This window comes from Coturnix japonica, chromosome 30 (genome assembly GCF_054131305.1).
Source record: "Coturnix japonica strain WE chromosome 30, WE-NBRP24, whole genome shotgun sequence".
NCBI lineage: Eukaryota > Metazoa > Chordata > Aves > Galliformes > Phasianidae > Coturnix > Coturnix japonica.
In genome coordinates, this window is record NC_140692.1 from 1,368,323 (window position 1) to 1,512,501 (window position 144,179).

Here is a 144,179-nt window from a genome sequence, read left to right on the forward strand (position 1 = left end):
ATGTAAAGGTGATGGCTGTAGGATGAGATCCCTCGTTCCTGATGAAAAATTTATTGACTGGGCTCTCAAAATCATCTTCATAGATTGCCTCTTTCATGCCTAATTCTCTAATATAATTTTGTTAGTCCTCCATAGAGGACCACAGGCTGATATTTAATGGTATGTCATTCTTATTTGGCCATGTTATATGACACACAGCCAAAAATCATTCACTGATCAAATGGCTATCCTCATAATGTTGGACAGAGCATACAGTCTTTGCCTGAGGGCAGGGTGAGTAGTAATGGATGTCAGTTTTGAAATTTCCAGTCCGTTCACCACAGCGCTTTTTGCCTTCATGTCCCATAACCAGAGCAGCTATGCTGGCATGCTCTCTTGGTTTCTGTCTAAACCACTGTACTATATCCATCAGTTCAGCTGCTGTATTATGGGCAGCAGGGTTTGGGGGGTTGGACACTGGTCAGGGCACTCCCACCAGCCTATCCTGCATTTTTTTTTCATTTTTGGGTTACAATCAGTCAGATCTCTAATAGATCTACCTCAAAATCTGACCTTTTAGTGCCTTCATTTACAGAGTCCATTTTATACAGATTCCCTTGTACAGGTTCCCCATGGTCTTCCAGAGAGATGTTTCTGATCTTCCATAGGAGAATGATTGAATTAGGTTTTTTCCCCATCAAAACTGCCACCTGTCTTTCCAATTTTTCAACACTGTCATTCAATAGCTGATTTGCATCAGCCTGAGCCTCTTCAGTTATGTTCAGACAGTTCAAGGCCATAAGCAGTGGCCATGCCACCATGAACACAGCTAATTGTCATTCTCAAGTTGTAACTATGTCTTTTCTAAGACCATGGAAATACTCAGTCAGGTGGGCCAGGGACTCATGGACCCTCCCTCCGTCCCACACAGGGCCCCATTTTTCAGTGACAGAAGCAATGCTACATTTTGAGGATCCTAGGAATCCCAGGACATGCCCTGACAAAAGGTCATTCAAAGGGGTAGTCTTTCCCCATCCAAACCACCCCATGATATTCACAGAATCACAGAATTGTAGGGGTTGGAAGGGACCTCCAGAGACCATTGAGTCCAGTCCCCCTGCCAAAGCAGGTTCCCTACACCACGTTGCACAGCTCGGCATCCAGAGAAGGAGATTCCACAACCACCCTGGGCAGCCTGTTCCAGTGCTCTGTCACCCTCACCATAAAGAAGTTATTGCACACATTAGTGCAGAACTTCCTATGGTCCAGTTTCTGTCTGTTTCCTCTTGTCCCTCCTCCACACAATGCTGAAAAGAGTCTGGCCTCACCACTATGGCCCCCACACCTCAAATATTTATAGACCTGGATCAGGTCTTCTCTCAGCCTACTTTTCTCAAGGCTAAACAGACCCAGTTCCCTAAGTCTCTCCTCACAGGGGAGATGCTCCAGGCCCTTCACCATCTTAGTGGCCCTCTGCTGGACTCTTTCCAAGAGATCCCTGTCTTTTTTGTACTGGGGAGCCCAGAACTGGAAACAATATTCCAGATGAGGCCTCACCAGGGCAGAGTAGAGGGGGAGGATCACCTCCTTCGACCTGCTGGACACACTCTTTTTAATGCACCCCAGTATGCCATTGGCTTTTTTGGCTACAAGGGCACACTGCTGGCTCATGGTCAATCTGTCGTCCACCAGGATGCCCAGGTCCCTCTCAGCAGAGCTCCTCTCCAGCAGCTCTTCCCCCAGCCTGTACGGGTGCATGCAATTATTTCTACCCAGGTGCAAGACTCTACACTTGCTTTTGTTAAACCTCATCCAGTTTCTTACTGCCCAGCTCTCCAGCCTGTCCAGGTCTCGCTGAATGGCAGCACAGCCTTCAGGTGTGTCAGCCAATCCTCCCAACTTCGTGTCATCAGCAAACTTGCTGAGGGTGGTCATTGATGAAGATGTTGAACAAGACTGGACCCAGCACAGACCCCTTGGGGACGCCGCTAGTTACAGCCCTGCAGCCAGACACTGCACCGCCAACGACAACCCTCTGCACTCTGCCAGTCAGCCCATTCTCGACCCACTTCACTGTCCGCTCATCTATCCCATACTTCCTCAGCTTTGTTATAAGGATGTCATGGGGGACAGTATCCAAAGCCTTACTGAAATCAAGGTAGACTACATCTACCGCCCTCCCCCTGTCCACCCAGCTAGTGACATCTTCATAAAAGGCCACCAGGTTGGTCGAGCACGACCTCCCCTTGGTGAACCCATGCTGGGTACTCCTGATAACCTCCTTATCACCCAGTATTAAACCCAATACTACCCAATAGTAAAGTCTTACAGGAAAGCGAGACCTGCATCATCAAGAGAACCCAAAGTACTCACAGCCTAATCATAAAGAACGTCACTAAGAACGATGATGGAGCAGAAGTGAAATTTGCAGCCATCCCCTGCCATCATGGCAGTGAATCTCAGTTTGGCCCCAGTGCACACCTGTCACTCACAACAACCAAAAATGGCTTTACTGAGAATGGCAACCACTGTCACCAAACCAGACAGATGCATTTGTTTCAGAAATACAAGGTCTGGTATCCCAACAGTTTTATGATCTTATATCTTTCCCAGTTTTTATTTAAAAAAACAACTAAATAAATTGTATTACTCATATAAACCATATATAATGTTGTATATGATGATTTGTTCCCCCTCTGCCCCCTCAACATAAACTACCTGTAACTACCCTTTGCTTTGGTTTCTATGAGGCTCCCTTTCCCTTTCAGTAGCAAAGTGCTCCCTTTACATTTATTATGGGGTCCTTTCAGCTCTTCATTGTGGCCCATGACAATTCATCTTCACACAGTGCAAACCAGATATGCCATAAGGTTGAACAGCTCTGTTGCACTAGAAAGCAAAGCACTGGCTTGCAACCACCATGTTCACCCATCTGCAGGGCTCACACCAAGACACCCATCATCTCTCCTCCCTACTTTGACGACTTGCCACTGCTGTGAGGTACAAAGACATTTCATTGCAAATGATAAACGAACATATTGAACAGGTCTCTAATGCTGCTTAGGCTGACGCCTGCTTTGTGATGCAACTCCATCCAGTCAGATCCACCACCGTGACTTTGACGGCTAGGAACAGAACAGCCTAAGACTGTCAAAAAGAAAATGATTCAGACACCCAGGTGCCACAGCTTTTCAGCACTTTACTCCCAGAACACTGAGACTCCAAACCCTCAGATGGATAACACCGAACTGGGTGCCAGCACTCTATGTAAAATGGCCTGCTTAGAGTTGGTTAATCTCAACACCATCAGACCATCAGACTCAACTCCTCCAGTAGGAACCCTTCCCTGGTGCCCATCTCTCCCCTATGCCCAGAGCCCCCATGTTGGGTGCCAGCTCTCCGCCTGCTGTTGCCCTGTCGGGGCTGCTGCTGCAAGCAGGGCAGTGTGGGGCTGCCAGGGAGGTGGACTTGGCACGGCCATAGCAGAGGCTGCCACAGGTACCTGATAAGACTGAACGTGCACGAGTCTACGGGGCACCACAGACAACAGGCATCCCAGGGTCCCTTCCAACCCAAGTCAGTCGGCAGCTCCCAGCAATTCCAGTGTTTTGTTCAATGCCACATCTCATAAGCCAAAGTGTCAGCGAGGCTGGAAGCAGCACGTTTGGTAACGGACATTAAGCTGGATGACAACATGTGACCCCCAGCTACAACACAAATGATCAGATTCAACTTCAAGCACACTTTTTGGTTTCTACAACACTTCCCCTGTGCAAACAAACGAGGCCGGGTGGCTGGAGCTCCCACCACTGCAGGCTGCAGTGGGATTGGTTTGCCAGGCCTCAACTTTTCTAATCTGCTGCAGACAGGAAGTAAATACAGCTGCTCTTGAATTAAATACGCACACTGAAATGGCACAGTGTAGCACCATGCTGAAGACAGAGCGGGTTTGGTGTGCACATGGCTTTGTGCAGCAGCACACAGACAATTAAGTGACAGTAATTCGCACCATTGCTGTAAACAGCTTCCCTTTTGCATTGCAACCCACAGCCACACAGCCCAGCCCATCCTGCAGCCATCCCCTGCCATCATGGCAGTGACTCTGCCCCAACAAGCGGCTCATTACTGCCTGTAAGGCTCACCTGCCCATGCAGGCAGTCAGCCTGCACACAGATATGCTTACAAGCAAATGTCACACCTCTTGGTTCTGGATTCTAAGTCTACCAGTATTTAAAGGGAGCTTAACAGGATGGAGAGCAACATTTACCACTGTCAGACAGAGACAGGACAAGTGGAAAGGTTTTTAAGCAAAACAAGGGACAATCAGGTTTCACACAAAGGGAAATTTCTTTACTCAGAGGGCGGTGAGGCCCTGGCACTGCTGCCCAGAGAAGTGTGGGTGCCCCAACCCCAAAGGCTTCCAAGGCCAAGTTGGATGGAGCCCGTGATGCCTGAGCAGCTGCACGGAAACCCTGGCCATGGCAAAGGGCTGGAAGTGAGTGGGCTTTAAGGTCCTTTCCAACCTAAGCCATGACATGAGCCCAAGAATACAGAGAGAAGCAGTTCTGCTTAGAATTGTTACCAGGGAAGTCTGTTGGGATTGGAATATTGAAGCCTCAGGCTGTTAATACGTAGCAATTCACATGTACAAGATAGAGGAGTGAAACACGAGTTCCTGACATGAGGCCAGATCCTGAGGAAGGGAAACGAAGTTCAGAGACAGGGCTGCAAGCTGAGTGACCACACTCAGACGGCAGCATGAGATGTTTACATGCTAGCAGGGCCATCAGCAACTGTAGGTGTTTGGGGGACAGTAGTACCTGTGCCATGAAGCAACTTCACCTGCACCTGGAAAATGACTCAAGGCAACATGCAGCCAATGCAAAGCAGATTCATCTGTTCCTCCTAACATCTCTATACCTCTGCTGCTCTGCCTGAATGTGGGAGAACTGCAGCCACCCTGTTGGCATCTTCACAGGGGACAAAAGTGGGTCCAGTCCCATAGAAGAGCCCCAAGGATGCTCTGGGTGACGGAACACAGCGTACCCTCACAGGGCAACGCAGGATCCCAAACTGGGAGGAGCAGCTGATGCAGCAGAAGGCCATGCAGCCATCCGGAGGGAGCCGGACGGGCTGCAGAAATGGCTTGAGGGGAATCTCAAGATTGTACCAAGGGGAAGGGCAAAGTCCTGCCCTTGGAGAGGAACAACCTGAGGCACCAGGGCACGTGAAGAATGACCAGCAGGAAAGCAGCCCTGCAGAAAAGCCCCATGGAAGCAACGTTGGCAAGGGCCTTGCAGACTAAGAGATGCTTCCAAAGTACACTGGACAGAAAAGGGAGAGGAAAGAAAATATTCCCCCCACAACCCACCAACAAACAAGACAGGAGAACTGATGGCTAACAACTGATATGCAGGAGGCAGAAGTTTAATATCAAAGTTCATATTCCCAAGTAGTACGACACACTCCAATAAGAACAAGCTATAAACATGAGTCTGATGTTCATAACCCTCCACCCAAGTCATGTTAAAAGCCATCCAAAAAGGGAAGAGAGAAGGTTGGGATGTGAGTGAAAGTCCTGGAAGGTGCAGAGGAGAGGCGGGATGAGAGATTAAGGAGACAAGAGAAACAGAGAAGCTGGACTGCTCTTTCCCCACCAAGACAGGGATCCCTTCTTGGTAAGCACTGCCCCTTCACTTCCTGCTGAAAAACACCCATGATAGCATTTGCTTTGCTAGCACTGCTACCAAATACCAGCACGATCACAGCTACAGCACTGAGCAACAACATCCACAAATCTGTTACATTTCTAGCTTCAATAGATGATTTATTCCCACTGTTAGTGAAAATGTCCCAGTGAAAGCCCTTGGGTGGACTCTGGCTGGAAAACGCCACAAATATCAACACCACAACCACCGGACAGCAAACCTCCACCTATCTGTGCAGTCTGTGATGGCAGCGCAGGGTCACAGTGGCCCCGTGACCTCACAGTGGGCCGGGTGCCTACCCATAGCCAGCGGGCCCAGCCCGCATTGAGTCTTGCTGGCGACTCTCGAGGTGTGAACGTCTCCTGTGGGAGCACGAGACACTGAGACCTTGCCAGTGCGAGAGACATCAGAGTCCTGCGAGAGGACTGCGAGTCACTGAGGATCCCATTGGAGGATCCCCAGAGCTCAGAGCTCCTGCCGGTGGCACACGAGCTGTCTGCCACAGGTAGGACGCCTGACAGGCGCTGAGGCCCGGAGGCTGCTGACTGCTCTACAAGAGGCAGCTTCACCCAAATCCATCCTTGGAGCCACACAGCGCCAGGGCAGCCGCAGCCATGAGCCGGGAGGCGGCTTCCAACCGGAGGAGGAGGGAGACATGGACGTGGCCGGCGGAGGCCCATGAGGAGCCGTGCCCCATCTGCCTGGGCCCCATGGAGGATGCCGTCCGCGCTCTGCCCTGCAGGCACATCTTCTGCAGGGAGTGCATCCAGCACTGGACGGCCAACACGCCCAACTGCCCCCTGTGCCAGGGGTTAATCACCGGCATGCTGCGCCTCAGCTGGCGCCCCTCGGGTCGCCCCCCGACCCGCCGGCCCCGGGGAAGGCTGCAGCGCACCAGGGAGCGGCGGCAGATGAGATCAAGATCTGCCCATCGCTCCCGCAGCGTCCCAGCACGGCGCACGCAGCGCAGCCCCTCCAGGCCCCCCCGCCCGCTGGTGCGCAGCAACTCCTGGCACGGGGACCCCAACCAGCGCAGCCGCTTCGAGGAGCCACCCCGCGAAGAAGAGGACGGGGAATGGCTGAGGCGGGTGGCCCAGGAGCGGCGGATGGCCGCCAGAGACCACGCGCGGCGCCACAACGGGCCCCAGGTGTGAGCGGGCGGCCCAACCTCAGCCAGGAACGGCAACGGGGACGGAAAGCGCGGCCGGGAGAGAGGCTGAGGAGCTGCACAGCTCTTGGCCTCAGCTCTCGCTCAGCATCACTGCCCTGCACCGCGCTGGACAACATACCGGCAGCTCCAGCTCATCCTTCCGCTCCCCGCTCATCAGCCTTGCTCAGCACACAGTGCCCAGGACAGGGCTGCCGGTACCACAGAGCCACACACTGCACAGAGCACAGCCAACAGCGGCTGAGAGATCGAAGAGCTGAACATCACCACCACGAGCACAGGGCTGGGATCGCCCTCCTGCCACACACAGGGTGCACAGGGTGCTGGGCACTGTCAAGAAATTAGAGTGCACCTGAAATGGGACATACAGCTCCCCTCGATTTTTGCCACCAGAATGGAAGAAAAATCACCCTCTCTTGCACTAATCCATCCCTGCTGTTGCTGCAACACCTAGAAGATGTATACAGCGAAAGCCACCACACACATGCTTTGGACTAAGCAAACCTACCTGGATTTTATTGGCAGAAGAAATCCTACAGCTCTGCCAACTTCTCATGCTGCATTCAGTGACGGAAATTCCCACCGTCACTGTAAGCAGCTTCCCTTTCCTATCCCAACCTGCAAACAACCCACCCCATCCTGCAGCCATCCCCTGCCATCATGGCAGTGAATCTCAGTTTGGCCCCAGTGCACACCCGTCACTCACAACAACCAAAAATGGCTTTACTGAGAATGGCAACCACTGTCACCAAACCAGACAGATGCATTTGTTTCAGAAATACAAGGTCTGGTATCCCAACAGTTTTATGATCTTGTATCTTTTCCAGTTTTTATTTAAAACAATACACTAAATAAATTGTATTACTTATATAAACCATATATAATGTTGTATATGATGATTTGTTCCCCCTCTGCCCCCTCAAAATAATCTATCTGTAAGTACACTTTGCTTTGGTTTCTATGAGGCCCCCTTTCCCTTTCAGTAGCAAAGTGTTCCCTTTTCATTTATTATGGGGTCCTTTCGGCTCTTCATTGTGGCCCATGACAATTCATCTTCACACAGTGCAGACCAGATAAGCCACAAGGTTGAACAGCTCGGCTGCATTAGAAAGCAAAGCACTGGCTTGCAACCACCATGTTCACCCATCTGCAGGGCTCACACCAAGACACCCATCATCTCTCCTTCCTACTTTGTTCCACTGGGCACAGACTGTTGGCTGCCCATCCTTCTGCTTTTCGCTCCAAGTCCTTACAGTGTAAGCTTCAACTTTAATTGCAACCAGTCAAAAGTAGCCACGAGTGGTACAAGAAGGAACCACAGGAAGTCCTACGGCTGGGACGAGCACATCTGCAGCTCAGGGCCTGTGTGAGCCCTGAATGCAGAGCCCTACATCTTTGCAAAGCCTCTGCCAGGAGCTGAGGGCAACAGCAGTGACTTGCAGATACAGGTGTGAGGGTGATCTTACCTGTCAGTAACAGCTTAGGTTAAGACTCTCTCATGCTGATTTATGTTTGACAGAGTAGTGATAAATAAGAAGCATGTAAATTTATCTGTTTGCTGCAAGTAGAAGGCATTTACACTTTTACTGATTATTAGAAATAGATAAGATGTGCTGAGGAGGGCATTGCTCCCTACCCTGTGAACGTACCGCCTTGCCTCCAAATACCTGTGCTGACAGCATGTATAGCTTATCCTGCAGTCCATGGAGATAAAGGTAGCATCTGCTGTAACACAACACCTGACCCTTTTAGGAGGCCGGTTTGCTTTCTAACACGCTGCAAGGAGTTCCACCAGCAATTGTGCTACACAACTCCTTACATTATGGAGCCACTGATGTTTTTAAAGAAGTCAGGTTGCAGTTTCACAGCTCCTCTTGCAGACCTTTCCATGGCACCATCGCAGCCACACACAGACCATTTTCCACCGCCCGGCTGACGCGGTGTTGGATTCCCTTCTGCCTACAGCCTCATAACAGAGAGGGCAGGTAGGGAAGATTACTTCAAGGAGAAGGAACTGCTGAAACTGTCACGGAGGTCCCCATAAATATTCCCCATGGACCTCATTACACATTTGAGCAAACATTACCTTCACTCACACAGCTACATTTCCTGTTTGCTTGGCTGATCAATTCCTCATCAAATTTTAATGCAGGGTTCAGGCCGTCTGCGGCATTTTAATTAGGCCTAAGATTGCACAGCGTTGGAGGCAAGCTCAGAGCCACCCAAACCCCCTCTGCCTGTGTATTCAGGGGGAGGGGAAAGGGGACAGGAGGAAATGAAGAGGCCAAGAACTAATTAACTCCTGTTACTAGGCTAAGTCTGCTCTCTAGTGGTCACATCACTCAAAACACAGCGCATGAAAAGCTTATGCAAAAGAAAATGTATCCAAAAGTAATCGAACTCCTCTCCATCGAATAGAGGGAAAAGGAAATAAGCAAAATCTATCGTGCTTATTGCAAATGGGAACATTTACTTCCCTTGCAAAGTCTTATCTTTCCCCCCACTCCAGAATTCATACTCCTATAGGCACAAGAGCAACATGAGATTGTGACCATGTTCAAGGAAACTCTTCTTTCTACATGATTGGAAACTGTTCCTGATGCTCAGAGCACTCTATACGTCCAGCTATCCATAACCATGAGCAGCTGCCTTCTGTCCCTTCGATCCAGAACACACGGACTGTGGTACCTCCAGCCTCAGGTTTGAGGAGTTTGCCAGTAGCATCCAGCCAAATTCCTTCCAAGTCCACCAGAATGATTAAGTTGTTAAAATCTCTATCTATTCATTGAAAGAAAATGGGCTGGAAAGAAGCGAAAACAAATCAAACACCTTATTTTCCTTTGCAGTTTGGAAGTGGTTGTTTAAAGCATTACTCCGCAGGGTGCAAAAGCATCATATGTATTTAAAACAGCTGTTTATTTCATAGAGACTCTACTCAACTTGGATTTTCTTAAAATCACAGTTTCTTTGAGAAGACATTAATAATATCAGCATCTGCAAGAGCACCAATTCACTGCTGAGTGGCATTGCAGCACGTATAGCAGTTGGTGCCTTAAGGAATGCAGTACTGTGTGCAGAACAGATCCCAAAAGTCACCAGGCAAGCATATTTTCAGGCACAAAATCTGATTCTTAACTGTATCTCTCTCTTAATAGATGTCAAGATGGCTGTCTTAAATCTGACAGACACGAGATCTAAATTTCTTCACAGCAAAGACCAAAATCAATAGTTAACCTGAGTGTAACCTCTCTGCTTGAAACCCATGTGCACTTAATTTAGGAATTACAAATTAATTAGTATGAATTATTATAATACAAATGATCAAAACACCATTTAGCATGAAGAACAAGCATAGCACAGGGCTTAAAAAAACAGCACAGCTTGTCAGTGAAGTATCACAAGGCTTGAACCATCCAATGCTTTTTTCCTGCACCAGGAGCTACGTCATATTGTAGGTCTGCAAAAACCAACAGTGCAGGATCTTACTCCAGAATGCTGAGGGGTCTGAGCAAGGACAGACTTGCATCCTACATTTAGCATGAAATCACATCAGTTTAGAAGAATACTAACCGTGATCCGAAATTGTAGTAATTAAAGGAATAATGTCCAAATTTAATTATTGGGCCCCTCACACAAGTAAATGGAATTATCTTCAATGGTGTTCCAGTTACACTGCATAGCTGCAGCATTCATTGACTGGCACTGAGAGCAAATATCTGTGTACTTGTAAACGTGGCAGCATCTACTGCAGCTTTTTGGGGAATAAATTAGTGGGAGGAAGAAGTAACTTCCTTGGCTGTGCAGAATAGTATTGCCTTGGTGCAGAGCTTGTACCCCTTGAGCATCTTGGACAGGATCCCTGTGCTGCAGAAGGGCAATATTAGCTGCCCAAAGAGTCAGAATGATAGAGAAATCAGCAGCTCTTCTCAGCTCATAGGCTGGGCAATGGGGAAGAGGTTTGGTCTCACACACAAGGTCTTCAGGAGGGCTGTGGCAAAGCTGGGAGTGGGCTTCCTGTTGGCAAATCACAGTGCAAGCGTTAATTGCAAAACTGTCTATTTTAGGATTGTACACAGATTTTATTTGACAAGCCAAATTCTGACAGTTCACTCTTCATCAGCAGATTTCCTGCTCTAAATTACCAAGTGCCAATGGCACTCAAGGTAAAGCAGTGCGATAGTAACCACGGATTGTTTGAAGGTCCTGCCTCACAACGTCTATTGAAAATTGAGCATATAGGGCAAGGAGAAAAGAAAAAGCTGCATCCGTAGGAATCATTTTGAGCTGACACAATGCACTGTTGTGGCTTTTTCCCTTCACAGCTTGCGTGCAGCAGTTCAGCTCGTTCTGTTTTCCCTACCAGCTGCTGTATGAACAGTGTCCCTGTCAGCAGGAAGTTACAAAGAAATGAATGAAGACTGATGATTAATGAAGAAAGAGGGTGAATATTGATCATGGAGTCAACATTTGATGGGAGCACTGATGGAATAGTGGTCCCACTGGAAGTTGTTAGGAGTTGATTTTTATGCCCCTGGGCAGTAGCTTTAAACCACGACTCATGATGGAAGAGAGGTAGCTCATAATGTTTTAAACAGGCCATGGTGGAAAACATACCTTCTCCCTCCCCTCCCCAGCTCGTCTCTTTTGTTGTGCTACAATGAGAACAGAGTTCCACCATGCATCCTACATTTGCCCAGAGCACCGAAACTGTACAGATCAAACCCTTAAGCAGGCTCAAACAGGGACAGGACATTTCCATTTTTCCTTGCTGTTCTACCAGAAGTCTACAAAGTCGTCTGTGACAACACACTTCTATAGCGAAATAACTGAAGTATGAATTTTGGTTGTTTGCAACCTGATTCAAATCTCTTTGAAGGCAATAGGAGTCACAGCTCCACTACAGAGCAAAGCTCTCCTAACCTTGGCTGGAATTTCCTGTACCACACAAATTAATGAGCGTACTTGCAATCAATACTGCGTATGAAGTGCACAGCTGATACTCTCTTTCTTTGATATTATACAAAATCATTCATTATACCAGACCATTCATTTTTATGATGAAAAAAAACAACTTGCAGATGCTGCCTTCAGGCAAGCTTCATCCACTTCCCAGACCCAACCACTGATCCAAAATGGAGATATCAAATACTGTTTGGATACTGCAGATTTACTGCACGCATCAACTTTAATTGGACAGTCAGAAAAGACTTGCAAAGTCACTCGAGTATGGCTGCAGCCCAAAACTGAAGTTAATGTGAGTTGGACGCACACCAACATGCAGCTCTTCTAACAGTCCCATCTTACAAAATAAGAAATTTACAATTTCTCCTGCAAGTGTTTCAGGGGGTGTTTTGGAGGGGTGGAGAAACAGCAAGGAAGGAAGAGCTGATATCAAATGCTGTAATTCTGTTGAAGCTAACAGGATACTGATGTGTCACTACGACAGTTTTCCAATGTTTCTGTGGTCCTCATTAATCTGATCAGCACTCAGAAGGATGCAGAAATCACTGCACATGGGCTCTTCCATGAACCCTGCTCTACAACTTAATCTGTGCCATAGGATGTTGTGTCCTCATTTGGCCATGCAACAGCAAGTGTGTTATTTGTCCAGAGAAAGCTCTGGATTTCAAAACACAGGCAGCTTTCCTATTGCCTTTCCTATTTCCTACTTGGAGCACAATGTCAGGCAGATGACAATAGAAACCTGATAGGGTTTGCATGCATTTTTCTGGAGATTTAGGCTGCGATCTCTTGCCATTCAGCAACTATTCATCTCCCAGAATGAAGTGACTGTTCACAGGATGGTTACAGTTCCACTTATGTGTCCTACAGGAAGAAGGACAAAGCCAGAAGTGTCCCTTTAATTTCAGCAACAGTAAAGACAGAAGGGAGCCACAGCACAACTACTCACAAAGAGTCTGAGATTCAACAGAGAAAGTCTTACAAGTGCACTGAGGCCATAAAGAGCTGAACAATAGAAATCATTTAATCCTCAGTGCTGCATTTTATCCACAACATTGGCCCTTCAACAGCCCAGAACCCTTCAGGTGCATTTCCAGAGCTGATTACTGCTGTTCCAGGCAAGTAATCTGCAGACACGCAGGTGATTTGCTGGGAAGCTGTCTGCTGCTGCTGCTCTCAGACCCTGCTCCCTTTTTTGCCTTTCAGTTTCCAGAGCATCCTCTGTGCACTAAAAAACGCTCCGTGCTTCTCCTCTTGCTTTCACAGCAGCTGCTTACAGAAAGCCAGCAGTACAAGAGGCAGCAGACACAGAGGCAGCCTTTATTCTAATACTCTTGCAAAACTGGGTGCTACCTTGCAAAGGGTACAATGCATCGCAGCTCCCCTACATAAATAACTTTTTAATGCACCTGTCATTTCAGATGTCACACCAGAGACAAGGTCAGGCTCGGAGAGAAATCAGCCTGCTCCATCCTTGACCCGTCATTCATCATGGCATTTGTCCACAGCCAAGCAGCCCAGCTGGTTAACAGGGAAAAAAACCTTATCTGAGCTCTAAAAGGGTCCCATTTCTGATAGGAAGAACTTATTAATAATACTCTCTGGAAAGCAGCGGGAGTTCTGATGGACAGCTTTGCAGGGACATTTTTCAATAGAGAAGCTTAAAATCCTATATCTGTGCACCAGATCAGCAGGCTGGAGGAGATGAGAGGTTAATTTTGCAGACAGCAAATGGTGACTGTTTGTAAGTTATTAGAGAGGGAAATATGCCTTCAGTGTTATGGGGATATACGAGCCTTGCCTTCACCTTTCCCCATGTATCATGCTGCGTGTCATCATAGGCACGTTAGCACGTTGTGCAGGTCCCCTCAAATCACCGGGCAATAATTAGCATTGCCAACTGCTGGTTCTTACCTCTTTTACAGGACCCAGCTCAGTTCTTAAAACACGCACCCCCTGAATTCACATTAACTTCAGGAAAAGATTCCTGGGTTCTGTGGAGTTAAGAATAAAAAGTATAAAAGCTTTAAAAATGGCAGCTTTGTTCCTAATGCAGATAACTGCAGGCTTACGACAGCCTCAGAGGCTTCTGGCATTGGTGTCAGGGTTTGTGATTTGGGGGTGTGTGAGAGCAAGAAGAGAATGAGAAAAGGGAAAAGAGAAAGCAGGGGTAGATTCACAGTAGCTTAAAGAGCACTGACTGTGTGCTTGACAGCTCACTGACCTCGTTGGAGAGCCGAATGCAGGGCACAGGAGCCACATGGATTGGGTACGGACTCAGGCTGACCTCTGAAATCTGCACTCACAGCATTTTATGAGCTGATTGTTGTTAGACCCACAGACTAAGGCAGTTCATGGGCTCAAGAACACAGAAGCAAGTTCCCACGGCCTAAAGTTTCCAAATTGCATAGTAAAGACTCATGTATGAGCAATTAAGCCATCGCAGCTCTAGAGTTTTCCACTTAGTTCAGCTTTATTTTGTTGCAAGCTGAATTAAACTGCTATATTACATTAGCAGATATATCCCTAAGGAGCACTGCAGACCCTACCTACGGCTCAAAGAACAACACTGGGCTGGTTGGTGTCTGCTCTATCTGCCTTCTATCAGCTCTAGCATGGATTCTGATATGGATATAGAAACTGTATTTTGAGATACAGCACGACCATCTTTACTTAATGTCTACTTAATCTCTACCATGTCTACTTAAGACACTTGGTATGGGGATGTCACCTGAATTGGTGTTGCTCATATGCCTTCTGTTCTCCTTACTTAAACAAATTCTCACCTTGCCAATGCAGTGCAGTTATTCAGACTACGGCTGGGATTTTCAGATCCCAAACTCCTCATGGATGGCGCTGGCTGTACATACAGTCTCCTTTGAAACCCAGGGCCATGCACAAAGCCCTGCCTCACTTTCAGCAGAGCCACCCTCGCCCTCCAGCTCTTGCTATCCCCCATCTTTCCCCATTCCTCAGCTCAGCTCCCATCATCGCTCTCCCTGTGCCGACTCAGCGTCTCCCTTAGAACTCATTTGTTTGCTCCGAAATGCTTTGCTTCCTCTGCTTTGTTTCCCTGGACCTAACATTTTTATTTGATTTTATTTTATTTGCCTCCTTTCTCCCTCCACAGGGTGACAGCTATTTTATCACCTACAACAAGAAATGCTGAGCCTGTCGTGCAGGCAAAACATTTGCAAAGGGGCAGGGGGTACACAGAAAGCAGTAGGAAATTGATAAGGGTTGTAAAGTAGCTTTATAAAAATGCCGACAAGCCTGCTCAGGGCACAGAGCACCTGCACCTCTGCCCCCGGCAGCGCTTCCTTCAGATGCTCCTATTGTTTTCATTACTATTTGTGACTTGATCATTAATAAAATACTATTACTTTTTTTTTTTTTTTTTTTTTTTTTTTTTTTCCTGTTGGCTCCAAGCACCAAGGGAGCCAGCAGGTGCACCACTTTTACAATTAGCCCTCTGTAATGTATGGTTGGCAAGAAAAGTTGTCCGCAAGCTGCAGACTTTACCAACTGCTCGATGGCAGCATCTAGAGGACAGTGTGCAGGAAAGCACCTTCATGTGGCAGCTCACACAGCCAGAGGGGTTCAGTCTCAAACTTGGGGTCCTGCTTGTGAAGGTGAGTGGTAGAGGCAGGGGAAGAACGTACACAGGCCATCTATGGGGTAATGAGATCACAGTAAGTCTTACTGAAACCATTATTTCCATCATCTAAGATACTGTCCTGGTTAGAGGCAGCAGTGCAACTCATTAAACAGGAATCTGACTGATTAAACTGTTTTGGTTTGAGGAGGGGAAGTTTAGCAGTGAAATCAGAAAGTTGCTTCTCTCCATCTGCAGATTGTGCTCACTCACAGGCAGGGCTCTGGCTTTTCAGATCAGTGCTGTTCTCTGCGTTTGTGTTGGTAAAATTATGGTTGTAACAAATTCCCTTTGTGATAGAATATCATTCCCTCAAATACCACCATCACTGCATTGTCCTGTCCAGCAGCAGCTAAGTGGCACAGGCTGGGTGTTGTTTCAGTTCAGCCACATCAGGGATTATCAGCACAAGGAGCGTGCAGAGCTGTTGTGTAGTTTTTCCCCCCAAAAAAGACAGTGCAAAGCAGAAAGCATAAACCATTTGGTGATACCTATACAAGGCAAATGAAAAGTGAAAAATCCATTGCAAAGTAAATGACCACAGACCTCAGATCAGGCATGTAGCCAGCAATCCAGGGAAGCTGTGTATCTTTGTCTCTGAGACAGTTTTCTTCCAGTCCCAATGAACTCAGGTGTTTCACGTAGTTCTGATGGGAAAGCATGTTCCTCTCTTGGAGGAAGTCAGCTGGAACATGAAACTAATAAAGAAAGAGAAAAGAAAAAACATATATATTTAAGATGACATGCTGCTGAAAATCACCAGACTCAGAGCTTGCATTGAGCAGAGCAGGTTCCACTGATGCTGCTCTTCTGCCTTTGATAGCAGCTGTACAGGGTGCTCCAGAGAAGAACAAAGCAGCAACCCTGTGACAATCTGCCCCTTTTACTGCTGCAGGCACAGATCCAATCTGGGGACTGATTCATGCTTTGAATCATAAGATTAGAAGTCTTCTCCAGTATTTCCTTCCATAGAAGGAAATCGAACATCTCATAAGTGGCTTCCAAACAAGCATCCAGATTCCTTGCATCCTGCTAATGTGAACTGGACGTTAAACCAGCAGCCAAACAAAAAGACTGATTTGCTTTTCTCACACTACTTAATACCAGAATCAAAATGCATAAAATCAAAAACATTTCATAAGAACGTCTTCATTTGCAGACTCAAGTCACTATGAATTGATCATAACAAATACAGAAGACACTGAAAGCTCCTCTCCTGTGGCTCTCAAGGTCCAAACCTCTAATCTTGGTCACTGCATTTTCAGGCCACTGCAACCCAACAGGCACTTCTAAAAGAGCAGGAAAAAACCTAACAGGAGAATGCTGTCATGTCAATAGCTTTTCTAGTGAGTGTAATGAATGCAGACAACACAAGAGTACTTTGATAGAGGAATCCCATCTGTGTCTAACGAGTAAATCCATGCCGCGCAGTTTGCGTTCAGTGCAACCTGTTTCCTTCCTGAGAAAACAGAACACCAGGAGACTTTGAGGTAGAGAATTTAAGGCAGAACCAGTTGGTACAGCCTTATTCAGGATAAATATGAAAGCTCAAGGCAGATTCTCTTGCCCCTACTGTAATATATGCTATAAGTTAAGATCTACATGTATATCCAATCACATTTGTGAAGGTAGGGAGGGGAAAAAAATCACCGTGTAGTTAGACACAATTAAATGAGTTACATAAAGGGCACATCTTTAAAAAAAAAAAAGTCTGAAAACTTTGAAACTGAAGTGGAATGGAATAGCAGCATGAAATGTCAGAGCTGAGTTAAATCCCAGCTTCAGAATCAGTCCTCGATCCAGCCAGAATAGGTCACCCAGCCTTCATCCTGCCAAATTTACACTGTTTGTTGAAGTATGCAACTCAAAAAGTTAGAACCAAAAGCTGTCCCTCTCCACTGCAGCTCAAACACACCATTCTCCCTACTGAAAAACTGCCAGTGTTTTCTGTTTTCTCTTGTTCCCTTCCAGATTTATTCTTGCCATGCCCAGCTGTGAGCAGGGCAGTGAGCAGGGGGTCGGGGCTGTGCAGGCTTCATGGGGCAGCCCAGGCACTAGCTCCTGTATGCCTTGTGCAGACTCCATACCATGAAGCCATTAGAATTCCTCCTGCAAGCAGCATGATGAGTCCCTTAGCTCCTTCCTTTCACTTGACCTGAACTATAGGTTCTGTTGGTTGTGAGCTCAATCACTGTCCTCCCCAGGTCTGCTATTAAACCTTGGCTCTAAGAAACCAAGAAATTAATCTCTGGTGCCCGACTTTTCGCAGCCCAGCGTGCTCTACAGCAGCTATGCACAACCTCTGATCCCCAACTGCACGGCCTCATCCATAAACAAAGGTACCTTGTGGAGTCTGGTGAACCCAGCTGATCCCTCACTAATATCTCCTGGAGCAAGCAGAGTACAAAGCCTTTCAGCTTGGAAGTTTTGCATTCTCTTACTCTTGGATTAAGAAATAAAACAAATTAAACGAGACCCTCACAACCCTACGGTCTTCATTTTCTACAGCACACCCATTGCAACAGGTGAAAAGCATTGCTTTTGCCAGTTACCAGACAGAGTGTTAGTGGGTGAGACAATGCCATGCATCCCTCTGCACTGCAGACCCAGCGTGGCACTGGGGCAGCACAGTGAGGAACAAAGCCACTGTGCATTTGTTAATCTGTCATTCACACTGACAGCTGTGGGTACACGCTGAGAGCCACGGGCAGGGGACAGCCACCAAACCACAGCCAGCAGCACTATCAGAGCAGAGCTGAAGCACCGGGACCTCAGGCCTGTCTGCAGTAATTTTCTTTTGCTGATAGTTACAAGGATCGCTGCAATATAAATTCCGCATGGAGTGCTGAGAAAGGAACGAGGCCCCGCTGCACCAAGCGCGGTGTTAGATAGGGAGAGATGACCATGTAAATAAATGGGGCACAAAGGAAGTATTTTTCCCAATTTTACAGGTGAGGAACCATGGCTAAAAGCCATAAATCAGTTTTATTGAGGGGATACAGGGTATTTACAGGAGAAATAAGAACTGAGCCTCAAATCCTTATCCACTGCTCAGTCCCATTTTGTTCCTTTTCTGCTTTGAGGGCCAACAAAGCCCACCAGAACCAACCTTCGTGTCTGCCCATACAGGATGAAAACTACCTGTGCTCCTCCAAACTACCCACCATTTGCATGGGCAGTTCACCTGCAATAAGCACTAACCCTGAGCACTGATGCAGGCTGCTTTGGCACAGCAAACTACTCACTGTGTGATCAATGCAGGCGAATATTTACTATCCCTTTATTTTTTTTTCCTAAGTGCAAACAATAGAAGAGCTCCCTCCATTCTGCAACGCTCTCTTCTCCATATAAGCCATTCAGCATTCACCAATGCAATATTTTGTCATTTCAATAATCACCAGTTTATCTTTCCCCATTTTCATGGTTTCTCTGGAGACCTCTCCCCTCTCACCAGGCATTAAAGCACAAGCGGTAGATTTGGCATTTGCCACAAGTAAGGAAACAAAAGCCTTCACGATGGGAGAGAAAGAAAGCATTGGGAACCCTGCTGGGACAGCTCCACTCCCATGTGCTTCTTTCCCCTCCAAGTTTCTGCCTCCCCTCTTGCTCTGAACCAACTGCTTATATGGCAGTGCTCTGACCCGAGGGTGCAGCGGCAGAAACAATAACCCAAGTTATACTTTTTTTCAAGTCAAACATCAATTGTGCTTACAAGGCAAAAATCAGCAGTCCCTTTTCCTTCTGCCTTTATACTCAGAAATTCCAGACAGAGAACTCACTGCCTTCCCTTGTCACCCCTGTACTGCACAGCGGTGCTTCTCGCAGTGGGGCTGCAGGTCTCCAGCAAAGACTGAATTCCAGCAATGAGATGCCAGCCTCAAAGGGCAGTTGCAAACCCAGAAGGGAAAAGAGACATGAGATCACCAGCAGAACTACTTGTGCAGTGCTGCGGTTTCACCATCTAAAGAGCAGCCCCTCAGTAAACTCATTCCTTTTGAGGTCTTTGTCCTACGAGTCTCCCTCCTTGTAGCTCCCAGCCAAAAGCGCATGGAGCCATGACTGTCTCCATTGCAGAACCACTGTCCGCAATATTCCCACTCAATAATCTTTGTCGCAGACTTGAGACTATTTTTGGAAGCTTTAAAAATATCTAAGGGGCACCTTTTCTTTTTATTCAGACACAGCATCTTTTTATGTTTAATAGGGATTTGAAGAAGAAGAAAAAAAAAATCTGCTTAGCATCAACATGCCTTTCTATTAAAAATAAAACAGCTGAGTAAGCAAGATGACTTGGACAGGAGAAAATTCTATTTATAGAAATGTTTACTATGGTTATCACAGGGCGATAGGGATGACTGTGAACCACAGGCTCTGCTGACAAGTGGTGATGAACCAGTCACAGGAGGAGGCCACACAACAGAGAAGGACTCAACAGCTTCCTAGGTCACACATAGATAGGGACATTGGTGTGTGTCCTGGAGCACGATAAGGATGAGCCCTGAAGGAACCCAAGGAGGTTGTGGCAATCAAGGCCAGGCTGGATGTGGCTCTGGGCAGCCTGGTCTGGTGCTTGGCGACCCTGCACATAGCAGGGGGGTTAAAACTAGATGAGCATTTTGGGCCTTTTCAACCCCAGCCCATTCTGTGATTCTGTGAACACACTCAGAATCACCACATGCTCTTCTCCAAATTCAGAAAGCTCAGGAGCTGCAAGAAGGAGTATGAATTCCTGAATAATACTGGCTCTCTCTTGTATTTTAAGCAGCCAACTAACAGAAAACTATTTGTGCTGCTTTACCTGCAGGTATGGCTATGGCAGGGAAGGACAACTGAGGAGCTCTGCAAGGAACTCACTTTTTTGGGAGCATCCACTGTTCCTGTGCGGCAGACTAAGCCTTCTCCATTCTGCATCCAAAATTAGGGATGTCAGAGGAGAACTGAGTCAGATCAGTTGGATTCTCTTCCAGGCCCTGCCACCAGCTCACTATGTGACCTTGCACAAGTCACTTCATCTGTTTGTGCTGAAAGCGTCTCATCTGCAAAACTATATTTACCTTTGTTAGAAAATGCACTCATTTATAGATATAGAACGATGAACATGAGCCAAATACTGCTGCCATCTTGCTCCTCCTGGCTCTCCATCTTTTTTTGACTGCATCATTAGGTGGTTTTCCCACCCTTAATAATCAGGGCTGCTTTTAATGGCCTGAGTGTTTTTTCTCCAGGTGTTTTTTTTTATGGCATTTATATAAGACAATCCAAGGAAACTACAGAATCATCTCTCCAAATTTCTCATCATGTCATTCTGCCAAAAACAACAGAAATATTTGCAAGCAGGTTGGATTCAGAGCCTTCCAGAAAGGTCCCCGTGTCTCACCTGCACCACCACGTCCCTCCTCTGCTGCTCAGGAGTTCTTACACGCAGCCACATTGCTCTCCATGGAGTTCTTGAAATGGTCCACCTATATTTCTCTGAAAAATGACCATTCCCTTAAAATACGGCACCTCCTCTCATGGCACACTGCGATGTGACTCAACAGCACCAGAGTCGCAACTCATATTTCCACAGGGTGCCAGCATCTCAGCATCAAAGTGCTGCTGGCTCTGGACTATCATCTGCGCCGTAATTAAATTGAATCCACTCCTTGGCTTGGCTTTATCCCTGAACAATACCAGCATTTGAGTAATACATTCTCAGGGCACTAATACATCACCTGGGCGATCCCTGTCCATGATGTATTGGCGCAATACATCAGAGTGCACTCCCGCTATAAGGATCTATGGGCATCATACATCAAGGTGAGGCTGAGTAGTGATGTATGGCTCAGAAGATGGTACCGTGCAGCAGTGGACCAGGCCAGGACCAAGAGGATAAAGGTTGACATGGCCGTTAGCCGATTTCCCTGTGTTATAATGCTGGCACTGACCCAGCGTCTAACTTTAGCCCCTTATTTATTTATCCCAAAGCAACCTACCATTGGAAGCGCCTATCCTCGGATGCATCATTCTCACAGAGGTCTCAGGGGACTGCTGGTACACAATTAGCAGGAGTGTATTCTCAGCTTGATGTGGGGGGTTTTTAGCCCATTAACACTAATGGCAGCTGCAGCACCAGAGCTCCGTATATCACAGAAAACACGGACACATGCACACGCTTAGCTCTGTGCAAATCTCACCCATTCAAGAGGCATCTGAAGATTATTGGGAATAAAATAACCACAGAAAATTGATGGAAGCAACCACTTCATTGTTTTCCAATAATTACTTTCAAATATATAAAAATTAAACATATAAAACGTAGAAACACAAACCCACCCCAGCACACGGAGGCAAAGCCTTGGCCAGCCTGTAGGACATGAGGGGCATTGCAGAGCTCATAGCAAAGCATTGCTGGAATGCCTGAAGGCATTATCAGCTGGGGGAATGCTGCTTTAACCCACTGAGGCAGGAAGGAGGCAAAGAAGCATTTGCTGACAAAGTCCTTCCCTTCACCCCTCATTTTACAAACAGCAAAATAAAATTAAAGTATAGAGCAATATAAGCCTCAGTGGAGACAGTTGGAGATGTTTGCTCAGGAGAAAAATGGCAGAGAATAACCCTAAATGAGCCCCAAACACAGCTTTTAGTAAGAACCCAAGGGAGATGCCCTTGCCATGGCTATATGCCATGCATCACTGGAGCCTGCACCTGGGCACAGTCTTCCAGTGCTTTGGACAGCAATGTCCTGGGGAGCAAAGGTGGCTAAAACCAATCTCTGTGCTCCATACAGAGTCACTCGAGGTCTCACATAAAGCAGACTTATTGCCCCCATGAAAGAAATAATAGATCTAATAAAATACTTATATCCCGGCCAACATCTCTGCCCAGCCTGGTGAGCCCCCAGGGGCAGCGAGTGGACAAAGCCAACTTACAATGTGTCCTCCTATCCCTCCAGCCCTGCAGCATGCAACTGCTGCCCCCAGAGACCACCACAAGGAGACCATCCTCACAACACACAGACGTGAGGCTGTCATGGCCAGGGCTGATGCAATTTGGGCACATCCCTCCCCTGCCCTGTCACCCAGCTGCCTGGTTGGCAGCACATGAACCCATGCTTTGCATCTGCACAAAGAGTTCAAGGCTGGCAGTCCTTAATAATATAAGCACAGCTGCTTCCCTCCACAACTCCCCTCAAATCAAGCAGCCAAGATAGCTTTCTGAATGAACGAGCTATCTTAAGGCACTGAGTGAAATAATTTCTCAGATGCTCAATCTAGTTTTTGAAACAATCTGGAAATTACATTCTCATTAATTACACACCACGTATCTGGAAAATGACAGCGCTACTGAGCTGACAGTGACAAGGAATCAGAAAATAGCTTGTGCAGGTGGAACAAGTCATGGACAAACCTTCGTGTCTATATGGAGGGGATGGACAGAGCTGTGAGGGGCAGCACTGCAGGTGCCCAGAGACCATTTTTGCAGCAGAGCCACAGTGAGCAGTGGGTGATTTCACCCTCCTGGCACTCACAGAGGGAACTTCAAGCAGTGTTTCCCCTTTAAAAACCAAGACAAGCTCAGCCTGGACAATCATTTATATTTGCTTACTCCCTGAGCTTTGGTGCAGTGATTGCTTGCTGGGCTGGGAGCCTCCCAGCCATGTCATAGACCAAGAGGAAAGTCAGAGGTCTTCCCTGGGCTGAGTCCTGAGCAAGTCAATGGGAAGTAAATATAAACCATAAGCACTGAAGTAAGTGAAAATAAACTGTTTGGTGCATGCTTATACAATGACAGAAGTCTTTGTAAATTCATAAAATGGAGAACATGAAAAGCAGCAAATCCTTTTCAAAACAGGAAGGAAGTCAGGTAGGTGAGCAGGAAAAACAGCCCAGTAGTTAATGTGCTAATGTAGGACCTGGAAAACCTGAGTTTACAGGCCTGCAGTGGGCCCATAAACTTCTACATGCTATCACTGAAACTGGAGAACCACACTCCATTACCCCCAAAACTCAGGAACTGCTTATAAGAACTTCAGGAATTGGGTTAAGTCTCACCAAAAAGGGAAAACATGCCTGTTCGACAGAAGCCAACAGCAGAAGGCAGGAAAGCTCACATCACTTGAAACCACAGCTCGCAAGGAACCCAAACTGCCCAGGAGAACTGAGCCCACAGCTCCATGCAAGGCAACTGATCCCCTTCTCAGTGCACAAGAAAACAATACTCTGACCTTTAAGTAACAATTTTAGTTGTATCAAAAAACTGAAGTGACTTGAGAGCCATTTCTCTTGCTCCCTGGAATCATTTATAAGGGGATTTTTGCACCCAGGCAGAGCATGCAGGCAGGTGGCTGCACCCAGGAGCAGTCCATGCAGCCAGAGTTTGTCTTGGCAGGGAGCTGATGGCTTCCTTTGCATACAGGGAGCAACCCGGTTCTGCTCAAGAACTGCCTGGTTTAGGAACACGCACCTCAGCAGGTTGGAGCCCTGCAGACAGGCTGCTTTCGTGAGAGAGGGCGTGAAAACAGATCAAAGTCTCAGAAGAAGTTTATTTTAAAGTATTTCCTACAGCCCGATCAGATTATGTTTTTAAAAGTTCAATTATCTTCTGATAAACTCAGCGGCCAAATTAGGAAACTAAATACAATTATTAAAGCATAAGAGAATAATTTCAGATCTGCTACAAGTGCCAATTCAAACTTAACAAGCCCACAGATCCTGGCAAGTAACTCCACACAGATCACTCAGCTTCATTTCAAACTAGAAGACCAGATGAATGCCTGGGATATGACTTACATTGATTCTCATGTTTTTAATCAAAACTTACACAGTCCTTTTAGCTGGCCAAACCCAGAACCAAGATTTTGTAGAAAGGTATTCAATTTCTCTATGGAATTGGGGGATTTGAGCAACCCTGTGCTGAGCTATCAAAGCAGTGCACAGAACTTACCTCCGGCGTGCAATGCAAAGCCTGAAAACTTGGAAGAAATATTTCACATAGTGCAGCATTTTGCAGAGCAATCTTTAATCCAGACGCTATCCCAGCAGCTGGGCTGATCTCCTCAACAACTTCAGTACAGTTCTGTTGTGGTCTTTTTTTCCTGAAGAGAACTTCTAAACTCACATCTCGTTGGCCAGTAATTCTGAATTCCCATTCACCAAGTGACCAGCAATGCACCCTGCCATTATACCATATAGCCATGCTCACTTGGGAGCATGGCAGCTGATGTCCCACAGCACACACACATTCATCAGAAGGGAGATGCCCACAGCTGAGGTTATCAAGAGTGGAAACTTCAGTACAGCTGAGGTTATCAAGAGTGGAAACTTCAGTATGCAACAGTGCTGCAGGTGAAGTTTCATCTGACACATTTAACCTTACATATTGTTGCATTTTCTCTCTTCCTGTAGGCAGCGTGGGCTCCTGGACATCACACATCAGTGGCACTAATGAGGAGAAGTGCTGACCACCAGTCAAGAGAAAACGATACCTAACACACCATCTCAGTCTGTAGATTACTGATACCATCATGTTTAAAGGGCAAAGGCCAAAAAGCACGAGCACAGGACCCTTGCCTTTAATAGGGTTGCCATATATACCCAAAACAAAACATACTTTTAAGCTGCCTGCATTTATAAACTCTTGAGGCCCATATTTGAAGGAAAGGGAAAACCTTCCATGCTGACAACTCCTCCCATCAAGTTACAGAAAGGAGGTATTTAGGGGAGAACATGAATTCCAGCCCCTGATGGAAAAACACACTCCTCTTGCAGCAATTTCTGTTGTTGTATTTTTGTATGGGGGTTAAAAAAGGTTTGATTTTGCAGTTTAGCATGTTGAGGCCTCTCAGTGCTCGCTGTTGGAGGGTGCCGATTACCCAGCTTCATTCATCAAAGTGTCACTTTTCTGACAGCCATTAATAAATATACTGCCAGAGCCCCTCACACCTGGCAGCCATGGCACACTGCAACACACCGCTAACCTAATTTGCTAATTGCTGCTTTCCCCATTAATTTTAGTCCTGTCTTGTTTGGTGTTGACATGGAGGGAAAAAGAAAGAAGAGTGGGGAAAAAGAAGCAGGCAAGAAAGTAAGCTTTGGGAGTTTTCTGATTATTTCTTCACTTGTTCTTCCCCCTCCATCACCATTTACTTGGGGGTATCAGCTTCCTTTTTATCCTTGCCCTTTCTGAGAGGGCTGGCAGCAATGGCAATTTGGGCACTGTGGTGTGAGGGCTTAACAGGCTGCACACCATGTGTTACCCACATACAAGCCCAGACTCTGGCACTGTGTTTCTCTCAGCCCCCCACCCTGAGCTCCCAGCCTATGGCTGCACAACAGTGGGGCTTGGGGTGCTCTGTCCCCCAGACATCATCGGTCTCAGCACTTCACACCTGCCAAAATCCCTACTCTGTTAATTAAATTCCCATCCACTCTCAAGCGAACATCACTCAGTTCCATTAATCATATGATTTTTCTGATAAATATCCTCTTTAAGGCCCAGGTACAGACCAAGTCCTTTGTGACTAAGCTGGACTGAAACGCAGGTCTCCAGCCGAGGTCAATTTAGACAAGGAGTACCAGACCCATCAAGCCTTCAGGCAGTGATGAATTATTGTTGCAGCGCTAGTAAAAGTCTCCCTGCAGGACACTCACCAAGCTGTTGTACTTGGACCACACATTGGGGTCCATATGCTCCAAAGCTTTTCCTTGCCTGATTAGGTCTAGTGATGGCTGCCCGCACCCACTGCTCCAGCTCTGCCTCCCCTTCTCAGGAACAGTGCTCAATCACTGGGGGCACAGAGGCTCCCTGGGCTCTGCACAGCCATCACTTGGCCACCAATGCTTGGTTAAGGACACAGACACCTGTGCTCTGCAGAGCTTTCCAGATCATTAATTCTTTTCTCCAATTAATGCAAGAAAAGGGTGCACTTACCCCACAGGTAAGGCCTGTGTGCATGCTCCTGTCCCCTCAGCCAGGCAGCTTGGGTCCATCTTTCTTGGTAAACAGAGCTTCCCACTGCCAAGACACTCAGACCACAACCGCACAACATGAGGAATGGTCCTCTCAGTCTGGGACAGCATCCACTGCCAACCTGTGCCAAATACAAGAATTTTGGATGCTTCCTTAGCATTGGGAGGAAAGGAATGAAGGTGGCCAAGTTCCACCTTAAGTGGGTGATTGCAGTCTGCTAAACCCACAACAAATAACCGAGTCTCAAACACAATCCAAACACAGGGCATGTTTTAAAATTGCTTGCAACGAGACACTAGTAGATATGAGCATGAGAGGTTTTGCTGCTTCTGAGCAGACTTTGGTGCAAAACGCATGTTTTTCCCTAAAAGAAGCAGAAGGTTTAAACAGTTTTAAATTGGATAATACTACAAGAAGGCTCAGACTGTTTCGAAATGATGAGCTGGTAAGAAAACCCTTCTTTGAATCAGGATTATTACAATGATATTAGAGGATTAGCACAGGTCTGGGAGCAGGATTCAAGCAAACCTGCCAATTCTGGACATTGGACATTTTGACTGCCTTTGAACCCTTTAGCTATTCTGACAGTTAAAACTGTGCTGCCATGGCACAGCCCTGCTCCCAGCACTTACACCCACAGCTCTCCCTAAGCCACAGGTGAGATCTGTTTGTATTTCCTTTAGCACAGAAGGGCCAGGCTGGCACACACTCACCTTTATGGCTCGTTGCTACTCTGCCAGGAGCAGGACCCACAGGCCAAGCCTTCCAGGAGCCTTATAAGTCAAACACACTGTCCTGTTCCAAGTGGAGTTAAACAGGCCCAGTAAAAAGTAACAGCACTTCAGCTTTTAGCCAAAAGCCTCCATTCACGGCCCTTTAAAGTTAAATTTACTGCCTCCATTTAGCAACATCCCTGTGAAACTCCCTCCTGGTTCAGAACAAAACCTCTGTGCAGTTCAGCTGCGCTGTGGCAAACAAAACATTTCATCCTAGGGATCCAGCCATGCATCTGTCTGCCTTTATTCAGATCTCTGTGTCTCTTTATTCCCTTCGGTTTTCAACAGCTCCAAGCAACCAGATAGCACAGCTCGTCCTGCTCCCCACTGCTCACCTTTCTGCTATGGCTGAAGAGCTGATCACAAGGAGGAAAGCCACCAACATGTCTTTTTCCCCTGTGACAGAAGTGGATGCAGCTTTATTGAGCTTCTTGGGCTGCGTCTTCCACCACAGGCAGATCAAGAAAAACTACACAGGGCAGAGAATGAGTAAAATGATCAATGCTCTGCCCTGGAGTATGATAACTCCCATTTTTCAGGAGTCAAGGTTAGCTCAGGGCTTCAGCTGCTCTGCAGGATCAGCCCTGCCCTTTGAAGAACCAATTCGTTCCCTTGCACGAGGCTCACTGTGCCCTGACCCACCACACCACTGCATGTGCCACATGCTTTCTGCACACACACAGCCTTCGTGCTGAAGCCAAAAAGCAAGAAAGCAAGAAAAAAGTTTAGAGCATTTCCTAACAAAAGAGAAAATAAGGGAAAACATTCTGTTGAAAAATACCAGGTCAAATGGAGAAGGGAGTCCTTTCATCTTCCATGCTCTGGGTTGGTTTTATTACACTGCGAAGCCATTTTACTGAATTAGTATCGTAATCATGGCAGGATAATGGGGGTATGGAGCACTGCAGCACAAGCCAGATCCCTCAGCTGGTACAAACCAGCATGGCTCCATTAACTTCAGTGGAGCCAATTTATATCAGCTGAGGATCTGCCCTTTAGTTTTTACTACAGGAAAGCCAGACTACAAATGGGAGAAACCTATATTAAAAACAAATATCTTCAATCACAGCAGCAAGAATGTAGAAAATATTGGCTGAGTCAACTTTTATAGCAATGTTTTCTTTCTCTCCCAAGTGCTCGATTTTGAACACTCCCCTATAAAATTTTCCAAGCCTGGAGCAACTTTCCTCTTTCCTTTGGTTAAAGCCCACCTCACCTGATGGAGGCAACAAGGCTCTGGAGATGCTCAAGTCCTTTCCAGAGCAAAGTAGGGCTTAGGGAACTGGTAGCATCCCTGCACTGAGCCATCTCAGACCTCCAGCCTGCCAGCAGGGCAGTTGTGAAAATGGAGATTGGGCCACAAACATCTGCTCTTCTTGGGAAGCGTGACCCCTTCCCACAAGGAGAAGGTTACTCCAACAGCCCCCTTTAGGAATGCCACTGGGTCCCTCAAATGAAAGCGCACAGAAGAGCTCAGGGCCCCTCAGCAGCCTTGCAGCAAGCACCTTTTGTTCAAAGCCCAGAGCTGTTAATTAAAGGCTGGTGATTAATGATTAAACTCCACGTGGTTCCCATCTCAGGCTTAAAAAGTCCTCAGGATGCTGACTTTGCTGAAGGTTTCATTGTGAAGTTCTGGGATGTGAGGGGCTATTTATAGAGAAGTCCATCAGAGCACTGAAAGGAGGTGCTCCTTCCACATAATTAAGAAGAAAAAGAAAAAAAAATACAATTTCCAAAAAGCATAAAGGTCAAATATTTAGATGAGGTAAATAAGCGATCTGCCTGTATGAGCCGCAGCCAGAAACAAGAGACTATTTCTGTGTGTGCTTTCCCCAGCTGGGCACGTTCAGTTCTTGGACTCGGGTTTCTACAGGCAAATATTCTCCTCTCCCAAGGAGTTCAGAATTCATTGTCCATAAAGATCATGGATCCTCATGCCATATTGCATTCATGAATAACGAATACAAAGGATTTCTACATGCAGGATCTGATGTGTGGATAAGGGCAGCATTTATCCATCCTGCTCACACCCTGGCCTCTCTGCACCCAGCTCAGCCTGAGTGGCACAGGCTGTGGAAATGAAAGCTGGAGATCTCTGAGTTCTACATTGTTGTGGATTAATGTTTTTGGAAGCTTTGAAAACTGACTGAAGTTTAAATTATTTTAAGACACTGGTAATATAAATAATCTGGGTTCCTAGCTTTTGGTCCTTGCTGACCCATGACAGGCCAGGTTTCTTTCCTGATTATAAACTTTCTCTGACCGCATTCAAGTAAAGAAGGTTGGTTTTTCCTATGAATGTTAGGAACAAACCTCTCTTCTTACAGAAATGTATATACTAGAACTCTTCCCAAAGCTAATAGCTCCTCATGGCACTGAATAGCTGAGTACCATACCAAGTCATACAAATGTTTTCACAGCTCCTCATTTGCTTCAGCTCAGCAACCCACAAAATCTAGGAAATGATGGTTGGAAGGGCCCTGTGATCCCACCTGCTGCTCCATACTGTTGCCAACATTAGGCTATGGTTTTAGTTCCACAAATAAGATGGGCCGCTTTGTCCTGTGCTATACCCATACAGTTATTTCTTAACCAAAGGCAGCTGTGCTGCTCAAGCATGATTTGCCCTTCATAAACCCATGCTGATTTTTCAGATTCTCACCTTGTTCCTTCAAACCCACAGGTCTGAAATTCACCTTTGGGTGGATTCTCTCGGACCCATACATTCAAATACATCTGACTTCTCTGACAAGCCCCTGAACGCCCATTCCTCCACTTTTGGCTGCCCTTTTCCTTCCCATGATGGTTTTGACAAGAACTTCATGTACGTTTTCTTTGGTTTCACAACAAATGCATCAACAATAAACCTCTGCTGAAACACCGTATTTTCAAAACACAAGCTGAAACAAATCAATGTCTCCTCACATAAATACTGCCAAGTCTGAGCCCCACTGCCACCATTTTACATCTTCCAGTCTTCCCGTGGTGCAAAAATGTTTAATTGTGGTTTGGGGTTTTATCTCTCTCCAGCCTTCAATTGTACTTATGGGATGCATGTTAGACGTATTTACATTGAAAACTTAGATAGGAGATCTCAGAGCTTAGTTATGCCCTGTCACAGTGCTGTATATCCTAGATAGCTTGCATAGGTTTCAAGAGATTGCAGATTATTTTTATCCCCTTTTGTCCTCAGTAGTTAGCAAAAAATTTGGGTACTTGCAAGTTTTCCTCTTGTGTAAGGGGAAAAAGGACTAACAGCGGAGTTAATGAGCAGATCCTGTCTGTTCACAAAGGACACTGAATGTCCCTTGTTCCCTTCTATGGCATTAAATATGAGAAGAGATTGCTGTGCAGAATTGCCCACACTGTGGCTCTTCTGATCAACACTCAGATCCAAATCCTCCCTCTAGTTTTTCTGACAAAACTATATTTGCAGTATATTTTGCAATGCTATCACTTTCCAATTTCATGGTCTATCTACAAATATAGTTTATAAACCAGTCCGTAGCTTTTCCATGTATTCCACATGCGCCTGTTTCATATGCAGAAATATTTTGGGGTTTTGGCTGGTGGCTGCTATCATTTGAGCTATGTGGTTTCAAAAATGTCTTCTTACAACTATCCTAGTAAAGGAGTGGCACTTCTGCTTAGTCCATAATGTTACATGACTGGAATTCATTATATGGTTTTCTCCGCTTTGCTTTATCTTGTGAAAGAATGCATTTGCAACACAGTGCCCTAGGCAGTTCATCAGCACCAGGGCTCAATCCCAGCTTGACACACATTACAGAGTCATGGAATATTCAGAGATTATATTCAGGTTACCGACACTGTGTGTATATCCTTCTCCATCCTAGTGATGGTTCTCCTGGCTCCATGATTAAGATAAAAACTGCTTCCAGGGAAAAGAAAGAAAGGAAAAGGAATGGAAGATGCCTTTCGTGGTTAATTAATGCAAGCCTTGAACACTAAAATGGGGTGAGTAACATGTCTTTTGAAGTTTGGCTACGTGGAGGGAGAAAAATCTCACATGTAGGTTTGACCTGGTTCAAAGCTTTAACTGACAAAAGGCCTAAAAAGACATGAAATAAAATTCCTGCTCTAGATAAAAGTAGTCATTTATGTTTAATGTAAGATGTCATAGGTACAAAACTAGGCACAGGAAGATTCCCTCTCTCTTTCCAGTCCTCCAGGACGTGCAGAAACCAAAGTCCTCACTGTATGGTAGAAAAGAGAAGAGTGAAAATGCAATTAAGCTGCTCATTTTTCAGAATAGATTTGACTTGAATTACTCCTGTTTCCAACAAATAGCTCTGCACTGTCAACAGGGTGATCTATGACCATCCTTTCTGTGGACCCTACAAAAGGACAGCAGGTTTCCAAAGAGTGAGGAGGAAGGTATGGCTCTAAACCAATGTTTCACCCAGACTGGCTGTTTTTGAGTAAGGTCCAAAAAGGTCAAAAGGAAGGTAACCCACAAGAACACAGCATCTTAATGAGCAAGTCTGTAACATTTTGGCAGAGAAAACTATCATCTGCTACTAGTAGTGCAAAGATTCAAAGCTCTGCATGACCCGCGGAGCCAAAGAAAGCAAGCATAGGTTACATTAAAGACTTTAAACTGAATGTAAAAGAATAACACTTCAAATCAGACATATTCCAGTGGACTGCCTTCCTGAAGTAAATCCAGCAGCTCTTTGGACATCAGTGGGTTACTCCTTGTTGAACTGGAAGAAAAGTTTTGCCTGATGCTCTTAACAGTTGTAGCAGAACACAAACATCTGGGTCCAATTCCCCACTGATAGGAGCCCTTCGTTACCACAACTGTAAAATACCTATTGCACAAGAAAGTTAGAAAGCCAGCATGAAGTTCCTTTTTGTGCTGACAAACGTCATTACAATGAAGTATCACCTAAACTCAAGTCTCGCCAATTCCCTTTGTTTCCAATTTTCACACACACCAAAGACTTAAGCAAAACAAGTCAGTAATGTGACAATGGAAGATAAATGTATAATTCATGAACACCAGAGGAAGAGAGTTAGAAAGCAATTGCAAGTACAACGAATAGGTCCGTTCCAGAATGGGAATAATTAGCCCTTTAATTAAACTTATCTTGCTGCTAGACAAGCAATGCTCAGCAACACCTGGCCTGGAATGTTCCCGTCTCTGCAGGCAGCAGATGGAGCACACAGACATGATCCACCTCCCTCCTACCAGGGACACGGTTGCCTGTGCCAGCAATTAAGGTCTGGGACAATGTCTGAATTATTGTGAACTCTGCCAGATATTTCCTAGTCCGATTTGTTCTCGGTAGGTAAAGCAGGACTTTTCTTGCTGCTGACAGTCCCCTCTTCCTTACCTTCCTCTCTGCCATTCTGAGACATGCTCCCCTTTTCATCCTTGGCAATGCAGAAATGAACTCAGATTTTGCAGCGACTTGCATGCAAGTATTTCTCAAAGACCTCAGCGGGGCTTTGCTGGAACGAACTCATCCAGGTGGCAGCAAGTGCAGTCCTGAAGGTGTTAACCTCCAAGATAACTGCTTCTTGGACCCTTTGGTACACTGATGGGGAAATCAATGAGATGTCAGGCCTTGGGGGATCCTTTTCACATCCCTCCTGAAATCATTACAATTAATGACAGAAATGGGGCAGCTAAAAGCCCATCTGATTCTGTGACCTTCCTCCAACCAGCAGCCAGCCTGGGAAAAACAAAAAGTAGGAGCAAGTCAAGCAGCCTTAGCAAGATACGTAACAACATATTCAGTATCTAGTGGTAACATTATTCCCATGTATCAGGATACCGGAACCCAGGCAAACTTCCATCTCCCATTACTGCATGGCAAACAGCTCCTTAATATAACCATATGTCATATGAAAAAGTATCATCTTTTGTTTATATTAAATTTGCAACCTGATAAATCATTATGATGTCTTTCATTTTCTCTTGTGAGAAACGCAATGATCAGGTTCTCCCTACATGTTTCCTCCTGGCAGCTCAGGCTTTTATTCACTTCTGTCACAGCAGAGATTCCTTTTCCAAGCTGAAGAATCCAAAGTTCGCATCTCCATAGAGTGTGACTAATTATTTTGTATTTTTACATCACCTTTGTTCCCCTTTGCTCTACCTTTCCGATTCCCAACATGTATTTGAGATAAGAGAACAAAAACATCACTGTCTATTCAAACTGTATACACACCAAAGGGCAAAACCAATGCATGTTTCACTCCCCTAAAACATTCAACTCGGAAAGGCTTCCTGGTTGGTTTGCAGCGAAAATGTGCATGAATTTTCCACCCAACAGATTCAGTTTTAATGAGTAATGTTCTTTATCTGAGCATTTAAGAACCAAATAAAAGATTCATCCAGCGCTCTTAGTGTAATTATTTTGCCTATCCCACATATATACATTAAGATTAAATGGCACAAGGAAAGCAGTTTCTGCCATAGCACCATCAGCACAAAGGGGACTGTTAAAAGTCCTGAAAAGCCAAAAGTTACTGCCTTTAAAATCTGGATTGCAAAACCAATGAGAAGAAAAAAAGTTCTGTAAGGATAAGGATAGAAACACTGGGAAATGTAAGGCTCACACCGAGGCATTAGAGTTGGTTGAATAATAATAAAACTAGACTCATTAATATGTTCACAAATAAGCATGCCAGATTTCTGGGGTGACATTAATCATGGCTCGCAATTATTCACTTGAAAAATCAGCATGAGAAAATGAAACATGATGTTTCATCCATTTTAGTACGCTTTCATTCTGTGAAAATTCACACCAGAATTTAGTGACTATTATTCTCTTGTTAGGAAAGGTTCTCTCATCCTATACAGTAACATTGATTTGGAGTCTATTAGAACTAAATGAAAGAGAAAAACAGTGTTCTAGGGTGAGCTCATCCAATTCCAAGAAGGAAAAAAAATTCCTTCTTGGAATTTTATTAATTTTATTAATAAATTAGAATATTTACCACTAGGCAGAACGAAGCGACTGAGTTTCTAACTGACTCTTCACAGGAAGCATTTTATTTGGAGCACTACTTATTTTTCAAGCGTAAGACAATCATTGACCATAAACAAGAGCATAATGGCTAATAAAGTGATCTTTAAGTCAGCTGTATCCATTTGTTGGAATATTCTGCTTTGTTTCATCCCCTGTTTAAAAGGAGGAGGAGACAGATAAAGTAAAAGTAGAGAAAGGCTCTACACACAAACCAGGCAGCTGGAGGGAGGTGGCTGATTGCTTTACTGAACTATATTCACCATTTTGTTACTGGGATGGAGATATTTGCAGTTCAGTTAACATCTGTGCATCAGCTGCTGCTAATATTGCACCCCAAAGCCCACAGTCCCCAATACTTTCAACTCTCCAACACAAACATCTGCAAACACAGTGTAGTTGAGGTCAGAAGATGTCAAAACCTACATCTTTCTTCCAACATCCTTGAACCATGATCCCTGCCAATGTATGACCAGCGTTCCTTAGGGCACAAAAGGAGAGGCAGCTCCATACTCCAGAAGTATTACATCCAAAATGCCAGTTGTGCTTCTGGATAGCCAGGAGACGAAAGCTGATTCTGATCACCAAGCAATAAGGAGACCATGGGGTGGAGGTAAGCAGACAGTCCTATCTGAGAAAAGGACACAGCCTCACAAAAGCATCTGTTGGATCATGGATCCATTCGCAGCTCAGACCTTGCTTCTAACCCCTGTCCCCTTGCCACATCTCCCTTCCTTTGGCTGCAAAAGCCTGCAGCAGAACCCAGCAGCCCAAGGAGACACTCTGCTCATAGCATACGCAGTCTGAGCACAATTAGAAACACAAATTGACCATTACGTCCTTTATTAATCTACTCTAATTTTTATGGTGTGAAAACACCCAATTCCACTGCTTTGGCTACTGGCCCCGAACATAACAAGTTACATGGGGCTTGTCTCATCAAAATATCATCATGTCTAAATAGAGGATCTGTCTGAACCACAGTGAAAATGAGTAATGATCACAATTATGGGCCGTATAACAGTCCAATAAAATCTAATTAAAATGATCCACATCCCATCTGCCAACAGCACATAAGCAACACCATCCATTGGGGGGGACAAAGGGGGAAGTAAATAACACTGTCTTCTTTTTTAAAATACCAAATATTTCAAGATGAAAAAGCTACGTGTATTTTATCACCAGCACCAAACTGTGCTGCCGAAGAGCTTCTGTGATGACTTAGAGCAATTCCTTGCCCTAAAATTATGAGATATTTTGGGGGTTGCTCCATGAGAGAGCATCCCACGAAGAAGTTCCCTCAAAACAAACTTCTCAGCAAGTCTGTGCAGTTTGAGTCCCTAGGCATATTTTCAATTGAATTTAAGCACTGAAAATCCAGGCTTTTAGTAGATCTTAACAACATAAGTACATCTGTACCAGAAATGACTTTGGGGCATCATTCCACTGGTTGTTCTATTCTCAGGACAGCAGGCAAATAAAAATAGCATCATGTCTTACTTCCCATCTCCAAATTTGGAACCTTCCTGGGCTTTCTACAGCCGGTAATAAAAACAGTTCAAGTGACTTTCCACCTCCCTTTCTCAGGCATCTGTTCTCTGCTTTGAGTCTGTGAAGCTAATACTATGCTTTCTGATTACACAAACTATGAGGTTACCAATAAGACAAGTTGTCAGTGGGCAAAACTGTATCACCTTACTACCCAAGAGCAGAAAACCTTTAGACTGACAACATGTTCCACTTATCTTCCTATATGTTTAAGGGAACCCAAGAACCAAAACAGAAAAAAACTGAAGTTTAGGGGGAAAAAAAGGGTGATGAAGTCAGATTTAGGATGGAAGCTAGAATGCATTTTCTCACTCGGAGGTGCTATGAAGTGCAGTACAAAGCCATGACTGGAGAGAAGCCAGGATGAGAGTAAAGAGGGAGCAAGCTGGAGACCAGGAAGTGTAGGTGCTTCAATGCACTTGAGATGTCTTTAGGAATGGTGAAGATTACCCTCAAAGCAACACTCAGAGTTTGAATACTTTTCCATATATTAAAGAGAAGTGAAACTGGAGACAGCCCACCCCAAACTGCAGGCAGCAAAGCTCATACTAGGTTTCAATACGTTTGTCTGACTGTAGCTTGAGCTTTGTTACAAGGAACCAACCAGTTTTGGATCCAGATGCTGTCTAGAACCCACCTCGCAGCAAACCTACGTAATAACAGCAAATGTGCACTGCTTTAGCTGAGCTATTTACCAATGCCAAAAGTTAGGATCACTCTTTTAATACTTACTTTAATTGCATTTGTGTTCTGTAACCGATAGCTTGATGAAAGGATGAAAACTCCTCCTTTTCTCCATAGCGCAGCTGTTCTTTATGGTTGGCTTTGGCCTTGCAGAGTAGATGGTTGCTGGTGATTTGATCCGCATCCTTGACCAGCATTCATCCAAGCATGGATAACAGTCTGCAGCATTGGTTCCTTGATGTTAAACCATTCTGAGCAGTTCTTTCTGCATTTACAAAAACAGATGCAAAGAAATAGATGTAATTCAGTCTAGAAGCTGTGGGACCCATTCCTTAGTTCAGTGGGAACTCAGCTTTCGCTCCAGCTCTGGTGTTTTCATTCAAAAGAAATGTTCCTTGTTTGCATGATATCATCCTAAATGTATCTTGCAACCTCATCCTGTTATCACTGACTTGAGAACCACAGCCTTGGCGAGCTCCTTGAGTGCTTGTCCCAGGAGCACACATGCTGCTGCCCATCCTCTGTTCTTCCTTCACATCAACTACAACTGCACTCTGTGTGCTAAGTCCAAAAATATTGCTTTTATACTTGAAGTTAAGAATGCTATCTCTTGAAATTTTATTCAACAATCAATTTGTATATAAAATCCTATGAATGTCTCTATGTCAAGATACCAAAGCCATCAGCGAAAATGAATTTTCTTCTACCTGAATACCCCGAAGATGGAGTCTGTTTTGGCATGATCTACTATTATTCACCATCCATCTGCAAAATGTTTCTGTCACAGCTGCTCTACTACTGCAGACTTTCAGCACCTCACTGCTTATTTACATAATTTTGGGCCAAGCTGAAGTAGTGCAATTCTCTTTTAAAGGATGCTGAAGCCTTCACAGCTTTGCTTTTACTGTGCTTGCTCAAACCTCTATAACCCCTAATTGACAAAGAAGTTCAGGAATGCAGAGACACAACAGTGGTCTCCAGCATAAGTGTTTTGATAAAATGAAAGAGGAAAAGTACATATTATACACATCACCTCTGGGAAACAGTAATCACAAAAGTTATTAAACATTCTGCCAAAGGCTCTGCAGACTCCTTTTCTCTTTTGGTTTTGTTAGCAATAAAGGCAGCTTGCTAATATTTGTCACTTTCAAATTCATAATTTACTACTCAAAAGGCAGCAAAGATACATTATATTTTCATAAAAGACTATGAAGTTGTCCAATTTTCCAGAGCTGCAGGAGGACTGAAACACTGTGCGGTGGCACAGGTCCTTTCATGCATTATGAATAGGGTGATTTTACAATTCAAAACAACAGTTCTCACCTTTCCCACTGCCTGGCACAGCTGGGCAGTGCTTTAGGAGACACTGCATCTTTCAGGATCAAGAAATGCACACCCCTTATGAAGGCAAAGGGATTGATAAGAGACTGAAGGAGGCACTCAAAATACAATTACTGTGTTTGGGGATGGGATTTGGTGCTTTTGTCCACAAACCTCCTCGAGTAGGAATAATAGTACTTCAATGGTCTGAAAAACTGTGCTGGAAATTACTGGGATCCAAGTTTTCATTGCTTCCTCTGAGTCGGTAACCTACAGCAGAGGCAGGTGAATTTTAGAACCTCTCTTGGTGTATATTGATGGCATTGATGTAGAGGATTTGGCTACCCTAATTCCCATGGCCACGGCATATTATCTTCAAGTTGCTCCATTAGTTACCATACTTTGCAGATTAATATAATATCTTTGGATCTCCTCGTTACAACAGGCTTTAATTGGCTTCTGGTGAGGACATTCCTTTTGGCTTGATCTCATGGAGCCTCTGCTGTAAAACTGGGAGTTGCATTCACAATACAGCTCTTTCTGCAGCTAGAACCCAGAACTCACCAGGCACCCCATTGCCATAAAATTCTTATCAACTTAATATCCTTCAGACCTACACACATCATATGCTTAAAACAAACTGAAAAGGGTTGCTGGTTTGCCTACTGCCTGCAGTCAAGCCTCAGTCTTTTCCAGTTCTTGAAGCAAAATCTCACATATGCACACTCACTGAAGCCAGCTTTGCCTGACACATCAGAGAAAAATTCCATTTTTTCCAAGCTCCATATAGATACAGAGCACATTTTCTTACTGTACTGTTAGCTCGGATTGGCTTGAGAAAGGTTTATTTAAATTCTTTTAGGGAAATTGGAGCCCATAGACACCGAGTTTGCTATCCGTATACGTTCCAAGAGACACGCCAGCCCTCATCGCATCCTGCAAGAAAAGCTCCCATGTGAAAATTAAAGACAGGTTCTGAAAGCTCCCTCTTCCTGAAGCACTGATTTTGCTACACAGTTAATTCTGCAAGATTTGAAACTCTACTCTCTGCTTTAACGTCCTCCTTTTCCTACAGCCTTGAAAATGTCCACTGACAACCATTCGTGATGCACTTTTCCACTACAGATTAAATCCTTTCCCCCGATTTCTTCCCTCCCATTTTGAGAGAGCTTATTTCCAAACCTGTATTTCGTACACTAAAAAAAACCCTGAAATAATTCCAGATCTTAAGTCTGCTCAATAGAAATATTTATTGATGAAAAAGTTCACTGTAAATGGGTCCACCTATGGAGAACAACAGCAAGCAAATAGCAAACATATAAAATGGGCCATATGACATACATGCATAATGGGGGGGGGAAGAAGGAGCTGTATTTGCAAAACAAACATCTGCATTTCCTATAGCACATGTAGGTCCCCATGTTGCCACAGAGAGGGCAGTGAATTATGCATCCTTCTATGGTCAGAACTATGGGGGGGCTACAACCATATGAAAAGGACTGGAAAGACCAAGCGGGTAAGGGAGAAGGAAGGTTTATTACATCAAATGAGATTCAATACTAACACAGCTCACTGCTATAGATCCTGAATCCAATATCCTACATGAGACGGATAATGATATAGTCAGTGGGAGGTCCTTCTAAGAAAGGGAAATCTGCAGTTATATTTTTATACAAATTTTTTTTTATACCTTTCTATCTTGAGCCTTTGCAGAAGAAATGGGACATTTGTCTCATCTCTGCTTTTATCACACACACAAGAGACCAAAGTAGTCTTTGTACTAGATAGCTACTACTATTTAAAGCACACTCTAACAGCATCATTGGGCTGAGATGTAGCTGGATGGAGGGCACCCTGCACATGGCATGGCAGCATTTTGTTGAGCTTCAGGAGGGCAGCCTACCCACAGCATGGCAGTTTTGAGTTGAGCTGCAGCTGGAAAGCACCCTGAATATGGCATGGCAACATTGAGTTGAGCTGCAGAAGGGAGGGCACACTGCACATGGTATGGCAGCATTAGACTGACCTGCAGCTTGATGGAAGGCACCCTGCACATGGCATAAAAGCCTTGGTTTGAGCTGCATCTGGATGAAGTTCATGATGTCCATGGCATGGCAACAGTAGGTTGAGCAGCATCTGGAGGGCACCCTGCACATGGCATGGCAGCTTTGGGTTGAGCTGCATGTTGATGGACGGCAACCTGCACATGGCATGACAGCACTGGGTTGAGGTGCAGAAGGCAGGCACCCTGCACACGGCATGGCAGCATTATGACGAGCTGCAGCTGGATGGAGGGTACCCTGCACATGGCATGGCAGCATTGGGTTGAGCTGCAATGGGAGGGCACCCTGCCCATGGCATGGCAGTATTAGGCTGAGTTGCCACTCGAAGGATGGCACCCTACCAATGGCATGGCAGCATTGGATTGAGCTGCATGTGCATGACATCCTGCACTAGTTATGGCAGCATTGGGTTGACCTGCATCTGGAGGGCACCCTGAAAATGGCATGGCAGCATTGGCTTGAGCTGCAGCTGGAAGGCACAGTGCCCATCGCATGGCAGCATTGGGTTGAGCTGCATCTGGATGGAGGGCACCCTGCACATGGCATAGCAGCATTGGATTGAGCTGCACCTGGAGGGCACCCTGCCCATCACATGGCAGCATTGGGTTGAGCTTGAGCTGCATCGATGGCACCCTGCACATGGCATGGCAGCATTGGGTTGAGCTGCATGTTGATGGAGGGAATCCTACACAAGAAATGGCAGCATTGGGTTGAGCTGCAACTGGAGGGCACAGTGCACATGGCATGGCAGCCTTAGGCTGAGCTGAAGCTGGATGGAGGGCACCCCGCACATGGCATGGCAGCATTGGGATGAGATGCACCTGGGTGTGGCACCCTGCATATGGCAAAGCAGCATTGGGTGGAGCTGCAGCTGGAGGGCACCCTGCACATGGCATGACAGCATTGGGTCGAGCATCAGCTGAATCTATGGCACCCTGAACATGGCATGGCAGCTTTATGAAGAACTGCTGGATGGAGGGCATCCTGCACATGGAATGGCATCACTGCTAAGAGCTGCACCTAGAGGGCACACTGCGCATGGCATGGCAGCATTGGGTTGGGCTGAACCTGAATTGAGGGCTACCTGCCCATTGCATGGCAGCATTGGGTTGAGCTGCAGCTGGAGTTCACCCTACGCATGGCATGGCAGCATTGGTTTGAGCTGCATCTCGGTGGAGGGCATCCTAGACATGGCATTCCATCATTGGGTTGAGCTGTAGCTGGATGGAGGGCACTCGGCACATGGCATGGCAACATTGGTTAGAACTGCATCTGGATTGAGGGCTCCCTGCCCATGGCATGGCAGCACTGGATTGAGCTGCAGTTGGATGGAGGGTGCCCTGCACATGGCATGGCAGAATTTGTCTGAGCTGGAAAGGGAGGGCACCCTGCACATGGCATGGCAGCATTTGATTGAGCTGCATCTGGAGGACACCCTGCACATGGCCTGGTAGCATTGGGTTGAGCTGTAGAAGGAGGGAGGGCACCCTGAACATGGCATGAAAGCATTGGGTTGAGCTGCAGATGGAGAGCACCCTGCACATGGCATGGCAGCATTGGGCTGAGCTGCAGCTGGATGGAGGTCACCCGGCACAAGGCATGGCAGCATTGGGTTGAGCTACAATGGGAGGGCACCCTTCACATGGCGTAGCAGCATTGGGTTGAGCATCAGCTGGTTTGAGGGCACACTTCACATGGCATGGCAGCATTGGGTAGAGCTGCAGCTGGATGGAGGCCACCTGGCACAAGTCATTGCAGCATTGGGTTGAGCTGCAGCTGAATTGAGGGCTCCCTGCCCATGGCATGGAAGCATTTGATTGAGCTGCATCTGGAGGACACCCTGCACATGGCCTGGTAGCATTGAGTTGAGCTGTAGAAGGAGGGAGGGTACCCTGAACGTGGCATGGAAGCATTGGATTGAGCTGCAGCTGGATGGAAGGCACCCTGCACATGACATGGCAGCATTGGGTTGTTCTGCCACTGGAGGGCTCCCTGCACATGGCATGGGAGCGTTTGGTTGAGCTGCAGCTGGATGGAGGGCACCCTGCAAATGACATGGCAGTATTGGGTTAATCTGCAGAGGTAGGGCACCCTGCACATGCTATGGCAGCATTGGATTGAGCTTCAAAGGGAGGGCACCCTGCTCTAGTCATGGCAGCATTGTGTTGACCTGTATCTGGAGGGCACCCTTCGCTTGGCATGGCAGCATTGAACTGACCTGCAGCTTGATGGAAGGCACCCTGCACATGGCATAAAAGTCCTGGTTTGAGCTGCATCTGGGTGGAGTTCATAATGTTTATGGCATGGCAACAGTAGGTTGAGCAACATCCGGAGGGCACCCTGCACATGGCATAGCAGCATTGGATTGAGCTGCAGCTTGATGGCACCATACACATGGCACGGCAGCATTGGGTTGAGCTGCAAAGGGCGGGTAACCCTGCACACAGCATGGTAGCATTACGCCAAGCTGCAGCTGGATGGAGGGCACCCTGCGCATGGCATGGCAGCATTGGATTGAGCTGCATGTGCATGGCACCCTGCACTATTTATGGCAGCATTGTGTTGACCTGCATCTGGAGGGCACCCTGAACATGGCATGGCAGCATTGGGTTGAGCTGCATCTGGATGACACCCTGAACAAGGCAAGACAGCATTGGGTCGATCTGCATCTGGAGAGCATCCTGCAAATGGCATGGCAGCATTGGACTGACCTGCACTGACCTGTGCAAGGAAGGCACCTTGCACATGTCATGGCAGCCTTAGTTTGAGCTGCATCTGGATGGAGTTCACAATGTCCATGGCATGACAATATTGGGTTGAGCAGCATCTGGAGGGCACCTAGCATATGGCATGGCAGCATTGGGTTTTGCTGCATCTGGATGGAGATCACCCTGCACATGACAAGGCACTATTGGGTTGATCTGCAGCTGGAAGGAGGGCACCATGCCAAAGTACATGGCAGCATTGGTTTGAGCTGCAGCTGGAGTGCACCCTACACATGGCATGGCAGCATTGGGTTGACCTGTATCTGGAGGGTACCCTTCACATGACATGGCACATTTTTGTTGAGCTGCAGCTGCAATGCAACTTGCACATGGCATGGCAGCATTGAGTTGAGCTGCATCTGGAGTGTGCCCTACGCATGGTTTGACAGCATTGGACTGAGATGCAGATGGATGGAGGGCATCCTGCACAAGTCATGGCAGCATTGGGTTCAGCTGCATCTGGATGGTACATTGAATATGGTATGGCAGCATTTGTCTGAGCTGCAGACCGAAGTCACCTTGCACAAGTTATGGCTGCATTCGGTCTAGATGCAGCTGAATGGGGGGCACCCTGCACATGGCATGGCAGCATTGGCTGGGCTGTAGAGGGTGGGAACGTGGCAAATGGCAAGGCAGCATTGGGTTGATCTGCAGAATGAGGGCACCCTGCACTAGTCATGGCAGCACTGGGCTGAGCTGCAGCTGGATGGAAGGCACCCTGCACATGGCATGGCAGCATTGTGCTGAGCTGCAGCTGGATGGGTCACGTCACTCCCATATATAAGAAGGGGAGCAGGGAGGACCCAAGGAACTACAGGCTGGTGAGTCTCACCTCTGTGCCTGGGAAGATCATGAAAGAGATCCTGCTGGACAACATGCATGGATTCACATAAAATTCACATAAAGAATGAGCATGTGATCCAAGACAGCCAGCACGGCTTCAGCAGGGGAAGGTCATACTTACCTAATATTGTGGCCTTCTATGAAAGAGTCACAATGTTGGTGGACAAAGGGAAGGTGACTGATGTCAGTTACCTGACCTGAGCAAGGCCTTTGACATGGTCTCCCACCACATCCTCATCTCCAAATTGGAGGGAAGTGGATTTGATGGGTGGACAACTCGATGGATAAGCAATTGGTTGAAAGACCGCAGACAGAGGGTGGTGGTCAATGGCTCTATGTCCAGGTGGAGGCCCTAACTAGCGGTGTCCCTCACGGGTCTGTCTTGGGACTGGTGCTCCTTAACATCTATATTAATGACATCGATGAGGGAATTGAGTGCACCCTCAGCAAGTTTGCTGACGACACGAATCTGAGTGGTGCGGTTGATACGGTGGAAGGAAGGGATGCCATTCAGAGGGACCTCAACAGGCTGGAAAGCTGGGCGAGGTGAACCTAATGAGGTTCAACACGGCAAAGTGCAAGGTTTTGCACTTGGGCCGGAAGAACCCCAGGCACCTGTACAGGCTGGGAGGAGTGGTCCTTGAGAGCAGCTCGGCAGAGAAGGACCTGGGAGTCCTGATGGAAGAAAGATTCAACATGAGCCAGCAGTGCACTCTGGCAGCCCGGAAAGCAAATGGGATCCTGGGCTCCATCAGGAGAGGGGTGGTCAGCAGGGATAGGGAGGTGATCGTCCCTCTCTACTCAGCTCTTGTGAGGCCCCATCTGTTGTACTGTGTCCAGGTGTGGAGCCCTCAGTACAAGAAAGACATGGAGATTTTGGAAAGGGTCCAGAGGAGGGACACTGTATTGGCAGTAACTATGCTGGTATTAACAAGAATAGCAATTACAAGCAAAATGGTAGAAATACAGAAGATATAAGGAAAAGGGAACTCACCAGAGCTGAGGCGATCCTCCCTGGTGAGCAATCTCCAAGAGATGCTGCCTCAGTGAGGGTCAGCCCTTAAAAAAGTGAGGGTCAGTCTCAGAGGAGGTGGAGTTGAACTCCACCCCTCCAGGGAGCACAGCTACATAACTTTCACCTGTGCTCCCACAGCTGACCCCACACTTGCCTCAGCTGATCAATCGGTGGTTCACATTGTGATCTCCCATACACTCCACCCCTTCACAACGTGAACCAATGATTAGGTGAGTTCCCCTTATTACAGAGACCCAATCACGACGCTGATACAATCTCCCGTCGCATTAGATGTTGATATTATTCAAGTGATGATGATTGGATGGGTGTTTATGATCTTCCATGGGCCAGTGCTTGATAGATGTTACCAGAGACAAATCATCTTGAAGTGCAGGTCCGTCTGCGTTTCATCAGTCCAGAGTAATGGTCCTAGAGGCTTAGAATCAATCTTAAGGGGAGTAATATAGATGTTTCAAGGGTACTAAGAGGGGAAGATCCGCCCTCCAGGGCAAGATACAGGCCGTATTCTTATCTTGGGTCAATACTTCTGCTTGTACTGGATTATGTCCCGGCCTCCGATACCATACCCTCTGGCCAGATATCTGTGGCTGTATAACTATATCTGGCACCAGAGGAGGAGTCTTGATCTGCCATAGGGACATAATAGGTGTTCCTTTAGCAATAAAGGCCGGAGTATTGACCACGATGTCAGTAGGCCATGTACCTATCACCGAGGGGGTGACTGAACCTCCCACCTCCAATAATCTCCCCCAAGGTGCAAGTAGGCCACACCATTTGGGTCCTACCTGCACTTTCCAAGGCCAATTTATCTTATGGATTCCCGGTTCTAAATTCTCAGGGGCAGGGAGCAGAAGATTATTTTCAGTACCAACCTGCGGTTTTACCTTATTATCGGTGCCTGTAATTTGGATCCTAAGAGGGGAGGCCCATATAGTTTGTAACATTTTCAGGGCACTGGGTCTGCCATCCCGAGGTCTTTCATTCAGGTCCCGCAAGGTTTCATATAATCTTTTTGTCCACCCCTGCAGGGACTGAGAGTCTGTCTTCAGGGCAGCCTTAAGGATACCATTATAACGTTCAATAAGGCCTGCCCCTGTTGGATTATATGGCAGGTGGAATCGCCATTCAATGTTGTTTTCTTCTGCCCAGCGCTGTATCATCGCTCCAGTGAAGTGAGTCCCTTGGTCACTCTCGATAACTTGAGGTGTCCCGTATGCAGACATCAGTTTAGTAAGTGCCTTAATTGTGTATGCTTGATTTGCCTTTGGTACAGGATAGGCTTGCAGCAGTCCACTTACAGTGTCAACGCAGGTCAGGGCATATCTCGCCCCCTCAGACCGAGGGAGGGGCCCAATGTAGTCGACCTGCCATCTCTGAAGAGGACTATATCCTCTAGCAATGTGGGATGTTGTTTCAGGCAACGGTCTCGGTCTCATCTTTGAGCAAGCATCGCAATCCTGACATGCTTGAACGATATCAGATAGTTGTACAGGCAGCCCCCATGCTTTAGCAGCTGCCCACATTATCTTCTGTCCAGCATGCCGTAGCTTCTGATGTAACCAACGGGCAATATTTTCAGATTGTGAATTCTCAATCCATCGGATTCGGGCCAGTGTGTCAGCTTCATCATTTCCTGGTGACTGCAAGGGTTGATGACCAGAGACTTGGTAGACACATACTGTCCTGTGTTTGACCGTATTCAAATGTCTACCCACATGTCTTTACCCCAAATCGGTCGGGCGTGGATAGTCCATTCCTGGGTAGCCCATTGCGTAATCCACAGAGTGAGCCCCCGGTACACAGCCCAACTATCTGTACAGATGTTCAGGACGCCGTCACCAGGTTCTTTAGTTATAACCATCCACACGGCTCGCAATTCTGCCCATTGGCTGCTTTGACCATCCCCCTCATCAAACCAGATGGTCTCAGTAGAGGGATGGTAAGCTATTGCTCGCCACTTGCTCGGGTTGCCTCTGCTGGACCCATCCGTATACCAGGCATCTTCAGGAATAGGATATCTTCCTTCCTGAACGGGACTCTTCTCTGGTGGAGCAACCATCGGTTCTTTTGATGTATCACTGTGATACGTCACTGGGCCTAGGATCTTCTGTAGTTCTTCTTTAAGTGGAGATGAAGACAGACTGCTTCTCTGGCTTAGATAGGCGACCCATCGTGCCACCGTTTGTGCTTGGGCCACCCCCGTCTTAGGAAGGTGAGTCAAATCTCTCACCCACCCCTGGATTGGTAATGAAGTCTTAACTATGACCTCTGCTGTTTGCGTTATCGGCTCTACTGCTTGTAATGCCGAATAGGCAGCCAATAACTGTTTCTCAATCATGCTATATCGTTCTTCTGCTCCGTGCCAAACCTGAGACCAGAATCCAATGGGGGTTCGAACAGAACTCTGGCGTTGCCACAGGCCCCAGCCAAAACCATCTTGAGTAACATGAACATCTAGTTCAGCTGGGAGGGTCGGATCAAATATACCCAATGCCTGAGCTTGTTTAACTGCCAGTTTTGCCTGTTGGAAAGCATCCTGTTCTATCTTTCCCCAATTCCATGATTGACCCTTCTTTGTAAGCTTATATAATGGCCTTAATAGCTGAGCTAAATGAGGTATAAAGGAGCGCCAATTACCCAATATACCCAAACATTCTTGCAATTGTTTTGATGTTGTAGGGACTGGAAACGCTTGGACTTTATCTACTACCGCACTGGGTAGTACTTTGGTTTTCCCGGACCAAATTACTCCCAGGAATTTTACAGATAGCCCCGGACCTTGCACCTTCTGTGGGTTTATAGCCCACCCTCTTTTCTGCAGATAAGCTATCAACAAATCTGCTGCTTGTCTCACCGCCTCTAACGAATCGGATGTTAACAGGAGGTCATCAATATAATGATATAAATTGACATTATTTGGCTTTTCCCACTTAGCCAGATCACGTGCCACCAAATTATGACAAAAAGTGGGCGAATGTACGTACCCTTGGGGTAGGACCTGGAAAGTCCATTGCCTCCCTTCCCATGTAAATGCAAACTGATCTTGCGATTCTTCACTGATTGGAATACTGAAGAATGCATTCGCCAAATCCAAGACACAGTGATATGTTTTGATTTCCCTGCTTAGTGTGTCCATTAGGGAGGCAATATTGGGTACAGCCGCATGAACAGGTGGCGTGACCTTATTTAATTCCCTATAGTCTACTGTCATCCTCCATGTTCCATCCGGTTTTCGCACTGGCCATATTGGGGAGTTATATGGGCTATGTGCAGGCCTTATAATACCCACTCTTTCTAATTCCTGCACCGTCTTTGTTATTTCATCCTGCCCACCCGGGAGTCTGTACTGTTTCACATTAGTAATCCGGCGTGGCTTCGGCAAACAAATAGGCTCATGTTTTGCATGGCCTCTCAATATTGTCTGGATTGCCCGGATACTAATGCATCTCTGCCGCAATCGGAACTCTCCCACTGTTGTATGGAGAGCCAGACCCCACAGGATATCAATTCCTAATATATACTCTGGAATTGGGGCAATGGATACCTTGTACTCTCATGGTGGAAGACGCCCGACCCCCAATTTTACCCAGGTTTGGGTGACCGGAATGGTTTGTCCCCCAAAACCTCCAATCATCACTCTATTACCTTTAAATTTAGTTGGGTCTCCATATATTATAGATGTCTCTGCCCCGGTATCAACTAGGGCCATAACCTTCTGTATATTCTTTCGGGACCAGTATATCGTCAGTTCCACATAGGGCCTCCGGTCCCGTCTAGAGGCCCTAGGGGGACTGACATCCCTCGTCAAGCCATGAACTGAGCCAGATTCAAGTCTTTTACCTCCGATACCTCCGGTGTCGTAACCCGAGGCACCTGAGGTGGCTTCTTTTTCCTATTTGGAACTATAAAATCTTCTAAATTCCATGTTGTTGTTGGTCGCCGCTCTATAAATCTTATCCCTGGCCTTTTGGGTTTATTCTGAAATTTTTGTTCATCCTTCAGTTGCTTCCACAACTGAAGGAGAACCTGATTGGGCTGCCCATCAATTTTTGAAAACTGAACGCCTGCCCGGAGCAGATCATTAAACATTTGTTTCCGGGATACCCTAACAGGTCCTGCCCGAGAAGTTCGCGGGGCCGATCTTCTGGCTCGCACTATTGGAAAAGCCTCGGCATCCTCAATCACCCTGATATTGCGCTTAGCTCGTAAACGCTCAGTTTCTCCGAGGTCTGCTACCAATTGGGCAGCTTGTTGGACTACTGCCTCTGTGGATACTACTGGATTAAGTATGGAAACCAAGGTTCCATACATATGAGAGGGTGCTTGCTGTAAAATTAGGTCCCTCATTCCCGCAGAAAATTTAACCATATCAGGGCTATCGAATGTGTCTTCATAGATAGCCTCTCTCATACCTAATTCGCGTATATAATTTTGAAGGTCTTCCATAGAAGACCACATCCCTGTGTTTACTGGCATGTCAGTTTTATTTGTCCACACCATGCGGCAAGCAGCCATTATCCATTCTACAATTGAATGGTTTTCTTCAGGGAACTGAGTCCCAGCATACAGTCTCTGCCGAAGGGCAGGATGTACTGTTATTGTGGCCAACTTAGATACTTCGGGGCCACTAACCAGTACACTATCTGCCCCTGAATCCCATAACCGTAATAACCAAGCCGGAACACTTTCCCTTGGCCTTTGCCTAAATCGTTGCACTAGGTCCATGAGTTCAGTAGGCGTATATGGACGGGCTGTTACATGTAAAACAGATTCGGCAGGGGGCCATTGATCAGGAGGCACTCCTGCTGGTCGATCTTGAATTTTCTTTGTTTTTTGAGTTATTACTGGACGGACTTCTAGTGAGTCCGTCTCAGATGGTTTTTCTAGATCAGATTTAGTGATCTTATTTTGATTCATTTCTTCAGGATCCTGATCGTCATTAAATGAAATGTATCTAATTTGAGGGTTGGAGGAAGAAAATGACGTTTTTTTTTCCTGTCAATAGATTGATCTCACCCTCCAATTTTTCAATACGGGCCTTTAACAATTCATTTTCATGTGCAATGTTGTTTGATTTTATCTCTGCCCGATTTAAGGCATTTAATAATGGCCAGGCTGCCATAGATGCAGCCATTCGCTTTTCTTTTGTAATTAAGATATCTTTTTGTAGTCCTAGAAAGTAATCAGTCAGACAATAGGCGTCCATGTTATTTGGTACTCTTAAAGGGCCCCATTGTTCAATAATTGTTGCTAATTGGTAATATGGGGACGCCTCAAAACCTGGAATTTGTCCAGGAAGGCATGTCCCTAAGGGGGTGGTCTTCTCCCCCTTGTACCAATTAAAGATTTTCCACACAAAGGACATTTTTTTTTCCTTATATTTCTAGATGCCAAGTCAGTGGCTCCTGGCTGGCTCGCCAAATGTATTGGCAGTAACTATGCTGGTATTAACAAGAATAGCAATTACAAGCAAAATGGTAGAAATACAGAAGATATAAGGAAAAGGGAACTCACCAGAACTGAGGCAATCCTCCCTGGTGAGCAATCTCCAAGAGATGCTGCCTTAGTGAGGGTCAGCCCTTAAATGAGGTCTCAGAGGAGGTGGAGTTGAACTCCACCCCTCCAGGGAGCACAGCTACATAACTTTCACCTGTGCTCCCACAGCTGACCCCACACTTGCCTCAGCTGATCAATCAGTGGTTCACATTGTGATCTCCCATACAGACACGAAGATGATCATGGGGCTGGAGCACCTCCACTATGAGGACAGGCTGAGGGAGTTGGGTTTGTTCAGCCTGGAGAAGAGAAGGTTGCGGGGTGACCTCATTGCAGCCTTTCAATACCTGAAGGGTAATTGTTTAGTTTGTGGAAGATTGTGGAATTTTAGTTTGTGGAAACTGAAAAATTGTACTGTTTGATATGTGGGTTTTGAAGGGAATGGGACAAACTGCTTTGATGGTATAAGAAAGTGTAATTGCTATTGGTATACAGAAAGTATAATTGAGGGTGTGTGGAAGTGTAACTGAAGGTACAAATAGAGAAATCGTGTACAAAGGAAAAAGAGTTAAAGAGAAAGTGAGTTTATGTGTGCTGGTATGAGAGCAACTCCCTGTATTATTTCCCCCCCCTTGCATTAACTCTTGGAGTGAGAGAGAGCCGGGTACAGAGACTGTTGCTGTAAGCAGCAAAGGGGGGAGGTGGGGAGGAGGGGACAATGGAAGTGAGAATAGCCTTCATGTGCAGAGATGTAGGAAACCTGAAATCCCAGTGTTAGCACTGGACACCTGGAGAGAAGGAGGTGAAACTGAAATAGGATGTTAGTAGTTTATGTAATGATGAGAGTTTGGAAAGTGAGAAAGTTTGGGACAGACACAGGCTGGAGGAGCAAGGACTGGCAAGGTATAACAGGGATGTCAGGACTGAAAAGAGGTGAACGATATGAAAACAAAACAAAACTGATTGACAAACAGATAGTAAGGGAATTGGTGATAATAACAGCTGTTACTGTTGTGGTGCCAGAATAGGGCCGTAGGACCCAGAGATCCCCTCAGGGAGAGGTGGGGGGAGTGGGGGCTTGAAGTGCCCAGGGAGGGCTCCGCCCCACTGAAAGGAAAGCAGTGCGCAAACTGCAACGGGAAATTGCATCTAGGGAAGCAGGATAAAGAGATTTATTTTCTGGTGGATATGGGTGCTTCTTACTACTCATAGATGGTTTTGTGACAGTAATAGAAGCTATTGCCCAACAAGAAAAGGTTTACGTTTTTTTTTGGATTAATTAAATATAAACTAAGTAGGAATACAGAAATTCTTGTACCTGCCAGGTTGCTCTGGCAAGGAATTTAATAAAGCTGGAGCTAAGGGTCCAACAATATTGACTGTTTAAAAACTCTAAGTCTGACATTAGCACAAATGGGGAAAAACAATGTTGTACCCCAGGAGTCACAGCAATATCAAACATGATGCACTTAGGGGTGTGGGCATCAGGGCCAAACATGAAGCCCTGAATAGAAGTTAAAAGCAAGAGATTGCCCAGTCAGGGTAAAGTGGTACCCTATAAGGATACATAACTGTAGAAGGATAGAAGACTTTCTGGAGTTTGGACTCCAATTTTGCAAAAATTTTTGATAGCAAGTGCTGTAGTTTGGTACAACACTTGAAGGCAAGTAATAGAATTGTTGAATGCATACACTCAGTGGTGGCAAATCCATGCACTTTATTAACCCAGTTAAGGAATGAATAGGTGGAGTTTACCTTCTGGATTTGAAGGATGTTTCTTCTGCCTGCTTTCTGTATCACGGCTTTACAAGTCGGTGTGCAGGTTTGGAGGAGCTATCCCCCTTGCACCCGGCGCTGCGCAACGCTGGAATAAACATACCTGCTTTACAACCCATCTCTGGATTATAGAGTTTGATTCCGCAAGTCAGCTAAACATTTGTGGTTGGTTTTTCTTTTCCCTAAACAAAGCAACCTGTTTTCTGCACTTGCTGTGCCTTACGAAAATGCACAGAAATTAGGCAAGCCTGAGACTCACCAAACACCACATGTGACATTTTGTAAAAGGTCAGTTTTGCAGCAGAGAACCACATATAATTATACCAAGTGTGCAACTACTTTTCCCATGCAGCAGCAGGCAGCAATGAGGCTGTTCTCATAATAAAAATACCATTTGAAAAGTAGTGTAATTAAGTGTATATCATGATGTACCCAGTAGCAACGAGAGCTCTATTAACAGCTTCTGGAACAAGTAGATCACTCCCATCCCCTGCAATGACTTTGCCTCCAATATCGCATGGCTGATAAATTGCAGTCTCTGGATATGAAATATTTGCAAGTAATTTGCAAACTGCAGCTAATCAGAACTGTCTTCCATATTGTCACCAACCACTTCAGGCAGCATTGTTCCATTTTGACATCTGGCTATGAGGCATTCATGCACGGCATTCACATACATAGGTCAATAAATAGGAGGGAGGGTGATTTCAAGTACTTATGCTTCCATCAGTTTCTTCTGTGTACCTGTGCAGTAGCTGCCCATCTCACCTGGTAGGTACGAATGCTGTTTTCTACTCCAGGTCAATAAAAGCCTCCATGTTGACATCCACAGATGTGGATGCAGATTTGTCCAGCTAACACCATGGAGAAAAGCTTCTAAAAGTCAGTTCAAGTTTTTAATGAGATTGCTGAGCATAAAACCACATGATTCCCATGATTTTTCACAGATTGTTTTCTGCAAACCTGGATCTCACAAGCCTACAAGCAAGGAGAAAGCTTATCGGCACAGCAACAAATAGTACGATTGTGGGTTTTTTTAAATACAATCAGTATATTGTTCTATCACCAGCTGCTTTTAAGGCAATTCACTCCCATCAAACTCTCAAATATTCACCCAAGTCGGCTTTCATCCATGTTTTTACCTCCTGAGCAATTGAATCTATAGGAACTATTGGACTTGGAGACAACAAAAGGACATACTGCCAGCTGAGAACCTTTCAGCTAATTCATCCAACAGCATCTAAAGGTTCAGAGCTCACTGAGGGGGAGAACAGTATTTGGGATATTAGAATTCCCCCCAAATGTATTGGGTTTATTTTTCTAAGTTTATTAATTTAAAGCTGAATTTGCACAAGTGAGGGAAAGCACCTTTCTTCCACACTGAGGAATTGGCACCATCTTCTCTCCAACGAAAATTCTTTAAAAAGGCCCAAAAATTAAGTATACATAAATATTAATGTGTATTCATGCTCTTCTCTCTGCCAGAGTTCTGCTAAGTACACCAGTCACGTGAAAAAAGCAAGCCAGGCCATCCTGAACAAGTACAGTTATTACTGCACAATGGGTAAATAGCAATCAGTCCTAGAGATACTGTTCCTATACAGGGGAGGCAAGACAAAAATAAATAAACCCTTAACCACAATAAAATCCAAACCCAGTTTAAGAAAGCTTGTATTTATTTCAGCCTCAATGGAGTCAGTTTGAAACTGTCAGAGAGACACTGTACACCTATATACAAATTTAAGAACACAACGGAGTAACTGTTACTGTTTATTAACAACCAGTTTTAATAATACGATAAAAGTATGTCCTGAGAAAGGGGAACAAACACGCTTCTTCAAGGTTTTTTAGCTGTTCTGGATCTCAGCCGTCGCTTGATGATCAGATGATCACTTTCCTTCTTTTGTTCCTCAGATTCCTGAAGAAAACATTTCAAAAGTTACTCATCTTTTCACACAAGACTGACAAGCTCTTCTTGACCCACGCAAACATATTTCTTCCCCTAAATGGATTTCAGAATGGCATTTGATTATTATATTTTATTCAGAAAACTATGGGATACCGAGATCATTTTAATGCAGCTTAATCACAAGGAACAAATATGGAGAATGTACAAAATCCTGTTTATCTTAAGCACACACATCTGAGGAAAGCCTGAAGGCAGCTTTCATCTTGAAATACTTGTTTTCAAAAGAGTATTATAATACTTGTTTTGTGAAACATGAAGCGTTCAGAAAACATTTTTAGCCTCAATCCCTGTAGCTATGACTTGCCCAGAATTTCAGTTCTCGGTTCAGTTCCATGTTCTCAGAACTACAGTGAGAGAAGAAATTGTCTCATCTTCTTCATCCTCTAACAAAAAAAATATAACATTTTGGTTTGTGCCCCTATCATTCGTCAAATCGTCAAAAAATTCAGAGGGATATTACAGTATGGGCAAATGATCACTATGCTGAACAGAAAAAGGACTCTAATATAATAAAAAGATGCAGTTCCAACAGAGCAAGAATGTTCTTAGCACAATAGCTGCCGACAGAGTCATGAAACTGGCACATCAGATCCTTTGCAAGTTGGCTTAGACAGGAGATCATAGTTTAAGCATACCTAAAAAGCTGTCTAAGTTGTGCTCTAGAAAAGCGTGTAGTAGAATAATCCCACTCCAACACACTGAAATTATCTATGATTCCAAATTAGAAGACATCTCCGTGATTGCTACATCACCTACTTAGTAAACTGTAAGCCAGCCAAACACAGAGATCTTTGAGGACAAACTAAAACAGAACAGCAGGAAGACCAACAAGAATGACTTGGTAGAATAAAGAAATACCTCAGTACTTTCAACCTCCTCTTGCAAATAGATGAAACCTCCAGTCTGTTTGCACTCCTTAGTAGTTTATTTTAAGCCAAGACTACAGTATAATCGCTTACCGAAGAAGCAGGTATATCTAGAGGGCCAGAAACAACAGTGGAATACAGCTTCCTTTTGGATCGTTTTGGCTTGGTCTCTCCTTCTTCGAGACTTTCAGGTTCGTTTGATTTAGGAGAACTTACTGCTGACATCAGCTTCTTGGCTAGAATAAATTTGTTTTGATACATAAACCAATCAACTTACTGGTTTTGTGAGTCTTTAAATCACTGAATGCAAAAAAAGCTTCGTAACAAACTTGCTTTATAAATGACACGTAAAATTTAAGTGAAAATACTCAGAAATTGTATTTGTTCATCGAGGTTCTTTATTGCTTCTATAGCTGAAACTGTTTATAGGTTCAGGTACGGCAACTTAAAGCACGCATTAAAATGGAGTATGAAAGACAATCATGGCTCAGAAGTCGCTGGAAGTCAGAAACTTCAGCAGGAGTTAAACAACAGGCCTAACTTTCGTGCTGACAGAAGCACAAGACAGAACCAACTTTCTCTGTATACTTGTAGGTTTTCACAAATGTAATAATGAATCTCTGAAGAGACGAATAAATGCATTTACTTCATAAATCAAAGGACAACTTAACATGGCAGACAAGTCTAAGAACACATACATTAATAGCCTACAGCAGAAACAAGCCATTCTACAATGTCTAGAAAACATGGAATAAAACTTATTCTACACCAACCTTTAGAGTGTATAATAGAAGGAGAGCTTTGAATAAAATCTCCAACTTTTTGCAGTGTTTCATCCTTCTTTTTAGTCAGTTTTGAAGCATGTACTCGCTTTCTCAGGAAGTAGTCTCTTCCGGATTTCTGTTCAACAGAGATGTGAACATGTGAAACAAGAGCATTGTTTAAACTTCATTTTAGTTCAACGTTATTTTAAGTTGACATTTTGAGCTTTACTACTGACACCTCTGTTCATTATGCTGATGATACCACAACGGCAAGTAATGTAGACAATTTTATACCCTTTAGGGAGTTGTCAAAATCTCAGCTATTTCAAGGCATACGTTTCTTAAAGTTTCTTAATAAGGCAGTAGTTTCTTTAAAAGTAGCTCCCAAGCGGTGGAGTTGTTTCTTACATAAGCTGTTCTAATTACATAAAATAAACAAACATACAAAACAGAAGACAACAGATGGGAAAAATCTACTACTCATACTCTGACCATTCCAAGGATACTGCTATCACATGTGAACATCTGTTTTTAATAACTGCCATGCATATTAATGATATGAACCTTAGTTTAATACAAGGGCTTCACTTACAAAAGCACACGATAATACACTAAAGCTTCTCTTCCCAACTATTCAGTGTGCAATATCCTTCCCTCCAAATCATTACACAGTACAGCCATTACACGCTCTGGGGACAGACTGACTTGCCCTTTGGTTAGCTTATGGAATTTAATAGGAAGAGCTCATAAGCATGTAAGATTCCCATTCAGGTATACACATAAGGATAAGACACTGCTTCTTTCGTGTGACCACACAATTACAGGAAGTCCCAAGCTAGCTTCAAAACTAGAACAAAAAACAACCATTTTCTCGTCACTTGCAGAGGGTGAATTAAAAGCCATGACAGATTTTGTATTTTTCGTGTTCTCACTTTTCACAAAATCCTGGGAAAATAAGACAAGTTTCAGCCATGATTCTTTTGGAAAGAACAATTGATGTCACAAAAGTGAACACTTTAAACACTTTTGCTAATAGTAGGGAAGTATTTGCTAGTGGTAACTATTCCACTGTAAATCAAATAATAAATAAGCATTCAATTATAAAAACAGGACATTAAGATATCAGTATTAGACATCTCATGATGTCTAAAAAGCTGATTTATGTCTACAGGTTTCAAAGAAAATACACAATGGAGTTAAGAGAAATTCCCTTCTCTTAAACCATTATCACTGAGATTGGCTATTAGTTTTGTTCATTAAAGCAGTTCATTGATTAAATTCTTCAACTACTTTACTGAGGTAGAAATAGCATTTTTTTAATGCTTAAATGAGAATGGTAAAAAGGCATCAGATATTTTGTTTTCTGTTGGGTCTAGGTCATACCTCATCCATGTCATCACTTCTTTTCTTTTTTGCCTTAGGCATTTTCACTCCTAAAGGTATCATGCTGCCGTGCTGCTTTATCTCCGTCTTATCAGGTTGCAGAGGTGTCAGTGGGAATTCCAGCTCCAGTTTTGGGAACCGACTAGTTTTGCCATTTTCTGCGGACACTCCAGAAGAGTCGAGGACAGTTTCCAAATGCTCCTGATAGCACAGAAGAATTTTAAGTGCAAGTGTTAAGGGAGCCATGAGATTAAAAAGCTATAAAGCATCTGGTAAAGGATATGTAAGCATTCGATTTTCCTGCTGTAAGAACACTTGTAACAGAAGGAGTCTATTTCAGTTACAGCAGAGTTTTACCCTTCTTTCCTAGAACTTGTTACATTTAAAATTATTTCCAATCTATGATCACAAAAAAAGTTCTCCATGTTAAACTGAGCCTGATACTTTACAAGTCATTTTTTCTCAAGGGCACAGACAACTACACTTTTTTTTAATAGAGAATGGTGGTAGAACTGACACGATTTTCTTCATCTCAACTCTGCTGCATCAGAACTGGGCAGGAACAGGAGCATTTGATTCAAGTGTTCGATTAACTTCCAGCTTAATCTTAGGGAATTTGCCCTTCCTCTTCTACACTAGAGATGTTATTTACATAAGTAAGGTCCAGCTGGCAAGGTTCAAGCCCAGTACAAGTCATTAAAGAACTCCATTGCTATCTTTTCCCTGGAGAGAATACAGACATTCAAGCAATGACACCGTACTTAAGCTGAAGGCTATCATGTACCTGCTCATGGTCAAATGGCAGCAAATGCACAGCTAAGTGACAGGGAAATGTCAGTATGCATTTCCCCAGCAGCACTTACTGTCCACAATCCACCCAATCCTGTTTTTCTCAACAGGAACAACAAAGTCAGAACTGAGATCACCTGGACTCCTCCTTCTCTATGGCAGGAATTCAGCTAGCATATCAAAAATGAGTTCAGATGCTGGTTGAACACATGGAAGACAGGCTGCTGGGGACATCAGAAAATGGTAGATGGCTGCTTCTACTGCTGCTAGTAACTAGCAAACTCCAGTGTCCCAAACACAGACTAGCAGCTTTTACTACTTACACTGTTCCGACCCCCTGAGGGGAGTCTTCTTCCTCTCAAAAAGTTACCAAAGATTGTAGAAAGACAAAAAGTAGTCAGAGCCACTTTATCAGGCTCTGCTAAGAATCTGAATGGAGTATCACCACCCACTGTATTTCCAAGAATTAAGTTGGTTAATAAATACTTTGTTTTTAAAATATATGTAACTGCTATTTTATGAAAGTTAGCAATTAAAAACTTATATAGGAATGATTAACATCATCTGCTAACAAAACAATGTCCAGAAATCCTGCAGAGGAAGAAAATAAGTTCAATTTGCTGTGCCCGTTTCAGTGGCTCCATGAATTTTTTCCAAGTAACTTATCTAATCATGAGCCACTTCATAAGCATTAACATGAGGAGAGTTTTCAACAGCACCTGACAAAAATTCATCACACAATTGTTTCAACAGCTTTTATTCCTATCAAAGGTTATAAAAACAGGTGATCTGATCACCTTGAAAGGGATAAATAAATTAAAACTTGGGAATCGTTTAGAGAACATGAGATCTTTTCCTACTCATTCCTTATCAAAAGCAATACAATCACAACATTTTCAGATCTGAAGTTTCATACTAACCTCAGATTCATTTAATGAAGTGAGGCTCCTAGTACATCGACGTGACAAATAATTGTCTTCAGCTTTGCATCTTAATGGAATACTTTCTCCAGTTTTAGTTTTGCTTTGTTGTTTCCTAGGCTGTAAATATTTAAAAGGAGTAAAGATTAGGCTATGCATTAGACCTCCAAAATATCTCGAGTTTTCTAAAGTTACAGTGTAAAACCTCAAGCTCAGACGCCACATGAACACGTAAGCTGAAACACAGCACAAGCGTGGGAAGGTAGTAACATCTATTCATTGTGTGATCTTCAGATACACCCTACTGGGTCTCACTAGCAGTCTCAGGCAGTATTCTGCCTCCAAAAGAGAGAAAGCGAGACATTATTTAGGGACAAAATCTGTAACGCTGGTTGTTTTGTCATCCATTCCCCCCATACTCTGCGCGCTCACAGCTGCTATGTTAGAACACCAAAGGCTAAACCTCTGCCTAATCTTCAGCATCCACATACGAATACATGGAAAACTGCATGGAAAAGTTCCATAATGTACACAGAGAGATGGTGTTCTAGTAAATAAAATATTTTTGAGAAGATGAGAGCTCATGTTTGAGTGGAAGACAAAAAGAACCAACAAGTACTCATCACTGAATATGTAGTTAAAGGACTATATGCTAAGAAAAATGATTCCAGCTCCAGTATCTCCTAGGAAAACAGAAGAACAAAAAGGGGTTAACAAGATGTTAAGTACTGACTTTCTTTAAATATAATCATACCTTTTCATTTACAGAGTCATTCCTTCTACTTTGTCTTTCTTCAAGTAAAGGTTTTTCTGGCAAACACTGAGGGCTACTGTGGTTAATGCGTTGTTTTAATTCCTTTATAAAGTCATCTTTGTCAGCCAGTTCTTTTCTTAACTCTTCTATCACAGTTGCATTATCCTAATAAACAGTAAAAACTGCTGAGTTGTGGGACTGGCAAAAGGAATTAACACACACAAGCAGTATTGCAATTACTTAGTAGCATCAGTTTTAGAATTGCAGGCTAGAACACTTAACTATTCAAGAACAGTAACATTTTACGGATTTGTACGGTCACTGTTACAAGTGCAGTAGTCACAGAATTGCCTGGGAAGTTGTAATACAATATATTTTGATTCTTCTATTTTACTTATGTGCTTCAGCCTTCATCTCTCTTAAGATATAATAACCCGAGCTTTTATTTGTTCCCAAATCCTCGGTACTGTGAGAAAGTCGGCAGTTGTAGGGGAAGTTTTGCTATGAGAACATCTTTCTTCTCAGAGAAAGTGAATCCAAACATTCTCAAAAGAGCACAACTCATTTAGTCGTCTGTTTAGCTTCTGAAATTCTATGCCACGGCTTAGATTGGCTATCCTGATTAAAAGCTGGATGTTGAAATAAGAAATGCAACTTCCAGAGATCATCCCCCCTCTGCTTTTTGGTGCTTCCCTTAATCTCTCTCCACGTCCCCTTCTGTCTTTTCATGCCATTGTAGATACTACCTCAGAGAAAGCAAAGAAAGTAAGAAACCTGAGGCAGAACTACTGTCTGAGTATTGAGCCTAGCTTGGGATCCGGAAATGCTGTGAATTATCAGAAAAAGCTACAGATGTCCAGTCTGGCTGTAGGATCATAAGCATCAAACTGACATCTGCTTATCTGAACTACTGAAAAAATTGATATTTTAGTAATTAACAGAAATTCTGTTTCTGAAGAACAAAAATAAAATCTGGTGCTTTTTTTGGTTAGTTGCACATGATGTCAATACGACAGTGTTCAAGAACAGAAGCACACCCAGAATACAAAGAGCAGGTACAGGAGTTTTACAGAATTTATGGGTAGCTAATCAGGTAGGAGGAAAGGAGAGCTGACCTTGCTTGAATCCTTTAAGGCAGATTGTCTCAGTTCTGCTATTTCTGTCTCTTTTTGTATGACATTAGAAGCCAAAGTTTTGAGCTGTTCTTCCAAAGCTTCTACTAACTGATCTCTCTCCTCACGCCACTTTTGAAGATTACGGTCCTTTCCCACCAGCTCCTATATTTCATGTTGAAAGAAAAGCATACACAGTAGAAACAAGCAGAATCTTTAAGACAGCCTAGAATTAATAAGTTTTTCATATAGCATAAATAAGGACTCAAGCTGATAAAAAGAGTTTATGGTAAGACATTTCAATTAACATATCGTGATGTCACTCAACAAGATCAGGTTATATGCATGTATTACATATGTATTTACTATGCAGATTATTGTATTTAAAGCAATCTGCCAGTGCTCTGTAGTGACTAATTATTTGAATATCTTTCATGGTCTACCACTAATTTCAGTTGGCCACTTTCATTTTGCTCCAATTTTTTTTTTTTCCACCTTTTTCCTGTTGCTTGGAAAACCTGCATCATTCATTTAATAAAAATTAAGAGCAAGTAAAATACGCGTTTAAGTTGTTGGATAGTATAGTCTTTATAATCCAGCTCATCCTTAAACTGGTTATTAATCCTTTCAAGTTCATCCATCTTGTTCCTGAGGGATTCCTCCACAGAACGCATCGTGGACACCTGTAATGTAAGCACAGCTCACGGGTTCATTAAAAGACTTCTGTAATCCAACCTGGCCAAATACTTCTTTGTTAAATAAAGAGGAATTCACAAACAAGTGCTGAGTAGGAAAACAACAGCAAGTGCAAGGTTACCAAGGAAGACATGAATTCATTTTTAAGCTTCAATTTTCCACCCCAAGCACACCCAATAAACTTTCAGACTAAGATCCTGCAAAATGGGTTTTAAGATATCTTCTTGTTTAATAATTAAATTTTAACTATTAGCATCACTGAAGCTGAAATTGAAGAAAAAAAATATACATGCTTATATTAAAGAGCCTCTGGAAATTAGTCTATTTCTCTTCAAGTAAATAGCATTCCTCTTCCCAGTTATCAGTTTTTTTACAAGACTTAGGTTCTAGGCTTTGGAGTTACCACGGATACCAATGGCAAGTCACCAGTAACATAGAGATAATAACAAGTCCCCTCCAGAGGCAGATTGGCTATTCTCTTCACAAACCTTATTCCAGACTACCAACCAACTTTACTTTCCTCTGTTCATTATCTATGCGAAACCATGTTTTAACTTCTGGTCCCCTCTAGAGCTTCAATGGCAACTTTACCTAAGATTTGCTGCTAGCCACACTAGTGTGAAATTTCCAGCTTCATAGTTAAAGTTTGAGAAGTTTTAACAGCAGAAAGCCAAGCATAATCTTACAGAAAAAAAATATCTCAGTTGACTACAAACCTCGCTTTGTACTTGCTGAATTTGTTTCTCGGCATCAGAATGTTTGTCTTTTAGATCTGCATACTCTTCTTCTTTCCTCTGCAAATCTTTTTTCAAATTCAGTACAAGGGCAGAACTCTCAGAAAGAATATTTTCTAGCCTTATGTTAAAAATAAAGACACAAAGAACATTACTGTTGCACATCTCATGGACACAGCAATTACAGCTTAATCCATGCCCTGCCTGTTGGTTTCTATTTGTAAATAGACTCTTAAATCTATCCAGACCAGTGACAAGATTTAAACAATTACTTTTGAATTTCAGCTTGCTTCTCATAATCAGATTCTGAAGCAATAAATTATTCAGATGCTATTCTGAGGGATATACAACAAAACCACCAGAAATCCCCATATTATTCTTTATTTCCTTGCACACTCCTGTTTTCCCTTGGAACTCAAGTAGCATACCAAAGCATCCTAAAGTAGTAGGTTGGCTATTGATAAGCATGCAAATGCATTAAGTCAAAGGGATGTTCCCATTAACTATTTTTAACTCTAGTTCATTCTCAGGGGCTCTAAGTTAACTCAGTGGTTACTTACGATTCTATACGTTGCACTTTCTCCATTTCACTCTTTTCCTTTTCCCGAAGAGAGCGTTTCATCTGCTCCAAGCTGTTTTTCAGCTGCATAACTTCTTGAATCAGATTTGCTTCATTGCTACTTAACTCTTCAACCTTTTTGTCTGCAATTTTTAAATGTGAGCTTTGGTCATATGATTATAACAAACCCACTACTATTTGGAGTATGGAGGAGTCCACATCCCTCCCTTAGTCTCTGGTAAGATGCATATACGTGATGCCATTCAGTGGTCACATTAGGATTCAATATTTATGCCAAATAAAGGCAGCAGGGACAAATCATCCAAGAACAGCATCTCATCCAAAGAAGGCCTTGACTTTCTCCCTTGCACATATTTTGCAAGAGGAATACAAGAAAGGAAGGGACTACAGCTAAGTTTTAGATTTTCCCTTCTACATTGTATATGCCTTCCGTAATTCTAGGAACACTGATGCTCAGCTGTGCCCAGAAGTGAAGTTAAATGCATCAGAGCTTATCCAAACCATTTTGCTCAAATATTGCCCATGAGCGAGCAATTAGCAGGTCGTCAACAATTTTGATAGTTGCTTCAGGAAAAACAAAACAAACAAACAAAAAAAAGCACTTGAGCAGCTGATGCTACTCAGAAGATCAGCAACAGCAGTTGAAACAATCCTAAAGAAACTGCTTTAAAACTATTACCAAATCTGCAAGTGCATCAACAGATGAGGAAAAAGCAGCAAAAAGGAAAAAAATAGTGCAAAAAACTTTTATTCTTAAGCATTCAAAAATGAACAGCATAGGACCTTCTGAAAAAGGGATATTTACATAACAGTTACTTCTATTTACAGTTTAACACAGTGGCTTTTCTCCTTATACCATAAGGTACGCGCTTCACAGCCTTTTGCTTCCTATCCGGAATAGGAAGCAATTTATTGTTTTGGAAGACACCCTGTTCAACGATGGAAGAAACTGTACCTTTCTTTGGAGGTGGCTCTTCCACAGTAGGCTTATCTTCATCAGTACTGCGCTTTCTTCCCACTTCCAACTCAGTTTTCTCTTGTTTCAGTGCTTTAACTGAAAGCACTGAAAATTGGCTGCTTTCAATTCCTTTATTAGTGTTCTCTTCTGCCGGTTCTGCTTTAATGGTAGTTAAATGGTAGGTAGTCTTTTCCTGTATTGATATAAGATCAGTTACATTGAAGCTTAACAAAAGGAGCACTTAAGTCTCAGTAATCTTCTGTAGGCAAATATTTACACAAAACCATACAGCTAAAATATTTACCCGGTGACTCTATAGACATCAGTTGCAAATCTCAATAGCAGACAGAACAAGTACATTTTCAGATAATGACAAGTGCAATACTCAGTAGAGTATACAAGGGAAAGCAAGAGCCTAGCAGGTTACAAAGTAAAAGACTTGCACACAATCAAGAGTTTACCAGTTTATCAAAGAATTTCCTGTTTCCAAGAAGTCAACAAAATTACAAACATGGTCAAAGAGCAAATGGTCAGCTCTCATACAAGTTCATCACATCACACTTCTGCTAAGCTGCTAAAATCACTTTCATCGTGACAGATATAATCCAACCTTAAAGCTTAGTCAGCTCTGTCACGCATATTTTAGATTGTGTCCTTGACCACAAGTGAAGCTTCCTTACTTACAAGATGAGGATTGTTAAGCCATGCTGGCACTGCCAAGGACTGATTATTCATCTTTAGTAACTTATGAAAAGAAAAGCTTCAGAAGTGTTCAGGCCACACAATCTCACAGATAGAGTTGGAGCCTTGTTCTTGGAAGAAGTAATAGGTGAGGACATGACTACTCATCACAGTCAGCTTTAATACCATGGAAATACTAAGTTGCAGTGATGCAGACAGTCAAAGACTAAGAAGGGTCAAGTTGCTAAGCTTACAAGGTTAGAGATCTGAGTGACAGAATTAACTATAAATGTTTTCAGAGCTACTTCAGGCTACCAAACATCAAAAAATGAACAAAAACCACCAGAAGTGGTACGCACACATACTTAATCAAGCTAGTCTTCACATATTCAGTAGCTCGTGGTACATTAGTCAGGATAAAGTTTTATGGACTGCATAGAACGTGGAGATATCCTGACCATTCCTACTCGTACTTCCAACTCTACTCAACATACTTTTACTGTTGCTCTTCCTCTGATGTAGGAGTGTGAGGCAGGAGTTAGTGGAACACACTGATATTTTTGTTGTTTGTGTTAACAACAACTACCTTCAGATAAATTTGAATTGTTTACAATTTCAAGCGAGTACCAGCTACATACAGAAAATCAGTTTTCCAAAAATGTGTTGATTACAAGCATAGAATTAGTGTTTTCCTTTTTCTGTATAAGGATATGGAGATGTGTAAAACTCACATAATCTTTTACTTTTTCTTCTAAATGAGATTTTAAGTCTCGTAGCTCTGTAATAATGTCATCTTTCTGCACCACGATGTCCATTAGCTCTCGAATCCTTTCATTTTGTGTATTCATTTTCTTGGAAATAAAAAATAAAAAAAATTCAGTCATCAGTTTCTAATGTAGTGTTAAGTAGCTGAATTACACAATGCATTAAAGGCAAATTAAGCTAAGCTCGGTAAGAAATCTATTAATGGAGCCTACTGGAATAGCATTTTAAGCTACCACAAGTTGGTATTAAAACAATTTTACACAACATCTTCTTGATAAAGTTACCTCAGTTGCTTCTTTAAGTTGCTCAACAGACTCATCCAATTTAATCACCTGCATTTCAAAGTTTGTAACACACAGAAAAGGTTGTATTACATAAGTAGCCAATAGATAGTTTATTAAGTAATCAATTTTTCCAGATATTCTAACGTTTAGGTAGCTTTTGAACAGATTAATTAATTTGCATGTGGTCTTCACTTATTGGGAGTGATTCAAAAGTTTTCTATATTTCTTGGAACGAAAACATTGCATCAACAAGACATAAAGAAGAGTAGAGATTACAATATAAAAGTAAAAATCAAGATATAGACATTTAACCCCATACTTACGAAAGCATAAAGCTGCTAGTTGCAGTTTAAAGGAGAGGGGGAAAAAAAGAAAAGAAATAACCAAAAACCGTGGAATTGCTGAACCTGAATATACACAAGGAACAAACTATCACTTATCTAGAGGCTATGGTTCCAAAGGTAGAACATCTCCTCTAATTCCTACTCAAACTGGTTATTTCTCTTTTAGATTAATGAACTATTTCTGTCTTCTACCTTTCACATCGCATAACTCACCTTTGTTCTTCTGCATCAGCTCTTCTTCAGTTTTAAGTAGTTTGGTGTTTTTCTCTGTTAGCTCTTCTTTGGTCTCCATCAGTTCAAAGTTAGTTTTCTCCAGCTGCTTTTCAAACCAGCCAGTATCTTCCTTCGGGTCCTCCAGGGATACAATGGAACTATGTGCTGCCTCAGCTTGCTCTTTAATATCCATGACATCATAATGCACAGAATCAAGAATGCCCTCAGGATCAACACAGGTGTCAGGCACTATGCTATGTTCTCCACCCTGAAACGTAATTTATAATCAGTTAAAACTGGTGAATAGCTGACTACATAATAGCTGTTATTTCTACAGATAGTCTGGATAGCCACTATGAAGACAGCCATACAAGAAGTTTTTAATTTCAGCTTCAAAACCCACCTCACAAATTCACATACAACATGACAGTGATTCGTATGCGGGGAAGATAAGTGGCATTCTAGTAACAGCTAATATATTTTATAGTATTTGATGACCACACTCCCTTTTTTTTTTTTTTTTTTTTTTTTAAATATTACCCCAGATTGATCTCCTTCAAATTTAACGTACAAGTTCGGACTCCCTTTTCTTTGTATGCAGCGTAAATTTTCATTTTGTGTTGCAGAAACAAGGAAAACGCCCAAATTCCCAAAGCTTTCTGAAACTGTTCTTAAGGCTCAGCAACTATTCCTGCTAGATGAAGAATAGATGTATCTTGCTCATCATACAGCAACACAGCATGCACTTCTTTGTAAACAGCCTTGTGTTTCTATAAGATGTGCCCATAACATTTAAATAGTAAAAAGGAAAATATTTAAGAAAAAAAAGGGAAAATATTTAAGAAAAAAAAAAGAAAAATACCAGGGTGTCATGGTTTAATAATTTTGTAATTTTGCTATCAGTATTCCACATCATAACATCATATAAAGCATGAATAATTTTGCTGCTCCCGAACACTTGCAGTATATTGATGATATTGTCATGTGGGGCCATACAGCAGCAGAGATTTTCAAGAAAAGAAAACAGATAATCCAAATTCTTTTGCAAGCTGGTTTTGCCATTAAGCGCAGCAAGGTGAAGGGGTCTGTTCGGACTCCCCTTTTCATTGTATACAGCGTAAGTTTTCTTTTTGTGTTGCAGAAACAAGGAAAACAAGGAAATTTTCGATTTTATTGTATTATATTGTGTTATCCGGTAGTTCGATATAGTATTTAGTAAATAAGTGTGCCTCCTTAGATCGTTGCCGCTGTTTTCTTTTCCTAATTAACTTTTTCCTTTCGGCCTAGGGCCCCTGCGGGGCCCACGGCCCCTGTCACGGACGCAGGTGGACTTTTCGTTCCAACCGTGACAGATTTTGGTGGAGAATGCGGGCAAATTGAGTTGCTGTTTTTCTGTGTTTTCTTCTGTTGCTCTTTTAGCTTTTAACAGAGCTACAAGTTTTTTTTCCTGATAAGGAGCTATCTTAGGTTTGCGATTCTGCACCTGTGAGCTTGACCTTGAAAGTCCAGGCGGACTGCCAATACTCCGGTTTATTTTATAAACACTGCTGAGCTTTGTTTTTTTTTTTTACTTTTTTTCCCTCTCTATTGAAAAAAAAAAAAAAAAAGTTCCCTCTACTAAGTGTGCTTTATAAGGTACTGCATTTCATTAGTTCCTCTTTTACGATGCTCCAAACATATTGGACCATGTTTAAGCTAGCCTATTTTTCCTATGAAGTTATAGGAATGTATAATAGATTGAAAGCATGGTTAGCAACGCTTATTTGGTATTTGCATGCAGCTCCAGAGGGAGCAACTAATGCAACTAATGCAACCAATAGTACGGATATGGTGGTTTTTGAGCGTGCTTTTCCTTTTTTCTTTGCATCTTTTAAGCAGTCTTCGACTGACCAGTTGTCCCAGTGGACCACACTGTCAATCGTATTAATCTCCCTCAATTTGCTGTTGGTTATTGTAGTGATCTCACTTGGTATCTGGATTTATAACCTCAGGAGGAAGTCTTCCCTAGAGTCAGAGAATACTGAGTGGCAGGGAGTGTGGAGAAACTTTGGAGAGACTTTTAGAGGACAGACATCTTTAGTGTCATGGAGCTTTACTCCTGAGCACTTAAAGAATCCTGAGAGTTTGACTGCATATTTGAGACAGGAATGTTGTGGCTCAGGCAGATCTAAGGAGGCACAAATGACTTGGGGCCTAGCTAATGCTTATCGGGCCTTATTCAATACCATTCCTGAGAGGGAAGATTTTGAGGTTGAGAGAGAGAGTCTCAGGGCCGAGAATGAGAGTATCCAATCCAAACTCGACACTCTCCAGTCCGAGCATAACGTCCTCCGGTTCAGGTACAACACTCTTCAGTCCAACTACGACAGCCTCCAGACTGAGTTCGGTGCTGTCCAGTTCGAGCGGAACGCTCTCCGAGAACAGCTATGTGCCCTCCGGGGTGAGCTGAATGTATTTAACCAACTACCAGGGTCACATGTAGTCCAATTTGACCAGCCATTGGGGGCACATGTAGTCCAATTTGGCCAGCCACTGGGGGCGCATGTAGTCCAATTTGACCAGCCACCGGGGGCACATGTAGTTCAATCTGACCAGCCACCGGGGGCACATGTAGTCCGATTGGACCAACCATCGGGAACACCAGATACAATGTTGGTTGCTCCTGTAAGAGGGCGAAAGACAAAACAAGTTTCAACTCAGTTAGAGAAAATGCAGAAGGAGTTAGAAGAGCGGAGGGAGTTAGGAGAGCAGGACTCAGGAGAGCAAGGGGACTCAGGAGAGCAGGGGGACTCAGGAGAGCAGGGGGAGTCAGAGGACCAGAAGAAGTTAGAGGAGCAGAGGATGTTAGAGCAGTATAAGAAGATGTTAGAGGAGCAGAAGAAGTTTCAGGAGCAGATGAAGTTGGAGGAGCAGAGGATGTCTGAGGGGAATAAGAAGATGTTAGAGGAGCAGAAGAATTTAGAGGAGCAGAGGAAGTTAGGAGAGAGGAAAAAGAAGGAGGGTTACCTGGAGGAAATAACACAAGGGTCGGGGTCAGAGTCTGAAGAGGAGCCAAAAGCTAGATTTTCTTTACGAGAATTTCTCGAGTCCAAACTTATAGATGGGGCAGCCTCATCAACACAGTTGCCACCATCAACACCTGGGACGCTTGATAGAGCAAAAGGTGAGCAAAGTATAACGACCATTATTGATCGATCTTTTAAACTGAGTGAAATTCGAGATCTAAGAAAGGATTTCACACGTCAGCCAAAAGAAAATATGGTCACTTGGTTTCTTCGCTGCTGGGACAATGGTGCCAACAGTGCATGGCTTGATGGCAGTGAAGCTCGCCAACTGGGTAGCATTTCCAGGGACCCACGTGTGGACAGAGGTATTGGCACATGCCAAAATCGGTCCTACACCCTCTGGAAGCGGATGTTGATAGCGGTAAGAGATAGATTCCCCTTTAAATGGGACTTGGAGCCTGAGAGAAAGAAATGGACTGGTATAGAGAAAGGTATCCAATCTTTGAGAGAAAGTGCTCTGGTGGAAATGCTATACAGCCCCGAGTACAATCGTAACAATCCAAACCAATTACATGATCCTGAAGCAGTCCGCGTTCCACGACAAATGTGGCGTGACTTTACAAAGGCAGCTCCAGAAAAGCATGCCAGTGCACTTGCATTAGTATATGGCAAAGGGGAAAGGAAACCCTTTGTGAATGAACTAATTGGCAGACTTCAGGAACTTGAATTATTTATAAGCGCTACAGAAGTTAATCTGAATACTTCAGCCATTGTCAAAATTGTGGAAAGATTAAACAAAATGGAGGGAACACAAAATGATATTATTGACAAATTGGCTAATGTTCCTGATGTAGATGAATCCACGGTGGTACAAGATGATGGAAACCAGGATTTCCACGATCGCCTATTGAGAAAGCTAAACAACATGAGTTCCTCTCGACCTGTATCATCGAAAATCTCAACCATTAAAAAGAGACGTCCTCGTATTCAAGCAAATGACAATGATAAGTCACCTCGAATCAACGATGAGACTACACGTCTTGCCTTGTTGCTTTTCCTCTGTAGTCATGGGGTGGACATGAAGAAGTGGTGTAATTCATCCACTTCTGCACTTCAGGCATGAGTGGAAGAATTACAAGGTGAAACAACTACCAAGGTGAACTCTTCCAAGAAGGGGAGAGTTCCAGTTGCTGCAAGTCAACGAGGTAAACAATAGAGGGGCCCTGCCCCCAGCCAGGGGGGGGAAAGGGACAACAGAGTATACTGGACTGTGTGGATTAAGTGGCCTGGCACATCTCAACCACAGAAATATAAAGCCTTGGTGGACACTGGTGCACAATGCACCCTAATGCCCTCAAGTCACCAAGGGACACAACCAATATATATCCATGGAGTGACTGGGGGTTCCCAAGAATTGACTATGTTGGAGGCCGAAATAAGCCTCACTGGTAAAAACTGGCAGAGACACCCTATTGTGACTGGTCCAGAGGCTCCAAGTGTTTTGGGTATCGATTACCTTAGGATGGGATATTTTAAGGATCCCAAGGGGTATCAATGGGCCTTTGGGATAGCTGCTGTTAACACAAATGGTGTTTATCTGCTGTCAGCTTTACCTGATCTGTCAGATGATCCTTCTGCTGTGGGGTTGCTCCAGGTAAAAGACCAAGAGGTACCAATTGCCACCAGAGTGGTTCACAGACGGCAGTACCGCACCAACAGGGACTCATTGCTCCCCATTCACAAGCTAATTCGCCAATTAGAGAATCAGGGAGCGATTAGCAAAACTCACTCGCCTTTTAACAGCCCCATATGGCCAGTGCATAAAGCCAGTGAAGAATGGAGGTTGACGGTGCATTACTGTGGCCTAAATGAAATCACACCTCCATTGAGTTCTGCTGTACCAGACATGCTAGAACTCCAGTATGAACTGGAGTCAAAAGAAGCTACGTGATATGCCACCATTGACATTGCTAATGCCTTCTTTTCCATCCCATTGGCTGCAAAATGAAGGCCACAGTTTGCTTTTTCCTGTAGAGCTGTTCAGTATACCTGGAACCGTTTAGCTCAAGGGTAGAAGCACAGCCCAACAATTTGCCATGGGTTGATCCAAGCTGTCTTGGAACAGGGTAATGCTCCCAAACACTTGCAGTATATTGATGATATTGTCGTGTGGGGCCATACAGCAGCAGAGGTTTTCCAGAAAGGAAAACAGATAATCCTAGTTCTTTTGAAAGCTGGTTTTGCCATTAAGCACAGCAAGGTGAAGGGGTCTGCCCAGGAAATCCAGTTCTTAGGTGTAAAATGGCAAGATGGGCATCGACACATCCCAGCAGATGTGATTGAAAAAATCACTGCTATGTCTCCTCCCACCAACAAGACAGAGACCCAATCTTTTCTGGGAGTAGTGGGCTTTTGGAGAATGCATGTCCCAAACTACAGCCACATAGTGAGCCCCCTCTATCAGGTAACACGGAAGAAGAATAATTTCTCATGGGGTCCTGAGCAGCAGCAGGCTTTTGAGCAGAGAAAACAAGAGATAGCCCGTGCCGTGGCCTTGGGGCCAGTACGGACAGGACGGGATGTAAAGAACATCCTCTACACTGCTGCTGGAGAGAAAGGTCCCACTTGGAGTTTGTGGCAAAGAGCTTTAGGAGAAACCCAATGCCAACCCCCGGGACTTTGGAGTCGAGCATGTAAAGGGTCTGAGGAGTGCTACACTCCAACTGAGAAGGAGATCTTAGCCATGTACGAGGGGGTTTGGGCTGCTTCTGAAGTAGTTGGGACAGAGGTTCAGCTCCTTCTAGCACCTAGCTTGCCTGTGGCCCCCCTGTCACGGACACAGGTAGATTTTTGTTTAAACCGTGACAACTACCCAGAATGCAGCATCAGGGAATTTTTGCCTAGAACTCTAGAGGACTATTTGTAACTCAGAAAGGTCAGAGATAGAAAGTTCACACTGATTTCTGGGTCACCAGCCTCACCGTACATCAGCATTTTTGGTTTTTAAATGATACATAAAGTTCTCAATGGCACTGCTCTAGTCGGTAGTTCTTTCCCATTCCATGCAGCTCGCTCTGTGCATGGCTTGTGAACCGCTATTCAGGCCAGACAGCTGCAGCCCCAAAGACCTGCCATAAATGTACAAATTCTACCAGGATAATGTCTTGGTAGTGGAGAAACAGGATGCGCAGTCATATGGCTCTCACACATACCTTGTACAACCAGCTTGGCTCTGGACTGGGCATCACCAATGTCACAGGTGTACACGTCACTGTCACTTTTCTCCAGATTTTTTATGCACAGCTGCAGGTCTCGTCCTTTCTGTGCCCTCTTGTATTTCCTGGCAGGCCTGAGCTCAGCAATGCCTTTCCTCCTTATGACAAAGGATGCGGCTTTCTCGCTCTGACATGTAAAAAGTGCACTTCCACTTTCTTCAGTTTTCACATCTGAAAGTTCCTTGATAAAGTAATTAGGTTTTTCTGGAAGGAAAAAAAAAAGGATGAGGGTGTAGGACAAAGGGATTTGTTACCCCAACAAGTCCCAAGCATACAGAGGTGTCCTGAATCTCCTTTGCCCTCATTTCAGAATACCACATAGAGATGCAAAGAGTCTAAGAAGACCACAGAGTCCACCCATTTACATAGGTTTGATAATTCCAGTAGATATCTGCAAAGTTCAATACCATTATACATGCGCTGGTAGGATCTCATCTGATAAACTGCATATAGTTTTGATTACACATATTCAATATAGACTAATTCAGATTGCCATCTTTTCTTGGCTCACTAACACCCAAGATCATAGAATCATAGAATGATCACAGAATCATAGAATGGCCTGGGTTGAAAAGGACCTCAAAGATCATCTAGTTTCAAACCCCCTGCCAAGGGATCAGCAACCACCAGACCAGGCTGCCCAGATCCACATCACACTGGAGAATCATTCAGTTTCCAGATTATTTTAAGGAAAAGATTTTAATCCATCAGATTTTCTGAAAACTAAGAATTGATCCTGCTCAAGGAAACAGAAGAGAAAAACATCACCCACAGGCTGCAGATATTTACCTCAACTTCTCTACATGCCATCCCCAGTGTGCTTTTCAACTCACCTTGCACAGTGACCCTGGCTTTTGTTATGGAGTCCTCTGTCTCACAGGGGTACTCCCCACTGTCCTTGGCAGTAGAGTCATGGATGATCAGAATGGCCCCAGTTCCCTCCTGCTGCAAGTCATACTTCTGGCTTTTTCTGATTGCTTTGCCATCCTTGTAACACCTGATGTTCACATCAGGCTTCGACAGCTCACAGCTCAGGCTGATGTCTTATACTCCAGCTGTTTTGTAACCTCAGTAGGTTTTCCTGGAAGAAAACATGCTTTTTGAGTAACATACACTTATGGTAGGATGCCTCTCTCAAAATACATGCATCTACATGCTGGAGATAAGTTAGAGAGGCACTTGCAACAGACGCCATCCTACAGCCAGCAGTAATCTGCAAAGTACAGACAATAGAATTCCAGGCAGCATTTATTCTCTCTTAAATCTACCCAATTGAGGATGATGAACCATGTCTGAAAACTGCCTCTTTCTTCTCTCCACTCATCACACTGGGAGCCTCGGATGATGCTCTCAAATGCATATGTTCTAGTTGTTGTACAGCTAGATGATGTGAAGGCCATCCCTTCAGCTTATACTTAGAGGATATTTGCTCCCACAGTTCCCTCAACAGATCATTCCTGATTTACTGTTAATGGAACAAGCTGTAGTGAGATGACCATTGCCAACACTACCCCAGTGCTTTGGGTAGTTCTCACATTTGTGTAAAATGTTTCCTCCTTTTACTTATTTTTAAGAGAAATTCTCAGTGCTTTGAGTTTCAAGTAGAAGGTTGCTATTCACTTTAACCATATTATGAGTTAGCTCTCACGACAATCTTATCAGAAGACAGTTGAAGGAATCAGGCCCCAGAATCTCTCCCATCTCATTACCTTTCACAGACAGAGAGGCTTTGGAGGTTAGACCACGGGCAGTAAAAACGACTTCCTCAGTGTCAGTAGGAGTCACACTTTTGATAATGAGAGTATATTTCCGACTCACGTTAGAAGCTTTAAATCACCCACCACTTTCCACTCTGCTTCCAGTCAGTGTCCAGTTGAACTCATCAATGCTTTCATGGGACGGAATGCATTCAAAAGTACAATCTTCTCCCTCCTGGATTTCAGTGTTTTTCAGCCGTTTGGTAATGCCAATATTCAGCTCTGGAAGATAAGAGATAGGTTAGTATGAGGTTTAGATGGAGAAAAGGCATTTGTGACATATGTGAGTAGCAGTACTGGTGTTTTAACTCAGGATTTGCAGATCATGGCTGTGTTCCTTACTGATGTATTCTCTAAGACATTCTCCACTCAGAATTACCAGAAAGCTATAAAAAAAAAGAGACGTAAATCTCTTGGCTTTGCTCTGGAAGAACTACAATTAGAGCAGCTCAGTCCATGGAGCAGAATGAAGATTCAATGAGCTACAGAGGGAAAAACCTAACAGAGAGGACAACTCTAGGAAGCTGCGTGAGAAAAAGGGTTTTGCCTATGACAAGAAATTAACTGTTTCTATTAGCTCATTTGTTACCATCCTACCCCTATTGGTGTTCAAACCATTTCTCCATTTTAGGGATGGTTTGAAAGGAAACATTTCCAGGACATTCTTGACGTCTTTGGTGATTTTCATGGCAAAATGAGATACACTTACATCAAAAGCAATGGGAATTTTCCAGACATCACTGCACTAAATTGCAGTAATACACTTCTATTGTAGAAACTATTAAGGCTCATGGGGGAATAGGTGTAAGACATAGTGACCACACTGAATGTGCTTTCAGCACTCCTTTACTTTCCACAGTACTTACCCTGAACACCGACCTTTGATTTGGCAACATCAGTGCCAATATCACAGGTATAGAAACCTGCATCTGACATCTCGAGGTCATGGATAAGGGGACATAGGGTCTTCCCAGACTGTACCAGCTCATACTTGTTGCCAGAAGGGAGCACAACACCGTCCTTTTTCCACACTGGTTTGACCTTCTCTTTAGAGACTTCGCATTCCAATTTAATCACACCCCGCTCCTCATCAAAAACATCATCCAAGGACTTCATGAAGACAGCAGGCTTCTCTGCAATTAAACAGCCAAAACAGAACAACGTGATACAGAAGATCAGACATTTCCAGTTGCTTTCAGATTTTTAAAGAGGGATAAATAAATCTTCACCACTACTGACGACACCAAGATAGAACCTAAAGCGGTTTCATGTCTGTTGACTGAATGCGCTTTATGGAATTCTGAACTAATCAGTAGGAGAATACAGGGAACAGGAGGGACAGCCTGCATTGCCGGTGGGTGGGACTGATATCATATGAAGTAATTGGGATGCAGCTCTTCTAAAGCTGGAGAGCTGGCATTGCCCTCACATGGAGCAGAGCTCATACAGCAGGCCACAGGATTAAGAGGATAAGCTGCTGAACACTTTTGATTTTCCTGTATTATTGACTCCTCTTATCTGTCTTCTATTTCACACATCAGATGTTTATACTGGGGAAAAAACTTCCACCAAATGCAAAAGAAAGGAGAAAGAGGAAATCCTTCAAACTCTGAGCGCATAGAGTAAAAGAGCTTAATTGCTGGGGAGAGCAGATTAGAATCACAGTATCCTTAGAATTGGAAGAGACCCTTAAAGGCCATCTAGCCCAGCTCCCCTGCAATAAAAAGGGACATTCACAGCTAGATCAGTTTGCTCACAGCCTGGTCATTAGTCATCCCAGAGGCAAAACACACACTGAATGATCTCTCCCTGCAGTCATAAATCCTTAATTCCATAAATCACTGGAAGAAAGCCCATCATGACTTTGGTGGCTATCTGAGCCCCAGAGAGGTGAGCTTTAGAAGCAGGACTGCTGCACAATAGAATGAACTGGAGCTCCTTAGCATCTCTTACATCCAGGAGGGGTGTGATCAGACCCACCTATCACCTTCAGGTGCGCTTTCTGACACCTTGTCTGACTTCACTGTCACTGTGCCAGCATCCTCAGGCTTAACCTGCTTCATTGTCAGTGTGCAGCAATTGCCAACGTTCTTGATATCATTGTAATTGTTGGTGTAAAGGAGGTTGCCATTCAGGAACCATTCCACGTCCTCGTCATCATGGGACAGCTCGCAGGAGAAGACAGCAGAGCTCTCTTCTTCAATTTCCACATCCTGCAGGTGCTTCGTTACTTCTACATTGCGAGCTGTGGGGAAACAAGGTGAACTGTTACCACTGTTACTATAAATCATACTGGGATGTGGTAGAATGGTTGGACTAGATGATCTTTTTGTAATCTTCTCAGTGAAGACTATACATTTATAAAGTTAGCAGGAGAGAACGGCAGAAATCAACCTCAGGAAGAGAAATCTGAGGTGAAATAGGACATGGAAGAGGCCACCCTCCCTGCTCATACCTTCAGCTGTCAGCGTGGCCTCAGTCTCTGCAATTCCTGCCTTGCACTTGTACACACCAGCATCATTGGGCTTCAGCTTCAGAATCTTGAGCTCTGCTGAATGCTTATCCCTCTTGATCTTGTACTTCTCAGAGGGTTCGATGGGTGTGTGGCCCTTGAACCATTTCACAACCTTTGGAGAAGGCCTGAAGTCACAGGACAGGATGACAGAATGACGTTCCAAAGCTGTCTTGTCCTCCAACTTCCTGGTGATTTCTATATGGTAATCTGCAAAGCAGGGGTGGAAGAGAAGAAAGGATGAGGACAATTGGAAGAAGAGGAAAGTCTCTTGCATGTATTCAATTCCAATTAATGTCATGTTCACAATGGTTTTTTGAACCACTCCAAAGATAAAACAAATGATTGTCTATAGGGAATGCCATTGACTACATTTCTATAAAGTAATACTGTATATTATCTACCAAATGCAAGGTCCAGCTCTTGTTCTGTGCTAATTAAATTGCTCCTATTTGTTGATGCTTTTATTCAAATAAGAGTGAGTTGAAAATATAACAAGTACTTTAGGGTGTGAATGGAGACTCTTACGCTGGGGACAACAGCAGATAAAAAGCCTGGAAGTTTCTTTCAGGTGAAATCAATGACAAACTGCATCAAATTTAGGTGCTACCAAACTTAACCTTGTCTAGTTCAGAAATACAATTAATTTCACCTGATTTGACTTCTTTGCTATAGCCAAGGACAAAACCTCAGCTCTGTAGATCTGAATAGTAAGCACACCACAACTATTCAAACAGATCTTTTACTGAGATGCAGCTGTCTCATTTAGTGTCCAACGACTTTGAACTGGAAATGGAGCAGACCCTCCAGACACACACACAATATTTCAAAGACCCCAGTGAAGGAAGGCTGTACGTTAATTAATTCTTCATCTTCATGATGTAAACCAAGCCAGGATATGTTACCTCTGACAAGCAGATTGGCTGTGGATTTTGATTTGCCAATTGAGAACTGAATGGTGCTTGTCATATCAGTGGTGGTTTTCGGTATGGTCAGCTGGTGGATGGTGCCTTCTTGCTGCATAATCAAGTTTCTGCCAGCCTGTAAGACTTCCCCACGTAGATACCACTTGGGAGGTTTCACAGAAGGAATGGATATCTCGCATTCAAATTTGGCTTCTTCAGGCTCAGTCACATCCTCATCACACAGCTCCTTTACTAGATTAATGGATTGCTCTTTAAGAAGGATGGAACAAGAGAAAGCAGAGATGTAGAAGGAATGTAAAAAACCCTTACATTATCACCCTACTTACTCACATCAGCATTACTGCACATGAACACTACACCTATCAGCTCAAAATGCCTTTAAAACATCATTAAAAAATAATATAAAGAAAGGAATGTTGTTAAGAAGTCACATGAACACTACACCTATCAGCTGAAAATGCCTTAGAACATCATTAAATAATATTATAAAGAAAGGAATGTTGTTAAGAAGTCAGACAATGAGACTGACAACCTGAAGAGAGCCCAGATCTTCTGATTCCCAGTCCAACATCCAAATCAAACCATGACCTTCCCATCCCAATATCAAACTCCTCGCATTACGAAATGGAATAGAGGTTCAATGAAACACAGACATTGATAATTACTTTGGTTAAATACAGCAACTTAGCTCTGAACAACAAGTTTTCACCTAGTAAAGGTCCCTGTAGCTCAAATGTATTGACTCTACTTAGGAGAAATTCATTTTCCAGGATGTTCTTGCCCTTATAATGGTAACAGTGGCAAAGCTGGGGACTGAACACTTGAGTAGTGTGCTAACTCAAATGTCTCCCTTTTCTTTATCACACTTAACATCATATATATATCCTAACATTGTATATATTAAAAAAAAAAAAAACAAAAAACAACCCTGTGCTCTTTTCAAACAGACAGAGAAAATGAAGAAAAAGTCAAGCTATGTTTTTTATCCCTCAACGTTCAAACACAAATCTGAAGTTTAAAAGTAGAAAATCAACCTCGCAAGAAAATAATCTGTTCTACTTAGCAAAAGTAAAACCCAAAAGACAAGCTGGATATTTTGTGGGCAGAAAGGTAGGTAGGTAGGAGTTTTTATTTCTCTGAAAGCTCTTGGTGGCGTTCAACTTTTTTGACATTCTTGCAAATGATGTTAGCTGGTCCATGTCACTTGTTCCACCCTAACCTCAGTCCCAAAACAAAAGGGGAACTCCCTTCTGAACCTTCTTCACTTCATTTCAGATGTCCTTTCTGCTTCATCTCCAACCCAGCCCCCACTCAGGAGAAAGATCCCCCTCTTACACCCTACCATCTTGCCGCATTCTGATGTTGTCATCAGCCTTCAGCTTGTTGTCATCTTTGTACCACTGGGTCTGAACCTCATCGTGTGAAATCTCACAGACAAAAGACGCACTCTCATATTCATTCACTTCCAGATCTTCCAGTGGTTTAACAATCTTGATATCTCCAGCTGTGAAACACTAGAGATATATTTGTCAGGGTATTTCCAGAACTGAGTGCAGCATCTTTTCCTTACACATATTTGCATAGAAAATAAGTAGGATTATGTTTTATTCTAAACCATCATCCATTCCTGAGTCATTTCTCTCTTCAACACAGTCAATGCATTATTGCCCTTGAACTTAAAGATAGACTTACTAGCTACAATGGAACTCCCTGCAAACAGTTTTCATGGAAACCAGAATCTCATTTATTCTAAAACCTTTCAAGCAAAATTAAGGGTAGAAAAACAATAGAACTGACTGAATCTTTAAGGTCATTTAGTTCCAGTCCCCCTGCTATAGGCAGGGACACCTCCCTCCACACCAACTCTTCTCCTCAGGGTCAAGGCTTCTCTCAAATCATTCTCCTCTAAGCCTGTGCCTGTGCTTGGGATTGCCCTGACCCAGGTGCAGGGCCTTGTACTTGGCCACACTCAAGTTCATGAGGCTGCCAAGGGCCCACCTCTCCAGCCTGTCCAGGTCCCTCTGGGTAGCATCCCTTCCCTCTAGCACATCAACAGCACCGCTCAGCTTGGTGTCATCTGCAAACTTGCTGAGGCTGCATTTGATTCCACTGGCCATGTTGCCTACAAAAATATTAAATAACACTGGTCCCAACTCCACCCTCCACCTGGACACTGAGCTATTGACTGCTGCTCTCTGAGTGTGACCATCCAGACAGTTCCCTATCCTGCAACTGGTCCATCCATCAAAACCATTTTTCTCCAGTTCGGTGACCAGGATGGCATGCAGGATGGGATCAAATGCTCTGCACAGGTCCATGTAGATGATGTCAGTTGCTCTCCCATTATCCACTGATGCTGTTACTCCATCATGAAAGGCCACCAAGTTTGTCAGGCATGGCTTGAATTTGAGGAAGCCATACTGGTTACCACCAATCTCCTCATCTTCATTTTCCAAACTATGCCAAGGAGAACTAGACAGAACTCTACAATGTCGTGTCACTACAAACCTGTCTGAACCATTGGCTTCTCTGCATGCTCCTCACTAGTCTCTCCTTAGCTTGTCTGCCCACAATGTATGGGGAATGTCAGCCACAAATCTTACCTAGGGGACATCTTTGCTTCAAAATCCCTTGAACATCACACAATCCCTTTTAACTCTCCAGGTCTGCACTTATTTATGTCAGAATCAGACCATATTTCTGTGCTGCTATTTCCCTTTCCTTCTGAAGGGCCTGGATACAACTTGGATTAACCTCAGGAGCAGAGTTCCTGCATAAAACAGCCAGTACTGAAACAGCAACCCAACCTGGTTGCAGACTGAGAGAGAAAATGAGAGTTCACCGCCTGTGAATAATGAGACTTCTCTTATTTCCCTGGGAAGTAATGCCCACTTTTTTACTTTGACGGAGCTCATTCCCATCCTAGAAGGGAAAATATCAAGTCAAATCTACATTAGTCCTTCCATCTCTGCACTGGGCAAAGGCAGCCTTCAGATCTATGCTTATCTCACCCACTCCCCTAGAATTAATGGAACTGTACTTACTGGAACATATGCTGAAGCTTAAGCACAGTGCAGTGTTTTCAACATGTAGGAATGGCTATAGAACTTGCATAAATTCTGGCTGACCTATGACAGCTTAAAGCACTGCAGAGGACTGTTAACAAGCTCGTTTGGACATCACCTTGAATAAATGATGTTATCCCCAAGTAAGGAAAGGAACAACTGAGCACCAGGGAGGTACACAAAGGGCCAGAGCAAATTCTCACACTGTCAGGTGCAAAGAAAACTCAGATTTCACCCTAAAACCCAGTTCACAACAAGGCTACAAAATCCTGGCTGAGAATTTCTGAATGCTCACCAGTTGTTTCCAGCTCGAAGGTCATCTTCTGGCCAGCAGCCTCGCAGATGTATTCTCCAGCATCTTTCTTCTCCAGCTGCTCCACAACCAGACGCCGTGTTTTGCCCACAGATTCCATTCTGAACTTTCTGGAGGAGGCAAGCAGTCTTCCATCCTTGTACCATTTTACTTCGGTTGTATCCTGTGCTACTTCACAGCTGAGGGAGGCACTTGCTGCCAGGGCAGCACTCACCTCTTTCTGCACCTTCTCCTGGTTTATAAACACAGGTTTTGGCTCTGAGGGAAAAAAAGAAAAACAGAAGGACTGAAATGAGACCATCTTGCAGGTTTGTATGTACAGGTTGGAACAGGTTTAGGTTACCACTTGTGCCCAAACTAATAGCCTTCACTAGAGCATATCAGCTCTTCTGTTGAAACAAAGTGTCAAATCTAGGCAAGAAAGAACCGAGGAACTGAAGGAACCAAGAGTCCTTGAAGACCAGTCCCATGGTTGCAAGTCACTATGCAAACATATTGAACCCAAAAGAACATCTGTCCTGCAGGCAACCAAAACCTGAATTCCTTTTGCTTAAGACCCACTGTGAAACATCAAAACACATAAACATGTGATAGTCAAACCACTGGCTGCCTTCTCATGACCCAGAACAGTACTCCTGGCTTCCTGAACAGACTCCTCATGGCCTCTACCATTGCCACAACTGTGACTGTCAAAGGCACAAAGGAAATATGCTCACCAACGCAGTCCTTTCTTCTTTGTGTGTGATTTGCAGATATCTATCTTACTTTGAGCTCTGGGAATAGTCAGCTCTACCAGGTCTCTTACTGTGAGTAGCAGACTCACCTATCCAGATGCAGCCTCCAACATAAAGGCATAGTAAAAAGGCAGTGTACTACTAGGAGAAGTTCCTGCTTCTCCTGCCATGAAAGGCTGCACGTACAACATGCACTCCAGCCTCACTGCACATACTTCTCTTAGTCAAATGTTTAGGTGAACAAGAATTACAGTTTGGGATCTCAGGCACAGGAGAGATTTGAATAATATCTTGAATATTGCTTCCATTGTACATATATCAGTAATTATTATTCTACAGACAGACTCAAACAGGTCTTTGTGCCATACTAAAACCAAATACTTTCTACAAACCCAGGCAGTCAAGTATAGGGAAAAAACCTCAGCACAGACTACTGCACCTGGATCACTATATAATTGAAACTAAATTTTACTTTACTCTTCTCTGCTGTATTTCAGACAACACCTGTCTTACCTGTGACATGAATCTTGAAGGTGAGTTTCTGGCCAGCAGCCTCGCAGCTGTACTCCCCTGCATCTTTCTTCTCCACCTGGCTCACCACCAGCCGACGCTGTTTGCCCTCTGACTCAGCCTTGAACTTCTTGCTCGAGGTGATCAGTTTCCCCTCCTTGTACCACTTCACCTCCGTCTTCTCCTGGGCCACCTCGCAGCTCAGCGTGGCATTTTCTGTTGGTGCAGCCTTCACCTCCTTCTGCACCTTCTCCTTGTTGATAAAGGCATCCTCTGCTTCTGGAACTGGAAAACATTGGGTAAAATATACATTAGATATGAGCAACTTGTGACTGGAAGACATTAAATGTTGCTTCTATGTTGTATTGGACCATTTCCTGGAGCAACACTGCTTTACAGTGTTTATCACACATTATAATGCATCCTCAGCACAGTCCATATGGTCATCCCATCCCTCTGGGTAGTCTTTACTATCAGCTCAGACTCCTAATTTTCAGATTTCTTCTAATGAAGACAGTGACAGATCTTCATCTGTCTGTCTTTTTGATATTGCTCCACTCTTCACTGGAGATCAGCCAAATACAGCTCAATTATGAAGTGAAGACCTCAAAATTTGGAAACCATAGAAATTTAAGAGCAGAAAACCATCTTTTGACTCTACCCTATGGTAATGATATAGCCCTTAATATGGTGAATATTTGGCCTACATTAGATTTTGTAGCTCGTTTTTATGCATAAAGCACGGTTTTGTACTCTCAGCAACCCCTGATTCTTCAGAGAACTGGCTGAGGTCATCTCCTCTTAATACCTAACACATATAGAAGAAAGTGTTTAAAGCCCACCTTACCCTTTGTGTCAACAAATGGAGTTAGCATCAGAAAGATAGCAAGTGTAATTAGTTAGGTATACACACTTCAATTAAGGTGATTCAGTTAATCACTTTGCTAAGTGGGAACGATTGATACATTGAATCTTTTATTGATTACTTTAAGGACTGTTTTATCTGGTTCTCCTTTTACCAACAACTGGTTGCTGAGAGCGTTCATGGTAGTTCCTATTTGAGGAGTGGGAGAACAGATAAACCCTAAATAAATGGGCTTCCATTTCTATTCCATGGTTTGCCCTACAAAAGGCTGTAGAAGTGCAGAATATTTCTGACGCACTTACATCATGGACTTCTCTAGTACTAGCCAGCTTCTAACAGCAGAGCAATTTTGAATAAGCTTCCTATGCTTGTTTGGGTCCCAGGAAAGATCCCAGGGTCCTGATGTTGATACCAAGACAGAGGCTCCAAGCATGAATGCAGGACTACCAGGTGTGAGGGGGATTGACATTGCCTTTTATTTGCAGTGGAGACATGGAAGACCACTCATTCAGATCATTCATGCAAGCATATTCAGGCATACCCAGCTCAGGTGACCGGGAAGGCTCCTGCTCCCCAGCAGTCATGGCAAACCCTTCCAGGACCTGTCCCCTATCTCCTTCCTCCCCGCTGTCACTCTGTGAAGCCTTCTGCTGCCATCCCTTTCCCATCCTTCATGACTTTCTCCTCTGCATGCTGTCTGAATTCTGAGTGGCAGCAGCTGCCCAGGAGGGTAAGTTCAGCTCAAGTTCCTGTGCTGCTGACCGTTGCAGTACGTGCAATCCCAGGATTCACACCACAGCTCTACCACCAGCACTGCAGTCCACTGAAGGCCAGGGAGCAGGGCAGCAAGCCAATGCAAGAATGCAGTTGATACACTCTACATTTGATCTCCCTGCTTGTATTGACTGTAGAAGCATCATTCTCTACGCACATCTTCAACAGCCCCTGTTTTGACTGATGATTTTCAGGGAAAGTTCAAGTTGGATGTTAAGAAAAACTTCTTCTGAAGAGGAATGGTGATGTGGTGGCACAGCTTTGCAGGGAGGTGGTGGGGTCACCATCCCTGGGAGTGTTCAATAACCATGGAGATGTGGCACTGAGGGACGTGGGCAGTGTGCATGGTGGGATGGGGTGAGGCTGGATGTGGGGATCTTTGTGGTCTTTTCCAACCACAATGATTTGATGAAGATCAGAAGGGTTGCTTATTAGCAAGACAACAAACATGGCCTAGACCAACCAGGTGATGCAAAACTTCTCACAAATGCAATGGAGCTTTGGCCCACTTCAAATAAGGATTTCAGCATGCACCACAAATACTGAGATAATGAGATGGCAGAATCAGCCCTTTTTACTCTAGTTTTCTATAGGTTTCCAAGGTGTGCAGCACTTGTTTCTTTTAAGCAAGAAGGTCTAATCTGCATCCCGTAATGCTCAACACTCAGCACCTAACATTCAACATGTCCTTAAAATTGGATTGTTCTGTGCTGCCAGTGGAACCCTGGGGTAGAGGAACCCTGAAAATCTTTCTGAGTGCAATGGTAAGAGGAGAAATTAAGACTCAGGAAGCCATTGCACTTTGGGAGAAGCTGGTAAGATGAGGATTTCTGTAGTGAAAGAGCCAACCACTCCAAGAGTACTCATAATCCCTCCTGACTTTCACACCAGATCATTTTGCAGTGAGGGCTGGACTTGCACGTCATGTTACAGTGGTACACATGAGAAATACAGCAACGGTAGCTAGGCAAGCACTCTCCACGTATGGCAGAGGAGGAGGTATTACATTGCCCTGTGCAGCCATGAGCTCATCTGGTCTGAAAGAGAACAGAAAACCTTTGGTTTCTGAGGTAAACAGCTACTAATAGCCCTCAGCTAGCAAAATTCAAGTGTAAAAGCACTACATTTCTGGGTTTTCTCCCTACACCTCTGCAATAAGACGTGGGCTGGCTTTGCCTGCTGAGGATTAACTTGGTTGATTCCAGCTGTTGCCATAGTCTTTCTGTCATCGTTCATATTTCATTTTCTCTGACAGATACCTCCCAAATCTACCCTTTCTGTAATCCACTCTTTGCTGAAACTGCCAATTTCCTGAGCCAAAAGCATGAGCTACACAACTCATGGAACAGATCCAAAGGCCCCAGAATCACATCCACGTGGTGTGGGAATAGTAAGAGCTGATGGTTTAGAGTCTACACCACAGGCAGCAGCAAAACTGTCTACTACAGGAGCAGAGATATATTGCACACCAGGGACTGAAGGAGCAGAATGCCCCAAGATGGAGAGAGCAAAGACTGCAACCTTTACAAGGGAACAGAACGCAAGCTATGCCCTGCAAGGACACCAGGTCTGTGTGAGCAGAAAGGCAGTAGACTCCCAGTACAGTTGCTCCTCCACATAGCTGATCAAAAGCCAAACCTTGACCAGGATTAAGCTCCAATGTGTTCACTGCCATAAGAAAGAAGAGGAGAAAACAGATTCCCTGTCCTGATCAGCTCAGAATACAAGACAAGAACTGTAAAGTTAACAGAGAACAAGCTGACTTACGAGCAAAAACCAGCAGAGTGCAGCTACAAATAAAACAGAAGACAAACCCTCGTCATCAGCCAGCTCACTAATGGTCACTCAGAATGCAGCTGATGTGCCCATGGCTATCTGGAGTCTAAGTTAAAATTTACCAGATCTTGTGCAAAATATACTGACACCAGAGCAATCTCTACTGCAGCTGGAGTGAGAGATCTACCTCCGTGCTAAACTCTCAGACTAATGAGAAACGTACAATTAGAAAGGTATAAATGGATTCATGACTGGTCATTACATTTACAGAACATGGAACGAATGGTCGTCAACGTGGGATTCAACAAACCAAAGGCAAGTGCAATGCCTCTGACTAAAAGTTCTTAGGACACCAACAACCAAACCTCAGTGCAGCCACAGTAGAGAACTGTAACTACTACTGTTGAAATATCAACTGGTAGAGCAGTGTTGCACATTGTACAAATCACAGTTGGACATCCATGGACAGCTCATTATAAAAGTAGTCGTTGGGGAAGAGCTGGATGAAACACTGTTAAAAACAAATAATCATTTTAGCTGCACGTTTGTAAGCATTTCTTTTCATCCTCCCCAAAACAGTTTCATGGCAGAATCAAGACACATTCACACAGACGTTTCCACAGCCAGACTAGGGAATAATCAAAGAATATCAACCAAAATGTGTTTCCTACCAGTTACATGAATCTTGAAGGTGAGTTTCTGGCCAGCAGCCTCGCAGCTGTACTCCTCTGCATCTTTCTTCTCCACCTGGCTCACCACCAGCCGACGCTGTTTGCCCTCTGACTCCACCTTGAACTTCTTGCTCGAGGTGATCAGTTTCCCCTCCTTGTACCACTTCACCTCCGTCTTCTCCTGGGCCACCTCGCAGCTCAGCGTGGCATTTTGAGTCAGTACAGCCTTCACCTCTTTTTGTACCTTGTCCTTGTTTGTAAACACGTCTTCTTTCTCTGCAGGGACATCACAACAGTCACACCGTTTTGCTGTAGTCTGCTGCAGAGCTAACTCCAGTTCCCCGTTTTCACTATACTTGCCCTTCACAGAGAGCATCGTGATGCCTCATTAAGACAGGAAAATACTTTCCCCTCTATTTTGCCTTGGGAAATGATAAGCATATCATTTCATTTCATATCATATCACATCATATCATATCATATCATATCATATCATATCACAAAGCTAAACATTTCGCAGTCTGATAGCAGATTTGGACATGAGATTTAGAACACCTGCATGCACTGCTGAACCTCCTCCCTTCTCTTTTTTTCTTCTGATGTCTCTCTACATTTCCAGAAAATCAGAAGGGAACGGCCCTCTAGAACAGGTTGCCCAAGGAGACTGTGGATGCTCCATCCCTGCAGGCATTCAAGGCCAGGCTGGATGTGGTTCTGGGCAGCCTGGGCTGCTGGTTGGCAACCCTGCACATAGGAAGAAGGGGGTTGGAACTGGATGAGCACTGTGGGCCTTTGCAACCCAGGCCATTTATGAGTCTGATTAGTGGCATTTTCCACCTAATTGTGTCATTAAAATTTTGTAACCAGATCTCTTCAAACACCTCCCCTTTTCTCACTCCTTGCATGCCTGGTGTGCTCTTGCACTGTAACCCTGCAGACACCAGATGACTACAAGAGCTGCACAAGTTACCCTCCTTGCCTATTGTTTGTTGCAGTAATTCATTCCTGGATGGAAAAGCACATGTAGAAAAGTGTTGCTATGAGACAAGATGACAGAGAAAGTCCTATAGCCAAAATGTTTTGCACCAGAGAGGCTGTAAGTTGATCCTCCAAATGCAAGACACACCAAATGAAGCATTCCTTTATCTCTGAGATTCCAAGCATTTTCTCACCTCTGACTTTCACTTGGAATGTTGCTTTGTCATCTTTTGTTTCACAGCTGTAGCTCCCTTGGTCTTTCAGGGTCACATTTTTGATCATGAGCTTGAGGTGCGTCCCCTGGGAGATGATGGTTGTCCTCTGGTCCTGCTTCACCTCTGTTTGATCTTTCTTCCATACGGCAGCTCCGCTTGCAGCTGACACCTCACACACCAGCTCCAGGTCTTCAGAAGGACTGACTGATATTTCTGGAGTCGTTTTGGACTTGCTGACAAAATTAATGGCTTCATCTGAAGAAAAAAAGAGAAAGTGGTTTACATCCTGACTCAGGCTTATTCGGCACAGCATGAAGATACAGTTAGAACTGATTGTAATGTCTCTGCTCATTACATTTGGGTGATTGAGTTTCACCTCTGGAGGTACTCACATACAAACGTGTGCTTGATTCTCCTGAGTAAAGGAAAGAGTAAGTTCTATGCAGACAGTTCTTATTTCTTTTAATCAATTCTGTATTCTGCACATGTTCTTCTGAAGCTAAAATGAAGGCAGCTAAGTAACGTGTTTGCAATACATGAACAAACCTATTCAACACCTTGTCTCTAAGCTAACAAGCAGCGTTTGATGAGCACATCAGTATTTCATGCCCTTCATTCCATCCAGACAGAACCTGCCTGAGGAGCAAGCTGATGGCTGTCAACTACAGGCAGACCTAGCTTAGTATTGTATTTCTTAGAGCAACAACTGTTGCTTTCAGTCACTGAATATACCAAGGCCAATTGCTATGCCAGGCACATTTATGGCATCAGTGAACAAATAATGAGTTAAAAATTGTAATAGACAGGAGCCATCTATTCTTTTAAAACTAGGTGACCAAAGAAGAACAGTCCCTCTAGAGTCAAGCTGTTAAGAACTAATAGCACCAACCAATATCACATACATAGATTACTTCCCTGCCCTAAGACCATCTTGTGACCATTTGGTGCTCCTAATTAAGCCCTCTTGATGGCATTTTGTCTGAGCCATGTGACATTTTGTGATAGGAGTTACTGCTAGTGTTCCCTTCACCCTACACCAAAGTAGGAGGTATCCATTCTCAGGGAATCATGCAGGCTTCCTCTGTATTTGATGCTCAGAGACAGCCCCAGAACTTTTTAAATCTTAGCTTAGCTCTCATCCAATAATGTTCATCAAACAGTGCAACTTGTCCTTTGGGGATGCCTTTGTTCTGCATCAACCAGTTCCAACGGAGTCTTCTTGGCTTGTTTTAGATCAGTTTTTCAACAGATAAAGCCAGGGCCTTTGAATTACAAAGTGAAATTGCAGAATGCATGATTCTCAACCAAACAGAACAGGAGGTGGGATGCAGGGTGAACACCTGAGCCAATACCACCTGCAAGCAATCCTTCAATATCTTAGGAATCTCTAGCCATCCCAAATCCAGTGTTGTGCTTGATCTATCATCTCTGCTGAGTTTTTAGCTAGCTGATGGTGAGCATCATGGTGGTGATGGGTGAGCAGTCGGACTAGAGGGTCTTAATCAACCTTAAGGATCCTGTGATCAGAGGAATGTGAATGTGCTGTTAAAGGTCACAAGCGCTGCACTGCAGCATGAGCATACACAGCGAAAGGCTTTCAGTAGAGCTTCAGTTCATAAATGAGGACTGGGTTATGGAAAATAGGCTCAAGATATAAAACAGAAAACAGATCTTAACGCCAGGTTCTGTGAATGCAGCCAGCTGAATTTCACAGATATTGAATTTCAATGACAATTTCTTGTGTTATTTTACCCTCCAGCTCCACCCTGAACATGAACATGTCAGTGACAAGCATTACTCCTCCAGGCTTGACCTGACAGTGTTTTACTTGTACTATGAGCTAATGCCAGGAAGAGCAGGAAAAGAGTTTCATCCACGTGCCTTCTCCTTCCTTAGTAAAACCAGTGTGAAACTGCAGCCACGTCAGGCTGAAGGAGACGTCTCAGATGTCCTGCCTGGATGCAGGAGGTCACGTGTCAGAGGATGTCTGGCACGTCAAGTCTCATGGCAGTGCAGTGCATGACAAACTGCAACAACAATTTCCTGTGGGCTCCTTTGGGCACGAGGCCCAGCGGGTGACACACCTCTGGCTGCAGCTCTTCAGAGCCTCCCAGCAGCCACGTGATGCCCATGGGAGAGACACGGCTGACCCGCACAGCAGATGATTTACCAGCTAGCTCTGGTTTACAGCAAGAGAAGATACAAGTGGCGATGCTGAATGGTGAAATACTGCGAGTGTGTGGCATGGGTATAAGATTGGTGAGCCTGAGGATGTTCAAAGTCAGGCTGGACAGGGCTCAGAGCACCTGATGGAGCTGCGGTGCCCCTGTTCATTGCGGGGGGAGTCCAACTAGCTGACCCTTAAGGGTCTCTTCCCTATCTATGAGATACACGAAAGCTGATTCTGCAGTAACCAAGCTACCAACAGCAGTTGTTTGTCTTACAGTTTGCCAGCACAGATTTTAAAATAACAGCATAGATTACTCATTTGATAGTCACATTACAGTGCAAAGCACATGGAAACGTCCATCAGCTAATTCAATTAATTCTGGGGGCAGACCTGCCAGTATGAAATATTATGCTAACATGACAAAGAGAGAGAAGAAAAGCAAAATTAAGACTAGCTGACAAGCCTTGGCAGGAAGTTCTTTTCTCCATAAATTTAGTCCCATTATTCAATTCTGTTTGGAGCTGTCTCCATGTCTCTCTGGAGTTTGTTCTTTGAGAAGAAGCAATTAAGTAAGCTCTCCATTGCCAAAGTGCATACACTACTCTAGGGCTTTGTTGTTTCTCCATGGACCAACAAGGGTGACAAGCCAGCAGAAAATGATGAAGAGACTCATGCATACTCAGTGTGAAAAAAAAAAAAAAAAGGCAATTGTTGCTGGGAAGAAGGTGCATTTGCATTTGTGTCATCTGCAGAGGGTACTGCAGAAATGGAAAGTCTTCCACTGGAGGAAATGTGGCCACATTCTGCTTTCCTCTTCTGTCCCACACCAGCCCCGTCAGAGGGGAGGAACAGCCACGCTTCCACTGAGACGTTCCTCTTCATGCACAAATGAGCGTGCACGGAGCTGTGGACAGTGCTGGGGCTGCACACACGTGGGTGTGCACAGGTGTGTCCATGCACTGCAGAGATTTGTGCACGCATGTGGATGTGCAAGGATGAGGAGATACGTGTGTGTGTGTGTGTGTGTGTGCAGGGATGGGGTGGTACGTGTGTGTGTGTGTGTGTGTGTGTGTGTGTGTGTGTGTGTGTGAAAGGATGAGGTGGTACGTGTGTGTGTATGTGTGTGTGTGTGCAGGGATGGGGTGGTACGTGTGTGTGTATGTGTGTGTGTGTGCAGGGATGGGGTGGTACGTGTGTGTGTGTGTGTGTGTGTGTGCAGGGATGGGGTGGTACGTGTGTGTGTGTGTGTGTGTGTGTGTGCAGGGATGGGGTGGTACGTGTGTGTGTGTGTGTGTGTGTGCAGGGATGGGGTGGTACATGTGTGTGTGTGTGTGTGTGTGTGTGTGTGTGTGCAGGGATGGGGTGGTACGTCTGTGTGTGTGTGTGTGTGTGCAGGGATGAGGTGGTACGTGTGTGTGTATGTGTGTGTGTGTGCAGGGATGGGGTGGTACGTGTGTGTGTGTGTGTGTGTGTGTGCAGGGATGGGGAGGTACGTGTGTGTGTGTGTGTGTGTGTGTGCAGGGATGGGGTGGTACGTGTGTGTGTGTGTGTGTGTGTGTGTGTGTGTGTGTGCAGGGATGGGGTGGTACGTGTGTGTGTGTGTGTGTGTGTGTGTGTGCAAGGATGAGGTGGTACGTGTGTGTGTATGTGTGTGTGTGTGCAGGGATGGGGTGGTACGTGTGTGTGTGTGTGTGTGTGTGCAGGGATGGGGTGGTACGTGTGTGTGTGTGTGTGTGTGTGTGCAGGGATGGGGTGGTACGTGTGTGTGTGTGTGTGTGTGTGTGTGTGTGCAGGGATGGGGTGGTACGTGTGTGTGTGTGTGTGTGTGTGTGTGTGTGTGCAGGTATGGGGTGGTACGTGTGTGTGTGTGTGTGTGTGTGTGTGTGCAGGGATGGGGTGGTACGTGTGTGTGTGTGTGTGTGTGCAGGGATGGGGTGGTACGTGTGTGTGTGTGTGTGTGTGTGCAAGGATGGGGTGGTACGTGTGTGTGTGTGTGCAGGGATGGCGTGGTACGTGTGTGTGTGTGTGTGTGTGTGTGTATTTGTGCAGGGATGGGGTGGAACATGTGTGTGTGTGTGTGTGCAAGGATGAGGTGGTACATGTGTGTGTGTGTGTGTGCAAGGACGAGGTGGTACTTGTGTGTGTGTGTGTGTGTGTGTGTGTGTGTGTGTGCAGGGATGGGGTGGTACGTGTGTGTGTGTGTGTGTGTGTGTGCAGGGATGGGGTGGTACGTGTGTGTGTGTGTGTGTGTGTGTGTGCAGGGATGGGGTGGTACGTGTGTGTGTGTGTGTGTGTGTGCAGGGATGGGGTGGTACATGTGTGTGTGTGTGTGTGTGTGTGTGTGTGTGTGCAGGGATGGGGTGGTACGTCTGTGTGTGTGTGTGTGTGTGCAGGGATGAGGTGGTACGTGTGTGTGTATGTGTGTGTGTGTGCAGGGATGGGGTGGTACGTGTGTGTGTGTGTGTGTGTGTGTGCAGGGATGGGGTGGTACGTGTGTGTGTGTGTGTGTGTGTGTGCAGGGATGGGGTGGTACGTGTGTGTGTGTGTGTGTGTGTGTGTGTGTGTGTGTGTGTGCAGGGATGGGGTGGTACGTGTGTGTGTGTGTGTGTGTGTGTGTGTGTGTGCAAGGATGAGGTGGTACGTGTGTGTGTATGTGTGTGTGTGTGCAGGGATGGGGTGGTACGTGTGTGTGTGTGTGTGTGTGTGCAGGGATGGGGTGGTACGTGTGTGTGTGTGTGTGTGCAGGGATGGGGTGGTACGCGTGTGTGTGTGTGTGTGTGCAGGGATGGGGTGGTACGTGTGTGTGTGTGTGTGTGTGCAGGGATGGGGTGGTACGTGTGTGTGTGTGTGTGTGTGCAGGGATGGGGTGGTGGCCATTTGCACGAGCACAGAGGTGTGCAAAGCGGTGGGCGATTGCTCCGTTGAAGCAAGAAGCAAGCGTGACAGTGCTCCAGTTGTAAGGAAGTGCATTGCTGGAACAGGGCAGAGCTGAGCCTGCAACTGCAGCCTCCTTTGCACAGCCCAGCTCTCAGAGGGTGAGACAGTTGTGCTTCCTGAGCAGCTCAGGGACGTTGTGGACAGAAGCAGCCGAGTCCAAAGTTCCTGGTGTGAAGTGCTCCGAACATCGGGCTCTCTGGGCGAGCTCCCGGCTGACAGCACTGCTCCCCTCTGCCCTCGCCCGGGCCTGCTGGGAGCTGCAGGGCCTGCTGGGAGCTGCAGGCCCCGCAGGAACTACCACTCCCAGGATGCTGTGCGGCAGCACTGGGCGCCGCCATGACAGTGCTGTGTGCAGTGCTGTGCAGGGCTGGGCCTGTGGGCTCAGGGCACCGGGTGCTCCTTCCCTGAGCCTGCCAGGAGGTAAGGCACCGTGAGGGTGGTTTGGGGGAGACCAAAAGACGTAGAGAGGACGTAGGTGGGACATGGAGGTGAGATAGATGGGGCATGAACTGGATCTCGAGAGAGGGGTGAGAAGGCAAGGTGGATATCCGACAGGTGGGGACAGGGGCCTGTACAGGTCAAGGGCCAAGTCCAGCTCTGCAAGCACAGCAACATGTCGGGGACGCCGGGCTGCGGCTGGGGATGGAGCAGAGCAAGATGGAGAAAGGGGGGAACATTCAGGGAGCGAAGAAATCTCCAAGTGGGGCTTTCTCCATAGCTCAGCCTGCAGCGCAGCCACACGACCTAGGCAGGCCTCAGACTGGGATCCTGCTGCTGGGTGCTGCAGGGTGCAGCCTGGCTCAGTCCTCTCTGCACCTGGGGACTGATGGCTGTGTCTGGGATGGCAGTGAGCCTCCTCCACTCCAGGCTGAGCCACTCAGCTCTCCCAGAATTCCCGTCCATCCCCCTTTCTCATCCCTCCATTCCCACGCAGAACTGACTGAGGAGGGGAGGGATGGGTCCAATGGTGGTGGCAGATCTGGGACACTGCCCTTTCTGCTGCCCAGACTGGGGAGGTGGGCTTTGTAACTGAATAAATGGCCGCAGGCAGAGGTATAGCAAAGTGAATGCAAGGAATTTAATAATTGAACATACCAAACAGTAAAGAAATGACAATATTCCCAACCATTTCCCACCCTAACAATCCTTTCTGATCCCACCCCCTCAAACTCCCACCCCCAATCAACTTCTCGCCCCCCCCGCTCCCTCCCACCAATAGGTCCCTCCCTGTGCAAAAAAACCTCCCAGCCCCCTGTTGTAATCCAAGAAGAATGGCAGCAGCCATGGATCAAGAGAAGGACTTGACAGAGCAGCAGCTGTGGAGCAGGATAAAGAGCAAACCGTGTTGGTGGTGGATGCGACAGGCAGTGCCAGCAGGGCGTCCCCTGCTTCAAAGTGCACCTTTCCTCTCTCACCCACCACACATTCTCTCCTGCATTCAGGGTCTGAGGGATTTCTTCCAGTTGTACTCCATATCCGCATGGCCAGTGTGTGATACAGAGCCCAAGTGGAACACCTGCTTGGAAAATGAAATCAACTCTCCCATTCAGTTCTATGAGCGTGCGCCTTCCTCTCAAGTGATGCGTGGTCATATTTGAAAAATCCAAATTAGTTGGATATAAGAGAGGTAATAGCATCATAACCGAGCATTACTAATACATTCAATGATTATTGCCGCAGATTCCAGCACCATTGGTAACATCAGACCCCATTGGATTCACATCCAATCTATTAACATAGTAGAAGCACACAATAACCTGGATAATGCCTAATAACTCTGGTTCCTGAGACAGTAGTTGGCAAACCTGAAGGCAAAAGGTCAGCACGCTAGGACAAACAGCCAGACAGCAGTATGGTTAAATATGGCTGCGTCCATCAACTGCCCGAAAAGCCATGCTTTTATAGCAGACAGACGAGGGCATTTAAAAACCACAGACACCAATTGGAGGAAAGCTACCGCAATAACGACCCCCCCTTCAAAAACTCCCCCTTGAAAGCCGTGAGCTACTCATTCTTTTCCTAGAGGTGTCCTTGGTTCTCATGCTGTTTCTCCCTCCACAGCTGCTGCTCTGTGAAGCCCTTCTCTTGATGCATGGCTGCTGCTCTGTAAAATTCTTCTGGTATTACAACGGCCCCACAGATTCCCACCCCACCAGTAGCAGAATACAGCCATTTCATTGCCCACCCCAAAAAGGTCCCACCGCCAATTCCCACGAATTCCCACCCCAAACTCCCGCCCCCCAACCACTCCCCCACCCCAAAAATTCCCCACCCCCAATTCCCACCCACCAGCCACCCCCAATTCCCACCCTAATATTGGCCACCCCAAGAATTCCCACCCCTTCCCCCCCCAACCATTTCCCACCCCCCACCCAGCATTTCCCAGCCCGGAGCTTTGACAGTGCAACGCTTTGTCGGTCCATCAGCTTCACAGCCCCGCAGTGCCCCAGTCCAAGATGGCATTTTGCGGACAGCCCAGTTTGGGAGGGGTAGGGCTGGGGCCGGTGCTGGTGCCCCTGGAACACTGCCGCTGCTCTCTGGGTGTGGTGGGGGCCAGCCAGGAGCCCAGGGCTACAGGGAAGCGCCTTGGTCGGTTACGGCCACGTTTCCTGGTCCGCTCCTGCTGGAGCCGCTTTTGGGGTCTGATGAGCACCAAGTCCTCCTGCTGGCCGCCATGCTGACACAGGCAGCTCCGCCTGGCGCCGGTGTTTGTGGCCTGGAACATGCTGGCAGCGCGGTGGCTTCCTGGTTGTGGCGGGGACACTGGCTGCCAGTGTGCTGCTTGTGCCCGCTGCTCTGGCCTCTTGTGGTGGTGCAGGTGGGTGCTGGGCACTTGGCCGGCTGGCTGCTGTCCCCATGCTGCTTGTCTGCCATTTGGCAGGAGATGCAGCCAGGTGGCAGTCAAAGGCGGCTGAGCAGCACCCGGGGCTGCCTCCGCCGTGCCTCCTCCATCAGGTGTGCAGTGCTGGGTGACGGAGGTGCGGGGGCAGCCAGGGGGGTGGGCAGTGCCAGGCGGGTGAGAAGCACTCGGGGCTGCCTTCGCCGTGCCTCCTCCATGAGCTGTCCAGTTTGCATCAGAGGAGGCACGGGGTGCTTGGCCGGCTGGCTGCTGTCCCCGTGCTGCTTGTCCTTGTCTGCCAGCCGGCAGGAGATGCACCCGGGTGGCAGTGCCAGGCGTCTGAGATGCACCCGGGGCTGCCTCCGCCGCGCCTCTTCCATCAGATTTGCGGTGCGGGGCGACGGAGGTGCGGGGGCAGCCAGGGGGGTCGGCTCAGGCAGCTCAGGCGATGCTGGCTGCCGCCAGAGCGGGTTTGCGAGGAGCCCTGATTCAGGATCGGGCTCTTTGCTGAGCTCCCTGCTGACCCCCAGGGAGTCAGGGTGCTCTGTGTTGTTCTTATTCTCTTTGGTCCCCTCTCCTGTGACTGCAGGCAGGCCCTGGTTGTGCTGGGGGACCTCCAGAGCACTCGTCGCTTCTGAAAAAGCAAGAGCATCCCCCAGAGCAGAAGGATGATGGCAGCCTTCCCACACCTGCTGGGTGCAGACAGCCACCCGTCAATCACCTCTGTAAGCCACAAACTCACCAAGAATCCAGGTGAGGAAACTGTCCATTTCCATGTCGTCCTCACATCTGTTGCTGTTGGGTGTCTCTTCTGGAAAAGGATGGAAGAAAATCCCCAGTGGGGCAGTGCCAGCTTTCCCACTCGGCCACTCAGTGCAGACACCCCCCCAGCAGCTCTGCTGCCCCCAGACTCACCCTGGCTGATCCACGTCAGCAGCTGGTCAAAGTCTGCGCTGTCGTCTTGAATGGCCGTCTCAGATGTGACTTCTGGGGAAGGAAGAAAATCCATTGCCTAGTGGGGCAATGCTGGCAGCGCTCCCACTGCTGGGAGCACTGGGTGCCACCAAGCCTGGCCAGCTCTGCTGCCAACAAACTCACCGTGGTCGATCCATGCCAGCAGATGATCCATGTCTGCTGTGTCCTGCAGGGTGCCTGTGCTTGTTGTCCCTGCTGGAAAAGCCAGAAGATCCCCAGTGGGGCAATGCCGGCAGCTTTCCACAGCCAGCCGCCTGCTCTGCAGCCCCTGAACTCACGGCCTGATTGCGGCGTGGCAGCGCTGCAGGTGAGCAGAGCCGTGTCAGGATGGGGGCAGCCATGGGTGGGCGCTGGGTGCCCCTGGTCCTCCATGAGCAGCACGGCGTCTTGCAAGGGCTCCATGGGCGGCTCCCAGGTGGCGGGCAGGGTGCAGGGCACGGGGAGCACGTGCTGCTGCAGTGCCGGTACCTGCAAAAGAAGTGGCAGGGGGCCGGGGCGGCCGGGGGCCTGCGGCAGGCAGGTGCCTGCGGGCTCTGCATGGGGGCTCTGCATGGGGCACGGCCCCAGGCCACAGCCCCATGGGCTGCTGGGGCAGCAGCGTCCCTGCCAGCAGGGGATGTCCCCAGCAGTGAGCAGGGGCAGCGGGGGGAGCCATTGGTGGGTGCAGCCCCCCAGGCAGCAGCTGCAGCAGCGGTGAGTGCAGCCCCGCAGTTGGGGGCAGCCCCCAAGGTGGGAGCTGCTGTGCTGCCTGTCCCCAGACACCTGGTACCCCAGGCCAGACAGAGGCCTGAGGCACCAGGTGGGTGGCACTGGGGACAGGGAGGGGTTGGGGTGGTACCGGCATCGGTCCGCGGATGGTGGGCTGCATCCAGGCGGGGTCCGGTGGCGGCACAGTGGCTTCAATGAAAGTGGCTTCAGGCGTCACAGGCACCGTCAGCGCTCCTCGAGGGATTCTCTCTGTTGGGGAAAGGCCAGAAGGGGCACTGGGCTGAGATCTGGGCTGCTGGGCTGCTGGGCTGAGATGTGGCTCACAAGGGTGGCATGTGGGGCTTCAGCTGGGATCTGGGGCTTCAGCTGGGGCCAGCTGAAGCACAGGAGCAGGGGGAGCCTGCTGCCTTACCTGCCATGACAGCTGGAGAGTGGCAGTTAGGGGAGCCCCTCCCCCAACGGGGCTTCTGTGGCCGTTGGGCTCAGCCCCTTTCCCCCAGGCTTGCCATGGTCAGACCCAAACATCCTTTTCGTCCCATCTCTAACCTGAGAGCGTGGGCCTTTTCTCCTGGCTTCCAACGTATCTTGGGGCAGAACACACAGCACTGTCTTTGCTGCTCTTCCCTCTTGGCTGCTTCCCTTTCCTCATCCACCATCCAACCTTCAGCTCTTCTCCCTGACTCTTCTCCTCTCCTCTTCAGCTCTTCTGCTCTTTTTCTTTCCTTGGATTCTCACTCCTCTCTTGCACGTCTACTCCTCTTCTGCTTTTCTTTCTTACCCGCATCCTCTCCCGTTCTTCTCATCTGCTCTTCCCACTTCACTGCATCCTCTTTGCACCTCTCATGCTCTACTGTTCTTCTCTTCCCACCACTCTCTGCTCTTCTGCTCCAGGCTGCTTTTCCTTCTCTGCTCTTCTGCCCTCTCTTCCTCCCTTCTGCTCTTTTTCTCTTCTGCACTTCTCACTGACCGCTGTCCTCTCTTCCCGTCTTCCGTCCTTCTGCCATACAGCCATTCACTCTTCTCCTCTTCAGCTCCTCTCCACTTCTGCCTTCCTGCCTTACCTCTATCCACTCATCTCCCTTTCTGCTCTTCTCGTCTGCACGTCTTCCTTACCTTCACCCTCTCCTTTTTCTTCTGCTCATCTCCTCTTCCCGTTGTTTTGCTGCCTTGCCTGTCTCCGCTCCTTTCCTGTGTTGCCCCTTTTGTCCACTGCTCTTCTTTCTTACCTGCATCCTTTTTCATTCCTCTCTTCTGCTCTTCTTTTGTTCTGTCTTACCTGTATCCACTCTTCCCGTCTGCTGCTCTTCTCCTGCTCTGCTCAGCATCCAATGCCTGCACCGCAGCTCTATGTCAGAATTACTTTTGGGGTGGAGAAAGATACTCATATATTTGTGTGTGATTTTATATGATTGAATGGGAAAAGGAACTAGTTAAAGACATCTGTATTGAAGGACATGTTCTCAACATGACCAGTACTTCTCTAAGAACCAAAATGATGGAAAATATGAGCTAAGCTTTTAGTGTTTGCTTGAAGTGCTTCTGGATTGAGACAGTCAAGTCTGCAGCTCACAAAAGGTTGTCATAGCTCTTGGCACACTGTACCTCATCCTAAATCCGGCTTGCTATCTACTGCGACTGAAACTTTTGAAGTGGAATGGAGATTGCTGCAGGATGGGGAATAAAAATCTGCTGGTCTTGCTGCTGCCAGTATATATGTACAGACTTTAGACTGCTGGGATATAGTGATTGCTGTCCTGTTTATCTGACTTGTGAAGTTTTACATCCTAAATATATTTTGCTGATCATTTCATTCACGTTAGTGAACAGTGTAAATTAACATTCTGTGCACTAGAAAATTATGTTATGTGGGGTAAGTTTTCTCCATTCAGAAAGAGATGATAATTTTCACGTTGCTGCAACAGTTAAGTTTTGGCATAGAGGTTAAGGGCTCTGTAGAGCGAAAATCTCAAGCAGATAACCATACCTGGTGTTCTCAAGTGACTGTACATTTTTATTTTGTAAGTTTGGTCATGACCCTAATACAGAGTTCACTACTGGAAATGAAGACATACATGTCTCATGACAGGAAAAACCAAACAAATAAACAACAACAAAATAACCCCACAGCAACAAGAACAAAACCATTAAGCTTACAAGATTCTTTTTAATGGAAATGAAGTAACAGGTTGGAGAAATCTGTTTGTTCGTCCTGTATCAGGAACAGCAGGGGGCAGATAGAAGTAGTTCCTACTTCCAGCAGCTCAACTGCAGCAGGAAAAGCTGGGAATGCAGGAGCGAGAAGATCCAAACAACAGCACAGCATTTTAATATGAGTTTTTCCTGGTGAGTGTTGAGCATTTCTGAACATTGTTCTTAATGTGATATTAAGTTAAAAGATCATAAAATCACAGAACAGTTTGGGTTGGAAGGAACCTTAGAGATCATCTTATTTCAACGCACCCTGCTGTGGACAAGGACACCCCCCACTAGACCAGGTTGCTCAAAGCACTATCCAGCCTGGCCTTGAACATTTCCAGAGAGGGTGCGTCCACAACTTCTGTGAATTCCCATAGGGCCCTTATTAATAATCTTTGATTGTGTGTGAGTGTGTGCAGGGATGGGTGGTAAATGCGTGTGCACGCATGTGCATGGAGTGCAAGGATGGGGTTGCACACATTCATATGAGCGGAGGGGTGTGCAAAGGGGTGGCGTAGCACGTGCATCAGTGTGTAAGCAAGGAAGAGGTGGCACACGTGTGTGTCGGTGGTACATGTGTGTGTGTGTGCAGGCAGGGAGTGCAAGAATGGTGGTGCATGTATGCATGCAGCTGGGGAGCGCAAGGATGAGTTTTTGAGTTAGAATAGTTCTAACCTGGTCTGGGGCTGTGACTACCAATTGCCTTCCAAAGGTCAATTTTCTGCTCTCTTCTACCCGAAGGGCGGTTGCTGCTACGGCTTGGATGTACTCTGGCCACCCTTGTGATACTGGATCTATCAATTTAGATAGGTATGCCACTGGTTGACGCTTATGTCCCCATTCCTGGGTTAGCACTCCCAGAGCTGCCCCTCGATCTACAGTAACAAAAAGCTGGAAGGGCTTCAAGGCAGGAAGAGCTAGGACTGGGGCTGTAATTTGGCCTTGTTTTAATTCTTTTCTTAGTCCCTTCTCTTCAGTAGTCCACTGAAGCATGTTGGGTTCTTCATCTAATAACTTAAGGTATCAGCCCTTGATATTCTGAGCATATGCCTCTATCCAGAGTCTGCAATATCCTACTACCCCCAGGAATTTTCTCAGTTCCCTCTTTGTTCTGGGCATGGGTAGCTCGATAACTCCCTGAATCCTCCCTGGGGTTATTTTATACTTTCACTCAGAGACCAGCTGTCCCAAAGACTTGACTTCTGTTTCCACGGACTGTGGCTTATTCTTTGATACTCTCAGTCCTTGTTTCCCCAGGAAGTTTAGCAGTTCATTTGTGGCTCTTTTAACTCCCACTTTCTCTGACCCTGACAACACGAGGTCACCTACATCTTGTAGGAGTAATGCTCCCTCTGGTGGCCGAAAATGTTCTAATATCTGTTCCAAGGTTTGCCCGAACCAATTGGGTGACTCTGTGAACCCCTGGGCTAGAACTGTCCACCAATACTGTTGTTTCCGCCCACGCTCAGGATCTTCCCACTCAAAGGCAAATATGTCTCTGCTTTCAGATCCAATGGACAAGACCAAAAGGGCATCCTTTCAATCTATAACACTGAACTGCCTGTTCCCATTTGGGATTTTGTTCATCAAGGTATATGGGTTTGGAGCCACTATATTTTGTACTATGTCATTAATTTTTCTCAAATCTTGCACTAATCAGTAGGAACCATCGAGTTTTTTTAACTGGCAAAATGGGGGTATTGAAAGGTGACAGCCATGTTCCAGCAACCCATCCCTCAGTAATCACTGTATTACAGGTTTAAGACCAATACGTCCCTCAAATTGATGTGGATATTGTCTCTGTCTTATGACTTCATATTTTGCTTGCATTTTTATGTTCAAAGGGGTTATTTTTCATCCCCCTCTATTTCCTTCTTTGACCCAAACCACAGGGTCTATCCCTCTCTCATCTGCCTCAGTTAATATATTTATTGATACAGTAATTCCATCTTGACACAGTGTTGTTTATATTCCTGGTTTCATCATGAGATGTCTCCCCAGCAAGGTATTCCTGCATCAGGTACGTAGAATACAGGGTCTGGCAAATGACACCTGGAAGGAGGTACAGGCAGGAGGCCCAGCACCCTGCAACCTCCAGGTGAGGGAGAGCAGCCAAGGATTCCTTTGGGACCTGCAGGTTCACTGTGTGCAGCAATACATGCAGGAGCATCTGAGTATAGAGATGATGGCAGAGGTACAGAGCTAAGCATCACAAAGAGGGAGAGTTGCTCATCTTGTTTCCCACGGTAAGACAGGAACTAGGAGCCACGAGGAAAATGTGGCCGCATTCTGCTTTCCTCTTCTGTCCCACACCAGCCCCGTCAGAGGGGAGGAACAGCCACGCTTCCACTGAGACGTTCCTCTTCATGCACAAATGAGCGTGCACGGAGCTGTGGGCAGTGCTGGGGCTGCACACACGTGGGTGTGCACAGGTGTGTCCATGCACTGCAGAGATTTGTGCACGCATGTGGGAGGGTGTGCAAGGACGAGGTGGTCTGTGTGTGTGTGTGTGTGTGTGTGTGTGTGTGCAGGGATGGGGTGGTGGCCATTTGCACGAGCACAGAGGTGTGCAAAGCGGTGGGCGATTGCTCCGTTGAAGCAAGAAGCAAGCGTGACAGTGCTCCAGTTGTAAGGAAGTGCATTGCTGGAACAGGGCAGAGCTGAGCCTGCAACTGCAGCCTCCTTTGCACAGCCCAGCTCTCAGAGGGTGAGACAGTTGTGCTTCCTGAGCAGCTCAGGGACGTTGTGGACAGAAGCAGCCGAGTCCAAAGTTCCTGGTGTGAAGTGCTCCGAACATCGGGCTCTCTGGGCGAGCTCCCGGCTGACAGCACTGCTCCCCTCTGCCCTCGCCCGGGCCTGCTGGGAGCTGCAGGGCCTGCTGGGAGCTGCAGGCCCCGCAGGAACTACCACTCCCAGGATGCTGTGCGGCAGCACTGGGCGCCGCCATGACAGTGCTGTGTGCAGTGCTGTGCAGGGCTGGGCCTGTGGGCTCAGGGCACCGGGTGCTCCTTCCCTGAGCCTGCCAGGAGGTAAGGCACCGTGAGGGTGGTTTGGGGGAGACCAAAAGACGTAGAGAGGACGTAGGTGGGACATGGAGGTGAGATAGATGGGGCATGAACTGGATCTCGAGAGAGGGGTGAGAAGGCAAGGTGGATATCCGACAGGTGGGGACAGGGGCCTGTACAGGTCAAGGGCCAAGTCCAGCTCTGCAAGCACAGCAACATGTCGGGGACGCCGGGCTGCGGCTGGGGATGGAGCAGAGCAAGATGGAGAAAGGGGGGAACATTCAGGGAGCGAAGAAATCTCCAAGTGGGGCTTTCTCCATAGCTCAGCCTGCAGCGCAGCCACACGACCTAGGCAGGCCTCAGACTGGGATCCTGCTGCTGGGTGCTGCAGGGTGCAGCCTGGCTCAGTCCTCTCTGCACCTGGGGACTGATGGCTGTGTCTGGGATGGCAGTGAGCCTCCTCCACTCCAGGCTGAGCCACTCAGCTCTCCCAGAATTCCCGTCCATCCCCCTTTCTCATCCCTCCATTCCCACGCAGAACTGACTGAGGAGGGGAGGGATGGGTCCAATGGTGGTGGCAGATCTGGGACACTGCCCTTTCTGCTGCCCAGACTGGGGAGGTGGGCTTTGTAACTGAATAAATGGCCGCAGGCAGAGGTATAGCAAAGTGAATGCAAGGAATTTAATAATTGAACATACCAAACAGTAAAGAAATGACAATATTCCCAACCATTTCCCACCCTAACAATCCTTTCTGATCCCACCCCCTCAAACTCCCACCCCCAATCAACTTCTCGCCCCCCCCGCTCCCTCCCACCAATAGGTCCCTCCCTGTGCAAAAAAACCTCCCAGCCCCCTGTTGTAATCCAAGAAGAATGGCAGCAGCCATGGATCAAGAGAAGGACTTGACAGAGCAGCAGCTGTGGAGCAGGATAAAGAGCAAACCGTGTTGGTGGTGGATGCGACAGGCAGTGCCAGCAGGGCGTCCCCTGCTTCAAAGTGCACCTTTCCTCTCTCACCCACCACACATTCTCTCCTGCATTCAGGGTCTGAGGGATTTCTTCCAGTTGTACTCCATATCCGCATGGCCAGTGTGTGATACAGAGCCCAAGTGGAACACCTGCTTGGAAAATGAAATCAACTCTCCCATTCAGTTCTATGAGCGTGCGCCTTCCTCTCAAGTGATGTGTGGTCATATTTGAAAAATCCAAATTAGTTGGATATAAGAGAGGTAATAGCATCATAACCGAGCATTACTAATACATTCAGTGATTATTGCCGCAGATTCCAGCACCATTGGTAACATCAGACCCCATTGGATTCACATCCAATCTATTAACATAGTAGAAGCACACAATAACCTGGATAATGCCTAATAACTCTGGTTCCTGAGACAGTAGTTGGCAAACCTGAAGGCAAGAGGTCAGCGTGCTAGAACAGACAGACAGCAGTATGGTTAAATATGGCTGCGTCCATCGACTGCCCGAAAAGCCATGCTTTTATAGCAGACAGACGAGGGCGTTTAAAACCATACACACCAATTGGAGGAAAGCTACCGCAATAACGACCCCCCCTTCAAAAACTCCCCCTTGAAAGCCGTGAGCTACTCATTCTTTTCCTAGAGGTGTCCTTGGTTCTCATGCTGTTTCTCCCTCCACAGCTGCTGCTCTGTGAAGCCCTTCTCTTGATGCATGGCTGCTGCTCTGTAAAATTCTTCTGGTATTACAACGGCCCCCCAGATTCCCACCCCAATAATTCCTTCCTCCAAATTGCAACACTGAATTTCAGAGTGTAACATTATCAGAGTACAATTTCTCCCCCAGAATTGCCACCCCACCAAGTTCCCTCCTCATCTCCCTTTCTGCTCTTCTCGTCTGCATGTCTTCCTTACTTTCAACCTGTCCTTTTTCTTCTGGTGATGGAGATCTTCAGACTGGAGGAGCTCTTGTCTTGCTGCAGCCACCCCAGCATCCCTTGCCAGCTCTGCTGTGCCCAAACTCATCCTCGCTGATCCATGCCAGCCGATCATCAATGTCTGCGATGTCCTCCGGGCTGCCTGCGCTTGTTGTCACTGCTGGAACAGCAGTCTGGAAAAGGCAATCTGGAAAAGTAAGTTCTTTGTACTTGATAACTTCTCAGTTCCTTCTGATCTCGATATACAAAGTAGTTCCAAGTCCCTGTAGCTTTTGTGTTTTCTTTTGCAGAAGGATTCTGTGTGATTCTGTGATCTTTGAGATCCTTTTCAACCCAGGCCATTCTATGACTGTACAGTTCCATACGGGAACAAATATAAAATGCTAACTATGTAAAACATGGAGTCAAACCTGTGTGATTTGTCCACACCAGGAGGTGATTAGAAAACAACTTGTAAGCTACAAAGCTGCTTGCTGGAAAGGAAAAGAAAATAAAACTACAAGAATAAGGGAAAACATTTCTTCCTGAAAATAGGAAGAATAATGGACCTGCCATGAAATTTGGGTGAAGCTGCCTGATTTTATGAAGCTATTCACATTATTTTCTTGGTGCTGTGTTTCCCAAATGAGTGGTTTCTGGCTGTGCTGCAGCACCAGTCTGCATGTGAACATCAATTCTATTCACCATCTGGGAAGATTAGGACTTCTCCCACCAGTACCACTGAATTACAGTTACTCAGTGGTTAAACAAAGAAATCCTTAAAGAAGGGTTTACAGCTGTTGTGTTATCTGAAGTGCTTGGGGCATTCTGATGCTATTAAGCTCTATGTATTAACAAGTTAAAAAAGAAAAGGTAGGCATCTGATTGTTGTGCCAGTTTCTAAGTGATTTGGAAAGCTGTACCACCCAACCACTCCTTCTATTTGATGGAGGTGACAAAGCTCAGTTTAATTTCTGACAGCTGTTTAAATTCTGAAGCTCGAGCTGGTTCCTGGAGCAGAAAAAGCCTGGAAGCTGTCCCTCCTACAAGCAGGCACCTCTGAGCAAAATATGACATCTCAGTTTCTGATGGTAAGGTCAGGAGATCTGATTCCAGCGTCTAGCTTTCGGCTTCATGCTGTGTTAGTGGGACATTTGGCATCTAGCATTGACCAACAGCAACTGACAGGCTGGTAATAGTGCACCCCAAAACAGTTATGTGTCTCTTTATGTTATGAGGGAAAATTGTATTGCATTGAGATTTCCTATTTTTACTGTTTGCAGATCTAACTAGCTGCTGGAAGAATCCTGTATGCCATGTTCACACCATTTTCAATTAGCTGGATGAGTCTGTTGTTGGCATTTTAATACCATTGACCAGGCAGGCAATATGTATGGAGTATTTGGCTCTCTCTACAGTCATGTGGCTCATTGCTTCCATTTCAGGCTGCCCAGAGAAGCTGTGGGTGCCTGTCCTTGGTGTTGAAGGTGAGGTTGGATGGGTGATGGGCAGCCTGAGCTGGTTAGTGGGCAGCCAGCCCATGGCAGGGTGTTTAGAACTTGATGATCGTTAAGGTTTCTTCCAACCCAAGCCCTCCTGTGATCCTATGATTCTGTGATTTCATTCAGGTTTATTAAGATGAGATGAGTTCTCCTAAATGCGCTGTTCTCCATATGATTATAATCAGAGTCTAGATGGTTGACTCAAACCAGACACCTAACTTTCTGATGGCCAAAATTAAATGAAATCAATCCTTGACTGTGTCAGTACTCTGTAACTAGAGCCCATCAGGTAATTCCCAGCCTCCTGCCTGTATCAGTGGCTGCACACAGTGAAAAAGTCTGATGGGATTTTAACCTCTAAAATGTTCCAAAGCAGCCAGAGGGTGAATATATTCACTATGCAAATACCTGCAGGAATAAGCTTGTCATGTATGTCCTCAGGTACCACAGTAGTTAATGGTGGGACTCAGTAGGTCATGCTGAAAGTTGAGTCTGCTGATCTTGAAGGTCTTTTGAAGGTCTTTTCCAGCCTACATTACCTTATGCTAATATTTCTGAAATTTATTTCTGTTCAGCTCCCAGAAAACCTCCCACCCAGCCCCCAGCTGACCCTGTGATGAAAAATAAAACAGAAACCTCAGTGATGCTGGCATGGTCCCCTCCAAAGATGCACCGCCCCATTCCAATCGATGGCTACATTGTGGAACGCAAGAAACTAACTGGCTTCACCTGGGTGAGGTGCCACGAGTCTCATGTCCCCGTCCCAGAGTTCACGGTGAGCAATCTGTCTGAAGAGGCTGATGATCAGTTCCGAGTGTCTGCAGTCAATGCGCATGGACAGAGCCTGTATCTGGAATTCCCAGGGAGCGTGCACCTTGGTAAGCACAAAAACCCCAATGGAAATGGGTCAGTGTGTGCTGAGCAGCTGTGTTGGTTCCCTAAAGATGCTTCCTTTGACTTTAAGGATAGTAGTGCATTAACACACCAAAGGGTTTCCCTTATTCCTAGTTCTCCTATCTCCTATCAACCTCCAGCTACCACTAAAGTGATACAAGTTATGTTTCTGTGACAGAGACATGAATATCCTTATCTTTTGATATCTCACGTGAGCAAGATCTGTAACAGATCTTAAGCACAGAAGTGCTTCTTCCAGCACTCATGCAAAGGGAGAAGTAGAAATGTACCTATGATTTAATCTTCCATCTCTAAATGAGATACCAGACTTTCATCTAAAGAGCATTAAGACATACATGTTGTTCTTCCTCAGACCCAGTCCTGGCTGTGAAATCCCCCCTAACAACTGGTGAAGCTGTACCTAGATGGGATGCCATGTTTACTATTGACCTTACAACGTGTTGCGGCACTTGGTACCTCAGTGGTAAAGTCTTACAGGAAAGCGAGACCTGGATCATCAAGAGAACCCAAACTACTCACAGCCTAATCATAAAGAACGTCACCAAGAACGATGATGGAGCAGAAGTGAAATTTGTTGCCAAAAATGTTGATGTCAGCAGCAAGATGAGAGTGAGAGGTAGTTGCTTTGATCCTTCTCCTTTCCTCTTACAGTCAAGGCATAGTTGCTGTGATCTGATGATTAGAAGTGGGGCTGCAGGCATTCACTGACTGTACCAAATACCTAAAATTGCATCCCATGGACTGACGTGAGTCCTGGTAATGACCTAAACATGATAGCACTGAGTGTAGGGTAAGCCAATCTACCCAGCTGCTTGGTATCTGAACCAGATTGCTTCATGCCAGCTGATGAATGTCTGCAGTTCACAGCTATTGGCCAGTGCATTCAGTCAGCAGGTTTACCACTGCATCACCATAGAGCAGTACTTTCAGCTCCAGGTTCAGACAGCCTTTCTGATTGCACTGGAATAGTTTAGAAGCAGGGGAGCAATCATTCCAATAATATCTCTATCAATCAGCTTTGCATGACAAAATAGAACAAATAAACATTCATTATGGGAGGACCTGTTTGTCATTGGGTGGAAACCTCTGCAGAAGCATGTTTAGAGCATTATTAATCAGTAGAAGGAGATGTTTGGTTGATTTTTACTTAGTAAATCCGGCAAGAAGACCAAATGAAACATCTTGAATTGCTCAGCACTGACACAATGATGAGTGCAGGAACAGAAGGTGATACTTTTTCAGAGAATTAATTGAATTAGCTGATGGACATTTCCATGTGCTTTGCACTGTAATGTGACTATCAAATGAGTAATCAATGCTGTTATTTTAAAACCTGTGTTGGCAAGCTGTAAGGCAAACAACTGCTGTTGGTAGCTTGGTTACTGCAGAATCAGCTTTCGTGTATCTCATAGATAGGGAAGAGACCCTTAAGGGTCAGCTAGTTGGACTCCCCCCGCAATGAACAGGGGCACCGCAGCTCCATCAGGTGCTCTGAGCCCTGTCCAGCCTGACTTTGAACATCCTCAGGCTCACCAATCTTATACCCATGCCACACACTCGCAGTATTTCACCATTCAGCATCGCCACTTGTATCTTCTCTTGCTGTAAACCGGAGCTAGCTGGTAAATCATCTGCTGTGCGGGTCAGCTGTGTCTCTCCCATGGGCATCACGTGGCTGCTGGGAGGCTCTGAAGAGCTGCAGCCAGAGGTGTGTCACCCGCTGGGCCTCGTGCCCAAAGGAGCCCACAGGAAATTGTTGTTGCAGTTTGTCATGCACTGCACTGCCATGAGACTTGACGTGCCAGCCATCCTGTGACACGTGACCTCCTGCATCCAGGCAGGACATCTGAGACGTCTCCTTCAGCCTGACGTGGCTGCAGTTTCACACTGGTTTTACTAAGGAAGGAGAAGGCACGTGGGTGAAACTTTTCCTGCTCTTCCTGGCATTAGCTCATAGTACAAGTAAAGCACTGTCAGGTCAAGCCTGGAGGAGTAATGCTTGTCACTGACATGTTCCTGTTCAGGGTGGAGCTGGAGGGTAAAATAACACAAGAAATTGTCATTGAAATTCAATATCTGTGAAATTCAGCTGGCTGCATTCACAGAACCTGGCGTTAAGATCTGTTTTCTGTTTTATATCTTGAGCCTATTTTCCATAACCCAGTCCTCATTTATGAACTGAAGCTCTACTGAAAGCCTTTCGCTGTGTATGCTCATGCTGCAGTACAGCGCTTGTGACCTCTAACAGCACATTCACGTTCCTCTGATCACAGGATCCTTAAGGTTGATTAAGACCCTCTAGTCCGACTGCTCACCCATCACCACCATGATGCTCACCATCAGCTAGCTAAAAACTCAGCAGAGATGATAGATCAAGCACAACACTGGATTTGGGATGGCTAGAGAATCTTAAGATATTGAAGGATTGCTTGCAGGTGGTGTTGGCTCAGGTGTTCACCCTGCATCCCACCTCCTGTTCTGTTTGGTTGAGAATCATGCATTCTGCAATTTCACTTTGTAATTCAAAGGCCCTGGCTTTATCTGTTGAAAAACTGATCTAAAACAAGCCAAGAAGACTCCGTTGGAACTGGTTGATGCAGAACAAAGGCATCCCCAAAGGACAAGTTGCACTGTTTGATGAACATTATTGGATGAGAGCTAAGCTAAGATTTAAAAAGTTCTGGGGCTGTCTCTGAGCATCAAATACAGAGGAAGCCTGCATGATTCCCTGTGAATGGATACCTCCTACTTTGGTGTAGGGTGAAGGGAACACTAGCAGTAACTCCTATCACAAAATGTCACATGGCTCAGACAAAAAAGCCATCAAGAGGGCTTAATTAGAACCACCAAATGGTCGCAAGATGGTCTTAGGGCAGGGAAGTAATCTATCTATGTGATATTGTTTGATGCTATTAGTTCTTAACAGCTTGACTCTAGAAGGACTGTTGTTCTTTGGTCACCTAGTTTTAAAGAATAGATGGCTCCTGTCTATTACAATTTTTAACGCATTATTTGTTCACTGATGCCATAAATGTGCTTGGCATAGCAATTGGCCTTGGTATATTCAGTGACTGAAAGCAACAGTTGTTGCTCTAAGAAATGCAATACTAAGCTAGGTCTGCCTGTAGTTGACAGCCATCAGCTTGCTCCTCAGGCAGGTTCTGTCTGGATGGAATGAAGGGCATGAAATACTGATGTGCTCATCAAACGCTGCTTGTTAGCTTAGAGACAAGGTGTTGAATAGGTTTGTTCATGTATTGTAAACACGTTACTTAGCTGCCTTCATTTTAGCTTCAGAAGAACATGTGCGGAATACAGAATTGATTAAAAGAAATAAGAACTGTCTGCATAGAACTTACTCTTTCCTTACACAGGAAAATCAAGCACACATTTGTATGTGAGTACCTCCAGAGGTGAAACTCGATCACCCAAATGTAATGAGCAGAGACATTACAATCAGTTCTAACTGTATCTTCATGCTGTGCTGAATAAGCCTGAGTCAGGATGTAAACCACTTTCTCTTTTTTTCTTCAGATGAAGCCATTAATTTTGTCAGCAAGTCCAAAACGACTCCAGAAATATCAGTCAGTCCTTCTGAAGACCTGGAGCTGGTGTGTGAGGTGTCAGCTGCAAGCGGAGCTGTCGTATGGAAGAAAGATCAAACAGAGGTGAAGCAGGACCAGAGGACAACCATCATCTCCCAGGGGACGCACCGCAAGCTCATGGTCAAAAATGTGACCCTGAAAGACCAAGGGAGCTACAGCTGTGAAACAAAAGATGACAAAGCAACATTCCAAGTGAAAGTCAGAGGTGAGAAAATGCTTGGAATCTCAGAGATAAAGGAATGCTTCATTTGGTGTGTCTTGCATTTGGAGGATCAACTTACAGCCTCTCTGGTGCAAAACATTTTGGCTATAGGACTTTCTTTGTCATCTAGTGTCATAGCAACACTTTTCTACATGTGCTTTTCCATCCAGGAATGAATTACTGCAACAAACAATAGGCAAGGAGGGTAACTTGTGCACCTCCTGTAGTCAGCTGGTGTCTGCAGGGTTACAGTGCAAGAGCACACCAGGCATGCAAGGAGTGAGAAAAGGGGAGGTGTTTGAAGAGATCTGGTTACAAAATTTGAATGACACAATTAGGTGGAAAATGCCACTAATCAGACTCATAAATGGCCTGGGTTGCAAAGCTCCACAGTGCTCATCCAGTTCCAACCCCCTTCTTCCTATGTGCAGGGTTGCCAAGCAGCAGCCCAGGCTGCCCAGAACCACATCGAGCCTGGCCTTGAATGCCTGCAGGGATGGAGCATCCACAGTCTCCTTGGGCAACCTGTTCTAGAGGGCCGTTCCCTTCTGATTTACTGGAAATGTAGAGAGACATGAGAAGAAAAAAAGAGAAGGGAGGAGGTTCAGCAGTGCATGCAGGTGTTCTAAATCTCATGTCCAAATCTGCTATCAGACTGCAAAATGTTTAGCTTTCTGATATGATATGATGTGATATGATATGATATGAAGTGATATGCCTATCATTTCCCAAAGCAAAATAGAGGGGAAAGTATTTTCCTGTCTTAATGAGGCATCACAATGCTTAATGTGAAGGGCAAGTATAGTGAAAACGGGGAACTGGAGTAAGCTCTGCAGCAGACTACAGCAAAACGGTGTGACTGTTGTGATGTACCTGCAGAGAAAGAAGACGTGTTTACAAACAAGGACAAGGTACAAAAAGAGGTGAAGGCTGTACTGACTCAAAATGCCACGCTGAGCTGCGAGGTGGCCCAGGAGAAGACGGAGGTGAAGTGGTACAAGGAGGGGAAACTGATCACCTGGAGCAAGAAGTTCAAGGCTGAGTCAGAGGGCAAACAGCGTCGGCTGGTGGTGAGACAGGTGGAGAAGAAAGATGCAGGGGAGTACAGCTGCGAGGCTGCTGGCCAGAAACTCACCTTCAAGATTCATGTAACTGGTAGGAAACACATTTTGGTTGATATTCTTTGACTATTCCATAGTCTGGCTGTGGAAACGTCTGTGTGAACATGTCGTCTTTATTCTGACATGAAACTGTTTTGGGGAGGATGAAAAGAAATGCTTACAAACGTGCAGCTAAAATGATTCTTTGTTTTTAACAGTGTTTCATCCAGCTCTTCCCCTAAGACTACTTTTATCATCAGCTGTCCATGGATGTCCAACTGTGATTTGTACAATGTGCAACACTGCTCTACCAGTTGATATTTCAACAGTAGTAGTTACAGATCTCTACTGTGGCTGCACTGAGACGGTTTGGTTGTTGGTTCCTAAGAACTTTTAGTCAGAGGCATTGCACTTGCCTTTGGCTTGTTGAATCCCACGTTGACGACCATTCGTTCCATGTTCTGTAAATGTAATGATCAGTCGTGAATCCATTTATACCTTTCTAATTGTACGTTTCTCATTAGTCTGAGAGTTTAGCACGGAGGTAGATCTCTCACTCCAGCTGCAGTAGAGATTGCTCTGGTGTCAGTATATTTTGCACAAGATCTGGTAAATTTTAACTTAGACTCCAGATAGCCATGGGCACATCAGCTGCATTCTGAGTGACCATTAGTGAGCTGGCTGATGACAAGGGTTTGTCTTCTGTTTTATTTGTAGCTGCACTCTGCTGGTTTTTGCTCGTAAGTCAGCTTGTTCTCTGTTAACTTTACAGTTCTTGTCTTGTATTCTGAGCTGATCAGGACAGGGAATCTGTTTTCTCCTCTTCTTTCTTATGGCAGTGAACACATTGGAGCTTAATCCTGGTCAAGGTTTGGCTTTTGATCAGCTATGTGGAGGAGCAACTGTACTGGGAGTCTACTGCCTTTCTGCTCACACAGACCTGGTGTCCTTGCAGGGCATAGCTTGCGTTCTGTTCCCTTGTAAAGGTTGCAGTCTTTGCTCTCTCCATCTTGGGGCATTCTGCTCCTTCAGTCCCTGGTGTGCAATACATCTCTGCTCCTGTAGTAGACAGTTTTGCTGCTGCCTGTGGTGTAGACTCTTAAACCATCAGCTCTTACTATTCCCACACCACGTGGATGTGATTCTGGGGCCTTTGGATCTGTTCCGTGAGTTGTGTCGCTCATGCTTTTGGCTCAGGAAACTGGCAGTTTCAGCAAAGAGTGGATTACACACAGGGTAGATTTGGGAGGTATCTGTCAGAGAAAATGAAATATGAACGATGACAGAAAGACTGTGGCAACAGCTGGAATCTACCAAGTTAATCCTCAGCAGCCAAAGCCAGCCCACGTCTTATTGCAGAGGTGTAGGGAGAAAACCCAGAAATGTAGTGCTTTTACACTTGAATTTTGCTAGCTGAGGGCTATTATTAGCTGCTTGCCTCAGAAACCAAAGGTTTTCTGTTCTCTTTCAGGCCGGATGAGCTCATGGCTGCACAGGGTAATGTAATACCTCCTCCTCTGCCATACGTGGAGAGTGCTTGCCTAGCTACCGTTGCTGTATTTTCTCATGTGTACCACCGTAACATGACATGCAAGTCCAGCCCTCACTGCAGAATGATCTGGTGTGAAAGTCAGGAGGGATTATGAGTACTCTTGGAGTGGTTGGCTCTTTCACTACAGAAATCCTCATCTTACTAGCTTCTCCCAAAGTGCAATGGCTTTCTGAGTCTTAATTTCTCCTCTTACCATTGCACTCAGAGAGCTTTTCAGGGTTCCTCTACCCCAGGGTTCCACTGGTAGCACAGAACAATCCCATTTTAAGGACATGTTGAATGTTAGGTGCTCAGTGTTGAGCGTTACGGGATGCAGATTAGACCTTCTTGCTTAAAAGAAACAAGTGCTGCACACCTTGGAAGCCTATAGAAAACGAGAGTAAAAAGGGCTGATTCTGCCATCTCATTATCTCAGTATTTGTGGTGCATGCTGAAATCCTTACTTGAAGTGGGCCAAAGCTCCATTGCATTTGTGAGAAGTTTTGCATCACCTGGTTGGTCTAGGCCATGTTTGTTGTCTTGCTAATAAGCAACCCTTCTGATCTTCATCAAATCATTGCGGTTGGAAAAGACCACAAAGATCCCCACATCCAGCCTCAACCCATCCCACCATGCACACTGCCCACGTCCCTCAGTGCCACATCTCCATGGTTATTGAACACTTCCAGGGATGGTGACCCCACCACCTCCCTGCAAAGCTGTGCCACCACATCACCATTCCTCTTCAGAAGAAGTTTTTCTTAACATCCAACTTGAACCTCCCCTGAAAACCATCAGTCAAAACAGGGGCTGTTGAAGATGGGCGGAGAGAATGATGCTTCTGCAGTCAATACAAGCAGGGAGATCAAATGTAGAGTGTATCAACTGCATTCTTGCATTGGCTTGCTGCCCTGCTCCCTGGCCTTCAGTGGACTGCAGTGCTGGTGGTAGAGCTGTGGTGTGAATCCTGGGATTGCACGTACTGCAACGGTCAGCAGCACAGCAACTTGAGCTGAACTTACCCTCCTGGGCAGCTGCTGCCACTCAGAATTCAGACAGCATGCAGAGGAGAAAGTCATGAAGGATGGGAAAGGGATGGCAGCAGAAGGCTTCACAGAGTGACAGCGGGGAGGAAGGAGATAGGGGACAGGTCCTGGAAGGGTTTGCCATGACTGCTGGGGAGCAGGAGCCTTCCCAGTCACCTGAGCTGGGTATGCCTGAATATGCTTGCATGAATGATCTGAATGAGTGGTCTTCCATGTCTCCACTGCAAATAAAAGGCAATGTCAGTCCCCCTCACACCTGCTAGTCCTGCATTCATCCTTGGAGCCTCTGTCTTGGTATCAACATCAGGACCCTGGGATCTTTCCTGGGACCCAAACAAGCATAGGAAGCTTATTCAAAATTGCTCTGCTGTTAGAAGCTGGCTAGCACTAGAGAAGTCCATGATGTAAGTGCGTCAGAAATATTCTGCACTTCTACAGCCTTTTGTAGGGCAAACCATGGAATAGAAATGGAAGCCCATTTATTTAGGGTTTATCTGTTCTCCCACGCCTCAAATACGAACTAGCATGAAAGCTCTCAGCAACCAGTTGTTGGTAAAAGGAGAATCAGATAAAACAGTCATTAAAGTAATCAATAAAAGATTCAATGTATCAATCGATCCCACTTAGCAAGGTGATTAACTGAATCACCTTAACTGATATGTGTATGCCTTAACTGATATGTGTATACCTAACTAATTACACTTGATATCTTTCTGATGCTAACTCCATTTGTTGACACAAAGGGTAAGGTGGGCTTTAAACACTTTCTTCTATATGTGTTAGGTATTAAGAGGAGATGACCTCAGCCAGTTCTCTGAAGAATCAAGGGTTGCTGAGAGTAGAAAACCATGCTTTATGCATAAAACCGAGCTACAAAATCTAATGTAGGCCAAGTATTCACCATATTAAGGGCTATATCATTGCCATAGAGTAGAGTCAAAAGATGGTTTTCTGCTTTTAAATTTCTATGGTTTCCTGATTTTGAGGTCTTCACTTAATAATTGAGCTGTATTTGGCTGATCTCCAGTGTAGAGTGGAGCAATATCAAAAAGACACACAGATGAAGATCTGTCATTGTCTTCATTCGAAGAAATCTGAAAATTAGGAGTCCCAGCTGATAGTAAAGACTACCCAGAGGGATGGGATGACCATATGGACTGTGCTGAGGATGCATTATAATGTGTGATAAACACTGTGAAGCAGTGTTGCTCCGGAAAATGGCCCAATACAACATAGAAGCAACTTTTAATGTCTTCCAGTCACAAGCTGTTCATATCTAATGTCTATTTTACTCAATGTTTTCCAGTTCCAGAAGCAGAGGATGCCTTTATCAACAAGCAGAAGGTACAAAAGGAGGTGAAGGCTGTACTGACTCAAAATGCCACGCTGAGCTGCGAGGTGGCCCAGGAGAAGACTGAAGTGAAGTGGTACAAGGAGGGGAAACTGATCAGCTTGAGCAAGAAGTTCAGGGTGGAGTCAGAGGGCAAACAGCGTCGGCTGGTGGTGAGCCAGGTGGAGAAGAAAGATGCAGGGGAGTACAGCTGCGAGGCTGCTGGCCAGAAACTCACCTTCAAGATTCATGTCACAGGTGAGAGAGATGTTTCTCATCACAGAATGGCCCATGAGTCACACTTGGTTTCCAGTTATACCTGAAGTTCTCTACAGATCCCTGCTGGCGTCCAGCTGCTGTGTTATAAAAGGCTCTCCTGAGAGTGACGTGTAGATTTTCCAGCCTTGTGAAGACATCTTGGATGCACAGAGCATGTGGAATTGCCCAAGATGCCTGACTGTGGGCAACTGGATTATGGTCAGTTGTAGTCAGTATAGTCTGAGGAGTGAGCTGCCACCATCTGCTGTAGGGTGAGGTGAGTCACCCACTGCCTTCCACTGAAGGTCACCACTCAGTACAGCACAGATTCAAATCCCTCAGTCTCATTGGGAAACTGAAGCTTGAATGTTTTACTGTGGGAACCAAGATCAACCCTAACTCTCAGGTGGCTGAAGTTAAGTGCAGTTAACTTGTTTCATGATGTCATATTCTTTACTACTGAGAATTAGCAGTGGCCTCTGAGTTTCAGTATCTAAACCTTATTTACAATATTGAGGATTTGGTAAAAAATGAGATTGGTTTGTAGGTATTCAGTGCAAGAAGTACTCCTGTTGACAAGGACAGAAACGAACACCTTATCAGGAGTCATATCAATACTGCACATTGTTCTGTGTAAATGGCATTTCAGTTTTGAATAAGAAATATGTAAATCAGCACTGCTTTTCTAGAGTGTAATTCCTGACACCTGTATATGACTGAGCACGACATGCTTATATTTGGTGTTTGCTTTGGCTTCCAATTTTTGATGAATGAAATCATATTGCCCCCCTCTAAAAATAGTTTTTTTAGGGACAATTTAATCAAAGCTCTAAGAACCACAGAGAAATTGTTAAAATTGATCTCAAGAGATCCATGTAATGCATCCTTCTCTGCTACATTAGTATATTCCCATCTGCTTATGGGGGGAGATTGCAAGGAGCTATTTTAGAAACCGCCCTGGGATTAAATAAGGAAAATAATTGCTCAGAAACCTTAATTATTTCAAAATATTGAAGGTATGAAAAATATTTGATGATATGAATGTGAAGGATATTTAAAGATATGAAGAATATATATAGCATAGTAATGGGCGATGAAGTGTTGGGTCATTGGTAGACAGAACGTATTTAATCTGATTCATGTTTAGTATGAATGAGACCATTCCAAAATTACAAAAATACATGAAGTTGTTACAAGCAGCATTTTGCGTTTGGTTTTGAACACATTGGACAGTGAGAATGTTGTTGTGCATCCTAAATGCTCTCCCAATCTGCAGAAGCAGAAGATGCTTTCATCAAAAAGGAGAAGGTGCAGAAGGAGGTGAAGGCTGTACTGACTCAAAATGCCACGCTGAGCTGCGAGGTGGCCCAGGAGAAGACGGAGGTGAAGTGGTACAAGGAGGGGAAACTGATCACCTGGAGCAAGAAGTTCAAGGCTGAGTCAGAGGGCAAACAGCGTCGGCTGGTGGTGAGACAGGTGGAGAAGAAAGATGCAGGGGAGTACAGCTGCGAGGCTGCTGGCCAGAAACTCACCTTCAAGATTCATGTCACAGGTAAGACAGGTGTTGTCTGAAATACAGCAGAGAACAGTAAAGTAAAATCTAGTTTCTATTATACAGTGATCCAGTTGCAGTAGTCTGTGCTGAGTTTCATTCCCTAGACTTGATTGCCTGGGTTTGTAGAAAGTATTTGGATTTAGTATGGCACAAAGACCTGTTTCAGTCTGTCTGTAGAATAATAATTACTGATATATGTACAATGGAAGCAATATTCAAGATATTATTCAAATCTCTCCTGTGCCTGAGATCCCAAACTGTAATTCCTGTTCACCTAAACATTTGACTAAGATAAGTATGTGCAGTGAGGCTGGAGTGCATGTTCTACGTGCAGCCTTTCATGGCAGGAGAAGCAGGAACTTCTCCTAGTAGTACACTGCCTTTTTACTATGCCTTTATGTTGGAGGCTGCATCTGGATAGGTGAGTCTGCTACTCACAGTAAGAGACCTGGTAGAGCTGACTATTCCCAGAGCTCAAAGTAAGATAGATATCTGCAAATCACACACAAAGAACAAAGGACTGCGTTGGTGAGCATATTTTCTTTGTGCCTTTGACAGTCACAGTTGTGGCAATGGTAGAGGCCATGAGGACCCATGCTCGAGAGCCTGCATGCCATTCTCATCAAAAGCTGTACCAACAGAGGTGACCAGAGGTCAATGTAATAAAACAAGAGGTTTTACTCTCAGAGAAGCACTTGTAAAATATACAGTATAGTTATTATATACCATAATATATGTATATATATAGTAATAAATTAATGCAATATAGTAATATATATACACAATACATATAAATATATAAATATATAAAGTAATAGAGTGACATAGTAATATACATATATTACATATATTATATATATATATATACTATAATTAGTAGATATTTTATGTTGCTTTGAAATGTCTGGTTTGATGGCAGTGGTTGCCATTCTTTGTGAGTTTTCAAAGTGTTTGTCAGATATTTTTGATGAAATTTTACTCTTCATGTACTTCATCCCTCAAAATAGTTATTGACAAATGTGCTTATGACCAAAAAGCGATGACACGAATAAAGGCTGTTAATGTGGTCTACCTAGATTTCAGCAAAGCCTTTGACACTGTCTCTCCACAGTATTCTCATGCAGAAGCTGGAATCCCGTGGCTTGGACTGGTACACTCTTGGCTGGGTAAGGAGCTGGCTGGAGGGCTGGGCTCAGAGAGTGGTGGTGAATGGAGATAAATCCAACTGGTGACTGGTCACAAGTGGTGTTCCCCAGGGGTTGGTGCTCTTCAATATCTTTATTGATGTCCTGGATGAGGGCATTGACTGAGCGCCCAGTAAGTTTGTAGATGCCGCTGAGTTGGCTGGAAGTGTTGATCCTCCAGGGGATAGCGAGGCCCTACAGAGGGATCAGGACAGGCTGGATAGCTGGGCTGAAGCCAACTGGATGAGGTTCAACAAACCAAATGCCAGGTCCTGCACTTTGGCCACAACAACCCCAGGCAATGCTATGGGCTTGGGGCAGAATGGTTGGAAAACTGTGTAGGGGAAACTACACAGGGTTTACTACATACTACCTGGGGGTACTGATTGATGCTCAGCTGAACATGAGCCAGCAGTGTGCCCAGGTGGCCAAGAAGGCTTGCATCAGAAACAGCACTGCTAGCAGGAACAGGAAAGTGATTGTCCCTCTGTATTCAGCTCTGGTGAGGCTGCACCTTGAGTGCACCTCCAGTGCTGTGTCCAGTTTTGGGCCCTTCACTACAAGAAAGACATTGAGGCCCTGGAGTGTGTTCAAAGAAGGGCAACAAAGCTGGTGGGGGGTTTGGAGGACAGGCCTTATAAGGAATGGCTGAAGGAGCTAGGGTTGTTTAGTCTAGAGAAGAGGAGGATCAGGGAGACCTTATTGCTCTTTATAACTACCCAAGTAGAGGTTGTAGTGAGCTGGGGCTCAGCCTCTTCTCTCATGTAACTCGTGATATGACTAGAGGGAATGGCTTCAAGCTGTGCCAGGGGATGTTCAGGATGGATGTTAGGAAATACTACTTCTCTGAATGAGTGGTCAGGCACTGGAATGGACTGCCCAGGGAGGAGGTGGAGTCACCGACCCTGGAAGTGTTCAATGAACGAGCAACAGACTTTAATATACATCTGAATTGCCATCAAGCTAAAACCAATTGAAGAGTGTTTGGAAAAAATGCATGTCCAACCTCCAAAGGTGACACACAGAAATGACAAAATTTTGCGGGTTTTTTGTTTGAAAAGACATCTTTCCTCACCTCATCAACATGCTACCCCATTCAAAAGGGAGGTGAAAGAAAAGTCCTGATTGGATTGGTATTGGAATTTGAACTGACTAGAGGGCTGAGGGACAAAAACTGAGAGAATTTAACCCATCTGTCCATCCCTAATCCCATTTCAGCTTCACTCAAGTGACTCTATCTAGACCCTGTCACAATATAATTCCTATCATTACATATTAAATCACAGACAGACAGAAATTATTCAAACCAGTGTGAGTTACAAGCCTTCAAATGCCACACATATGGATCTTGCCCATCAAATAATCAGTGGGACATTCTACATGGGTTTTCCTTATTCATGCATGCCACAGGAAGGAACATGAAGGCACTTCTGCAAATTTAAGTAGATGGCACTCAGAAAGGTAGCCTATATGTAGTATACATAATCTTTTGTATGGTCATCAGCAGTATATGTAAATTTAAAATAATTTTATATTCTAATTTTTTCACAGCCTGCTAAAAGTTATACGTCCTGACAAGCAAACTTGTCTCCCAGAATTATAATGAGAGCTGTGTCAATTCAAAAATCTCCTTTCTGTAGATATACTTGATCATATTCTGTACCCCTGACATAGCCAGGGTCTACTGGCAGATCTATTTACAAAGAGGCTGTAAGAACAGAGTTAGTCTGCTCCCTGTGTTTCTAACTTAATTCAGTTAATATCAGCAGAATGGTTTCATTTTTAAGTAAATCCATAAGGGTATAATCCATATATCCATATTATCAAGGAGTTACATATGCAGCTAAATAACAAGAATAACAACAGGAACTCCCTCAATCCCTGCTAGAATCTCATTAGGATCTGGGGAAAAAAAAAAAAAAAAAAAAAAAAGGAATTTCAAAGTTTCAAAGTTTGAGGAGGAAATAGATTCTTGATTTATCATGATGAATATAGTTTTGATTTATCATGATGAATATAGTTCTGAAAAGACAATTAACTTTCTATTCTTTCTATTAGGAAAAAGAATCCCATATAACACCTCTTCTAAATTACATATTTCCTCCTGAACCATCTGCATATTTCTCTTTTGAATTTTAAGAGACTTAGAAGCAAAATTAATGTGCTTCATTGTGAATGCCAAGAATACAATTACAGCTCATCAAATGCTGCACAAAGAAAGGACAGAACTAATGTGCACAGTGATGAAAAACTACTTTTTTCCCACTTAAAAAAAAAAAAATTAAAAAATTATAGAAATAGATCCACCTAAGCTCAAAGCTGGGGGTTATGTCTTTTTCCTTTGTTTTCCAGCCATCTGAACTCTCACACTGTGTTTGTTAGCTTGATTTTCAAGGAGATCTTAATTTATATAAAGTGACCCAGGAAAGAAAAAACTGCAGTTCCTCCCTTAGCCTATCCAACCTGAAGTAACTGTATTTCCAGTTTATGTTCCTTAAATAACTAAATGCCATTATAATGTAAATATTTAGGATAGCAATGCTTTGAGCAGCACTGCAAGCACTTCTTCAGGATTCCATGCAAATATAGTAAGTAAGGAGATCCAGAGATTTAGATTCAGACAATACATTCTGAGCATAAAGGTTCCTCACTACTTTATGGAGAAAGCTCAGTACACAGTTGTTCTGTCCACTCTGTCTCTCTAGAATCAGTAAGTATGGTGTATACTTGTGGTTTAACTCAGCAAGTGGCTGAGCACCATATAATCATTCATTCACTCCCGAGCAGCATGGGGGAGAGAACTGGGAAAAAAGCAAAATTGGTGATTAGAGATAAAACTAGCAAGAGCCAGTTAAAATCAGTTGACCTAATTCTGCTCCCTCACAGCTTCTCTGAGAATTGCATTGGCCCAGTACAACACTGCTTAGTGGCAACTATAAACATCAGTGTGTTATCAACACTGTTTTTCTCCTAGAACCAAAAACATGGCACCATACCAGACACTCTGAAGAAAACAATTACATCCCAGCTGAAACTAGGACAACAGCACACATGTACCTAATAATATCCAACTATACATGTGCATCTACAAGAAAAGTATTTACTTTTATGTGTAGTTAAACACCACTAGTTACATATTCTTCCTTTAACAAATTAGCACCACACCATTTGCAGATTTTGCAGGAGCTCCATTAGTGGGTTTTACTACTGGAAGTCCTCTTGGGTTCTCTACTTATGAGTAATTTATTTGTCTGTCCAGTTCCAGAAAGAACTGGGGAGTTTTGAATGGCTGGGATTTTGCCAGTTTTAGAGGTTACTTTTGGTTAACTTAAATGAAAAATATTATTGAAATACTCTGGTAAGATTATTGGGAGACTAACAGTACTTTTACTGACAACATTTGTTAAGAAAAAAGCTGGAGGAAATTTGAAAAGAAAAATTCATGACCTGTAGCCCTTTTTAGTATATTAGCTCCCAATAATTTAAACTTTCACTTGGGTTGGTTTATTTATGATGAAAAATAGAAACAACTTTATGCACTCAGAAGAAATTCCTGACTTTAGCTTTAAGATATTTTGAAGTGACCCCTCTCAACACCATGTTTTGATTTTTTTTTTCTGTTTTATGTAATTGCTGATATTACATAGACCTTATGTAATATTTGTAATTATGTAATGTTGCAATTACTGATATAGACCTTATTGTGTTCTCCATGGCCACAGGCATCATTTTTCTACAGCTGTTCACAGGGCAATAGTAGGCTAGAACTTCAGACAAAAGTCTATGACACCAGTGGAGATATTCTGTAATATGCTCACTGAAGGCAAAGAGGAAAAAAAAAAAAAAAAAAAAAAAAAGTAAATGTGCGCTACTCTATTATTTCTAAATTACAAATAAAGGAAGAGAGAAAGGAAGAGTTTATATCGACCAGAAAAGGCTAAAATCACTTTAATTGAATTTTGCTCAACAAAATTCCAGATCTGACTGCAACCTGTAATTCAAACAGCTAGCCAGTTTTAAGAGGACATTCAATACTCAAGTGATTAAAAGTAACAGAAGATTAGCTTCCAAGTCATTACAGGATTTTAAAAGTTCAGGACACTTTTAGTTTTTCTCTGTGAATTAGGAAACATTTCAGAACCATAGTAAGATGATATATACATCAGCACCAAAAGCTGGTGAATTATTGCGGTGCAATGTATCACAAAGTAATGAAGCATGATAGAAATATTTTGAAAGGAAGAATTCTTAATAGGTTTTTCATTCTTAATAGGTTTTTAGCTATGTTAAAGTGACAGATAAGGCCCACTGATACAGACTACAAAAGGCACTGTTTCTATTTTCAATGCTGCGAAAAAATCACCACAATCCTTCCCTGATTCCTATGGTATTAAATATCTGATTAAATAAAATGCTTGATTGCTTCACAATCAGTGCAATGAAAACTTCTGTTCTTAGTTCTTTATTCTCCAAAGTAAAATAAATAAACAAACAAATAAACAAAATGAAAGCCTGAAACTTGAAGGCTGATGTTTGGTATTTTTTTAATATATGAATAAGCAAAAAAACTGTTTTGCTTTAAGAATATGAAAATAATAGGTACTGTTTATTAGGAAAAATGCAAAAAAAAATAAAAAGCAACCCCACAAACCTTTTAGACCATGGCTGAAATGTTAATAATAAGAGGTACCCAACTTCTACCCTGAAAGAAACCACAATATATAATTTCATGAGAGACTCTTCACTAATGCTACGTTCAATACATTTCTCCCTGGTTATTGATAGCATATTCCTGCCTGTCATGTCATAAGTTAAAAATCAATCATTCAATGATCTTTTCCAAGAAGTGTTCAACAGTTTTTGCAGAAATACATAAGCTGACAAAGTAAAGGTGCATGTCCCAGATGGATAAGACCTTAAAGTAAAAATCAATGTATTTTTCTCCAGTCCATTCGATGTCACTCCTATCCAGCACAAACGGAATGGAACAAGCTACACAGAATATTATGGTATCACAAAGCTGAGTACACTCTGGAGACTGTACATATCCACCCCGGGATTCTAAAACAGTATCTGACTGAAATACCGAAATACAAAGACGTGTGGCTCTGAAACAGTTATGGATAACCCAAAACAGTTATGGTTAACCCACTGTTTTAATGCCATTTAATCTCATTTATTCTCTATCAAAATAATATTTTTTTTCTTGTATTTTCACTGTAAAGACACAAAAAGTCATAGACAGAAAGAGTTGGTTCTGATTCATGTACTACTACCACAGCCACAAGGCCCTACCAGTGTCTTCACATTTTTGTCCAGAGGAAATTTTACATTTCTTTGCTAGGAACCATCTTACTGTAAGAACAGTTCATCTGGATGAAGGAATAGACTGTTCTCTCGGGAAGATTGTTGGTGATACAAAGCTGGGAGGAGTGGTCTACACACCAGAAATCTGTACTGACATTCAGTCAGATCTGGACAGTTTGAGAGTTGGGCAGAGAGAAACCTGATAAGATTCAACAATGGCAGATGCAGAGTCCTACACCTGGAGAAGAATAATCATTTGCATCAGTACAGCTTAGAGACTGACCTGCTGGAAAGGAGTTCTGCAGAGAAGGACCTGGGTATCCTGGTGGACAAGTTGGCCAAAAAGCTCAATGGTATCCTGGGATGCATTAAAAAGTGTGGCCAACAAGTCCAACAAGTCGAGGGAGGTGATCCTCCCCTTTACTGTGCCATGGTGAGGTCACATCTAGAGTATTTTGTCCAGTTCCAGGCTCCCCAGTTCAAGAAAGACAGCTACTGGAGCTACTGGAGAGAGTCCAGCAGAGGATCACATAGATGATTAGAGGCATAGAGCATCTCCCTTATGAGGAAAGGCTGAGAGATCTGTTTAGCCTGGGGAAGGCTGAGAGGGGAGTCCTTCTCTGGAGATGTTCAAAACCTTCCTGAATGTTTCCTGGGCAACCTACTTTAGCAGGAAGTTGGGTTAGATAATCTCCAGAGGTCTCTTCCAACCCTTATAATTCCATGATTCTGTGACCTCTGTTCAGGTAACTACTAGCTTCTAAAGAAAATACATGTGTGATCCACCTTGGGAAATGTTGTGATCTCATCCCTACTTAGAATTCAGTACTTTTACCTGGTACTAATGCACGAAACATGCACAAGATCAAAAATTTCTAATCAGGCAAAGATCTCTGTGAAGAGCAGTTTATTCATTAGTGCAATAATGGGCTCACAGCCACTACTGACAAGGGAGAAACTGCGCAGCTAGTCAGTGAAATCCATTCCATTATATACCTCAGGTCAAACACAGGTAAAACTTCTCCTGGCACTCACTGGTTGAGCATCTCAAGCTCATAGTCTTCCGATGCACTTCCATAGCTACGTTACGCATCCATACAATGTCTGTTACCAACCCATTCTCTTTGGGTATACTCTGTACTTTTTATAGCAATAGGAGGGCAACATTTTCACTCATCCTGTCTCTCCTTTGTCCTAGTGCCTGTGCCAATTTTACCTAGGTCAAAACACCCCTGTCTCAACTTCACTCTGTTCAGCAGTTTTTTTTTGTAAAAGGTTACTTATCCTTCGCTACATACAAAAACAACTGGAAACTTTCACTGCAAAATCACAATCTACCTCTCACGCTAACCACTAAAAGAAATAAACAAATAAAATTGAACAACAAAAGAAATCACAAAACACATCTTTTGTCACTGTCTGCGTTAAATGGAGTTTAAAGCCCATAGCACTGATGTAAAGTGGATGGATTTTCTGAGGTACAAAGAAAGTCAAACATGGCTGAAGCAGATCTTCCTTCTCTCAACCAAATTTAGTTCTAAAACTGATTAACTAATTTTAAAACATTCTTAGACCTTCATATCAATACTTGTGATGAAAATAATTCAAACAGAAAAGTTATTAAAACTCACAACAAAAGAAAATATACAATTTCTTTTGCCTGTCAAATAAACCATGTTTCTTATCTGGCTTTCTGTGTAATAGCAAGCTATTGTAAAACTAAAGAAAGATGTGAATCATACTAATCTAGCTGTTGCTAGGAGGCCTTTTACAGTTTCAAAAAGACAACTCCATGAACAAAGTAAAATGGGAGATTTTCAAGTGTTTGCCCATGGGTTCCTCTTTCTCAAAAGTGACAGCTCTCTTTTCATTAGAAAAATAGCTACAGTGTGGTATTTTTCTTATTATGTTGTTTTATTAAGTCTCAGAAACTTTGATAAAGCATCTTGTCTAGAAGAACTGGTGAAGCTTCAGGAAGTGAAGAAGAAAATCAGTCACGCTACCTATTCCCTCCACTACAGACTTGCAAAACCTAAAAATCTAAACTTCAAATCAACGCAACTGTGCAGATGATTCCCTGAGATACTCTATCTTGAAAACATGACACAGGGGAAATGGAAGCTGTCATAGTATAAGTAAATATACATACATCTAATCACTTCTTACATTTTTTAAGTGTACAAGCAGAACTAGATTACATTAGATGGCACTCTCTGATATGATGGATCTCCTGAAGATCTACATCACATTTAGGTACAGTACACCAACTAAGACAAAATAACTATACATTTATTTTTACTGAAAAGTTTTTTGCTTATTTAAGTGGACATTAGATTGAAGCTATTTTGAACATGAGAGAATCACCTTAATATATTTGACAAGAAATTCCCTCTCTACAATCTTATTTGTGCCATTAAACACCAAAATAAAATTACTCTGAAGATGTGCACTAGTCACTGAAAGGTGGCATGAGTGAAGGAAAAAAATAAAATGGTTTGGCCAAATTTAACCCATCAAACTTAGTTTTATGTCATTTAGGTTACTTTAGGGAGTCCCTTATGCAAAACTAAAATTGGTGTTATTGTACACACATGGCCTAAAAAATTGTTTAGGTTCTTAATTTGATGCTTACACATACACACATGCACACATATTCCTAATTTACCTGTGATCTTGTCAGTGTAATTAAATCTTAGTAATGAGAGTCAATGCAGGGCACCTGAAATTTCATCTAAAGTATTTTTCTCATAAGGAATGTTAGAATGTGCTAGAAAGAAAATAAAACTCATTTAAGAGCAAATGAATAGGCAGTTCTGCATAGTTCATGCTATGCCCTGCACTGCAGAAATCATTCATTATTAGGCACAGATGAATAGTTTAGTGCAAAAAATTTTAAAAGTAGCACTTAAAAAAACATTGCTTTATGTGAGGGGACACAACAACAACAACAAACAAACAAAACTTCTTCAACTATATTCTGATTTTTTTCCACCTAGGAAAGGTTTAATTTTTAAGTATAAATCTTAGTCCTTCTAAGAGAATGAGTGGGCAGTATCAGTCCTGCAAGTCTGAACTGATTTTGATTTTCATTTCTGTGACAGTCATACTTGCTTCAAAACAATGGAAAGAAACAATCCAGTGACAGAGAAAGAAGGGAAGGAATTTTATAAAAATAAATTAGACCAGATAAATCAAAAAGTATTTGCCAGTCATTTAAAAATCTAAATTTTTCACATGAAGCTTACATTTTGTGTTCACATTTATTTAAGACACTACGGGGTTAATAATATTTTAAACTAATTACAGGACAACAGAGTTCTCCTATTTAACTGCTCACATATGGTCAAGAGCTGCTTCCTCACACTGTCCTACCATGCTACTTCACCACCTAGAAAGCCTACCTTTAAAACAAGAGAAACATTTAAATATGTTGAGTCTTGTCCTTTTCTCTATATTTACTTGTACTAGCAGAACCTTAAAATACAGCCATCATGCTCTTCTTGCTATGCTTTACATAAGGTGAACCAGTATCGCAGCACTTCCCCAATAACCTAAACAAGGATGCCTAAAAGAAATGTGGTAATAATATGGAAAAGAAGAACAGCTACAAAAAAATCAGAGGTAGCTGGTAATGGTAAGTAAATTGCCTGTCATTAACACAGTATATTTAACACGTATGCTACAATGATACTTTTCCCTGTTAAGCTTAAACTTCCAATAGGAAAACATTATTAGTACATTTCCTTTTAGTTTCTCCAATAACTTTAGAGTGCTTTCCACAAAACACACAACTTAATGGCTGATCATCAGTTAAAATAGTTTCTGGTATCTTGGAAGGTAAGGATACGTGAAGGGGAAAAGGAATATCTGGATCTAAGCAGTATCAGCATATGCATTCACAGGTAATTTTCACGCTTCAGTGGCCATTACAGATGTAAAATAGGCTCCCCTCTATCCTCTTGATTGCTGATATATTACTTTGTCAGCAACCCAATCACTAGAAGATTGATTGCAGAGTAGAATGCTGACCTGCTGTGTTTTATTACAATGGGTTTAATGGAAGATATCATGTTGTTAAGAATATCTCATGCCACTATAGTAATTAAAACAAATATTGCAGAAAAAAAACAAAACCAAAAACAAAAAAACCCATGACCTGACTGAACAGAATGAGGATAATATACAGATTCTATTTCCTAACCAAACCAATACACAATGATGTAGGCCATTTAAGAAAAGAAAACTGTGCATGAAATAATGCTGAATATCTATCTTTTGAATCTGAAAGTAAATTTTTACATTACAGCTAAACTGAATAATTTGCTTGCATTTTTCATGGTATTACAATTCAGAAATAATTCAGTACATAATAGATGACCACAGTTAGAAATTGAACTGCTAGGTAAGACTTGCAGAACAGATCTGACCATACTCCCAATGACCTCAGTTTTATCTACCCAGTTTTGAAAGGGAATTAATTATTTTAAGAACTGATCTTTAGAAGCAGCAATTCAGTGTTGAAAACTTCAAGTCATCCTAGAAAGAGAGGATGCTTAGTGACTTCTTCCTGTCACCTCTTTCCTTTATTAGGGTCTCTGGGGGAAGACAAGAACTGCATAATATTAGGCCTTCTCTAAATCTTCCAAGACCTTCAAAGACATCTAATCAAACAACAGCACTGCTGAGCACAAGATATGAAATCTCTACTCAGTAGAAGTGTGTTTAGAATAGATTTGGGTGGAAAAAACGTTTGTGTGATTTTCTAGTTCTTCAGGTAATAAAGATAACCTCTACAGACAACTGATTAGAAATTTACTGCATTAAGGAACATGTGAAGAAAGAAAATCAAGGCTTGCACAAGGACCTTCAAAACAAGGTTGGAGGTATTTAATGAAGTTAAGAAAGATTCTGATTCTAAAGATAACTGAGAAGTAGACTTAAAAACACAAAGACAGAACCCTTTCTGAACTTTTCTGTTAGTTTATATACTGCTTTAGAGTACTATTATCATTACAATATTTCAACATAAGAGATCTATTTAATCACAATCAAGCATGGTACAAGACTGTTCCTACTCCAAAGCCATGAGGCCTAATAGCCAAAATGGGAGGGTTTCAGGACAGAGTCATTCTCCATGGACACACTGAAAAGCTGGAACTGTAAAGTCAGCATGCAAAACTCTCAAAAGGCGTCATCTGTCATATAATGTCCTTGAAAAGCAATTCAAGAGTACTGACAGAAGCTTGACTGTGATATTGTTTCATGCTTTCTCCTGCTTGCAGGCAGACAAATGGCTCCTATTTCTAAAGATATTATATCAGCTTTCACAAACAATCCTCTGTAGAGTACAGAAGAAATGCTATATATAGCTGCCACTATGCACACTAACAGCACAAGAATTTCTTCTTCCCTTCAGTGCATTATGCTCTTGATGTATACTGTATATAAATAGCTTCTGATAATCACTCTTTACAGTTATCTTGTCATCATTACTGAACCAGCATTTCCCAGAGCCTTGACTTGGTTTACTTTATCTGAAATTATTTTTCTTTTTTTAATTCTTATTTTATTTTAATTCCTGTGAGTTCTGCCTCAGTGGAATCCATTTGTGCATACTGAGAAAGACAAAGAACTTTATAATCCACAACTTTCAATCATGATTAAACCAAGAGAGACTACAGAACATGGAAACAGTAGATAACACTAAACACTTTCTTTAGGTGCTTTGAAAGGTATAATACCCATTTAAAGTGCTGTTATCTTATGCTTAATCTGCACTGTATAGCTATACAATATTTCTTTGAAGCAGTGTGTAATAAGGAAGAGTTAATATGTGAATCTGTGTATTTGTACAGTATGATTCTGTTTCAGTGAATACTACGACTAGATCTTTCTTGAAATATAATAGGTTTCTGCAATACCAAATTAATATCATAAAAGGAGCCTGATTAATATCATAGAAGTTAAAAAAATAAATAAATTAGTATCATTTTAAAAAAAAAAAAAGAGCCTGTTTTTATATCATAAAAGGAGGCTGCAAATCTGGCTGATTCTGGCCATGAAACACATGGTATTTCTGTGTTGGCTTTCTTCTAGTTCTCCTTCAAGCAAAATATTTAGAAAACCCAGGAGGATATTAGAAGTTTAGCCTACATTTAAATGAGATGACTAGCATTTCAATTTCTGTTCTGACTGACACCAAACATGTGAACCTGGCTGATCCACTCCTGGTCTTGTGTCCTTCAGTGTTACCTATAAGACAGAGTACAGGGCACCATTATCAGCATCACAACATTGAGTCTGGTCCTTGTATTTTATTCAAAACTCACAGAACTAATTTTATATCACAATCATTTGACTGTCAATTTTAGGTAAGAAGGAGGATTTCCTGGACCGATTACATACACACACAGTTTCTGAACATGGTGCAGTCCTGAGGACAATCATCACTCAGACTATATTCCATTAAATGGAAGCTGAATAATTCAATGGAATACAAATGGAATTTTGCAAAAGTTTATCCTTATGGGCTGTTATTTTTTGAAGAAATAAAGCAAGTTCTGACAATCAGCCTTCTTTCTTTTTTCCAGATTCAGAGCACACACATATGAACTCATGACCTCCATCAAGTACACTCCTTCAGCAGCCCACACTGAGGCTTATTTGATTCAGGGATCACAGAAGACCTAGAATAACAACATAAGTGCAAACATTGACCCCCCAGAAAAACTGCACAAATTGTTAAGGAACTGCAATAATAGACTTTCTTCCCTGACTACATTTTCTTTCCCCTGAAAATTTGCCATGCACAGTTCAGAGTGAGCAGTAGCCAAAGATAACACAAATATCTGTGCCTGTGCTTCTAAGGATGGCATTCGAGTCAGAACATACTAACAAATGGTGCCAGAAGCTGCTGTCCTACTTATTTTGACAACTTCTACCTTGCAAAATCCATTTAATGAGAGGAAAACTGTCAAAAATTTGGCCAACTATATAAAGATCAGAGGTGAAGATGTAAATACTGATATAGGCTGGTTACATCTAATCATTAGAGAAGGATTATGGTGACTTTGATCACTTCTGACACAGCAATTCTGAAATTGTGTCAGATATACTGATTGAGATGCAGAGTCAGACACAAAGGTAAGAACAGGGGCTTGGGGAGGTCATTACTTTTTTTTAGATGGAACTGTGTCCTATGGCTCAAACTCTCCCAAATGAGCAGCTCATCGTACAGGTACTAATAAACTAGAGGCAGCAGAATGATTTGGTATAGCAGGTGAGGAAGGATGAGAAGTACCAAAGGAGATAAGAAAGTACAAGGAAGGATAAAATTCAAGTAATAAGCAGAGAAGTCAGAGAGGACAACTTCTAAACTTTGAGTGTGACTACAGATAGGAGAAAAGCATGAAAAGCAATAGGAAAAAAAAGAATAATGCAAAGGCTGACTTCACCTAAAAATAAGGGCAGGTAGAATTCATAAATTAAAAGTGTAAAGTGAGGAACTAGAGGGCTGAGAAGAAAAAGTTATCAGAAGAAGATACAGCTGATCTTCCAAAGGCCATCTAGTATATCCAAGAAAATAATAAGCTCTTTCTGTTGGAGAAAGCATGCTGGAAACCCCTAGCAAATAGACAAGGTATCTGAAATTAAGTGTTTTCTGCAAAATATTTGTGCAAGAACACTGGAATTGTCAGTAAAATTTCCTTCAAATAATTTCTAAAAGGGAAACTTGTACAGTATTTTTTTCCAGGAATGGATTAAGTGAGGATAAAATGGAAAAACCTTGTCTCCAAATTCTGTTTGTTAACTATGTTCAACTTGCTTGATAAGCAAATAAGGAAAATAAAAATAAGAGGATTTATTTTTCAAATTCTATTGGAAAGACTGTAATTTGAGGACAAGGAGTCATTTTATTCTGATAGAGATATACCTCAGTTATACTGATCATTTCTGAACAACATGAAACTATTTCTGTCCTCTTAACAATTATACAGAAAAATTATTAAATCTAAAACCTTGCTTGTGAGGGAAGACACAATCTAACCCTGCCTGCAAGCAGAATAAAGACAAAGGCATAGACTGAATTATTTCAACTCTGATCTTTGATTCAACTCAATTGATTAAACACAAAATTAGAAACCTTTGAATAGGAAAAAAAGGCCTTAAGTATATCTTCATTTTAAAATGTAATTGTTCTTCAGCAGGTGGGGAAAATCATTCAAGTGACTACTCTTCTAGGAACTCTAGTATTGAAAATGAAGTTTTACCAATGATAGAAAAACTAAAACCACAGGATCTTCACAAGTCTATGTAGCATTTAGAACAAATACAAGCCAACAGTAATCATGAAATAGATATCTCTGGGATTCTGATGCTGCAGTTTATCAGGAATGTCATACAGGATTCTGCGTATTTAAGTGTTGAATTTTAGTTCACTTTTACTCCCTTCAAAAAAGTTCCAAGTTTGATTTCCTCTGGAGGAACATAGTTCAGAAGCTTGGACTTTTTTATTTTTTGTAAAGACTTAAGTAGCCCCTTTTTGTTGTCTAGGAAAGAGTTTCATTAACTTCATATCTGTCCAGCAAGGATCTAGATAATAAGGTAGGACAAGGCAGTAATGAGACTGCAGGAAACTTGGCTGAAGGAAAAAAACAGTGCTGTGTCCAGGTGTGGTACTGTGTCCAGGTGTGGAGCCCTCAGTACAAAAAAGACATAGAGATTTTGGAAAGTGTCCAAAGGAGGGCCACAAAGATGATCAGGGGGCTGGAGCACCTCCCCTATGAGGACAGGCTGAGGGAGTTGGGCTTGTTCAGCCTGGAGAAGGTTGCGGGGTGACCTCATTGCAGCCTTTCAATACCTGAAGGGAACTTACACCCAGGAGGGGAGTAAACTCTTCGAAAGGGCTGACAATAGCAGGACTAGGGGAAATGGTTTTAAGTTGAAAGAGGGAAGATTTAGGTTGGATGTTAGGGGGAAGTTCTTCACTAGGAGAGTGGTTAGGCCCTGGAACAGGCTGCCCAGGGAGGTTGTGGATGCCCCGTCCTTGGAGGTGTTCAAGACCAGGTTGGACGGGGCCCTGGGCAACCTGATCTAGTAAATGTGTATGTTTGGTGGCCCTGCCAGGCAGGGGGGTTGGAACTACATGATCCTTGAGGTCCCTTCCAACCTGGGTCATTCTGTGATTCTGTGATTCTGTGATTGAATTGCACCCAGGAGATAAACAAGCCATGTTAAGGGCACTTACATAGCAGGGGCTTTGGAGGGTTGCATGGATACAAAGGAAGAGAACCTTGTGTATGCTGCTTTGGTGAAGAAATAAAAAGCTAATTGCTTAGTGAGAGCTGGATTTTGGGAGTTGCCTGTGTCAAGGAAGCTGAGTCCCAGATCTATTATAGGGGGAAGAAAAGAGGGGAAAAAAAGCTGTCTATAAATATTCAAAAGAAACTGCAGATAAATCTTATCATCAGATCAATCAAACTGCTTTGCTCAAATATGAGCGATATTGATCTTTAACTACAAGAGCATTTGATTCTTCTAAGCCAAGAAATTAGGTAGGATGTTGAACCTATCTATCTGTGCCCAAAGTAACAGACTGACAAGGCAAGGTGTGCCTTGTTCCATGATGTTCTGAAAGTGGGTACTCCACAGATTATATCAGCTTTTCTCTTGACTATGAAGCTCATGATAATGTAAGATAAACATAATTTTTCAGAAAGATAAATGAAGCACATAGAAAGTGATTTTCCTAACCCCACAGAGCTGCTCTAATTCAAGAAAGAAACATTTTCTGTGTTGCAGCCAAGTACACTGCATTGAAATCACACTGCTTGACAAGAATAGGTTCTCTTTTGTTGTTTACACAGTCCCAGACTTCCATTAAGTTCATACCCATCAAAAAGCTCCAAGGCTGAGAATGTAAATCAAATTTTGGCCAAGTGTATTTTTGCTGTTAACTGTCTGATAACTTGTTTCAAAGGGTAAGCATGCAGGGCTTTGCTATGAATCCACAGCCTTAGAGACTACTTTGCCTACTCTACTCTCTATTCATTCATCTATAGAATGGCCATTACAAGGTTAAAGTACAGTCCCTTCACTGCTTCAATAAGGTCTCTCCATGCCTACCAAAAAATAATAAAATTACTATTAATACCAGAAAATAATAAATTTATTTACACTGATGTCACGGAGTTCTCTCTAGAGCTCACTCTGGGACAGTGGGAACAGGGAAGGGAGACTGCGATTGGGTCTAAAAAAATGAAGGAGGAAAAAGGTGATCTGAGAACGAACGGCAGTTTAATAACCTAATAACGCTAAACAACAACAAGAGAGTTTTAACAAAGAGAATACCAAGTCCCCAATCTCACCAATGGAGCTGTGGGAGGTGGGAAGCTCTGACCGCGTTGTCTCCTCGCAGGGAGCTGGGCCAGCAACCCCGTCCTCTTCCCCACTTCCCCTCCAGTGCCGCTCCCCACATGCCCATTTAAGGCAGTCCACAGAAAAAAAAACTTGTCCCCTTTACTCCCATTATTAGGCATGGTGTTCTGATGTGGAATACCAACACCAACCAAATTACAAAACCATAACAACTGATATTTAGAAAATACACTCAAATGGATCCTACAGAATTTTTTAAATCATCACAAGCAAGAGTCACATCCCACCCCAATCTTTAGAGTAAACTAATAGTGCATTCATTTAGATAAATTTCCAATTAATTATAATGATTGCTGTTAGAAAGTGCATTTTTGATCAGGATTGCTGCTGAGATTGTTTGCTTGTTCATTTTTTTCATAAAAGCATTGCTACTCATGTAGCTGTGCTGTTCTTGTGGAAATACCAAACTACTTGGATAATTTCTATAGATAACTATCTAATTTGCAATACTGTCAAAAAAAAAAAAAAAAAAAGTTATATACAGAAAAGTAAATTATTGTTGATGCCATTTCTGGGAGTTAGAATTACTGAAACTTACTGTATTAGTAACAGTACTACTTGCGTTTTCATAGCAGTGCCCTGTCTCCCTATTAGAAATATCAACAAATCCTGACAGTTTATCAGGAGCTTCAAAAGTAGCAGGTAAAATAAGGATTGGAAAGCTGAAAGGATGACTCATCTACCATCCTATTCTCCAATGTGAGAAAAGAGCTGGGGCAGGGGGGAACAAACAGAAATCACACAAATCAATATTAATTGGCTCCCTATGAAACACATAGAAAAGCAGCACCTTTAATCCTAGGGAACTGTCATTTACAAAAGGAGAGAAAAAATCCTACCACACATTTGTAAAGATCAGCTGCCTTTGTTGCAGAAAAGCCTTTGACTGCAAATAGGCTCCCCAGGATACTGATCTTAGGACACACAGCCTTTTCAGAGCTTGGCTCTCTACTGAGACTGCTGAGGCTTATGTTTCAGAGACAGAAAAGGGATTAAAATGCAGTTTAAAAGATGCGGCAGGACTCATATAGCCAGGGAAAAGGGGCAGGTACAGGCCCAAGTCTTCTGGAGAAATGTGAAGAGTTGTGGTCTTTGACTCTGTTCCTCAATTACAAAGGAGTTTTAAGAGGGAGATGGATCCCTATCACATTAGAACTGATTCATTTGAGCATGTGTATCTGGATAGCCATGAGCTCCAGTGTCTAGATATGAAACTGGTCAAGATAAGTCATTTAAAAGCAGTCCTCTGCATCACCAGTGTTGCTGCCTAGAGGTGTGGAATGCATGCTAAGGATGAGTCTTTAGGGATTATCGTGGCATGTTTATAGGATTAACAGAATGCGGGAAAAGGAAGAGTTTTAGGTGACTTGGAGAAGGAAGAACTGTAGGAAAATAGAGGCAGAAGAAAAAAAGGACGAGATGTGTGTAAATCATTTGCTGATTACTACAGTTGACTGCTCATGCCCTGAACCTAATTATAAGATAGGCTGTGCTGAATTCCTTTCTAACTCTGTCCTACGAATTCTGTAATTTTGTTGGGAAGCATGGCTTCATGTAAGCTAGGTTGAATACTAATATTTTTAATATCCTTTATGCTTAACATCATAAAAGCAAAGTTTACAGAAAGTTTAGAGAGAGAAAAGGAAGATAAATTGATCTCTAATCAACATTGCTAAACTAAAGTATGATTAGTTATATCACACACACACAGACACACACACAAAGCTGTAATTTAACTGTTCATTCATGACATCACACTTACAATTAGTCACTGTATTTTAGTATAAATTCCAGAATGAAGAAACCTTACAGTAACTAAAAAATTAAGCAAGTTATTTAAATTATTTTTCTTCAATTGGGGAAGTACAGTGATACTGTCAAATTACAAAAAAAGAAAAATAAAAAAAAAATCAAAAACTGTAGCATTCACTAATTGAAAGCAAAGTACAGGTAAAAAGCAGAAGGGAAGAAAACTTTGATGGAAGTTATCTTGTAGATAAGTGCCTCTGGAACACTGTTTATCCAGCTCTCGGGTCTTGTTTCTGCAATGGTTTCCTCTATTGGAATATCTCATCGAACTCAACTATTCACATAAAGGAGTGAACTTAAAAAAATAGGGAGAAGTTTCTAATTATCCATTTAACATAACCCACTTCTTGAATACAACAATCTTAGTTGCAAGGTCAGGAATCAACTACCAACTTTTTTTTTTTCTTAGGGCACAAAAATGAACCATGTCTGGTAGAGACTATTTCAGGAGTAAGCCTGAGGGTTCAAGCTGATCCTCAAAAAGGTACCCTTTTGTTCTGGTCATTTCTTCTGTGACTCAATTTTAAAGATATCCCTCAAAAAGTCTTCTGTACAAGAAACTGGAAAAAAAAACCAAAGAGCATCCTGGTAATATAATCACTCTGACCAGAGCTGTATTAGTACAGGTCTCCACAGCTGAGCATCCTTGCACAGTATGCAATGGCCCTACCAAGCTAGTGGGTGAGGTCACAAAAACCTCTCACTCAGATCCTTCTGTGCCTTTTAGCATGTTATAATGGAGTCTACTTGTTTTCTCACAGGTCCTGATCTCAGTATGAATTCAGTGACCTGATACACAGCAAGGTGTGAGAGAAGCAGCATTTTTTAGCAGGAGAATTTATAAGCTTTGCTATAAGTTTCTTGATGTCTATAGAACATCATGAGGAGAAGGAGCAGAAGACTGAGAGCTGTAACAGCAAGCAGCCTTCCCCCAAGAACACCTTTAAATAACAGAGAGCAAAGAGTAGTCATTCTAGTTATAAATGTCATTAGAGTAATTACAAATGAGTTGTGTTCATTTAAATGCCTGACTCCATTTTTTTTTCACATTTAGACACAGGAATCACAACATCAGATTAGATGGGAAGTCACATCTGAAATGGTAGAGAGTATTCACATTCCCAGTCAGAACAAAGATATTTGGAAAATAAGTCTAATGAATGTCTAGTTTTGCAGCTACTCATCCATGTCCTACTTCAACAAGTTACTAAAATCAATCAGACCATTCTCAGCCAATGCAGTATCACAGTTCAAACAAAGAGTTTGTATAACTTCAGCGCTGAATAAAATTTTATGGCCTCGTAATTAGTTTGAGCACACTGAATTTCAAAAATCCATCTTTCCTTTAGAAGTTCCAGAGTCTTACTGCTCGTTGGAAAATTAATGAGTTAATCTTGCGTGAAACAGAATCACAGAACAGTTCAGGTGGGAGGGGATCTCAAAGATCATCTAGATCCAAATCCCCTGCCATATGCAGGGTTGCCAACCCCTTGATCAGGCTGCCCAGTGGCCCTATCCAACCATAAATGCCTCCAGAGATGGGGCATCCACAACGTCTCTGGGCAGCCTGTTCTAGTGCCTCACCATGCTCTGACTAAAAAATTTCTTGTTCAAAATCATTTGCCCTTGTCTTATCACACACTATCAGACCATCTAGGATGAGAGGCTTCCAGTGTGATGCCTCTTGCAGCTGAAGCAAGATCTTGTCAACAGGCACTCCTTGACCAGATGGCCTGAAATAGACCCTGACAACCAGATGCCTCTTACTGATGAAAATAGAAGATTGCTTGTCACACACACAAACTATACACCAAATTTCAATTTTTTCTCTCTCTGTTTATGGATTCACAAAACACACATATAACATCACCTGAAATACTGAGCAAATTGCTGTTTTAAAATGTTATAATAAAGGGAAATAAATTAAAAAAAAAAAAAAAAAGACAACCTGCAGAAAATATCTATTTTGTATTTTATGTGTTTGATGTTTTGCTTCACATTCTATACAATTTCTGAATAAGCTGCCAAAAGACAAGGCTTATTTTCTTTAATCATAAGTTCTTTCCTGTTGGCAGCAGTTTCAATCTATGCCATTTCTGAACGTTTCTTCTAGGCAGATATGGATTTACAGAGGAAGACAACAAACCTACCCCTCCTTCTCTCCTACTTGTTAGGCTCATGGAAAGTCATGCATGGATTCTTCAGTGACACAGAGGACATTCCCACTGACATCAGTGCTCTTGGTCACCTCATTTTGTTTGAAGTCAAATACAACTATACAATGTTCACAAAACGATTTACACATTTTGACTAATAACTAAAACATTTTCCCTACAGTTTCCAGTGGTAATCACTTTCCTCACACCTCTCAAGACCCTGAACATCAAGAAAAGGGCTGAGGGAGCAAAGCCTTTCTCACTGCCAATGAAGACTGAGATCAAGACCACTTGAGTAACCTGAATACACATAGTATTCACATACACAAGTCTGGGAATTCATTACATACAACCTATAGTCCAGTAACTGGCTGTTATAGTTGCCAAATCATTCTCTATTATATTTAAAATGTCATGGGTGTCCAGAGAAGTCCCTAGTGACTGGAAAAAATGGAAATATCACACTTTTTTTTTCTTTTTTTTTTTAATTAAATACCTAATACTCAGTCACAGACAAGAGTGCTTATGCTACTCCTAACTGGCTTCCATGAAAGTTCCTCATTCAGATTTGCCTTGGGTGTTTTTTATGACAAATATAAGAGTAAAATATTGTCATTTTATTACAACACTTGAGAAAGAAATACATTTGCCTGTAATTCAGGTTTTTTGTTGTTAGTTTCTGTTTTCTTTGAAAAGCAACATGGATTCATTTTCTAGGAAGCAGAGTGTTGTTGTAGTTCTGTCATCTGCTACACAGTGCCTGCCAATTGTCTCTCCTGCTTTGCAGAACAGCTGCTCACAAGTACCAACTCCCATCTGACCCGTTGGTTATGACTGTCACCCACCACATACTGTCACTTGTCATTTTGTCATAGCAGTTGCTGGCACTGATCTCTGGCATCAGTATATGCCATCTTCTCTTTTGCTTTCAGCATAGGTCAGAAAGGCTGAGGGAGGATGAGACACTGACCAATGCCACAGCTGCTCTTGCAGATGATGGTCACAGTAGCATTACCAGTGACAGACCCAGCAAATGAAGCACAGTCTTCCCTGTGGCAGTGAGAGGTCTTGGAAACTTGGCAATTATAGGGAATACCTACCAAGGCTTCTCTACGAGTAGCAGAGCCAATCCCAATTTATAGTATCTGGAACAGTTCTTTATACTGTGAGCTCCTCAAACACTAACTAGTGACCCAATCACTGAGGAGCTGTCAAATGTGCCACACCAGTCCAATGTAAGGACAAGATGGGCATGACCCTCCAGAGCACTGTATTTTATACAGTCTGATGTACTTTATTTTGATTTTGTTTCTCAGTTATGTACTCCACAGAATTATAGATTTTGCCTCAGCATTCCTCTGACCTCTGCTGGAAGCTCTCAAAATACGTTTGTACTAGACAGGTAGAGAGCTGGGTCAAGCCCAGCAGGTACAAGCAGGAACACAGACACTCTGCTTCCAGGAACAGCCAAATCTTCTCCAGATATTGAATCCTTTTCAGCTATTCAGGTGGTTTCTCGCCACTCTGATTGCTAGCATCAGCTATTTATTTCCATGTAAAATGGTTTGTAACAGTGCTTTGGGAGATTCTAATTACATCAGTAACTATAAATAGCTAAGCAAAGATCACCGTGACTGAATTAATTACAAGCATTGCCAGCATTTTCCACACCAGGTATATCAGAGAGATTATGGAAGAATCACACATTTGTTTCCCATAAAACTGCCTTTTCAATTTTTTTCAGTTGGCCACCTGCTCTTTACCTTATAAGAGAGCAAGTGCTTTCAAGGTTATAACGTGCCTTGTGATGTTCACATTTTTGCAAGCTGTCTGTATTTTAAGCTGATTTTTGCAACCCAGTTGCATTACCTGGCTCTATATCTCAGATAAACTTCACTGATCTGTGTGAAAGCTTGGAATATTAATGCTTGATTAAAGACATTTATCAGCACTATACACTGAATAAACCTGGATGTGTATTGAATTTAGAGTTAACTCCTGCTTTTGTGAAGTACAATTTAAAATCATTATGTTCACTATTTTTCCTGCAGTGTTTAGATGAGCTCAGCCATATTGATCTATTTCAGAGCTGCACAAGATTTTTCTTATATTGTTTTCAGAAAATAATTCCTACCTCCCTCATGCCTCTTTCTAGAAGGAGATGTTTATGTACAGCCATTTCTTTGATGCAATTCATTCACAGAAATACTTAGCAAACAAAAATTCCTCCATATTCAGGGAAAAAGTAACAATTTGCAATTTTTCTTACTTCTAAGACCCCTTTTGGAGAGTGCTTTATGCAAAAGGCATTCTCAAATATACTTCTAGGATCTTTTTTACTGCTCTTATTTGACTGTATTCTCTTTGTCATGTGTCACCAAAACAAAACCCACACAGGTATGTTTCTTACCAAGATTTTAGTTCCATAAGTTTGACGACATATTTGGAACAAATTAACAAAAACAACTGAAGAGCTTAACAGCTTCTGAAAGGGCATGACAACACCTTCAGTGAGGTTTTTCCCTTTCCACATACAAATGACAAAACAGGTTCAAAAGGTATCCTTTCTCAAAGATTTTGATGAAGTTTCTTACAAGTACTGTACTAACATTTTCCAAAAAGCTTTTAGTAAATTATCCTTATTTTTCAGTCTATCAGTAATAACCACTCAAAAACTAATTTTAAGATGATATTAAAAATTTGGAACAAAACTTTAAAACAAAAAAATAACCACCATCACCAAAAAACTGAATGACATGTAGGCGATTTAATCAAGAAACTTTCCCTCAAACAAGCCAAGAGTTCCAATAAGCATGCAACTCTGCAAAACTAAATTTCTGCCTCCACAAAATTAATATTTGCTCATTATCTGAAGTGGAAAAAAAAAATAAAAATGCTATCTATATTCAAAATTTCTGAAAGCTTTTAACTTCTAAGCATAAACCATTCTACACAAACTGGGTCTCCAGTATACATTAATTTTTGTCAGTGTTTGGCAAAAGTCATGGGAAATCAGTCTTTTTTGCTGAAAAGTATCAGTTAAGGACTCTAAAGCTTGGGGTGGTGTTACTTGCTTTCTGGTCTTTCAAAACACAGTAGAAGTTGTTCAGAAAGACCACTTTCAGAGGAAGATGAAATGTGGTGTAGCTGAAGGTTTTGGAAATTAAAACTACCTGCTGGAACAGGACTCCAAGAAACAATGGAGAAGCCTAGAGTACACAAACATCCCTTCAGCTCTGGTTCTGGTCCACTGGAGCTGGCCAGTCTGCTGAGGCTCCATCAAGGTACGTACAATTGAATGGCATGAGCCTGAGTTGTTTCAGCAGTTAAGCTAGTAATTACAGACTAATGAATAAAGATGTTCTACATAATACTGGTAATCTGTGTCTTCCCCTCATGCACAAGGCAAATTACAGTGCATAAAGTAATGAAACATTGAGATCATTCACTTTCTATGAAGAAAATTCAGTCAGATATTTGCCAGTGATGGCTTTTATGGACATGTTTTTGGATATGTTTACCTAAATGCTTCTATGTAAATATAGAACAGATATACAAATATTTTTAAGCAATGATTATTGGTAATACACTGCATTCTGCAGCCTTTTAACTTTCAAGTACGCTGCAGTCTCCATTTCTCAAGCACATGGTACTACTTTCATTTGTTCCCATTCTTCCCATTAAGCCAGCAATTATTCTGTGCTTTCACCCACAACACCCATTAAAAAAAAAAAAAAAAAAAAAAAAAGCAAGCAAACAAACAAACACCAGTTAATAGTAAGGGAACTCCTTTAGAAAACAGCCACTTAATGGAGCACATCTATATTTAAAATTATCATGAGTTGACCTCATTGGAATTTGCTTCTTATATGTCACCTGTACATTCAGTTCATTCCAAGGAAATTCACACTGCATACCAGCACTGTTGTAAGTAAAAGTAAGTGAAAGTTGTCTCTTTTAGCATGTCCAATCTAAATCAAAAGAAAATACTACAGGCAACCTGTTTTCCATGACACCATGCTGACTGGCATTAACTTTGCTAATATTACTGACTGCATCCCATAACAGACTCAGTCATTTTGCCTAATTGGTGTCAGTGTCAAGGCAACCAGCCCAGTTACCTGTGTTATTTTGTCTAACTGCTAAAGAGATCCTAGATTTTCTTCTCATTTCCTAGTTCTCCAGACTTACAAGATTGTTATTTAAAAGAAAATCACAAGTAATATTAAAAGACTGAGTGCAAAATGACACCTGGTAGAAACACAAATAGCTAAATATTAATCTTTTCCCTTCACAGGTGATCTCCATAAACTAAACACCATTCTTCTGACCCAAGCAAGAGCATAACTAGGCATATACAACCATTTGCACACACTTTGGTTTAACTGCTTTTTGTTACAAAACTTATTACAAGCTGCTGAAAGCCTCAGCAAAAGATCATAATATTTTCTTTTTGTAGAAATCATCTTTACAGTGACAGATAAGATTATGTAAAAGACAACATGGGAAATGTACATAAACCAGAGACAGTTCGTCACAGTCTGACTCCAGTATTTTGCATTTTCTAGCACCTGTAGTCTCTTGGATGAACAGTAGTACAAAGAAACCCAAGAAACCATAAATTTTTCCCCTCGAGGTCCACCAAGCAAAGCAATACCCCAAAAAATCTCCTGCATGACAAACCTACTGCCCCTGATTCCACAATGATTCTTAAAACCCACCTCTAATCCACAAAAAATTTGATTCTAAATCACTGGCAAGCCACAGCCAGCAGATCACCACTCCCTTGCTTCCTTCAACAGTCTACAAGCTTATCAAGGAAGTTCACACTTGCAATTAACTCTCTATAAACTCCTTAAAACACATGGAGGAACGTAGAAGTAAGCAATATTTTGGAGCAGATTTTTATTTTTATTTTTATTTTTATTTTTATTTTTATTTTTATTTTTATTTTTATTTTTATTTTTATTTTTATTTTTATTTTTATTTTTATTTTTATTTTTCACAAAAGCATTTAAATTTGCCCTGAGAAAATACTGCAAACGTTAGAGGCAAAATAGAGATTAGAGAATATTCAAAATACTCAGAATATTATTCAGACTCATTCATACTGCAGCAAATTATTTATTTCCTCTTCTTTTATTTTTGCAGGAACAAAGACCCAAAGAGTTTTTGGCTAACATTCTGGACTTCAAATCACATTTCATGGTGAATTAATCATAATGATAATCTAGTAGCTTAAGTATTCATCTAGGCAATATTCTACTGATTTCTGAACTCATCAGGAGAGTCAAGATTACTCATTTTTTCTTCATTTTCTCAGTGTCAGTAGAATTGTAGATGCTCTTTTCATTGTTAAAAGCTTAAAAACACAGAAATTATTTGTCATTTGCACCAGATTAGTTCATTATTTTGCTGTACCAGTCTTTACATGAAAGAAAGAAAATTGAGAGATGATTTTAGTGCTTTGAAGCATGTAGTTGATCAATCAACTGATTATTCTGAAAACCCCACATGGAGTTAATAATTTTATTCTAGCCACATCATGTTCTGAAGAGAAGCATGATGCAATATAGAACATGACATTTCTCAATATTCTTTTTTTAGCAGAACCTTAATTACTGCTGTAATAGCACTGTTAAAATTCCCAGGACTGTTTCCACCTTTTAAATGTTAGGCAAATTTTTGTTACAGAAGATGAATGTAAAAAACTGACATTTACTTTTAGGACTGTTTCAATACTTAACTTGTCAGTACTTCTCCTTTCTGCAATAAAAGAGGATAGCTCAGCATTTCGGACTCTGAGCTGTAATTCAAAAGATTCCAGAATGAACACTCTGGGTTATCTCCCTCTGCTTCATGTGACTTTACACAAGTCACTGGGGGAGAATGAAGATTTAGAAGACAGATATCAGCACCTTTGACTCCAGACTATAAAGAGAGGATAAATATCTCAAGGAATGTCAGAAGTTCAGATACTCTATGAACTCAAAACATATCTAATAAATAGCATACCCGACAACCCTACTTAAATAGTGCATCAGTGAAGAATACTTTCCTACCAGTAGGACCTTGCCCATTTTAAAGGAACAATGACTTTTGCTATATTCTTTACTAAGCTGCAGGTAGTTTTTAAGAGGATACTAAAGTGCTGGGGAAAGAAAAAAATATAAAGGATTTAGCCACTGGGTATCAAATACGGTTCAAAAGACACAGTCCCTAGATATAAAAGTCAATGCACATGGCTATCAGCTGTAGAACCTGTAGAGAGGAGAGAGGAGAGAGGAGAGAGGAACTATTCCTTGATGGAGAAAGAGCAGCAGCCCTGCCTTTGGAGCAGTTAAGCAGCCAAAGTGTCCTGCAAACATGTCCTACATGCATACAAGAAAGAGGAATAAGCCATCTCATCCTCTTCTCTTTTGTCTCATAGAACTCAAATTCGGAACTGTCGGAATGTGACCATCTGGTTTAAGAAACATAGTTTTGGGTTTATTGTTTGGTTTTTTTTTTCCTTAAGCTGAATAACATGCACTCAAAACTCCTAACACATGGGGTCCAGACACCTCAGAGGCACAAATCATAAGTTATCATGGAGCCTCCA

At 43.8% G+C, this 144,179-nt stretch overlaps 4 protein-coding genes and 2 long non-coding RNA genes across 8 annotated transcripts; all 6 read right to left on the reverse strand.

The window, feature by feature from the left end:
* Positions 1 to 10,071: 10,071 nt before the first annotated feature.
* LOC146755762 (uncharacterized) lies at positions 10,072 to 13,813 on the reverse strand. Its single transcript, XR_014937918.1, has 2 exons — positions 13,732 to 13,813; positions 10,072 to 10,869 (listed from the first exon to the last, which is right to left on the reverse strand). It is a non-coding gene; the product is annotated as an uncharacterized LOC146755762 (long non-coding RNA).
* A 1,556-nt stretch (positions 13,814 to 15,369) lies between these two features.
* Positions 15,370 to 28,121, reverse strand: LOC146755763 (uncharacterized). 2 transcript variants are annotated; one of them, XR_014937911.1, is made up of 5 exons: positions 27,980 to 28,121; positions 27,534 to 27,667; positions 26,384 to 26,543; positions 16,019 to 16,170; positions 15,370 to 15,488 (listed from the first exon to the last, which is right to left on the reverse strand). It is a non-coding gene; the product is annotated as an uncharacterized LOC146755763 (long non-coding RNA). The 2 variants fall into 2 exon arrangements; XR_014937910.1 differs by having other exon boundaries at positions 15,370 to 16,170.
* A 32,246-nt stretch (positions 28,122 to 60,367) lies between these two features.
* Positions 60,368 to 62,415, reverse strand: LOC146755764 (kinesin-like protein KIF20B). Its single transcript, XM_085525220.1, has 3 exons — positions 62,278 to 62,415; positions 61,700 to 61,838; positions 60,368 to 60,970 (listed from the first exon to the last, which is right to left on the reverse strand). The coding sequence occupies exons 1-3, from the start codon at positions 62,364 to 62,366 to the stop codon at positions 60,815 to 60,817; spliced, it is 384 nt and encodes a 127-aa protein (XP_085381346.1). The 5' UTR covers positions 62,367 to 62,415; the 3' UTR covers positions 60,368 to 60,814.
* Positions 62,416 to 63,263: 848 nt separating this feature from the next.
* LOC146755765 (uncharacterized) lies at positions 63,264 to 70,303 on the reverse strand. 2 transcript variants are annotated; one of them, XR_014937921.1, is made up of 4 exons: positions 70,161 to 70,303; positions 65,543 to 65,810; positions 64,668 to 64,787; positions 63,264 to 63,448 (listed from the first exon to the last, which is right to left on the reverse strand). XR_014937921.1 is itself a non-coding variant. In XM_085525290.1 (3 exons), the coding sequence occupies exons 1-3, from the start codon at positions 70,272 to 70,274 to the stop codon at positions 64,768 to 64,770; spliced, it is 402 nt and encodes a 133-aa protein (XP_085381416.1). In that variant the 5' UTR covers positions 70,275 to 70,303; the 3' UTR covers positions 64,667 to 64,767. The 2 variants fall into 2 exon arrangements, 1 of the variants encoding a protein (XP_085381416.1); XM_085525290.1 differs by lacking the exon at positions 63,264 to 63,448 and having other exon boundaries at positions 64,667 to 64,787.
* A 1,462-nt stretch (positions 70,304 to 71,765) lies between these two features.
* On the reverse strand, positions 71,766 to 75,870 carry LOC146755766 (obscurin-like protein 1). The gene is made up of 5 exons (XM_085525292.1): positions 75,560 to 75,870; positions 74,446 to 74,712; positions 73,664 to 73,801; positions 72,656 to 72,903; positions 71,766 to 72,026 (listed from the first exon to the last, which is right to left on the reverse strand). Exons 2-4 carry the CDS (start codon positions 74,693 to 74,695, stop codon positions 72,854 to 72,856), a joined length of 438 nt encoding a protein of 145 aa, XP_085381418.1. The 5' UTR covers positions 74,696 to 74,712; positions 75,560 to 75,870; the 3' UTR covers positions 71,766 to 72,026; positions 72,656 to 72,853.
* Positions 75,871 to 94,416: 18,546 nt separating this feature from the next.
* LOC146755767 (uncharacterized) lies at positions 94,417 to 97,551 on the reverse strand. Its single transcript, XM_085525236.1, has 8 exons — positions 97,515 to 97,551; positions 96,960 to 96,971; positions 96,678 to 96,796; positions 96,118 to 96,442; positions 95,963 to 96,031; positions 95,780 to 95,851; positions 95,607 to 95,675; positions 94,417 to 95,498 (listed from the first exon to the last, which is right to left on the reverse strand). The coding sequence occupies exons 1-8, from the start codon at positions 97,549 to 97,551 to the stop codon at positions 94,927 to 94,929; spliced, it is 1,275 nt and encodes a 424-aa protein (XP_085381362.1). The 3' UTR covers positions 94,417 to 94,926.
* Between the last annotated feature and the right edge of the window lie 46,628 nt (positions 97,552 to 144,179).

Bases quoted from the DNA above. Each gene is read 5' to 3' on its own strand.
- LOC146755766 (XM_085525292.1), bottom strand. From the start codon at position 74,695: ATGAAGTCCTTGGATGATGTTTTTGATGAGGAGCGGGGTGTGATTAAA. The intron at 73,802-74,445 runs GTAAGTACTGTG...CTTATCTTCCAG, and splicing joins ATCAAAGGTCGGTGTTCAGG to AGCTGAATATTGGCATTACC. The intron at 72,904-73,663 runs GTGGGTGATTTA...GTTTTCTTCCAG, and splicing joins TGGAAGCAGAGTGGAAAGTG to GAAAACCTACTGAGGTTACA.
- LOC146755764 (XM_085525220.1), bottom strand. From the start codon at position 62,366: ATGCAGCTGAAAAACAGCTTGGAGCAGATGAAACGCTCTCTTCGGGAA. The intron at 61,839-62,277 runs GTAAGTAACCAC...TTTTAACATAAG, and splicing joins AAAGTGCAACGTATAGAATC to GCTAGAAAATATTCTTTCTG. The intron at 60,971-61,699 runs GTTTGTAGTCAA...CTTACATTACAG, and splicing joins TTCAGCAAGTACAAAGCGAG to GTGTCCACGATGCGTTCTGT.
- LOC146755765 (XM_085525290.1), bottom strand. From the start codon at position 70,274: ATGAGTCCCTGTTGGTGCGGTACTGCCGTCTGTGAACCACTCTGGTGG. The intron at 65,811-70,160 runs GTAAAGCTGACA...ATTACGTTTCAG, and splicing joins AGGATCATCTGACAGATCAG to GGTGGAGAACATAGCATAGT. The intron at 64,788-65,542 runs GTGAGTTATGCG...TTTATTTCCAAG, and splicing joins GCTGATGCAGAAGAACAAAG to AAAATGAATACACAAAATGA.
- LOC146755767 (XM_085525236.1), bottom strand. From the start codon at position 97,551: ATGGCAGAAGGACGGAAGACGGGAAGAGAGGACAGCG. The intron at 96,443-96,677 runs GTACCACCCCAA...CCCTGCTGGCAG, and splicing joins CCATCCGCGGACCGATGCCG to GGACGCTGCTGCCCCAGCAG. The intron at 95,852-95,962 runs GTGAGTTTGTTG...TTCCTTCCCCAG, and splicing joins GCTGGCATGGATCGACCACG to AAGTCACATCTGAGACGGCC.